General features: G+C 43.6%; 4 protein-coding genes and 3 pseudogenes across 7 annotated transcripts; 3 read left to right on the top strand and 4 right to left on the bottom strand.

Annotated features, from left to right (window-relative positions):
* Positions 1-7,670: 7,670 nt before the first annotated feature.
* On the bottom strand, positions 7,671-17,233 carry LOC309797819 (dual specificity tyrosine-phosphorylation-regulated kinase 3-like; the record flags this gene model as incomplete). Its single annotated transcript, XM_082646219.1, has 3 exons — positions 17,079-17,233; positions 15,099-15,210; positions 7,671-9,245 (listed from the first exon to the last, which is right to left on the bottom strand). The coding sequence occupies exons 1-3, from the start codon at positions 17,153-17,155 to the stop codon at positions 7,671-7,673; spliced, it is 1,764 nt and encodes a 587-aa protein (XP_082502345.1). The 5' UTR covers positions 17,156-17,233.
* A 19,653-nt stretch (positions 17,234-36,886) lies between these two features.
* LOC309797822 (eukaryotic translation initiation factor 2D-like) lies at positions 36,887-45,992 on the top strand (annotated as a pseudogene). The gene is made up of 7 exons: positions 36,887-37,064; positions 37,992-38,182; positions 39,676-39,759; positions 40,233-40,341; positions 42,899-43,005; positions 44,830-45,082; positions 45,583-45,992. The product of its transcript is annotated as a eukaryotic translation initiation factor 2D-like (transcript).
* Positions 45,993-46,870: 878 nt separating this feature from the next.
* On the bottom strand, positions 46,871-56,324 carry LOC309797820 (dual specificity tyrosine-phosphorylation-regulated kinase 3-like). The gene is made up of 3 exons (XM_082646220.1): positions 56,072-56,324; positions 54,097-54,208; positions 46,871-48,499 (listed from the first exon to the last, which is right to left on the bottom strand). The coding sequence occupies exons 1-3, from the start codon at positions 56,146-56,148 to the stop codon at positions 46,925-46,927; spliced, it is 1,764 nt and encodes a 587-aa protein (XP_082502346.1). The 5' UTR covers positions 56,149-56,324; the 3' UTR covers positions 46,871-46,924.
* Positions 56,325-76,264: 19,940 nt separating this feature from the next.
* LOC309797824 (eukaryotic translation initiation factor 2D-like) lies at positions 76,265-86,298 on the top strand (annotated as a pseudogene). Its single transcript has 8 exons — positions 76,265-76,412; positions 77,321-77,511; positions 79,004-79,087; positions 79,561-79,651; positions 82,229-82,335; positions 84,150-84,403; positions 84,904-85,021; positions 86,189-86,298. The product of its transcript is annotated as a eukaryotic translation initiation factor 2D-like (transcript).
* LOC309797825 (dual specificity tyrosine-phosphorylation-regulated kinase 3-like) lies at positions 86,245-95,648 on the bottom strand (the record flags this gene model as incomplete). Its single annotated transcript, XM_082646222.1, has 3 exons — positions 95,450-95,648; positions 93,462-93,573; positions 86,245-87,819 (listed from the first exon to the last, which is right to left on the bottom strand). Exons 1-3 carry the CDS (start codon positions 95,524-95,526, stop codon positions 86,245-86,247), a joined length of 1,764 nt encoding a protein of 587 aa, XP_082502348.1. The 5' UTR covers positions 95,527-95,648.
* A 21,966-nt stretch (positions 95,649-117,614) lies between these two features.
* Positions 117,615-126,455, top strand: LOC309797818 (eukaryotic translation initiation factor 2D-like; annotated as a pseudogene). The gene is made up of 7 exons: positions 117,615-117,694; positions 118,622-118,812; positions 120,305-120,388; positions 120,862-120,952; positions 123,530-123,636; positions 125,461-125,714; positions 126,215-126,455. The product of its transcript is annotated as a eukaryotic translation initiation factor 2D-like (transcript).
* A 1,065-nt stretch (positions 126,456-127,520) lies between these two features.
* LOC309797823 (dual specificity tyrosine-phosphorylation-regulated kinase 3-like) lies at positions 127,521-136,906 on the bottom strand. Its single transcript, XM_082646221.1, has 3 exons — positions 136,718-136,906; positions 134,736-134,847; positions 127,521-129,131 (listed from the first exon to the last, which is right to left on the bottom strand). Exons 1-3 carry the CDS (start codon positions 136,792-136,794, stop codon positions 127,557-127,559), a joined length of 1,764 nt encoding a protein of 587 aa, XP_082502347.1. The 5' UTR covers positions 136,795-136,906; the 3' UTR covers positions 127,521-127,556.
* Between the last annotated feature and the right edge of the window lie 6,466 nt (positions 136,907-143,372).

The raw sequence follows: 143,372 nt of genomic DNA, 5'->3' as shown, positions 1-143,372 counted from the left end.
ACTTCCCAAATAAGCTGCATTCCTTAAACTGCTTGCCAGACCTCATCCTTAAGCTAAGCTTAGGCCCCAGGAAAGTAAATGTGATAACTCTCTCTTGATGGGAGAGCTGATCGTTAGGGCTCCGGGAAGCAGGCCATCCCTGAGTACTGCGCCTGTTTCCCAATCTCCCTTCTTTACAACAATGCCAGAGCTTATGGACAGACGCTCTGGGGAACTAAAAGGATATTATAGGATGAATCTCTACAAGGCTGTTTCTCATTCCACTACTTTTCTCATCCCAATATTTTCTTTTTCGAGCACTTTCTTCCTCTGTCATTGTCATCAAATTAAGAGAGGCTGTACCTGCAGCACAGCCCTAAAAATTCAGTGATTGATAACTTGCCTACCACACTGGGAACATTTCAGAGTATAGCACTCAGGGCCTGCTGGGAAAGTTGTCAGCCTTGGTTTTGAAACAGTTATGAGATGCTGAAAAATTCTCAAAGCAATTTTTATCTTTTAAAAAACAAACAACCTAAAAAAAAAAAAAAAAAAAAAAAAACCACTGACTCATCCATGCCAAACTGCGCTTTCCAGAGGAAGTGTGTCAGCAGATTCAAGTGAACAATGATAGAATCCCATGATCCCAAATGATTCAAACCTGATGCTTTAGAGGCTGACATCCTGAGCTGAAATAGCCACAGGTCACCACCTGGCCTGATTTAGGGGAGTCCTTTCTTTTTAGTTTATTTCTGTGGTAGCAGAAGAGGTGAGAATCTTTCAAGTCAACTGTCAGGCAGGCTTCTCCTATTATAGAAAAAATTATGAGAGCTTGGGCTTGACTTAGTGGTTGGTGAGCTATATTAAGAATCATATCCTTTCTTTCAAAGTCTAGACGATATATTTGTAGCTCTGGCTTATCTCAGGGGCTATGGCTCTCAGGGACCAGAGAGCTTTTAGTCCTTACATGGTTGGGTTCACTTAAAAACTTTTCTCGCTGAAATTAGCAGGCATAATTTGACAGACACTTGGAGAGGATTACCCCTAATCACATTCTGGTTGAAGGCCAGGTTTGGAAGTAAATTCTTTTAAAATCTTGGGCTTTAGGAAGCACAGTTTGAAGGTGAAAGTGGGACATGTTATGTTGAAAAGAGGATATTAAAAATACTATTAAAAACCGAGAGGCTGATTCCTGGCAGAGGACAACTCTTCCTTGATTTGCTGATCCCTGGCCTTGTCTCTCTCCTTGTTTGGAAGACTCCAGGTTGTTCACGTTGTGGATGCCTACAGTTGCTCTGTGCATATTAAGTTATAGGGCTATACAGACTGGTCACCTCTGGCGAGACTGAAGAGACAGAGGAGAGCGTGTTCCGGCAATTCTACCTGGTTCAATGGATAAGCTTTTATCCTTAATTCTCAAAGGAGAAAAAGCATACAGACGCAGTCTGGAACAATCATTGTCACTCTTCCAACTTCCATGTTCATGACATTGAATAATAGATGAAAGAGAAATAATCAAAAGTAAATGAGAAAGAGTTTTCCATGATTCACTAAAGTAGTAGGAGTATTCTGTTAGGAAATCCTAGAACGATTTATCGGCTGCTACCTAAAATTTTGCATTTAACTTTAATTATGCCCAGTTAGGAATTAAGCAAAACAGAAAGTTTCAACATGACCAGCTGCTACAGATCCAGACTGTTTCACAGTTGAAATTTTTGTTTAATCTTTTGTTCAGTTTTTTGATCACGCAAGAAACCCCGTTCGTAACCGATTCAGTGTCATGAAAACTAAAATATGACATTAGCCAGCTAACCTGTCTGTCCCAATCCGCACCTTAAAACACCTAGGAATAAAGTATACTACTATGGTCATAAATTAATTTCATCTGGGAAAGGAGATGCAGGTTAGACTCTTTCCTTCTTCACAGAGCCCCTGGGAGACAGAAGTAGAATCTTTATATCATAGTTAGTTATGGTTGCATTTTCCTTTTCATTATTATCAGTGTCAAATACCAGACCAGAAGAAGGTGGCCTCACATAACCCTTCTCCAATTACCCTCTCTCAAAAAGAGATCGGGGTTTTCCTGGTGCTCAGTGGTTGAGAGTCCGCCTGCCGATGCAGGGGACACGGGTTCGTGCCCCAGTCCAGTAAGATCCCACATGCCGCGGAGCAGCTGGGCCCGTGAGCCATGGCCACTGAGCCTGCGTGTCCGGAGCCTGTGCTCCGCAATGGGAATGGGAGAGGCCACAACAGTGAGAGGCCCGCGTACAGCAAAAAAAAAAAAAAAAAAAAAAAAAGAAGAGATCGGAGATTGACTACGTAGGTCAACTTGAAAGAAGACAAGAGGTGAGCACACTCCTGGTACACGGAGGGAAACGAACCCCCATCATCTGCACATGCTCGGTAGCATCACAACCGATTAACTCGGAGCTTCATGATGAATGGGAATACCCGTTGGAAGCATGCACTCTATTACAAGGAGAAATCATGATAGAACATGATGAACAGATCAATCACTGTGGGGTGGAGTCTAATAAAATGAGCAGGTATTAGCTGGATTAGCCAATTTTCCATGTTGAAAGGAAAACATGATTTAAGGAATGAAATAAAACAAACATTCCTACCCAGCTCTGTACTGTGTCAATAACAATTTGGAAACTCGGTTGATTTTGTGAATTTAAAAATCAATAAAAGGGGTGAGAAGAGTCCCTGCCTGGATGGCAGTTTGGAATGGAAAGAGATTGGCAAGGTTGCAAGGAAAGCCAAATGGATCTGACTTAAATGCTTTTTTTTTCAAATAATTTTTTTAAAAAGCGTTTAAAAGTCCCACCTAGAATTGTATTTAAATTTTCCTATAAATTAAAATAAAGTGAAAAACAGTGACCCCGCTCCACTCTTTGCGGCCTGGCTTTTGTTTCTCACTTTACTGTTTGAAAAGTCGGGTTAGAGTTGTGTGGGTGCTGGGCGTTTAATCTCCATTCTCCTTAATCAGGAGAAACACCTCAATGTTGTGATGCTCCAGAAGAAGCAGCTTGCCCAAGTCAGAGATGAAATATATTCGGAGCCAGGCATCAAACCCAAGTCTCCTCACGATTTTATTCGTTCCTAGGGCAAGGGGAGAATGACGGTTGTTAGTGTGTATTTCAGAATCCAGTTCTCAAACTTTGGTGTGCATGTGAACCCCCTGGGAATCTTGTTAAGGTGCAGATTCTGACTGATAAGGTCTAGGGTGGGGCCAGCACTCTGTACTTCCAGGAGATGCTGATGATGCTGTTCTGGCCAACAGCCCACTTTGAGTAGCAAGAGAAGTCCAATGCCTGCTAGTGAAGACACTGAAGTGGACTGGCTAAAAGTCAGTCACAGCAAGTTTGGGTCAGGAAGATCTGGGACCGTATCACCCACCCATCTCTGCATTCCCTGCTAAGTCCCCGTTGTCTGCTACACCTCACTGCTGACTCTTACTGAATTGGAGTGAACTTTGGGAAACACCCAAAGGACTGCTGACAAGCCATGGAGTAGTTGGCAAGGCTCTGGGTAGGCAGTGCTCACAGATCAGTCAAGGAATACGTTAGAACACGGTTTCTCCCATTTCTCAACTTAGAAACAGTGTATCTTTAAAAAACCTGAACATCATCTCCAGAAGTAAGATATGGAGAAGACACGTGGAAGAGAATTAGCAGACAGTTTCTGGCATTCTCTTGGAGCTGAGTGGTTAAAGATAAAACTAACTCATACAGTAAGATTCAATGACCTTTATATTCTAGTGACAATGATAATAATAGATGATATAAAGAAACCTGCCACCTCATTCCTAGAGCTCAATCGGAAACTTGGGACTTCACCCTCATTTCCTCTTCCAGATTTTGTCACCTTCAGAGATTTAAGGAAAACAAACACTTTTGGTTTCTACTGTCATCCTTCTCATTGGCTCCAAAAAATCTTGACCAAATAAAGTGATAATTTAATCAAGATGGGTGGGGCGTCAAAAAGACACTGACATTATAAAATTAAAATAGCAGCAACTATTCTTAGCTGACAAATAAATAAGGCATAAATAATTCTATCTCCCCAAGATGCTCCTCAAATCTACCATCAAAGAAGAACTAACCAAGCCTCAGTTTTCTTGTCTGGTTAATGGAGATAATAATTCCCGTCCTGCAGAGGCAGCAAATGAGATAATGCTGCAGGTTCATTGCCTGGTAGTTTGTGGGGTACCCATTTTCACAACTGAGCATTTTTCCCCCCCAAAAGTGGACAATGCAGGTGAGAATCCAGATGTATATTTGGTCCATGTTGAGGGATTATGAGGCTAGTTCAGTGAGAAGGGCAAGGAGGAAGGGGAATTGAGGATGCCAATGAGACACGATCATGGGATCCAGATTCAGAGGAACCAAGTGAGATGAGGAGGGAGTGATGATGGTGGTGGTGAAGGGTGAGGAAGGTGTTGGCTGCTGCTCCCAAGTGAGGGGTTCACAAAGATGAATCAGCCCGGTCCCTGCCCTCTAACTACAAAAGCCATTCCACCCACACACTTCAGGGAACAACGCAACCCAGCTAAACTGCCCTCATCACTTTGTCATGATAGTGGAAATGTTTCTGTCTGGAAGACTGGTCAGATCCTCCTGAATGCCCATATACCTTAGGTCTTCTATTGAAACCAAGATTTTCTGAAGAGCTGACTCCTGGAGAAAGTTGCATTGATTTTGAGATTGGGAGCCTCATATCCAGTTTCCAAATAGCAATACAGAGTGTTCCTCATTCATGTTGCATACTACTTCATTTACTTTGATTCAACTAATGTAGTTCCAAGCCCCCCAAACCCACACCCAGGAACAAACCTTGGAGTACCTTTCTGCTCTCCAACTCCACACTGTAAAAAAAAAAAAAAAAAAAAAAAAATCAATAAAAGAAGGTGGGACTTTCCTGGTGGCACAGTGGTTAAGACCCCACGCTCCCAATGCAGGGGGCCAAGGTTCGAGCCCTGATCAGGGAACTAGATCCCACATGCATGCTGCAACTAAGAATTCGCATGCCACAACTAAGGAGCCCACATGCCACAACTAAGGAACCGGTGAGCCACAACTAAGAAGCCTGCAAGCCGAAACTAAGGAGCCCGCCTGCCGCAACTAAGGAGCCCACACGCTGCAACTAAGGATCTGGTGAGCCGCAACTAAGGAGCCCGCGAGCTGCAACTAGGGAGCCCGCCTGCCACAACTAAGGCCCTGTGCAACCGAAGAAATAAATAAATATTAAAAAAAAAAAGTCAACCAACTTGACCTGTTTAATTGAAATGACAAAATGGCTGAAGAACAATCCAGCAACTGTAAGGCACAGCCTGAATCTCTGTACTAACTCTGATCCAATTTGGTCATTTAGTGCTATGGCTGGGCAGGGATCCAAGCAAAAATCTGACAGTGGCTGGAAAAAGGGTGACAGCTTTTAAAAACTACAATTGTCCCTAAACTTGAAACGCACTCATAAACCTCCTCAAATCCATCTGGCACAACCGCCATGTTTTAGAGCAGCCCACTCTCCCCAAACTTGAACCGGCCTGCAGAAGACAGTCATGCCACCTTGAATGACTCTGCTCTGCATCACCCTCTAGGTTGCCAAATTTAGGCATAAACACATCCATTCACCCTCCCAGAGCTTTCTACAATTTGTACAGTGTCATGGGTTGTCTATATCCTGTCGCTTGGCCCAGGTTCTGTAACCTCATGGTCCATTCACTACACAAAAACAGACCACATGCCAACCTCAGCCACAGGCTCCCTTCTCTCCCAAGTCACACACAATGCTGGCTGACCAAGGTGATATCTCACTGACAACACAAACATCGAAATCCTGCACGTGGCAGATGCATCTGGGGTTGCAGTCCTTTCAACACAGTTTGCTTAAGAGAGTAGGTCTCCCACACAGATAACGACTGGAAAGGCCACCTCACCATACGCTCTGCCTAGATAATGCAGGAGCCTTACAAAACTTCTCTGTAAGTTAGAGGACTCAGCAGGAGTTAGGGGGCTGAAAGGAGTTGCATATTCCATTGCCTTCCATAAACTAGGGGTAGGGGAAATAATTAAGGTTTTAAATAGTCCACTTGCTCAGTCCCCAGAAGTACCAGGACATCCCCCTTTTAAGAGGCTGAGGTCACAGTCTGAACCCTTTTCTGCCCTGTGGTCCTTGTGCCTGAGAGGCTGGGGCCATGCTCTGGACATTTGTTCTCACAGCCTGTGCTGTGAGGAATACTTTTGGTTAAGGCAAAAGTTCCTTAAGTAACATGCCCATGGCATTTTCCTTCTTTTTGTGACTGTGCTGCCCAACAAAAACAGCCTCGTTCCGACCTTATGGAATCTGTAGAGACTAAATTCTATCATAAAAATGGAACTGGATAGTCCTGAGAGCAGTGTTGGAGAAAGCAACGGTCTACTCTGAAGAACACACTGTCAGGACAGAGTTCAGGTGGACTCTTGTTTTGGAGGAGGGTGGAAGTAGAGGCACGGCAGGGGGAAGAAAACAAAACTGCAGCAGTGAGTTAGTTACTGTCCCTTTCACCATCCTTCTGAATAAGCCATCTGGCTAGCAATTAGTTTTATTACCAGCCCTCCCTGTTTAAATCTTAGCAGAGAAAAAGAAAGGACGTTGAAGTGAAGAAAAAATGAAATGGATTACCACCAGTTTCTGGATTTTCTTCTTATATCTGAAGCTCACTCCCAGTCTACGGAATAGTCTTCGGTTTAAACTGAAAGTGAGAAAATTGTGGCACATCAAGGTGGCAGATAGCTGGAAAGAGGAGCGAAAGCAATGAAGCTGTAGTTAGGGTTATGTGATAGCAATCACTTTTATAAGGAAAGAGTCCATGGAAATGCAGAACTGCAGTTTGCAGGCTGATTCTACCTTTAACGTTCTGGGTCATTTGGGGCCAAGAACTTCTTTATCTTCCTTGGACATGGGAGGAGGGATGCATATGACTTGTTTTAAAGCCAGTACTTTGTGAAGTGGTAAGATGTCTGTAAAATGCTTCGAGTGCCCGGGAAACAAACCAGTGGCAAAATAATAAATAAAAATAATAACGACAACATACAATAAAAACACCATGCATCACAGAATTGAAGGGCAGAGAAACGAGCCACTTGGAAGCACTGATGAGACTTTTCTAGGGGACCCACAGCTTGCCGGAGCTTCCCCGACCCCATACTCTGCTGTGAGCCCTTTCACCTAGCATAAGCCCACAGGACAGGCTGCTGGCACGAGAGATCTAGTTTTCACTCTCATCTATAACTACGGCCATGTCCCAAATTAAGCCTCTGGAACAGATGCCGAGGGAGACTAGAAGTGAACGTTCAGGATATATTTTCTGGTATATCGTCTACCTTGAGAGAAAAGGATTTAAACCCACAGAATAATACACAGGTTGGTGAACACCTGACAATAATAACAAAAGATGCACTGACTTATAAAAAGTCTTTTACTATGTATCCCAGGATGGCCAATACAAGCTGGTTAGGTAATTAGCCCTTCAAGAGTTCTTTTACAGTCATATAAAAATGCTTTGCCTTGTTAAAAAAAAAGATATCTAGTCTACCAAAAACATATCCATTAATGGGCTTGGTGTTGTTTCTTTTTTTCCATTTTCAGGTTTGCAAGATAATTAAAAATACCTACATATCATCTCTGAGCACACCAGCTGTCCATTAGCTGATCAGTTTTGGCAATACAGTGCACAGACGTATACCACCACTGGTTTCTGACATTAAGTTAGCTTTAAGCTTATTGGCTATTCCTACAACTGGACGCAGCTTAGAACCCAGGCCCTGGAAAGCATTTGCAGGATTTACTGCCCTTTTGCCTGACACCTTTTCAATGGTGAGAGGTCTGGGCACAGACTTGCTAATCCAAGGGTGTCTTAGTGCTTGAGCTGGGGTCAGGCGGGCAGAGGGGTCCCAGGTAAGACACCTTTTCAAAAAGTCTATGAAGAAGTAATCATCACACCCCTTCAGTGCTGTCCGCCAGTCTTTGCTGCCTGGGGGACCCCGCTTCTTACCCCTCCGTGAATGACCTCCCACAAGCACAACCCTCCCATCTGCCCGACTGGTCACAAAACAGTAGCGAGGTAGGCCCCTGGAGTTAATAAAGTACTTGGCACGTTTGGATTGCTCCAGGAGTTTTGGTGGTGGCATCCCTAGAAGCTCCATCATACAGGCCAGCTGGTCTCCTTCATCCTCTCCAGGGAAGAGAGGATGTCCTGTTAAAAGTTCTGCAAGGATGCAGCCAAAACTCCACATGTCAATGGACGTGCTGTAGCGGCTTCCTAAGATGATCTCTGGAGCTCTGTAGAACCGAGACTGGATATAGGTGTAAAGCTTCCGGTACTCAAAACAGCTGGACCCAAAGTCAATGACCTTAGTCGCACTGTGCCCATAGTGTTTCAGGAGAATGTTTTCTGGCTTCAGGTCACAGTGAATGATCTTGTTTCTGTGGAGAGCATCCAAGGATTGCAAGATGGATTGAGCAAACTTGCGAACCAACTGGATACTAAAACCCTGGAACTTGTTTTTTTTCATGAGCTCATAGAGGTCTACGCTCAGTAACTCAAAGGCCATGCAAACATGGTTCCGGAACGTGAAACTTTCCAGCATATGAATAACGTTCATGCTACCGGTTTTATCCCGCTTTTTAAGATGCTCCAAAATCCGGATCTCCTCGGCTGCTTGGCGATGGAAGTGCTTTTCATTGCGTACCATCTTCAGGGCCACGTACTGTCGAAGTTTGTGATCATAGACCCGGGCTACCTGCCCAAAACTGCCCTTGCCAATAATTTTCAGCACCTCATATCGATAAGCTAGATGGTCTCGAGGCACGTGAATGTAGGCCCCATCTGCATCATCATAACCCCCATTATTGGGACCACCGATAACTCCATGTCTTTTTTTGGCATTTGGACCCACAAAGTAAATTTCTGGATAATTGATGATTTCCAGCTTCTCATAAGCAGTGAGGTGGTGTTTATACTGCTTCAGTGCTTGTTCTGGAGTCAGAGGCAACACTTTGGATGCTTTGGATGAACTGCTGGATTTTACTGTATTCACACGATCTGAACTTTTACCCTGAGAAACTGTAGGAGAGCATTTTTCAGAGTCGTTGATGCCATCTGACTGAAAAGTATCAGATCTTCTGTTGCCAGATTCTTGAAATAGTTGTTCTACCTTCATCTCACCTCCATTCAGGAAGCACTGAGTAGGATCTCTTGTTAAATGCTCAGTGATGATCTACGGCAAAGAGAAGTGAATCTATGTTAAAGTCACTAAAAACGGTGGAAGAACGAAAGAATCGTCCCCCTGACTGAACAAAACAACAAAACATGCCAGTTGTGTAGTTAAAAGGCCCAAAAGTGAGATAAGAAAAGCAGGAGTCTCTAGAAACTCGTGTTATGTTAATCCTTAGGTTCCCTGACAGCTGTGGCCACCCCAGCCCCACTACATAGGCCTCCCTTTGTTCAAAACAAGACGGTCATCTTACCATACCCGAAACATGCTAGATTCCTTCTAACTGGTATGTCTTCCTACCGAGAATCTTTTCACCCCATCCACTCAAATCCTACGCTCTTTCAAAGCCCAATGCTAGTCCTCCCTCTTCCACTTAGAACTACTCCAAGCCCATACTAACTATGGCTCCACTCACATCTTAACTGCAGCTTTTCGAGTCTACCACATAATCTGGCCCTTGTTATATATATACTGTCCTATATTGTTCACAAACTGTTTCAAGTATCTTCCCAAATCTTAAGGGCATGTACCAGGAGCAAATGAATACACATTAAAGTGTTCTGTAAATGATAAAGGGACAGAGGCAGGACGTGATCCCCAGGTCTTCTGAATCTGGGTCCAGAACATTAACATAACCTGGTACCAGCTTCTCCTAGTGCCTGTACTATTCTCCAGTAGGGCTGAATGTTGACCTTGGCCTGGAATCAACCAAGGCCTCATCATCTACTCCTGGGTCCCCAAATAAATGATCGCATCTTTCTATCTCAGTTCATTGAATCACAAAATTTCTAATCCAGAGAGAACTCTTGAGATCACCGAGGCCAATTCTTTAAGTATCTGATGAATAGCAGTGAGGATCTAAGGCCCCAGGGTGCTTCTTGTAAAACTCTCCTAAAGACAAAGAGTCTCCTTTCTCTCTCCCTCCCTTGCTCATAGACACATACACTAGTCTCCCTCAGCAAACGCCTACGTGACAAAGGCATACAACTCTTTTTACTTGATTTGGCATCACCTTTTCCTGCAAGGAACAATAACCTACAGAAGAAAACTCTACTTATTAAATACCTCTGAAATGAAATAACATTCTGTGAAACTCGATGGAGGGAAAGACAATGAAAAAGCCAAACGCTAAAAAAAATACTAAGAAAAATATAAGAATGTGCTAGAAGGAAAGAAGAAAAAAAGTGCTAAAAACTGTTGTTTTAAAAAAAAAGGCTGGGATACTTCAAAGAACAACTATTTTTCTAAACAGACCCTGATGAACTTTACCCCTGATCTGTATGATTGAGAGCCTCTATGATCAGGGGTAGATAATTCCAGAGAAGCTCTGAGCTATATTTATGATCTCTTAAAATATAACACAAATTATAAGGTAATGATCCAAAGTGGCCAACCATTTAAAAAAGAGAATTTTAATATAACCTAAGCAAACAACACCTGACCCATCACCTATATAAATAAAAATATAAAAGATGTAAATATAAAAAACAAAAAAGGGATGAAAAAAATTAAGTGTTGGCAAACTTTAGACAGCCCCTAATTTAGTTATAAAAGCACGACATTAGTTCCTGCCTGCTTCTTTTAGGTCATTTAATCAATTTAAACATTTATATAGTACTACAGTTACAAAAATGAGGCACTGCACCATCTTACATACAAGCAAAGCAGCCAGTACAACGGTAGCCATACTTTGGCATTGAGTTTCTCAATAAAGAGGCAAGATACGGACCAGGAGAGGTCTCTGATACCAAAATAGAGAACTATCACTAGTCAAGAAAATAAAACACAGGCGGGCAGACAGAACCTAAATACCTTGCTAAGATGTAAATATAATGCAACATTTTGTTTATCAGCAATTAAGTCAAATAACCATTCCTGTTTTTAGGGATGGAAAAAAAAGGTCTCATCCATCCATCTAACATTCACATGAGCACTAATTGTTCACAATTATAAAAGTGCCAAAAAACAGGTTACCTCAAGGCACTACAATCTATTAGGAGATAGGTTTGGCTGAACTAGGGAATTATAATTATTTGGTTTTAGGTAGATTTACATAACAAAACCAAATATTTGCATGCATCTAAACCAGTTTTCCTTAAATTTTTACTACCTAACCTAAATGCATCTAAATATTTACTGCTAAAATCCTGGGGACACATTCTGAAGAAATGTGAAGTCAGAAGGCCTAGGTTGGGGTCCTGGCTACACTGCTCAAAAACTGTAGGTCCCAGGGTAGGCTTAACCTTTAGCCCAGTTTCTTAGCCTCAATTTCTTTATCTTTAAAATGTGGATAATAATACCTCCTTGCAGGATGTTGTGTGAATCAAATTATAATTAATAATATATGTGAAAGACCCTCAGAAACTATAAAACATGTTAAAAACACTGGTAACAGTTAGGCAAAATTCTCAATATATTGTTTAAACTCCAATACACCCTCCCTTTCCCCTTTCAGCTTCTCTTTTCTCTCTGTGGTGCCTTCCTCTGCAGTTCCAGACTCCCTCCACCAGACATCTGGCATTAACTATGCCTTCTGCTCCGTGAAGGCCTGCACAATCAGCCTTCCCTTAGGATGCATGGAAACACCTCATCCACTTTCTCCCCAACATAAAACCTCCTTTCAACTTGCCATGCAATTTAATGGGTTATCTCTCCAGACATATTTGACCTTTAAAAAGAGCAATGCCTTAACCCAAGGGAATGACTCTCTAGGACCCGCGGTCATCAATGACAAGCTGGTAGGAAAGGTATTTGTGGTCCAGGATCCACCCCTGGGCATTTCACCTACTCTACCTACATGTTAAGGCTGTGCTGGCTCTGGAGGTATTCATTTCTGTTTGTGGTAAAGAGAGGCTCTCAGGTACAGAATGTTAATAAGAACAGAGATTTAACTTCCACAGAACTATTACAATAAGATTAAGGATGTCATTTGGATTTCCTGACTCATGGTTTTTCCTTAAAGTGAGCCTAAATCTCTCTCTCTGCAAATTAAGTCTTATTTTGCCCTCTGGAACTACACAGGAGGGTCCAAATTTCCATGTTAAAGCCCTTCAGATACCTAAAAGGGGCTGTCCTGCCTTCACCATTTTTTCTCGAGGCTCATCATCCCCATCACATCCTCCACCTCACACAGCCTGGGTCAGGCTGCCTTACTATATCCTATTCACGTTCTCAACACGTTATGGGCTGCACGGTATATCTCTCTGCAAGTGTGGCTTGCAGAACAGAACAAGACACTTCAGGTCTAGTCCCCTGTGGACTGTCAAGGTTTGAACCTCCAATGAATCTGAAGAATTCCAGAAAGAAATTTTTCCACACAGGGAGGGGTTCTCGCCTTAGCTTTCTTTCCTTTCCTGTAATAACTCAAATACTGCTCTGAATCAATTATGTATCAAGTCTGCTGTGCTATAAATAAAATCTTCCTTCCATTGTTCTAGGAGAAACTAGAATTTTCACACATATTAAAGTAGTTACAAAACACTATATATTTCTAGTCTAGGGTGATAATCACAATAACTGACCAATGTCTGCAATCGACTTCAAATATTTTAACTATGTAATTATATCCAGAGAGTCAAATAATGCCAGATTAATCATGTTTTATTTAAGAATGCTTCATGTACATTGTTAATTTGGAGCGCTCTTTTTTTTTTTAACACCCCTGTATTGGAGTATAATTGCTTTACAATGGTGGGTTAGTTTCTGCTTTATAACAAAGCGAATCAGCCATACATATACATATGTCCCCATATCTCCTCCCTCTTGCGTCTCCCATCCTCCCTATCCCACCCCTCTAGGTGGTCACAAAGCACCGAGCTGATCAATTTGGAGCACTCTTGACATTTCAAATAGAATCTTCAACTGCGTTAGTCAAGTCTTAAAGATCTTGTTGAGAAATTCAGAAAAGGAATATCCTTCTCGTCCAGATATAAAACACCACCCCCTCCCTCGTTCTCGACCCTAAATCTCTGCAACACAAAGCTAACCCAATAAAAGCCTATGAGCAGATGATTTATAGTTTACAACAAGAATGTAAGGGCATCTTGGATAAACAAGGAAGCCAAAGCTCTTTGTGAAATGAGCAATAGCGTCTCGCAATGGAGTCATGGCATAATGAACTATAAGTGTTACTAAGAGGTCAAAAGCACTTTTTTCAGCAAAATTTGCAAAGACAGCATTGTTTTAGAATCTAAAATCTTGTGTTTTGCAAGCTGTGTTACTCTGAATACCACACAGTAAAAAAATTCATTTTGATCCTGAAACATACAATTTAATTGCCCTACTATATGGTGATTAGCACTGGCCAACTCTGAAGTAAAGTTAAAATGGAGTTTAAGTCACATGATGACGGACTGTAAAAGTTTCCCAGAGAGATGTGCTAATTGTCAGCAAGTAACCACGAAATCTGATAGTCAACACACGAGTATATAGGTGGTTCTGGAGCTCTTAGAGGTTTTTACATATTAAAAACAATAAGCTTGTGGAGAATGGAAACTTACTGCACTTTGGAAAGGAGATTAAAAATAGGGTGACCAGCCTTCCAAATATATGTAGCCCGTATCTTGTAATATTATTAGCCTTGAAAGTAGTGAAGGGGTTGATTTTTAATGGCAAAAGCTGACAAAGCGTTGGGAAGGACTATGAAAAATGCAAGCAGTGTTTTACATAGAAATAATTTTAGGTCTTAAACAGAAATATGAAGGAGAATTATTGATAAATTAGTCTACTCAATTATTCAGTTTGTTCGTTGATGATATATGCAGCAAATTTTAAAGTCACAGGATAGATTCTCCCTGTCATGGAACTTGTCCAAAACCCTGCTCTCCCTACCTCTCTATGAGTGCCGAGGGAATGGGAATTAATTTATTCTCTTAAACATAAAACGGTGTCAAAAGCTAAATGTCTGCAAGCTCCAAAATGATTAAATGCATCGAAACCAAAATGCATTGCTCAAGTTTCATTTATGATCTATAAAATGGTTCTCTTTGGGCCTCCCTGGTGGCGCAGTGGTTGAGAGTCCGCCTGCCGATGCAGGGGATACGGGTTCGTGCCCCGGTCTGGGAGGATCCCATATGCCGCGGAGCGGCTGGGCCCGTGAGCCATGGCCACTGGGCCTGCGCATCCGGAGCCTGTGCTCCGCAACGGGAGAGGCCACAACAGTGAGAGGCCCGCATACAGCAAAAAGAAAAAAAAAAAAAAAAAAAATGGTTCTCTTAAGCATACTAATAAGCTAGGACTGCATTTCTACCGTGCAGGAAAAATCTGCAGATCTGTAAGTTCAGAGGTATTTTCTGTTTCTTGTTCTTGTTAAAATGAGCCATCATAATATACTGTACATATCATTCTATCAAAAAAAATAACCACTATCTAGGGCTTCCCTGGTGGCGCAGTGGTTGACAGTCCGCCTGCCGATGCAGGGGACACGGGTTCGTGTCCCGGTCCGGGAAGATCACACATGCCGCGGAGTGGCTGGGCCCGTCAGCCATGGCCGCTGAGCCTGCGCGTCCGGAGCCTGTGCTCCGCAACAGGAGAGGCCACAACGGCCACAACGGTGAGAGGCCCGCGTACCGCAAAAAAACAAACAAACAAACAAACACTATCTAGATAAAAGTAGCATGTCGTTTTTTTCCCTATTTACCCCAGTGATTGAAAGGAATAGGTGGGCTCCAAATCAAAATCATTCTGAAAAGCTGAACTTGGACCACAGAAATTGTTATTTCAAAGTCAAGAGAAACCAAAAGTGAGTAAAAAAGAGCCTGGGTTACCAGTGACATGTAACTGTACCTTGACCATTTAAAGTAGCACTTCCTCCTTTCCAGGCCCATTAGAGCTCAAAGAATTACTTCATTTACTTACATTTAGTCTTCTGGGTAGAGGTGGTTCAGAAGGATTGCAGAGTGCATTTGAACAGGGTGAGCCTTTGGTTTCATCTATTATCACGACACTATCATAGACAAAATCATCCAATCTAGTTGAAAGGATTACAGATAAAATCTGTCAGTAACTGAAGTATATAAATTTGTATTTCCAAAACACCCTTTAACTGCTTCATATCTGCTACAAAGAATAATTAATACAAACAAATGTCCACACTGCATTTTGGCACTGAATACACACCACAGGGGTATTTGGCAGAGGAAGGGAGGAAACCCAACTTTTCCTCCTTTTTTTATTTTTAAAGAAAGGACAGCATTTCTAGGTTTATAGTTTGAAATTGTTAAAATACGTCTTACTTTCTGAATGTTGTTAACAATAGGGACCATCAAAAGAATCTCATTTAACTTACTACTTGAAAATGAAGGCTAGTTGAAATCTGAAGCCTAAAAGCTAACCAGAACAAACAAACAGACAGAGAACTGTATTTTCAAGTCGGAGACTTGGATTCTAATCTCAGCTCTACCACTGGCTACTCTACCTTCCTCTCTGAGCCGTTGGCCACATGTTGTAAAGGGAAGAATAGTTCCAGTCTACGCACTTCTGGGTCTCACAAGCAAGAAATAAAAGGCCTTCTTAGGGCTTTCTCTATATTTATTTATTTATTTTCCTACTTAACATCTATCTAACTTGTAGAAAACTACAGTGAATTCTACAGCAAATACTATAGGGATTCTCTAAATTACAAAACGTACTGGATTTCACATCTTTACCCACTTAATTTTCGGGTGGATGGTGGAAGCTAAATGCCAAATGATAATTTCTCTGCTCTTTAACGCTGTGCCTCCCTCCACCGCTGTAAGGGAACACAAAAGACGGAGAGGATTTATTTAATCCACAAGATGGCTCTGAATAATGTATTTCATCTGCCACCAAGAACATGGATTTCCCAGTAACACACATCAGCATTTCATTGTATCATTGTTACATGATATACTATGAATACAATGATAATGAGCCAGCTGCAAGGGAAGAATTTTTTTTAATCTTTAAAACTATGCTGGAATATTTTAGTGGCTTATAAAAACTGTTTTGTAAAATTCTAGAGTTTTCTTAATCGATGTGTTATAGGAGTACAAAGAGAAAAAAAAACGAAAAACAAAAACCAAACAGAAAACCCACTACAAATTATTTTTGGAATGTTCTCTTTTTAAAAAACATGCTTACATTCTGATAAAATTATACCTTTAACGGGAACTGCTTCATTGACAAGAACCAAAAATTCTGGATGTGACTGATTCTTTGCCAACAGCATGAATAAAACAAACAAAATGGGACAGACGTCCACATTTACAAAGAAAAAGACAGACTGAAGACCTACGAGATTTCCTATAAATAGCCAAAGGAAATTACCCAAAGGTAGTCTCCATGCAAATGAAGTGGGCAGGTGGTCCCTACTCTCCATTAAGGTGTAAAATCCTATGAAAGGTGGAGAATCTCTCAAAACACGATCCACAAAAAGTCCTACTCGGCAGAGCCCCTCACCTACACCCCTCACGGCAAAGCCCTTGGTTATCTGCTCTGAGCAACAGGGCTTATTGGAAAAGGTATTGCTCCCTGTGTCCCCCAGTTTGCTAAAAAGCCCCACCAAAAACATCCCAGCTTCTCCGAGTTCCTACCATATACACCTGATGTAGGACTTCAGAAATAATCCCCAGGGTGGGAATTCTTCTTTGCCTAACTCCTTTCTAGCCCACTCCCGCGCTGGGCTGGGGGCAGGGGAGCTGATGGAGAGGAAGAGGGTGGGCCAGTCCCGGAGAGGGAGTCAGACCCCTTCCCTCGTCCTTACTGCTTGGGGGCTCGCTCAACCTCCAGCCCAGTCCATCCACGCCCCCCGACCTCGCCTGCCAGCTGCAGCGGCTCCTTCGGGAGCCCCAGCGCGTTATCCCCCGGCGCCGTTACCTCCGCGGCTGGGGCGGGAGTCCGACTCTTGGCGGCCCCGCATCTTTCCGCCCGGGCCCGCGAGCTGTGCCTCCCATCCGTTAGCTCCGGACCCCCCGGAGGGAGGGGCGGCGTTTGGACGGTCAGGCGAGCAGCGTCCACCTGAGCTGGGGCGGCTGCCTCCCGGGCCGCGACGTTTCCTCGTTAACTCTCTTCCACACAGTGCAGCTCCCAGCGCGTCCGCTCGGGACTGGCTGGGGTCGACAACTGCCAGAGGAGCAGCAGGGGCGGGAAGGGGAGTGGTGTGGTCGCCTAGCAACCGCGACACGCCCCTTGAAACGCCTCGGCGCAACAATGTGGCCACGCACAGGGGCGGGGCCGAGGCCACTCCCCACTGAGCGGCGCGTGTCTCGGAAGCTCTCGCTGGCCCTGGAAGGTGGGAGGCGGGAGGCTGGGAACCCGCCGCCTGAGGTTCTCTGGTCGCTGGCCGAGGCCTGAGGGCCGCGGCTGGGGAGGTAGAAGGGCCCTGACGGGGTGTTTGTGAAATAGCAGCCCCCGATTTCTGCCTCAGAAGTGGCAGCCGGCACCTCACGGTCAGCTAGCTATCTCTTAGCAAGTTGCAGCCTAGAGTTCTAAAACCTCCCTTGAATATGAATAAAATGAGAACGAAAGACATGGGTAATTTCTCAGACTTCTCCACTGAGGGGCGTCCCTCCGGAGGGTAATGAGTTAACAGAGGAAACCAATAATAATAAACCCATTTTGTGACACCACCGGCGCCACGAATCTTTTCATTTAACCTCGGTAACCATACTAGATGACATCCCTCTTTTATATAGATTTAACTAGGATCCGGAATTTAAGCTGAGGTATGTCTGACTCCCCTGCAATGGGATGCCACGGATGGTAGGGCTCAGAGCCATTTTAAGGATGAGGAAAGTGAGGCCAGAGGAGATCTGTGTTTGGCAAAGCCTGAACTAAACGTCTCCAAATTCCCAGCCTTCGTCCTGCTGCACCAGACCCCCTGGAAAGAAGGCTCTTCCTGTCTTCTTCCTTGGAATGGGTGGGGGTTTTCCCTTTGCTTTTCTGAAAAGTTAAGATGCCTCGGCAACACCAAGGGTAAGCGGATTTGGATAGTTGGAACGAAAGTGAAAGGGAAGGAGGTTAAAACAGAAGAACACAAGTGTTGTTTTCTTGAGCGTAACAGCCAGTCGGATTATCTAAACCTACAAAACACGAGGCAGGCTGTCTGACCCTTGAGGAGAGAACTAAACGTTATGGAAATGCCGAACACGGGCGCCACCTGGTGGGGTGGGGCTTGGGGACTCATTGCCCCAAGCCTGCAGAGCATAGTCCAGAAACCTGAACATTTGCATCCAAGGCTCATTTCCGTGAGACTAAAAGTCAGAGTCCCTGTTCTCATGTCTTTAGTAAAAATGCCCTTAAAATCCAAAGGCTCTTCACTTTATAAATTACTAATGTGTCCGTTTGGGGAACTTTACAATCAATGTTTTCTTTAGCCTATGATAAAAATATAAATTCAAAGATTTTCTTCCATGATGATTTAAAATTTTTTTCTAATCTTATGAATAAGCTTTTTTTTCCTAACCTCGCCCAGCCCCTCCCCGACCCTTCCCCAACCAGAACAATCCTGCTTTCATGTGGGTTTGTATTTAGACTCCTATGGAAGATTTTGTTTGAAGGAAGAGTTCCATGGCAGCGAAAGGTTTGGACTAGATTGTTGCTGAGGTCCTTTCCAGCTCTAAGGTTGCAAAATTGTATTAAATAATCATTGTTCTTAGTACTTATGTGGACCCCTCAGACCACTTTACTGCACTAAACGTTTCGATAGGACTTGCCCCCCCGCCAAGTTTTCTTACCTCCTTCTGAATCACTGCTCTCTCCAAGTCTGCTTTAAGACATAGCTATGTAAGCCACCTTGAGGCATTTTGCTCCCCTTCCTGCCCCTGAGATAGGAAGCACAGAGGCCTCCTTTGTCTTTAGGCTATTGATCCCAAGGTCACGGGAGGGAGGATTACACGAGGATGCTGGCACTTCATGAGTCTCCGACCTTAGTGACCCAAGTAATTTCTTCAAAGAGCCCCTGTTTCATAACAGTGTGGCTGGATTAAAGCCCAATGAGGGCTCTAGCAGGAGCCCCCACACCCCAGCAGAACTGCTGCCCTGTGCGCTCCAGCTCCTGAGCAGCTTCTACATCATTTACGCCCTTTCTTCCCTTCCCGTTACCAAGAAACTGGGTTTGCCTCTTGGTGGGTGTTGAGCCAAAAGATGCAATGACATCAAAGAGTGAGAGAAGGAAGGATTTATTACTTGCAGCAAGTAAGGAGAACCCTGAGGATCTTTCCCAAAACAGTGTCTCCCAGAACTGTCAAACTGGAGAAGTTTTAAGCATATTCATGACTGACAGAGCTCAAGCTTCAGTTGATTGAAGTCATGAAGTTCATAAAACATCAACATCATTATCCCTTAGGTTCCAGTTGATCTGGTAGCTGAGCACTTCAGGCTAATCTTTGCCATTGAAAGAGAACTGGGACTCTTTAGAACCTCTCTTGCCTAATAACAGGTAATGTTTCTGCATTCTTTTCTTCCCTTAAGATCATTAATTACTGAGACCTGTGCAAGGGCAAGCATTGTGGCCAGGCTTAGGTAACAAAATGGCTTCTGTCAAGAAAGCCATGCCTGGTTCTTTTTCTCCAAGGATCCCCTACCCTATCTGCTTATGCTCCCTAGCCCCACTCAAGAGTAGTTCAAAATTTCCATTGTCTCTCTCAGTGCAGCTAAAGCCAGATTTACCTATCGTGGATTAGCCAAATATCCTGTAAGATACCTGCTTGCTTGTTGAAGCCAGTTCTAATATATCTGCAAAATAAGGAACCCCTAAAAAATAAACAAGAAAAATGAAACTATTCCAGCCTCTTCAAAAATCATCAGAACATTCAGAATGTGATTATAACAGTTTCAAATGTAAAGATGAAGAAAATATTCCTATGGCCACATGCACCTGGAATTTTGTGATGAAACACCTGTTGGTGGGTTAAGTTTAAATTCTTTTCAATAACTATAAATTATTCTTTGCAGCATGATGTGCCATAATGCATAGTATACCATATTAATCACAAAATTGGAATGCACTTTAAAAAAATCATTTATAGAGAACCTATGAAACTCACCATTTTCCTCAAGCTATGTCGACCTCAAGTTCACCTGAGCTCCAGAAACATGTATAGCTATTTTCAGAAACAGAGATTTAACTCACTGAAACACTAAAACCACATCATTTTTCTGAAGTTTCAGAACGCTGTCTCTCTTCTGAACCTCATGGACTTCTGCTACCAAACTCAGGTTCAGCTGTTCACCACTCAAAAACCCATACTTGAGAGGCAAGTGTTGCTTGGAAAGGAAAGGTTGCTTTATTCAGGAGGCTGGCAACCTGGGGAGAAGGCAGACTTGTGTCCAAAAACCAACTCCAGAGATTCTGCTGGACCATGAAAGTTTTCAAAAGGAGAATCATTTGGGGAGGGGGTCAGAGTCTTCATTATCTTCTACCTTGTACAGACTTCTGATTGGTTGGTGGTGAGGTAAGAGGGTGGTGTTCCCAGAATCTAGTGCTTAGCCTGAAGTTACCATCCTCCACCTGGGAGGGGGCCCTAGTTACTGCAGAAGAACTCAAACATATATTGTTATGTATATTCCTTGAAGAGGAACCAGGAACCTGCCCCATGCTGCACTACTGTTTCCTGATTGCTCCTCCTTTCTTTCTGCAATCCCTCCCTTCCCTGATAAGCAACTGTTTGAATCTGCCCTTTGGAACTCAGGAAAGGTCAAGGAGGCTGAATGAAGACTATTTCCTACAGAGAAGAAACAGGGGACATGGAAAGGATTTATGCCTTGGAGGGCCCCACAGGGTCCTGCAAGGTTTCACTTCCTGTACTTCTTCCCTCTCTCTCTCTTCCCCAAGCTTTGAAAGTTGCCCCATTAATGCTTCAGGATCTTGAAAACAACAACAACAGCAACAAATAAAGTCCCGATGCTTCTTCCAACACTGTAGACACTTGGTTCTATGTCTCCTAAATCCTGAAGTTTGTCCTTATTAATCCCTAACCCCAGAAAGACTCGTCTTTTCCCAAAATATCTGTCACCTCTTCTCACTCTTCCCAAGTCAACATGACCAGTTCCAGCGACAGACCTGAGGGGCCATGTGAAAGTATGTTTCTGAAGTTTGAAAACCTAACCAGGACTCTTTCTAATATAATTACCGTTTTTAAAAAATATATTCATTTATTTATTTTGGCCGCACTGGGTCTTAGCTGCGGCACGCAGGATCTTCGTTGAGGCATGTGGGATCTTTAGTTACGGCATGCAGACTTTTAGTTGCAGCATGCATGCAGGGTCTAGTTCCCTGACCAGGGATAGAAGCCGGCCCCCTGCATTGGGAGCGCAGAGTCTTACCCACTGGACCACTAGGGAAATCCCTAATTACCGTTTATTAAGTCTATTATGTTCCAGGTACCATCAGAAGTGCTTTACATATATTTTCTCATTTAAAACTTATAACAGTCCTGTGAGATAGGTATTATCCCTATTTTACAATTCAGAAAACATTCTCAAAGATTACCAACTTGTCCAAGTTCACCCAGCTGGCGTGTGGTTCCAACTAAAAATTGTCACTTGCCATCGGGCACTACAAAAATGAAGTCTCAAGCCACTGCAGTTGCTGACCTTCAACACACCCTGAAAGGAGTTTAGGGTAGAGATCAGGAATGAGGCCTTCTGTGCTCTGGGAAACATTGGCAGAACAGGCCTTCAGATAGTTGGATATTTTCAGAAGGTTTTATGAGCCCAGTTTCTTGCATCTTCTCATATCTAGAGAATCACTAAAATCATAAATGGAGACATCTGCTCCTCATGAGTAGCAACAACCTTCTGCCAAAATGTGTGCTTGACTGCATGTATCCCTCTTCACCAAAATCACATATATACTGACTTCCACCCTTACCTCTTCAGAGCAGTTTATCAGAGTTATCTGAGAGGCTGTCTTCTGGGCTATAGTCCTCATTCGCCCCAAATAAAACTTAACTCACAACTCTCATGTTGTGCATATTTTTCCAGTCGACAGTTTTGGCGACCATGAAGGGACGCAGAGCAGACTTCTGTCCTTTACCTGAACTCTGGGAGAAACTGGAACATTGATAGTATCAGAGACCTCTTGTGTCCATCCACCTCCTTGGAGAGTCCAGACGAATTTGGGTGAGTCTCTCCTGGTTCTTGGATCTCCTGTATTGGTTGATGATCCTGAGTTTTATTTGGCAGTGTATAACAGGTACCTGGCCCCCGGTTGAAACTTTCCGGGGTGTGCGGGGGTGGGCTGGCTGAAAAACAATGGGGTTTGCTCAGTTTAAAGACACTGAGCGGTCTGGGCTGGGTAGTTTGGTAAGAAGCTGATCTGACTCTTTTCCTCAGTTTGGCTGCCTTCATAGAATTTGTCAGGATAAAAGTGAAGATGTTACATGAGAGCTTTGCTCCAAAGAAGAGGGACAAGACTCCTCCTGGTCAGTTAGAGCTTTCTCAGGCAACTGAGATATGTATGGGAGTGGTGGAGGCAGAGTCCTCATACCGTGCAATGGTCCCACAGGGCAATCCACACATTAATTAAAAGACTTGCTCATCCAGGAATCATGTATAAGAATTGGCCATTCAGTGATCCGAGCACTCACAGTGGTCTTAGACCACTGAAGGGTGAAACTGAGCCACATAAGAGGGCTGAAGCGACTCTAGGGTGATGCCTGGAGGAGTTAAGCTCACAAGCCGCACACTGGCCCATCACACAATTTCATTAGTAAGTTTTACCCCTGACAAATTCAACTTTAAAATGGGATATAGAGCCTCTCAAACAGAGACATGAGGAGCATCAGAAAGCCAGCCTCTGACTAACACCCCTGCCAGGTTTATGTATGTACAAAACTTATATTTACAAGTACTTACTTATTTGGAATTAAAGGGAAACTTTGCCCTGAAAATAGCCACTATGGGCTCTTTTATTTTGTATGCAGTTGTTAGAGAAAGCTGGCTTAATAAAACATCTTTTCAGAATTCTGACCCTTGAGGGAACAGGTCCTTCTAGGAGAACATGCTTTTCTCTCCCTGTGCCTTGAGACCAGGGCTCTCAGGAACAGTTATCTAGACCATCTCTAATTCCAGAGACTGAGGAGAAAAACAGGGAGGAAAGAGGCCTTTTGAAATTTGACTTATTCTAACTGTTACAAAGTAGTGAGTTTTATATTGTAACACCTGATTCATGACTAAGTTTTAAAATAAAATGATGAGGTCTCTGATTGTGTCTGTACATATGTCCATGTGGGCACATATGTCTTTACCTTTGGATGGTATTATCAAAATTAATTTGTAAATGAGCTCTACTTAATTGGCTTAAAGTAAATTAAGCATTTATAAAAATTCTCAGAAATAAAAAAGGAAACTATCCAGAATGAATTTCAAGTTCATGTGAACTGGGAAATATTCAGCATTAAATTAATACCTGGTATTAAGGTTTGTCTGTAGATTTAATTAATACAGACATGTCTTAGAGTCATCAACATTAAGTATACTTTTATTGTACCTAGGTTTAATAAAAGTCAAATAAGATCTTATTATATCTGTTGCAAATTTGTCCACAAGAAAAATAACTTGGTATAATGAAATGTTTTATTACTAAATTAAATGTAAATGAGAAAAGAGGTTTTGGGTGAACTCTTTAGGAAAATTGTTTTAGGAATATCTACTTAAAAAATTCTCTCCAGATACTTGGCAACTTTAAAGTTTAGAGTTGTACTAAATTAAGCTACGTGATGGAAGTTTATTGAATGACTAGGTCATTCCCAAATAAAATAAGATAATGAAACCTTAGGTACTGAACGATGGCTTCCTTTTACAGGGAAACTAAAGGCATTAAGGACTATTAATAAACATGTCTGGGGCCACACTGAGATATTTTCTATAAAAAAACATGTTTTTTAGAAATTATTACTGGTATTTATGTTTGCCAATCTACAGAATGAAAATGTAAACAACAGTTCATAATTGCATACTTCTTAGTCTTCACTAGAAAGTAAGGTTTTAAGAGTTGTGAATTCTAATTTAAATATGTAATTAAAGCTACTAGAAATAATAAAGGAAACATTTCAGCATATAGTAGCAAAGTAGGATGTGTGTCTTCAGTAAAAGAAGGTATGAGGAATGGAATTGCATTTTGTTAAGGGAAAAATGTAATTTTGTTCTAGAGCTGGTTGTTTATGGATGGAAAAAAATAAGGGACAAACTAGTATGGATACAGAAAGTTACAGAAGGTTTATGGAAAAGGAATCCTGAGAAAAGAGATCTGTGCATGGTCAGGATTGCCTAAGTGTAGAATACATTTAATTGAGTAAATGAATTTTAGAAATAAGCTGGTGCAAAACCTGAATTTGGTTTTTCTCTCTGTTAAGATGACAAAGTTTTCTTAGAATATTGATCCACTTTTGATAACAGATTATAAAGTTTCTTTTACCTTTAACTGGTAACATGTTATAACTGTGTGTAATTGCCTTTGAAATCTTTTTGTCACTTTGGTTAAGTGGATAAGCATTGTTTCACAGTGACCTATGATCCTATTTGACCAAGAGTTTTAAAACCTTTTTGATATTTTTTGACAAAGTTCCCAAATCAATTTCTAAAGATGTTCCTTTGACCTCTAGCTAACTTTGACCTCTAGCTAGCTTCAAAGGGCTCCCTGAAACATCCCAAAGAGAGGTATTAAACTAATTAGGTTCATTTGGTATGTTAAATTACATGGGAACTATTGTCAAATGAGTAATAAATCTTCTTAGGTTGTATTGTATGGGTAAATATCATTAATATACACAGTCTAGAAATTACCTAAAATTCCTAAAAATCTGGTATGTCCTGGTAAAATTTATCCGTCATAATTCTGGTTATTATCCTAAAATGTCACAGCAGTAACCAAGTTTCTTTGTCAATAGCATTGTAATCAGGTCTTTAACTGTGCCTTCTTAAGTCTTTTGTCATTCATAGACAGTTATTGTCTTACACTTATGCCTTTGCAAAAATGCTTCCTCTTCAAGAAGATTCATAGCAAGGACTTTTGGACAAGTACAGATTTCTGGTAACTTTTAGATCATTTTGCTGAACTGGGTAAGAAATTTAAAAATTCTAGTGGAATACCGGATGGCTTCATGAAACTATTAACAGAAACGATTAGTTACATAGGACTGAGTGAACTGATGAATGTGGTTATAATTTTTATGGTTTCTGTCTAAAACATTACTGGCTTTTCATCTGTGTTTTCCAGACATAAGCAGACCCTTCCCTCAAGCTAGTTATGACTTACAGCAATTTGGTAAGTTGTACCTCTGTAAACAGAATTGAAACATTTATCTATTCTGTCTACCTGATTCCTTCAGAAATTGGAAACTCATAGGTTCCCAGTAGCCTTATCAGGTAAATAAGGAAGGCAACCTCCTGGCTGGTGATATTGTGGGGATCTTGAAAAGGGAGTAATTCACCCAAATCTGTAAGGCAAAATCGGTGACAAGCCTTTGGCATTGCTTTCCTTGACCTTGAGGCCTTTTTTTTTTTAATATTCATTTACTTTATTTTATTTATTTATTTTCTTCATTTTTTTTTGTCTGTGCTGGGTCTTCGTTGCAGCACGCAGGCTTCTCTCTAGTTGTGGTGCATGGGCTTTATCTCTCTAGTTGTGGCGCTCAGGCTCAGCAGTTGTGGTGCACAGGCTCAGTTGCCCTGTGGCATGTGGGATCTTAGTTCCCCAACCAGGGATCAAAGCCGTGTCCCCTGCATTGGAAGGCAGATTTCGTACCACTGCACCACCAGGGAAGTCCCTGAGAGGGCTTTTTTAAAGAAAACTTCAGTCCGAGACTCCTAATGAAAAGCTCCCCACGGCCAATATAAAAGACCCTATATGATCAATTACACTTACCTAAGTAATCAGGCCAAGGTTATTGAAATTAGACTTAATATGCAAACAAATTAATCTTAATTTGTCTATATTTGGTAAAAATGAGGGTAATTTTAGAGAGAAAAATTTATGTTTTAGTGGATATCAAATTCTAGTTTTGTTAATTGAGGTCTGTATTTACTGCTTAAGCCTCACTTCCGATTCAGCTCCTTGCTATTATGTTATATTATTGTAAAGTTTAATTGAATTATTAAAAGGACACTCTAAGTTGTTTCTGAAGTTTATCTCAGTAATCTATCTTTGGATGAAGATCAGATGCCTCATGACCTGTAGCCAGGGATTATGCATACTGGAAAATACATCATTTAAAGGACTATCTTCAACCTAGATGGAAAGACCCTTATCAGGTACTCTTAACTAGCTCATGCACAGCGAAACTGAAAGGAATTGACTCTTGGATTAATGTTTCCAAAAGTGTCCCTGTACTGGACTGGCCTAGAGAGAGGATTGCTGACCTTAAAATCACCTTAAAACAAGACTCAAACAGAGGAGAAACTTTCAGACTAGGATGAGAAGACGACATCTGAAATAGACATCTGACCCAAGATGCTGGACCAGGCCTGTCTACCAATTACTTTGATAATTGCTCACAACTTTGCTTATGAACCGAATGTATTTCACCATCTTATACTGCATTTAAAGTTAATCCAATTGTTGGCTTTATGGCTATTTACCTATATCCAGTTCTTCTGGATTACTTTGGTGGATCTCTCCACTCCAAGGCTCTAATTGGATAGCCCTTAGGAAATTTATTCTAGAAGAAAGAAATTATAGTTCTCTTTAGGCCACTATTGATATTACTAGGTGATATCCCTCACCTGGCCAATTAATAATACCTGCTCCGACTCTGACCATAAATATGAATTTTCTTTTAGGGTCACTCAAGCTCAGTCAGAACACCAAGCAGAATCTCAGTCAAAAACCATAACCTCCTGTTTATGACAAGGAAACCTCACACAGTTCTGGTATGTATCTATGTGGCTAACACCAGGCTATGCTCAAGCTTAAAGGCTCCTTTAGTATATTAAATCATACGAAGGATAACCAGCTAATAACAGTAGGAAATTGGGTCGGGCGCCTTATAAACAATACCAATATATAATTTCCTTTAAAGATAAGAACTGGTATAGAACAGGCTAAGTCAGATGACCTGGGGATATACTGGGCTGCACCTAATAGAAGTTCTAAGCTTAAATTCTTATTTATAACCTTACTAATACTACTAGCTATATCATTTGTATTTTGCCTGTTTTACAAACTCTTTTCTGTAATAAATTTATTTATTTAATTTATTTATTTTTGGCTGTGTTGGGTCTTTGTCACTGCTCGCAGGCTTTCTCCAGTTGCGGCGAGTGGGGGCTACTCTTCGTTGCGGTGCACAGGCTTCTCATTGCGGTGGCTTCTCTTGTTGAGGTGCACAGGCTTTAGAAGCTGTGGCACATGGGCTCAGTAGTTGTGGCTAGCGGGCTCTAGAGCGCAGGCTCAGTCGTCGTGGTGCACAGGCTTAGTTGCTCCGTGGCATGGGGGATCTTCCCAGACCAGGGCTCGAACCCATGTCCCCTGCATTGGCAGGCAGATTCTTAACCACTGTGCCACCAGGGAAGCCCTAAAATTGTTGTTTTTTGCATTATCAAATGTGTGACTGAGACTTTGATAAAATGATGACTAGGTGAACTTGGAACATTTGACCAGATACATAGTTCTATATCAGATCAATGACCATAATAGTGTAACTCTAGATATGGGAAAAGGCAACAAGAGGGAATCATTTCCTGTACCATAACAGACTAGTGAGACTGTCTTGTGGTCCAGAGACTTTGGCTACTCTTAATAGGGCCTAGTCCAGTAACAGCACATTGAGTTGCCTATCGAAAAATTCCTCACCTGGCGCAGGAATGTCTTAGCACTCTGGGACAAAATGGTCACGAAGTGCCTCCCAAACCATGGTCGAATTTATGACCGTGATCAGGCACTGCCAACTAAAAATTGTCACTTGCCATCTGGCACCACAAGAATGAAGTCACTGGCCACTGCAGTGGCTGACCTTCAACACACCCTGAAAGGAGTTCGGGGAAGAGATCAGGGATGAGGCATTCTGTGCTCTGGGAAAAACTGGCAGAACAGGCCTTCAGAAAGATATTTTTAGGGTAAGATTTCATGAGCCCCATTTCTTGCATCTTCTCGTATGTAGAAAAATACTAAAATCATTAGTGGAGACATTTGTTCCTTGTGACTAACAGCAACCCTCTACCAAAATGTGTGCTTGATTGCACGTATCCTCCTTCACCAAAATCACATATATACTGACCTCCCCTCTTACTTCTTCAGAGCAGTTCCTCAGAGTTATCTCAGAGGCTGTCTCTTGGGATATAGTCTTCATTTTGCCCCAAATAAAACTTAATCACCACTCTCACGTTGTGTACTTTTTTTCAGTTGACAGTGGTGAACTGGAATTCAAACCTTGGTCTGCTTGAATCTAAAGCCCAGTCCTGGGGCTTCCCTGGTGGTCCAGTGGTTAAGACTCCATGCTCCCAATGCAGGGGGCCTGGGTTCAATCCCTGTTCAGGGAACTAGATCCCACATGCTGCAACTAAAAGATCCTGCACACCACAATGAAGATCCTGCATGCGTCAACGAAGATCCCACGCGTCACAACTAAGACCTGGTGCAGCTAAATAAACAAATAAATATTAAAAAAAAAAAATGGAGCCCAGTCCTTTGACTGCCTGTACGCTGCCTGAGCATGCAGAGCCTGTCAGGGTAACCCAGACTAGATCACTGGATCCTTTGAATTATGTGACAGTTTCCCTTGATCTAAGATTCCCAAATGTGGTAACAGAATAATCATCCTCCAAAGATGTCCGTGTCCTAATCTCCAGAACCTGTCAGTATGTCACCTTAAATGGCGAAAGGGACTTTGCAGTGTGATTAAGGATCTTAAATTCGGGAGATTATCTTAAATTATCAGGATGGGCCCAGTGTAACCATAAGCGTCTTTATAAAATGGAAGAGGGAGGCAGGAGGGTCAGAGAAGAAGATGTGACAATGGAAGCAGAAGTCGGGGAGGTGGGGAGATCTGATGCTTGGTTTTGGTCTTAAAGCTTGAGGAGGGGGCTGCAAAACAAGGAATGAAGGTGGCTTCTAGAAGCTGAAAAAAGTAAGGAAACAGATTCTCCCCTAGCGCCTCCAGAAAGAACACAGCTCTGCCAACAAATTGATTTTAGGACTTCTGACTTCCAGAATTGTAAGATATTAAATCTGTGTTGTTTTACTCCATTAAGTTTGTGGTATTTGGTACATTAAAGCTTAAGAAGCTTGGGTACTATGGTAGATTAGACACGGCCACATATTCTTTGCAGCTTCTCCTATTAGGTGGTGGAGATTAGTTTCCCAGTTCCTGACTTTGGCTAGCCATGTGACTTGCTTTGACCAATAGAATGGGATGGAATTGGTCTTGTGTGCTCATGAGTTTAGGCCTCAGAGACCTTACAGTTTCTCTCTCTCTCTCTCTCTCTCTCTCTCTTATCTGCTGCCACCATATGGACAAGTTGCAGCTAGATTGGTGGAGAATCCTCAGCCAACATCAACTGCTAGCACTTGAGACAGGAGATGAGTTGCCACATGACAGCAGCCACATGAGGATCCCAAGCAAATCTAAGAGAAGAACCAAGTCAGCAGCCCCTTGAGAACTGTGAGCAAATAGGTATTGTTATTTTAAGCCATTAAGTTTTGGGGTGCTGCAATAGATAAATGATACGGGTGCTTTTGAAAAATATCCATTTCTGCCTATCCTCCATTTCACCAGATAGAGTGATCAAGAATTTCTTGGTAAGGAGCTCCACTGATATTTTTGTTGTGTCTGTTGGTCATCAATAAGGTTTGGAACTCACTAGTGTGGACCTTGGAGACTAAGTTCTACTGGGTCACCTGTACTTTGGAAGCCTACTAAGTCTGCTCTACTCATGGCGCGTGGGCCAAGGAAACCAATTCTCTATCACCTAGTGTACAGGTCAGGACTTTTTCTATTGCAAGTATCAAAAAACCCAACTAAAACTGCTTAAAGAAGATGTATTATAAACTTTTTTTTTTGCAATTTTTAAAAGCAGTAGGGCTTAATTCAGGTATGGTGTATGTTCTGTTCTCTCTCCATTGCTTGTCTCACACTGGCTTCATTCTCAGGCTTCTTCTGTGCAAACAAGGTGCGTACCAGCGGTTCCAGGATCAACTCCGTGGAAAAGCTCTCTCAGTGGTTTCCACAAAGTCTCACTATATATTGTGGGCTTTGATTGGATCCATCCTTGAAACAAATCTCTGGCCAGGAAAATGCAGTGCTCTGATTGGTCAGGCTAGAGCCACCTGGAGCAAAAAGCAGTGTCATCTGAAGTACATTAGACAAGGAGTTAGGGAGACAGCAATTCTCCAGAGAAAAATTGCTATAGTAGATTCCAGAAAAGGGATGAATGGATGTTGGGCAGCAAAACTCGCTGATATTTACTAGCTGGACATTGGAGATCAGCTTTACTGGTGTCACTTAAATCCTGATAATCCACATTGAGTCACCTGGCTACTGGAAATCTTCACCTTCCCAATCTCAAATGCCTGGACACCAGGCTTTGAAATGCATCTCACCTGTCACCTGAATGAGGGAAGCAGGTTGCCCTCTCCATCAAAAATGCCCCCTATGCTCTGTAAAACAACTCGTGAAGTACTTCTCATGTGAGATAATTTAATCCCAACTCTAAGGGCCCTACCAATATGTCTCAATGTTCATAACCCTCTAATTTCATGTACCTCTTTGTATTACAGTAAAAGCTGGATTAAGGGATATTGTAGTCAAACATTTTCCCAGGGAGTTAGTCCATTAGGAGGGTTAAAATTAACCAGAAATGTACAAAGATGGAGAATATCGTTTTTATCTGGATTTCTCTTATGGAGACAACCATACGTGCCTGGAAGAAATTCTTGGATAAGTGCCTTGTGGGGACAGTTGGGGGACAAAGGTAGGACTCCCAAGGGAGCTTCAGGGAAACATGATGTCGAAACTGCCTTCTGTGGAGGGTGGGTTCAGTTGTCTGCAGGGATTTTAGGTCTGAAAGCTGTTCTTCTCTGCCCTTTTCCCTGACCAGCTCAGTCCCTCTCTCCTCTAAACAAATAAGCACATATCTGGGTTTGAGGAAAATCCGGGTATTTCCACTGGCCCTGATTATAATGATATGTGCACGGGTCTGTCTCACTCCCTGAGACGGGCACTTTGTTTTATTGATAATCTTCATATTCCCTACATCAAGTACAGTGCCTGGCATATAGCAGGCTCTCAGCAAAGATGTCAATGTCACCAGACTTTTAGAAACCGCTCCCTGAAAGATGGAAATCTGTCTTAATATCCACTACTCCCTTCAAAATAGTACTTGCTGGTCACCCTGATGCTGGGGAGTCTTCACTTTTGTTTGTTTGCTTGCTTGTTTTTTTAAATTTATTTATTTATTTTTGGCTGTGTTGGATCTTCGAATGTGTGCAAGGGCTTTCTCAAGTTGCAGCAAGCGGGGGCCACTCTTCATCACGGTGCGCAGGCCTCTCACTGTCGCGGCCTGTCTTGTTGCGGAGCACAGGCTCCAGACACACAGGCTCAGTAGTTGCGGCTCACGGGACCAGTTGTACCACGACATGTGGGATCTTCCCAGACCAGGGCTCGAACGCGTGTCCCCTGCATCGGCAGGCAGACTCTCAACCACTGCGCCACCAGGGAAGCCCCTGTGTTCGGATCTTTTTGTGAGCATATGTTTTTACTCCTCTTGTATTAGTTTCACAGGGCTTGTATTAGTTTCTCTTGTATTTGTTTGCGGTTAACAAATTACCACAAATTGGGTGGCTGAAAACAACAGAAATTTATTCTCTCACAGTTCAGGAGGCCAGAAGTCTAAACTCAAAGTGTCAGCAGGGTTGGTTCCTTCTGGAGGCTCTGAGGGAGGCTATGTTCCATGTCTCTCTCCTAGCTTCTGGTGGCTGCTGGCAACCCTTGACATTCCTTGGCTGGTGGCTGCATTCCTCCAGTCTCTGCCTCCATTGTCACACGGTGTTCTTCCCTGTCATTAATCCTGTGTAGCCTGAGGGACAGTGGAGTTGGTAGATAAGCAGGGCAATGGGGCATTCTGACTGGTCGTAACGGATACTTTTGGGTCAAATCCTGTCCCCACCCTTAATTTACAGGCTCTCTGAAGGCTGGACCTGAACCCTAGGCTGGGCTGACATCACTGACCCGAGCAAAGATGTTCATCTGCTTCTTTCCAAAGCAAAGGAAGCAGACATCAGCGCTTGCAGACGTGAAGCCCATGTTCCTGCCCTTCTTCCCCAGAGTTTCCCCTCTCTGGATATCCACCCCTAAACATCCAGCCTTCCCATACTCCAGAAGTGTTGCCCAATCCCAGATTCTAGAAATTCTCTTGCCTTCAAGTCCTCTAGAAATGAAATGATACACAAAACCCAGCCTGTCTGGGCTTGGCTTTGCTGTGGACAGCACAGAACCAGAGGAACTGTGACATTCAGCAATATACCTGCAGCACTTGTCCGCTGAGCCTCTTTCAACTACAGCCTCTGCTGTGTGATCTGGGCAGTTCTAGCTCTAGGTTTGATCACAGGATCCAGAAGTACATTAGGCATCAGTTACAAAGGAACATTTCTCTAAGGGTCTGGTACTATGTGAAATCCTGACTTTGAAGTTAAGGAAGCATCTTGACTCAGCCCCAGGGCTTTGCATCTAGACTTTGCCTGTGCCCTGCCTGGTCTTCCCTCTTACAGCCACAATCAGAAGCCCACAGCTGGCTGCAGGGCTTCCATTCCTCCTCAGTCACCCCATGCCCTTGGCTTTTCCTTCCTCCTCACCACAGACATCCAGCTCCGAGCTCAAAGGTCCCTGGGAATGCAGGTCATCTGTGGTGTTTTCCCAGAGTCTATTAGGTTCTGAGAGTTTCCAACGACAGGTTTCTGCAACAGGAACCTTAGATCAGTCCCTTCCAGATCTATCCCAGGCAAGGAAATAACTGTAACTTTCTGAGATGTAAAAGATTTTACTTCTGAGCAGCTATACAACTCTTGTTTTTGCCCAATTGCCAGTGTCTGAGGGTTCCTACAGGCCTCACCTGGGATCGCGCAGGTTCATTAGCTTTTGGGTGTGTGAGTTTGGGGGAGGCAATGAAGAGGAAAGGGGATTTTCAAAAGCCCAGCTGAATATCTAGTTTGAGCAGTCCCAAGAAAAGAGAAAGGACAGGTGGGCATCAAACTCACAAAGAAAGTCCTCACCGTGCTGAAGCAGGGGGCAGCTCAGGGCTCCCAGGGCGTGTGTGGCAGGCTGGCTGGGAAGTGGATGCAGCTGTTCTCAGACTGGGTGCTCTGGTCTTGGCTGGCACCCACCTATCCCTGAATACCAGGCAACATATCAGTGCTGAGCTGGGCATAGTGGAACTCTGCCTTCTTCAAATTTGCCTTGTGGTTTTATTTTGCAAGTGCAAGCATCCGATGTGCGTATCTTTGCCTCCTGTGTCCCCCTTTTATATTGTGAGTTCAACATCTTAGGCTTTTAGGTTTTCAATTTCCACATCGTAAGCAAAAGAGCCAGTGGAGGATGATTTCCTGGGAGAACAGCTGGACTGTACACAGTTGTGGCTTCAATCACAGTGACATGGACCAACTGGCTATCTCAGGATGCACTGGGAGTGAGAAATGCTTGGGTTCCTGTATTAGTTATCCAGTGCATCATAACAAACCATCCCCAAGCTTAATAACTTAAAACAGCAATTATTTACCATCTCATGACTTCTGTGGATCAGGACTTGAGACAGGGCATAGTGGACTGGCTAGTCTCTGATCCCTGATGGCTGGGGCCTCAGCTGGAAGTCTTGAAAGCATGTGGGATGGGACGACTTGCCCAGGGCTGGAGGCTGTGCTTCCAAGGTGGCTCAATCACATGGCTGGCAAGTTGGTGCAAGGAGATGGGTTCCTCTCCACACGGACCTTTTGACAGGGCTTCCTGAGTGTCCTTTCAAGATGGTGGGGGGTTTCCCCCAGAGCAAGAAATCTAGGAGACCAAGGTAGAAATGGCAATGACTTAGCCATAAGGAGTCACACAATATCACTTTGGCCATATGCTAATGGTCACAGAAGTCAGCCCTGGTCTCATGTGGGAGGGGACCACATAAGCACATGAAGACCACTGAGAGCCCTCTTGGAGTCTGGCTACCAGCATCTACCCTCTGACCTTCAATGACGCATGTGCCTCTTAATTGCAAAACATATTAACTTCTTCCCCAGGTCCCCTCAAATTTCACTCCTTTATCTGCTCAAAATGAAGGATCGCATCATCTAAATCAGGTCTAGCTGTGGATAATGAGCCTCAGGTGTATTTCCTTGAGTATAGCTGCTTGAGTACAGTTCTTGACCTGAAGATCTGTGAACAAAAGACACAAGCTTTCTGCCCCAAACAAATTTGACATACAATGTTGGGACAGGCATATTATAACCACCTATAACCATTGCAGACACCCCTCAAAGGGGAGAAAAATGGGAGGCACACAGGAGTCACTGATTATAGCTAATACGAAATGCATCTAGGCATGTGTTGCCAGTTCCTTGATTATGGCTGAAGTCTTGTGAATGACAGTTCTTGGCTCTACCCTCTGGACTCTAACTTCTACCTTTCCTTTTGTACAAATCATAAATCAAAGAGAGCCTGTGTTTGCAGCTTACCCAAGAGTGGGCAGCAGGTTGGTAGCCCTGTGGGGCTGTACTGGAGCCACAAAGGGAAAGTTAAAGAATCTAGGCTTGCTGGACTCAGGGTTCAGCCAGCTTGCCTAGCAACAGGGCCACCGGCAGGGAGCACACAGGTCCCTGATGCAGGCAGAGAAGTTGGGATGGCACCCTCCTGGGGAAAGGGAGATCTTGCTCTGCCAATAGGGAGGCAGGATGCTGTGTACAGAATCCCCTTGGGTCTTGGCTCCTACTTGTCAACCATGAATTAATTTTTAGGCTGCTAATCTGTGCCTTCTTAGCCAGGACATATGGTGTGTACAATAGTTTTCACAGCTTGAAATTTCTAGTATGCCCTTGAGTAACCTTCCTCGGCTCCTTGGTCAGAGACTGCTTCCATGGCTGTACTGCAATAGGCCTGGTCAACAGCACAGAGTCTGGCATCACACCCCCCCGAGTGTGGCTGGGTGGGGGCCCAAGCGGAGAAGGATCTGTGGCACTCTCCTCCTCTGGGCTCCTCTGACGTTGGCTTTATGGCTGGGGTGGTTCAGAATAAAGGCATGGTGGGTCAGAAGTGCAGGAGGAGATGGAGCTGTGGCTGACCCCAGATTAAGGGCAGAGATGGTGGTGGACAGAGACTGTGCAAGGCCTCATCTTTGTTATAGCCCAGATGGACTTCTCCTCTGTGTGACTGTATCACCACATTAAAGCAATCAGGATTTTTTTTTTCTTGGTGGATGGACACTCTGCTCTGAAATTTTCATTAGCAAAATTAAGTTTAGTAGGGGCCAGGACCCCAGGTGATTAAATCCTTGTTTCCAGGGTACACAGCAGTCCCTTTCAGGGAAACCCAATCCCTCACCCCTGCCTGAGACTGTTTTTTGTTTGTTTGTTTTGGACTAATATCTACCATTTATGGGAAAATTTCAAAGCACCCTGCAATATATCACATGCGTTATCTCAGTGGTTTCTCACAGAAGCCCAGTGAAGTAGGTATTACCTCCACATCTTACAGAGAATGTAAGAGTTTCAGAAAGGATAAGCCATTGGCCCAAGATCAAACTGCTAGGGAGAAGCCAAACCATAATTTGATTTTACTATGCCTCAAAATTATTTTTTTATAAGCACTCTGAGTTTTTAAAATTGCTTTGGAAACAAAATCCCCCCAAATAATGCCTGAATGCAAAAGGTACCTAAAAAGGTCCCAAAATGTGGGGTTTTGTAACCAAAAATGTTTCAGGGCTTCCCTGGTGGCGCAGTGGTTGAGCGTCTGCCTGCCGATGCAGAAGACACAGGTTCGCGCCCCGGTCCGGGAAGATCCCACATGCCGCGAAATGGCTGGGCTGCTGAGCTATGGCCGCTGAGCCTGAGTCATGGCCGCTGAGCCTGCGCGTCCGGAGCCTGTGCTCCGCAACGGGAGAGGCCACAGCAGTGAGAGGCCCGCATACCGCAAAAAAAAAAAAAAAAAAAAAAAGTTTTAAATAACAGATTTGAAGATCATTTGTATAGTTTTCTCCTCTTAACAGGAGGTCAAACCTCGGACTAAAGTGGATTCCCTGTTATTGTTATTATCACCTCATGTAAATTAAAAAACAGGAAGGAGAAAATCTCGGAAAGAATTCTAGCTGAGGCCCCAAGTGTGCAATAAAATGTAAAGATCTTAAGAAACAAAAGCCCTGAAGAAAACCATTCAAGAGGCCTGCAAGTTTAAGAAAACACGAGTTCAATTAATTTTGTGCAGCTGAACTAAACTGCATGGAATGAGAGCTGGCAGAGCTCCTACTCAACACACTAGAACGCTGATGGAGTAAAAATGAACGGAATCGCTGTTGGCCCCAGAGATACTACAGACGCGCCCGCTCAAGCCACTCGCCTAGGCGCAGAGCCCGGCAGAAGGGGTGAGGCGAAAGGGTGCACCCCTCCGCGCAGGGATCCGCCCCGCCTTCTCCGGCCCCGCCCCCCATGCTTCAGTTCCCAGCCTTGCCATTAGGGGTGGCCGCGAAGCTGCGCGGCCCCGGTTTCCAGCCGGGCCCTTTTCCCAGCCGGGCCCAAGCATGGCTGCCCCCAGGACTGCGGGTTGGGAAGCTGCCGTGCTCACGCTTTCCTGACAGTCCCTGGCTGCTGTGGTCTCCTTCTCTTCCCCAGGCCACTCCAGCAGACATGTTTGCCAAGGCCTTTCGGGTCAAGTCCAACACGGCCATCAAGGGGTCGGACAGGTGAGGGAGAGAAGAGCCTGCTCTGCCCACCAGGGCACCCAGACATCTCTCAAGCTCGGCTGGCTCCCAGCCTTTTCTGGGCTGGGTCAGCCGACTTGGGGTGGAGGCCGAGGGGTACAGCCGGAGAAGGGACCCCGGGTGGCGGGCAAGGGTAAGTTAGACGTGTTTTGAGAGTGAAGATGGAGAGGAGGCCTGATTTATCTCCCAGGCTGTCTTTTGGATATTTTAGTGAGTTTACGAGAAAGCGTATAATTCAATCAGCGCGTATTGACTGCAGTCTGTTTAAGGTGTCGTGGAGGATGCCAAAATGAAGGAAAACGGGGTCCCTGCCCTACCAAGAGCTTTGAGTCCCTTGGGAGAGATTAGATGGGGCACAGAGAACTACAAGTATACGAGAAGAAGTGTCTAGTGATTACCACTGGCAGGAGAGACAGGTGGAGGGTGAGGAGAGAGGGGATAAAGCACATGTGGTAAGAACTGTATCTGTTCAGTTTTGCAAATGAAGGTGTCACCTTGGGAATTTTGGAGGCAGTGTTCTATAGTTGTCATTCTTGGTGCCCTAGCAGAGCTGTTTAATCATAAGTTGACAGATTTGGCAAGCATAGATGAGAAAGGAGTGGGTCCAGGAGCTATGTGTGGAGTCAGGAAGGCAGGGCTTAGTTTCCAGTGGCAGGCTAACTTGGGTCGCTTACCGGATCTCAGTTTTTTCCTCTCTTTGTAAAATGGAAAGACATGCCCCAGGAACATGTGAAAATAGATGAGACATTGGATGAGAAAGAGAATGGGATGTTTTGGAAGAGTGAGAATAAGGCATCATCAACCAGTCTTTTTCTTGGGCCTCGTGATTTTATAGTAAGTCTTGAGTCCTCAATATTTATTAAAATCCATCCAGGCAGCATACATACCAGGTATGTGTGCTCTCTGCAGGAGAAAGCTTCGGGCCGATGTGACAGCTGTTTTCCCCACTCTTGGAACGGATCAGGTCTCTGAGTTAGTACCTGGAAAGGAAGAACTCAACATTGTGAAGTTGTATGCTCACAGAGGGGATGCAGTGACTGTGTACGTGAGTGGTGGTAACCCCATCCTATTTGAACTGGAGAAAAATCTATATCCGACAGGTATGGCAATGGGATGGAGATGGCCATTACTATGGTCCTTGCCTAACATCTGTTTCTTCCATTAATCTGTCTTCCTTAAAACAAATAAATGCAAAATCTCCCTAAGAATCTTTTTGGATTTAGTGTCCCTAGAATTGGGTCTTTCAAGATCAGAAACTGCTATAGAAGTGAGGGGAAAAAAAGGGTTAACACAAAAAGAGGGTGGTTGCCAAGGGAAATTCTGAGGTGAAGAAACACTGGTTTCTAGTGGGTTAAGTAGGGATTGGAGCCGAGGTCGTGAAAAGGGTGGAGTTTCAGGGCATGTAAAAAATGCTTCTTAAAACTTTCACTAGTGGAATTTTCTTAAGATACTGAAGAGATACTGTGATGGGAAAGAAGCTGGGTTAGTTAAACTCCATACCCAGCTGTCTTAGTGGTGGACTTTGGTTGCGATGTCTCACAGGGATTCTTTCTTAGGCTCTTGTCTGGCTCTCAGGATACTTTGCTTGCTTTCTTTGTCACAGATCTCAGAGAGGCAGTGTCCTTTTCTCTTTTCCATGGCTGCTGACACCTACTTTGTCATTTGGGGGCTTTTCTTCCTCCCAGCTTGGCTGCAGCAGTGCAGTGCAGTCTCCTACCCCAGGCCACCCCCACCCCCACCCTGCTTTGCTGCTGTACACATACAAGCCCTTTTTGATCTAAGGGTTTTACTGCTAATCCCTGTGGAAACAGAGAGAATAAAAATAATAAACATGGGAAAGTTTCAGAATTTCTTACAGGTTGGTGCCCTGGTTTCGGATTACTTGCTTCTGAGGACATAAAAGGAATCCTCGCTGGGGCTCTGTCCCTACTTTTATCCACTATGGCCATGTTTGGCTGCTGCCGTCCAGGTGGAACAATAGGTGCCTCCAAGTCTCAAGTGACACCCAGTTTCTTAAGTCTCCGCCTTCTTCAAGACTGCAGCCTCTTTGAGAAGGGAGTCAGCCTGATGTAAACTATATGGAATGTGTTTCCCACAGGAAAAGGGGCACTCAGTTCCCAGGGAGGGGAAAAGGGATACTGGACAGGCAAAAGCAGATGTTCACTTCATCACTAGTTTTAGCCTTACACATAAATATCCAACTTTGGCAGCTAAACAGACTCTTAGAGCTGTAGCTCACTTCATGTGTCTTCCGACCAGTAAAAGTGATAACTTCTCAAGATCGTAGATTGAGAGAAACTACTGCAAAGAGCTCAGTATAAATATGTAAAGAATGCAGGTCTCTAAGGCTAAAGGAAGCAAGGATTCTCAAGTAAATAGCATATAACATATAAACCGCTTCACAAACTTGGGGTAACCTAATAAAAAAAAAAGAATGCAGCTTCTTTGGGCATCCCCTTACAACCTTCTCTCTAGCTTTGACTTGAGTTTCTTTTCTACATGTTGATTAATGTGGCCTCAGTGTTTGGCTTTGCCATTCCCCAGGGGGTTGACTTTTGGGCAGTAAGTGTTTTCTGGCTCTCTTCTTGGACAGTGTACACCCTGTGGTCTTATCCTGATCTTCTAGCAACATTTACAACATGGCCCCTGGTGCTTGAAAAACTGGTGGGGGGAGCAGGTAAGAGTATTTTCCTATATTCTGGATAGTGGCTGAAACCTACTTAGTAAAGGCCAACTACTTTAATAAATGTACCCATTTTGTGCATTCATATGATTGAAAAGTAGAATTTTTCCCTCATGTCTGTTGCATCTCTTACTTGGCTGCTTCCATAAGCTCTCTGACCCTGCTGTAAGGCTTAAATAAGATAAGTGACATGAAAGTGCTCTGTGAACTGCCATATGCTATACTTTAGATTAATAAACTGAATTTAGGAAACCAGAATAAGATAGATCATGGAAGTGGACCCTCAGCTTGGTGCTTCAGTTTGACCACTAGTCTCCCAGAAGGAAAAGGTCTGACCCTCAGTTTGCCACTTTTTATTTTCACTATGAATAATGTAGTTGATGCTTAACAAATGTATGTTTGTTGAGCAAGTGAGTAAATGACGCAGTAAACTGTGGAGTTAGTTGCGATGCTTTTGTTTCCTGCAGATTTGATGCTGCCAGGGCTAGTGGTGCCCCCTGCTGGTCTGCCTCGGGTACAGAAGGGTGACCTCTGTGCCATTGCCTTGGTGGGGAACAGGAACTGTGCCAGTCAGCTGTGCCTGTGGGGAAAAAACTTAGGGAAAACTTGGGAGGGGTGGGAATGACAACTTCACAGCATATGGATAAAGGATTAAAAGAAAAAACATATTCTTCCTGAGCAATCAGAGAGTGGGGAATGGCAGTGAGCCTGTGGGGTGTCCATACATCTGGGCCAAGGGTATTTGCTCCTGCTGCTGCTGCTTCTTTTTTAAAATTTATTTGTTTTTTTTCTCCTTTAAAAACTTTTTTCTTAGATTTACAGAAGAGTTGCAAGTATAGTACAGAGTCCTGAAATACTCCTTACCCAGCTTCCTGTAATGATAACATCTTGTATAACCACAGTACAGTTATCAACACTAAGGAATTAACATTGGTTCAGTCCTTTTGACACTATTACAGACTTTATGCATATTTCCCCAGTTTTCCCACGATGTCTTTTTTCTCTTTTTTTGTGTTCAAGAATCCAGTCCAGGGTACCACATTGCATTTAGTTGTCATGTCTTCTTAGTCTCCTCTCTGTGACATTTTCTTGGTCTTTCCTGCCTTGCATGACTTCAACATTATTTTTGTCGAACATCCACATCATCATCCTCATCTTTTAATTATTTTTAATAGACTTATTGAGATATAGTTTTCATACTATAAAATTCACCTGTTTCAAATGTACGATTCAGTGATTTTTTTTAGTATATTTACAGGGTTGTTCAGCCATCGCCACAGTGTCTCTTTTTTAAAGTAAATTAGGAAGTAATGGTATGAACAGTTCTGAAAAATCAAAACCCTCTCACCCCATAATCCTTTTCTCCTAGAAGTAACCATTATCATTCTGATGCATGTCCTTGTCAGCCTTCTTCAATGCATATATACACGTGCATATAAAATGTATGGTTTGGGGTGTGTATGTTTAAAAATACAAATGAACAAACTTTATCCCTATTACTTTTTCACTTCAGGTAGTGGGGACATGTTCCATGTCAGCCAGCACAGATAAGCTGAATCTTTTTACCCACTGTGGGGTGATGGGAAAAGTCCTCTTCCAGTGGACATTGTGGTTGCCTCTACTTCGTCTCTATCACAAACAAGATCTTCCTGATGTCTCTAGGGACACTAGTGCCAATATTTTTCTAAAGTAGATACTAGGGAGCAGAACTGTTTGGCTGAAGATCGTGCATATTTTCTGTTGCCCTATAAAAATGCTGTGTCAGTTTTCCCTCCTACCTACAGGGTATATGGAGCCTGTTTCCTTACATGCTCACCGACACTGCATATGATGGGTCATTTTCATTTGTATCATCCTGAATGAAAAACGACATCTTATTATTTTACTCATTGCTTCTTTGAGAGGGAAACATGGTAGGCATGGGAGGGGTCAGTGTTTAAAGATCTTATTTTTGTTGCTCATATTCTCCCATTTTCCTTGAACCTTTGGGAACCAAGCACCTAGAAATGTTTCCTTCCTTGTTTACCTGTAGCAAAACTTGAAGTTGAAAAGAATGGTGAAATTATTGTTTTTTCCCCCCAGTATTCTATCCAAGATCGGAGAAAACTACATAAATGTGTATTTGGCCTCTGAGTTTGGCATTTAGAATGTATGTGGGAATGAATCCTAGGTGGTTTATGGAAGGGGGTGAGGGTACAAGGGAGTTTACGAAAACTACAAGACAGGTTCGAGACCGAAGTTCTTGAGCCATTGACGATTCCAAGGGTGGAAGACAAAGACCCGTCTTTTAGGAACTGGGAAAGAAGCCAAATTCAAAGATTCTGTGGCAGGAACTGACCCATGGGCACAGGAAGTGGAGCCACCGGATTAGCAAACGTTTTTTTTGAAGTTCAGGTGTTGGGAAATCTGCCCTTGAATCGTCTCCCTTGGGTCCAGGCAACGTTGCCAGGCTTGTATATTCCCCTCCTGTTAGCCAGCTGGACACCGATCCTTACAGGCAATGTGTGAGCATTGCTGAGTAACAGTGGGCTGACAGATTTCCCATTTGGGCTTTGGAAGTTTTTTGTAGTTATTGTAAATGTGGTTGTTTCTGATATTTTGGACACATCCAGTTCTTAGATAGATGTTATACAGAGCAAGGCCTGTTATAAAGAACCCACTCAGAAGGAACCTTTCGTTGGTACCACTGTATCTCTCTTCTCTCTTCCCTCTGGCATCCCTCAGCCTAATTTAAGGCATATGAATGGCCTCCCTTCTGAATTTCCATATAGGATGGCTATGCCTTTTTTAAGATAGGGGAGATAATTTATTTTTTGAAATTGAAGAAAGGGAACTTTAAATATCCTTCTGAGTCCTGCCTGGGTTTGGTTCATAATAAGAATATAAGAATGATAACATCAGTAGAGGAGTTACTTACACAGAAGGGAATATTTGGTCAAGGAATTTTTGAAAGTCATATGTGTAGGTAATTTGAATAAGATTGAGACTGCACCGAGTTTTAGCTCTGTGATACAAGTGGATGCTTCAGATTTGCAACCGTGGTGCTTTGAACACATGTGTAGAAACCTGGTCCTGACATGTGCCCTCCTGGAAGACTTTCCCTGACCCTCGTCTCTGACCTCCTCCTTCTCAGAGCCCCCGTTGCCATCGGAGTTGCTGCCATGTCACAGCCGAGATGCTGACCTCAGGTGTGAAGGGAAGGGGCTTCTCTGTGCTCCACACCTACCAGGACCACTTGTGGTGGGTTCCATGCTTTTTCTGTTTTATAGGGAGCTGGGTGGGCGGAGGGAGCACAGGGCCTGGATTGAGAAGCGAGAGTTTTGATCCCTGCTGTGTCCTTAGTCAAGTTGCTGACCCTAGACATTAATTTCCTTGCAAAATGTGGAGAAAAGATTTTTTTTTGGCCTGTTTAGAAAAGAAATTACCGAGAACTTTATTTTCTAGGTGAATTATAGAATCCTAGGGCTGGAAGAAGGCCTTAGGGATTGTCTTCTCTGCCTCTCAGTACAGTGATATTCTTTATTTTTATGGCACTGGTCGATCTAGCCTTTTCTGCCGTGTACATTTAGGCATTTTCTGACCCCATGATGAGTGCTCGGGAATTCTCACATCTGAATCCAAATCAAAGTAGAGTAGGTCCTCAGGCACCAGGGTGACAACCTGATGACTTTCCTGTTGTTCAAGTTCCACATTTAGGATCTCCTCCTCATTACAGAACTTGCACTTTCTCACTGTGACGGTTGCTCTCTGGAGCTGTATGTGAGTTTATTTTCTGGTTATTTTCTTGTCATTTAACCAAAATAGTAAGTAGTGCTTTTCTCGAAAGCAGTATACCTGGTCTTCTGGCCAAGTGTTGTGTGGCCTGTTGGTATAGATTTACCCTTACGTTTTGAGTCAGTCTTGGAGTTACTTATTTTACAAGTATTGGCCAAGGCCTGGTTTGCTGGAGGTACAGCCTCATCAGTGTGGGTTTCAGCAGGCATCTGAGGGCTGCTTACTCACGTACTCCCAGCACCTTGTTTTCTGACTGTTAGTCTGGGCAGTTAAGGTCTTGTTGTCTAAATTGTTTTATCAGTGGCTGCCTCAGTCTCCCCTCCTCCCGCCCTTTGAAAACACTTACGGTATTTACCTGATCAGAATAGCCTAAACATACGCTCTGGCCTCACTAGTAGCCATACTTAATAAGCCTTGCTGCGGCTGTTAGTAAAACTTTGTTTGACTTGCATAATCTTAGTTAACAACATAATGCTTTTTGTTTTTACCGCTCTGCTATGTGGCATCCCTTTTTTTCCTGTCTTCATAAGGCTTAGTGGCATAAAGCCATTGTAATCTCTACTCTGCAGGTTAGATTGCATTCTTTTTTTTCAGTTGAGGTATAGTTGATGTACAATGTTGTGTTAGTTTCAGGTGAACAGCCAAGTGATTCTAGTGACCATTAGTATATCTAGTGATTCTAGATATAGATATATACATATATGTTTTTTCTCGGATTCTTTTCCATTAAAGGTTATTACAAGGTATTGAATATAGTTCCCTGTGCTATACAGTTGGTCCTTGTCATTTATCTATTTTAGATTGCATTCTGATTTAACACAGAAGCAGTCTTGAGCAGTCTTGAGCAGTCCAGGTGTTTGTAATTTGTTCCATACGCTCAACCTTGGGTTTGTATTTCACCAACCTGGTACTACAGATGCGTTTGCAATCTTCATTTGGTTATTTAATTCAAAATGGTTTTATTTTTAATTTCTATGAAGGGAATACTTTGGAAGGGGAGCTCCACTTTAACTATGTTGTCTTTAATTTTTCTCTGTCCCTGAATTTCTGTTTGGGTTAAGGAGGAGGCAAGAATTACTCTCCCCATTTCAAAGATGAGGAAACTGAGGCATGGGACTTCTCTGGGCCCAGAATTGGAAACAGAGTTGAGAGGCACACACAGGTTCTCTGGCCTCTCCTGGACACCCCTGCCTGTGGGTCTTACTCTCTCTGGACCCCTGCTGACCCCCTGACCGGGGCTGAAGAGTGTTGTGGCTGCTGCTCAGTGTTTCTAACATGAGGTTTTTGCAGGCGATCTGGAGACAAGTCCTCTCCACCATCCATTGCTCCACTGGCCCTGGATCCCCCAGATCTCAGTGAAGAGAAGGGCTCTGTCCAGGCAGACACCACCTTGCAGGGAGACATGAGGCGCCTGACCCTGGCGGGAAGGAGGAGGACCGGGAGGTTCAGCAGAGGTGTGGGGAGAAGTCCCCGTCGGAAGCTACAGAAGACCCCAGTGTCGGGGGCCTGAGCCCAGAGCCCACGGACAGCAAGACCCTTCCAGGTACAGCTCTGGCAGGAGCAGGGCGCTCGCCTCTCAGTGTAGGGACTGAAGCGCTCGGCTCTGCTTCCGACCAGAGCGGCGCCACGGCTCTGGGAGGGGCGGGGAAAGGCCTTAGTTTGGGTGAGGGTGGTGCCACAGCCCTTTGCCATCTTACCTGGGAGTCTTGCGCATATGTCGCGTTTCCCTGGATACCTGTCGACTCTGCTATTTGGACTGTTCCCAGCTACACGGCCCTCTTAGTTTTCTTCTGGCTCTGACTTCTCTATCAGAGAAGCATCCGCGCCTGGCTGGGTGGGACTTTGTGGCCTGACCCCTTCTGTGGCGTCAGACCTCTGTAAAGGCTCAGTGTTCTAGAGAGTCTGGGAGCTTTGGTGCCTGGGAATGGGCTCCTTCAGAGCTGAGGGGTGAGGTACGGATGTCACCGTGCGGGGACTTATCTTGTGCTGCGCGGGCCTTCTGCGGCCCTCAGGAAGGATGTGGTTCTTGTCTTCTCCTTGCAGAGCAAATGGACGAACTGTTGCAGAGATGCTTCTTGCGTGCTTTGAAGTACTGCGTCAAAAAGGCTGACCTCCCTTTACTCACCAGCACTCTCCTGGGCAGCCACATGTTCTCCTGCTGGTATGGAAGGCATGGTGTGGGCTGGGGGCCGGGCGGTGGGTCTGTCTCCTGCTCTTTGGTGGTAGGATGGGACAAGGCTGATGGGGGAATTGTTTTAGGGACATGATGTGGAAAGAGCGAAGTGGAGGGTTGACCTGGCAAATACTGAGTTTTAAAGACTTCAGTTTTAGCCAGTGAAAGGACGTCGAGGAAATGAAGGTTAAAATTCGCAAGGCGCTTTGAGCACTGCCTCTGCTGTGGTGATTCTGGGCTCTTTTACGGATTGGGCAGCATGTCCGGCCCCGGAAGGGCCCTGGGGCAGCCTGTTTGTCCTGGAGGCTTCAGTCCCCTCACCTTTCTGAAGAGTAGGTGGGCCAGATTAGGTTGTGTCAGCAGGAAGAATCGGTGTCAACCCCCCCACCCGACCCGCACACACAGCCACCAGCAGAGGGAGTGTTACATGTGGGTTGAACCTGGACTTTGAAGACTGAGCCATCTGGGCTCAAAAGCCAGCTCCCCAGGGTGTTGGAGCAAAGATGTATTTGAGCCCATTACCAGGCTTCTCTGAGCCCTGATTTCTAACACTTGTAAGATTGCTGTCAAGATCGAATAACCTGACATTTAATAAGCACCCAGTAAATATTATCATGTCAGGAGAGTTGCTTATTGATTTTCACCTCAAGTCTGAACTTCTTTCTGAGAATTTTGCTCTGTTTTTTAAACAAGGGGTTTTAATGTAATTCTCTTCCTCTACATGTGAGCTTCTTTAAGGCATTCTATACACATGTGGGGTCTGGAGTGCGCGGCAGATCTAGTTTTCAGTCTCATCTATAACTACGGCCATGTCCCAAATTAAGCCTCTGGAACAGATGCCGAGGGAGACTAGAAGTGAACGTTCAGGATATACTTTCTGGTATATCGTCTACCTTGAGAGAAAAGGATTTAAACCCACAGAATAATACACAGGTTGGTGAACACCTGACAATAATAACAAAAGATGCACTGACTTATAAAAAGTCTTTTACTATGTATCCCAGGATGGCCAATACAAGCTGGTTAGGTAATTAGCCCTTCAAGAGTTCTTTTACAGTCATATAAAAATGCTTTGCCTTGTTAAAAAAAGATATCTAGTCTACCAAAAACATATCCATTAATGGGCTTGGTGTTGTTTCTTTTCTTCCATTTTCAGGTTTGCAAGATGATTAAAAATACCTACATATCATCTCTGAGCACACCAGCTGTCCATTAGCTAATCAGTTTTGGCAATACAGTGCACAGAGGTATACCACCACTGGTTTCTGACATTAAGTTAGCTTTAAGCTTATTGGCTATTCGTACAATTGGAGGCAGCTTGCAACCCAGGCCCTGGAAAGCATTTGCAGGGTTTACTACCCTTTTGCCTGACACCTTTTCAATGGTGAGAGGTCTGGGCACAGACTTGCTAATCCAAGGGTGTCTTAGTGCTTGAGCTGGGGTCAGGCGGGCAGAGGGGTCCCAGGTAAGACACCTTTTCAAAAAGTCTATGAAGAAGTAATCATCACACCCCTTCAGTGCTGTCCGCCAGTCTTTGCTGCCTGGGGGACCCCGCTTCTTACCCCTCCGTGAACGACCTCCCACAAACACAACCCTCCCATCTGCCCGACTGGTCACAAAACAGTAGCGAGGTAGGCCCCTGGAGTTAATAAAGTACTTGGCACGTTTGGATTGCTCCAGGAGTTTTGGTGGTGGCATCCCTAGAAGCTCCATCATACAGGCCAGCTGGTCTCCTTCATCCTCTCCAGGGAAGAGAGGATGTCCTGTTAAAAGTTCTGCAAGGATGCAGCCAAAACTCCACATGTCAATGGACGTGCTGTAGCGGCTTCCTAAGATGATCTCTGGAGCTCTGTAGAACCGAGACTGGATATAGGTGTAAAGCTTCCGGTACTCAAAACAGCTGGACCCAAAGTCAATGACCTTAGTCGCACTGTGCCCATAGTGTTTCAGGAGAATGTTTTCTGGCTTCAGGTCACAGTGAATGATCTTGTTTCTGTGGAGAGCATCCAAGGATTGCAAGATGGATTGAGCAAACTTGCGAACCAACTGGATACTAAAACCCTGGAACTTGTTTTTTTTCATGAGCTCATAAAGGTCTACGCTCAGTAACTCAAAGGCCATGCAAACATGGTTCCGGAACGTGAAACTTTCCAGCATATGAATAATGTTCATGCTACCGGTTTTATCCTGCTTTTTAAGATGCTCCAAAATCCGGATCTCCTCGGCTGCTTGGCGATGGAGGTGCTTTTCATTGCGTACCATCTTCAGGGCCACGTACTGTCGAAGCTTGTGATCATAGACCCGGGCTACCTGCCCAAAACTGCCCTTGCCAATAATTTTCAGCACCTCATATCGATAAGCTAGATGGTCTCGAGGCACGTGAATGTAGGCCCCATCTGCATCATCATAACCCCCATTATTGGGACCACCGATAACTCCATGTCTTTTTTTGGCATTTGGACCCACAAAGTAAATTTCTGGATAATTGATGATTTCCAGCTTCTCATAAGCAGTGAGGTGGTGTTTATACTGCTTCAGTGCTTGTTCTGGAGTCAGAGGCAACACTTTGGATGCTTTGGATGAACTGCTGGATTTTACTGTATTCACACGATCTGAACTTTTACCCTGAGAAACTGTAGGAGAGCATTTTTCAGAGTCGTTGATGCCATCTGACTGAAAAGTATCAGATCTTCTGTTGCCAGATTCTTGAAATAGTTGTTCTACCTTCATCTCACCTCCATTCAGGAAGCACTGAGTAGGATCTCTTGTTAAATGCTCAGTGGTGATCTACGGCAAAGAGAAGTGAATCTATGTTAAAGTCACTAAAAACGGTGGAAGAACGAAAGAATCGTCCCCCTGACTGAACAAAACAACAAAACATGCCAGTTGTGTAGTTAAAAGGCCCAAAAGTGAGATAAGAAAAGCAGGAGTCTCTAGAAACTCGTGTTATGTTAATCCTTAGGTTCCCTGACTGCTGTGGCCACCCCAGCCCCACTACATAGGCCTCCCTTTGTTCAAAACAAGACGGTCATCTTACCATACCCGAAACATGCTAGATTCCTTCTAACTGGTATGTCTTCCTACCGAGAATCTTTTCACCCCATCCACTCAAATCCTACGCTCTTTCAAAGCCCAATGCTAGTCCTCCCTCTTCCACTTAGAACTACTCCAAGCCCATACTAACTATGGCTCCACTCACATCTTAGCTGCAGCTTTTCGAGTCTACCACGTAATCTGGCCCTTGTTATATATATACTGTCCTATATTGTTCACAAACTGTTTCAAGTATCTTCCCAAATCTTAAGGGCATGTACCAGGAGCAAATGAATACATATTAAAGTGTTCTGTAAATGATACAGGGACAGAGGCAGGATGTGATCCCCAGGTCTTCTGAATCTTGGTCCAGAACATTAACATAACCTGGTACCAGCTTCTCCTAGTGCCTGTACTATTCTCCAGTAGGGCTGAATGTTGACCTTGGCCTGGAATCAACCAAGGCCTCATCATCTACTCCTGGGTCCCCAAATAAATGATCGCATCTTTCTATCTCAGTTCATTGAATCACAAAATTTCTAATCCAGAGAGAACTCTTGAGATCACCAAGGCCAATTCTTTATGTATCTGATGAATAGCAGTGAGAATATAAGGCCCCAGGGTGCTGCTTGTAAAACTCTCCTAGAGACAAAGAGTCTCCTTTCTCTCTCCTTCCCTTGCTCATAGACACATACACTAGTCTCCCTCAGCAAACGCCTACGTGACAAAGGCATACAACTCTTTTTACTTGATTTGGCATCACCTTTTCCTGCAAGGAACAATAACCCGCAGAAGAAAACTCTACTTATTAAATACCTCTGAAATGAAATAAGATTCTTTGAAACTCGATGGAGGGAAAGACAATGAAAAAGCCAAACGCTAAAAAAAATACTAAGAAAAATATAAGAATGTGCTAGAAGGAAAGAAGAAAAAAAGTGCTACATCTGTTGTTTAAAAAAAATAGTCTGGGATACTTCAAAGAACAACTGTTTTTCTTAACAGACCCTGAAGAACTTTACCCCCGATCTGTATGATTGAGAGCCTCTACGATCAGGGGTAGATAATTCCAGAGAAGCTCTGAGCTATCTTTATGATCTCTTAAAATATAACGCAAATTATAAGGTAATGATCCAAAGTGGCCAACCATTTAAAAAAGAGAATTTTAATATAACCTAAGCAAACAACACCTGACCCATCACCTATATAAATAAAAATATAAAAGATGTAAATATAAAAAACAAAAAAGGGATGAAAAAAAAATTAAGTGTTGGCATACTTTAGACAGCCCCTTATTTAGTTATAAAAGCACGACATTAGTTCCTGCCTGCTTCTTTTAGGTCATTTAATCAATTTAAACATTTATATAGTACTACAGTTACAAAAATGAGGCACTGCACCATCTTACATATAAGCAAAGCAGCCAGTACAACGGTAGCCATACTTTGGCATTGAGTTTCTCAATAAAGAGGCAAGATACGGACCAGGAGAGGTCTCTGATACCAAAATAGAGAACTATCACTAGTCAAGAAAATAAAACACAGGCTGGCAGACAGAACCTAAATACCTTGCTAAGATGTAAATATAATGCAACATTTTGTTTATCAGCAATTAAGTCAAATAACCATTCCTGTTTTTAGGGATGGAAAAAAAAGGCCTCATCCATCCATCTAACATTCACATGAGCACTAATTGTTCACAATTATAAAAGTGCCAAAAAACAGGTTACCTCAAGGCACTACAATCTATTAGGAGATAGGTTTGGCTGAACTAGGGAATTATAATTATTTGGTTTTAGGTAGATTTACATAACAAAACCAAATATTTGCATGCATCTAAACCAGTTTTCCTTAAAATTTTACTACCTAACCTAAATGCATCTAAATATTTACTGCTAAAATCCTGGGGACACATTCTGAAGAAATGTGAAGTCAGAAGGCCTAGGTTGGGGTCCTGGCTACACTGCTCAAAAACTGTAGGTCCCAGGGTAGGCTTAACCTTTAGCCCAGTTTCTTAGCCTCAATTTCTTTATCTTTAAAATGTGGATAATAATACCTCCTTGCAGGATGTTGTGTGAATCAAATTATAATTAATAATATATGTGAAAGACCCTCAGAAACTATAAAACATGTTAAAAACACTGGTAACAGGCAAAATTCTCAATATATTGTTTAAACTCCAATACACCCTCCCTATCCCCTTTCAGCTTCTCTTTTCTCTCTGTGGTGCCTTCCTCTGCAGTTCCAGACTCCCTCCACCAGACATCTGGCATTAACTATGCCTTCTGCTCCGTGAAGGCCTGCACAATCAGCCTTCCCTTAGGATGCATGGAAACACCTCACCCACTTTCTCCCCCACATAAAACCTCCTTTCAACTTGCCATGCAATTTAATGGGTTATCTCTCCAGACATATTTGACCTTTAAAAAGAGCAATGCCTTAACCCAAGGGAATGACTCTCTAGGACCCGCGGTCATCAATGACAAGCTGGTAGGAAAGGTATTTGTGGTCCAGGGTCCACCCCTGGGCATTTCACCTACTCTACCTACATGTAAGGCTGTGCTGGCTCTGGAGGTATTCATTTCTGTTTGTGGTAAAGAGAGGGTCTCAGGTACAGACTGTTAATAAGAACAGAAATTTAACTTCCACAGAACTATTACAATAAGATTAAGGATGTCATTTGGATTTCCTGACTCATGGTTTTTCCTTAAAGTGAGCCTAAATCTCTCTCTCTGCAAATTAAGTCTTATTTTGCCCTCCGGAACTACACAGGAGTGTCCAAATTTCCATGTTAAAGCCCCTCAGATACCTAAAAGGGGCTGTCCTGCCTTCCCCATTTTTTCTCGAGGCTCATCATCCCCATCACATCCTCCACCTCACACAGCCTGGGTCAGGCTGCCTTACTATATCCTATTCACGTTCTCAACACGTATGGGCTGCACGTTATATCTCTCTGCAAGTGTGGCTTCCAGAACAGAACAAGACACTTCAGGTCTAGTCCCCTGAGGACTGTCAAGGTTTGAACCTCCAATGAATCTGAAGAATTCCAGAAAGAAATTTTTCCACACAGGGAGGGGTTCTCACCTTAGCTTTCTTTCCTTTCCTGTAATAACTCAAATACTGCTCTGAATCAATTATGTATCAAGTCTGCTGTGCTATAAATAAAATCTTCCTTCCGTTCTAGGAGAATCTAGAATTTTCACACATGTTAAAGTAGTTACAAAACACTATATATTTCTAGTCTAGGGTTATAATCACAATAACTGACCAATGTCTGCTATCGACTTCAAATATTTTAACTATGTAATTATATCCAGAGAGACAAATAATGCCAGATTAATCATGTTTTATTTAAGAATGCTTCATGTACATTGTTAATTTGGAGCGCTCTTTTTTTTTTTTAACACCCCTGTATTGGAGTATAATTGCTTTACAATGGTGTGTTAGTTTCTGCTTTATAACAAAGCGAATCAGCCATACATATACATATGTCCCCATATCTCCTCCCTCTTGTGTCTCCCATCCTCCCTATCCCACCCCTCTAGGTGGTCACAAAGCACCGAGCTGATCAATTTGGAGCACTCTTGACATTTCAAATAGAATCTTCAACTGCGTTAATCAAGTCTTAAAGATCTTGTTGAGAAATTCAGAAAAGGAATATCCTTCTCGTCCAGATATAAAACACCACCCCCTCCCTCGTTCTCGACCCTAAATCTCTGCAACACAAAGCTAACCCAATAAAAGCCTATGAGCAGATGATTTATAGTTTACAACAAGAATGTAAGGGCATCTTGGATAAACAAGGAAGCCAAAGCTCTTTGTGAAATGAGCAATAGCGTCTCGCAATGGAGTCATGGCATAATGAACTATAAGTGTTACTAAGAGGTCAAAAGCACTTTTTTCAGCAAAATTTGCAAAGACAGCATTGTTTTAGAATCTAAAATCTTGTGTTTTGCAAGCTGTGTTACTCTGAATACCACACAGTAAAAAAAATTCATTTTGATCCTGAAACATACAATTTAATTGCCCTACTATATGGTGATTAGCACTGGCCAACTGAAGTAAAGTTAAAATGGACTTTAAGTCACATGATGACGGACTGTAAAAGTTTCCCAGAGAGATGTGCTAATTGTCAGCAAGTAACCACGAAATCTGATAGTCCACACACGAGTATATAGGTGGTTCTGGAGCTCTTAGAGGTTTTTACATATTAAAAACAATAAGCTTGTGGAGAAAGGAAACTTACTGCACTTTGGAAAGGAGATTAAAAATAGGGTGACCAGCCTTCCAAATATATGTAGCCCGTATCTTGTAATATTATTAGCCTTGAAAGTAGTGAAGGGGTTGATTTTTAATGGCAAAAGCTGACAAACCGTTGGGAAGGACTATGAAAAATGCAAGCAGTGTTTTACATAGAAATAATTTTAGGTCTTAAACAGAAATATGAAGGAGAACTATTGATAAATTAGTCTACTCAATTATTCAGTTTGTTCGTTGATGATATATGCAGCAAATTTTAAAGTCACAGGATAGATTCTCCCTGTCATGGAACTTGTCCAAAACCCTGCTCTCCCTACCTCTCTATGAGTGCCGAGGGAATGGGAATTAATTTATTCTCTTAAACATAAAACGGTGTCAAAAGCTAAATGTCTGCAAGCTCCAAAATGATTAAATGCATCGAAACCAAAATGTATTGCTCAAGTTTCATTTATGATCTATAAAATGGTTCTCTTAAGCATACTAATAAGCTAGGACTGCATTTCTACCGTGCAGGAAAAATCTGCAGATCTGTAAGTTCAGAGGTATTTTCTGTTTCTTGTTCTTGTTAAAATGAGCCATCATAATATAGTGTACATATCATTCTATGAAAAAAAAAATAACCACTATCTAGGGCTTCCCTGGTGGCGCAGTGGTTGAGAGTCCGCCTGCCGATGCAGGGGACACGGGTTCGTGTCCCGGTCTGGGAAGATCCCACATGCCGCGGAGTGGCTGGGCCCGTCAGCCATGGCCGCTGAGTCCGGAGCCTGTGCTCCGCAACGGGAGAGGCCACAACGGTGAGAGGCCTGCGTACCGCAGAAAAAAAACAAAACAAACACTATCTAGATAAAAGTAGCATGTCGTTTTTTTCCCTATTTAACCCAGTGATTGAAAGGAATAGGTGGGCTCCAAATCAAAATCATTCTGAAAAGCTGAACTTGGACCACAGAAACTGTTATTTCAAAGTCAAGAGAAACCAAAAGTGAATAAAAAAGAGCCTGGGTTACCAGTGACATGTACCTGTACCTTGACCATTTAAAGTAGCACTTCCTCCTTTCCAGGCCCATTAGAGCTCAAAGAATTACTTCATTTACTTACATTTAGTCTTCTGGGTAGAGGTGGTTCAGAAGGATTGCAGAGTGCATTTGAACAGGGTGAGCCTTTGGTTTCATCTATTATCACGACACTATCATAGACAAAATCATCCAATCTAGTTGAAAGGATTACAGATAAAATCTGTCAGTAACTGAAGTATATAAATTTGTATTTCCAAAACACCCTTTAACTGCTTCATATCTGCTACAAAGAATAATTAATACAAACAAATGTCCACACTGCATTTTGGCACTGAATACACACCACAGGGGTATTTGGCAGAGGAAGGGAGGAAACCCAACTTTTCCTCCTTTTTTTATTTTTAAAGAAAGGACAGCATTTCTAGGTTTATAGTTTGAAATTGTTAAAATACGTCTTACTTTCTGAATGTTGTTAACAATAGGGACCATCAAAAGAATCTCATTTAACTTACTACTTGAAAACGAAGGCTAGTTGAAATCTGAAGCCTAAAAGCTAACCAGAACAAACAAACAGACAGAGAACTGTACTTTCAAGTCGGAGACTTGGATTCTAATCTCAGCTCTACCACTGGCTACTCTACCTTCCTCTCTGAGCCGTTGGCCACATGTTGTAAAGGGAAGAATAGTTCCAGTCTACGCACTTCTGGGTCTCACAAGCAAGAAATAAAAGGCCTTCTTAGGGCTTTCTCTATATTTATTTATTTATTTTCCTACTTAACATCTATCTAACTTGTAGAAAACTACAGTGAATTCTACAGCAAATACTGTAGGGATTCTCTACATTACAAAACGTACTGGATTTCACATCTTTACCCACTTAATTTTCGGGTGGATGGTGGAAGCTAAATGCCAAATGATAATTTCTCTGCTCTTTAACACTGTGCCTCCCTCCACCGCTGTAAGGGAACACAAAAGACGGAGAGGATTTATTTAATCCACAGGATGGCTCTGAATAATGTATTTCATCTGCCACCAAGAACATGGATTTCCCAGTAACACACATCAGCATTTCATTGTATCATTTTTACATGATATACTATGAATACAATGATAATGAGCCAGCTGCAAGGGAAGAATTTTTTTTAATCTTTAAAACTATGCTGGAATATTTTAGTGGCTTATAAAAACTGTTTTGTAAAATTCTAGAGTTTTCTTAATCGATGTGTTATAGGAGTACAAAGAGAAAAAAAACGAAAAACAAAAACCAAACAGAAAACCCACTACAAATATTTTTGGAATGTTCTCTTTTTAAAAAACATGCTTACATTCTGATAAAATTATACCTTTAACGGGAACTGCTTCATTGACAAGAACCAAAAATTCTGGATGTGACTGATTCTTTGCCAACAGCACGAATAAAACAAACAAAATGGGACAGACGTCCACATTTACAAAGAAGACAGACTGAAGACCTACAAGATTTCCTATAAATAGCCAAAGGAAATTACCCAAAGGTAGTCTCCATGCAAATGAAGTGGGCAGGTGGTCCCTACTCTCCATTAAGGTGTAAAATCCTATGAAAGGTGGAGAATCTCTCAAAACACGATCCACAAAAAGTCCTACTCGGCAGAGCCCCTCACCTACACCCCTCACGGCAAAGCCCTTGGTTATCTGCTCTGAGCAACAGGGCTTATTGGAAAAGGTATTGCTCCCTGTGTCCCCCAGTTTGCTAAAAAGCCCCACCAAAAACATCCCAGCTTCTCAGAGTTCCTACCATATACCCCCGATGTAGGACTTCAGAAATAATCCCCAGGGTGGGAATTCTTCTTTGCCTAACTCCTTTCTAGCCCACTCCCGCGCTGGGCTGGGGGCAGGGGAGCTGATGGAGAGGAAGAGGGTGGGCCAGTCCCGGAGAGGGAGTCAGACCCCTTCCCTCGTCCTTACTGCTTGGGGGCTCGCTCAACCTCCAGCCCAGTCCATCCACGCCCCCCGACCTCGCCTGCCAGCTGCAGCGGCTCCTTCGGGAGCCCCAGCGCGTTATCCCCCGGCGCCGTTACCTCCGCGGCTGGGGCGGCAGTCCGTCTCCTGGCGGCCCCGCATCTTTCCGCCTGGACCCGCGAGCTGTGCCTCCCATCCGTTAGCTCCGGACCCCCCGGAGGGAGGGGCGGCGTTTGGACGGTCAGGCGAGCAGCGTCCACCTGAGCTGGGGCGGCTGCCTCCCGGGCCGCGACGTTTCCTCGGTACCTCTCTTCCACACAGTGCAGCTCCCAGCGCGTCCGCTCGGGACTGGCTGGGGTCGACAACTGCCAGAGGAGCAGCAGGGGCGGGAAGGGGAGTGGTGTGGTCGCCTAGCAACCGCGACACGCCCCTTGAAACGCCTCGGCGCAACAATGTGGCCACGCACAGGGGCGGGGCCGAGGCCACTCCCCACTGAGCGGCGCGTGTCTCGGAAGCTCTCGCTGGCCCTGGAAGGTGGGAGGCGGGAGGCTGGGAACCCGCCGCCTGAGGTTCTCTGGTCGCTGGCCGAGGCCTGAGGGCCGCGGCTGGGGAGGTAGAAGGGCCCTGACGGGGTGTTTGTGAAATAGCAGCCCCCGATTTCTGCCTCAGAAGTGGCAGCCGGCACCTCACGGTCAGCTAGCTATCTCTTAGCAAGTTGCAGCCTAGAGTTCTAAAACCTCCCTTGAATATGAATAAAATGAGAACGAAAGACATGGGTAATTTCTCAGACTTCTCCACTGAGGGGCGTCCCTCCGGAGGGTAATGAGTTAACAGAGGAAACCAATAATAATAAACCCACTTTGTGACACCACCGGCGCCACGAATCTTTTCATTTAACCTCGGTAACCATACTAGATGACATCCCTCTTTTATATAGATTTAACTAGGATCCGGAATTTAAGCTGAGGTATGTCTGACTCCCCTGCAATGGGATGCCACGGATGGTAGGGCTCAGAGCCATTTTAAGGATGAGGAAAGTGAGGCCAGAGGAGATGTGTGGTTGGCAAAGCCTGAACTAAACGTCTCCAAATTCCCAGCCTTCGTCCTGCTGCACCAGACCCCCTGGAAAGAAGGCTCTTCCTGTCTTCTTCCTTGGAATGGGTGGGGGTTTTCCCTTTGCTTTTCTGAAAAGTTAAGATGCCTCGGCAACACCAAGGGTAAGCGGATTTGGATAGTTGGAACGAAAGTGAAAGGGAAGGAGGTTAAAACAGAAGCACACAAGTGTTGTTTTCTTGAGCGTAACAGCCAGTCGGATTATCTAAACCTACAAAACACGAGGCAGGCTGTCTGACCCTTGAGGAGAGAACTAAACGTTATGGAAATGCCGAACACGGGCGCCACCTGGCGGGGTGGGGCTTGGGGACTCATTGCCCCAAGCCTGCAGAGCATAGTCCAGAAACCTGAACATTTGCATCCAAGGCTCATTTCCGTGAGACTAAAAGTCAGAGTCCCTGTTCTCATGTCTTTAGTAAAAATGCCCTTAAAATCCAAAGGCTCTTCACTTTATAAATTACTAATGTGTCCGTTTGGGGAACTTTACAATCAATGTTTTCTTTAGCCTATGATAAAAATATAAATTCAAAGATTTTCTTCCATGATGATTTAAAATTTTTTTCTAATCTTATGAATAAGCTTTTTTTCCTAACCTCGCCCAGCCCCTCCCCCACCCTTCCCCAACCAGAACAATCCTGCTTTCATGTGGGTTTGTATTTAGACTCCTATGGAAGATTTTGTTTGAAGGAAGAGTTCCACGGCAGCGAAAGGTTTGGACTAGATTGTTGCTGAGGTCCTTTCCAGCTCTAAGGTTGCAAAATTGTATTAAATAATCATTGTTCTTAGTACTTATGTGGACCCCTCAGACCACTTTACTGCACTAAACGTTTCGATAGGACTTGCCCCCCCGCCAAGTTTTCTTACCTCCTTCTGAATCACTGCTCTCTCCAAGTCTGCTTTAAGACATAGCTATGTAAGCCACCTTGAGGCATTCTGCTCCCCTTCCTGCCCCTGAGATAGGGAGCACAGAGGCCTCCTTTGTCTTTAGGCTATTGATCCCAAGGTCACGGGAGGGAGGATTACACGAGGATGCTGGCACTTCATGAGTCTCCGACCTTAGTGACCCAAGTAATTTCTTCAAAGAGCCCCTGTTTCATAACAGTGTGGCTGGATTAAAGCCCAATGAGGGCTCTAGCAGGAGCCCCCACACCCCAGCTGAACTGCTGCCCTGTGCGCTCCAGCTCCTGAGCAGCTTCTACATCATTTACGCCCTTTCTTCCCTTCCCGTACCAAGAAACTGGGTTTGCCTCTTGGTGGGTGTTGAGCCAAAAGATGCAATGAAATCAAAGAGTGAGAGAAGGAAGGATTTATTACTTGCAGCAAGTAAGGAGAACCCTGAGGATCTTTCCCAAAACAGTGTCTCCCAGAACTGTCAAACTGGAGAAGTTTTAAGCATATGCATGATTGACAGAGCTCAAGCTTCAGTTGATTGAAATCATGAAGTTCATAAAACGTCAACATCGTAAATAGGGCTGCTATGAACATTTTGAACTGTATGCTGACACATATATATGGAATTTAAGAAAAAAAAATGTCATGAAGAACATAGGGGTAACACAGGAATAAAGACACAGACCTACTAGAGAATGGACTTGAGGATATGGGGAGGGGGAAGGGTAAGCTGTGACAAAGTGAAAGAGCGGCATGGACCTATATACACTACCAAACGTAAGGTAGATAGCTAGTGGGAAGCAGCCTCGTAGCACAGGGAGATCAGCTCAGTGCTTTGTGACCCCCTGGAGGGGTGGGATAGGGAGGGTGGGAGGGAGACGCAAAAGGGAGGGGATATGGGAACATATGTATATATATAACTGATTAAATTTGTTATAAAAAAAAAGTGAACATCATTATTCCTTAGGTTCCAGTTGATCTGGTAGCTGAGCACTTCAGGCTAATCTTTGCCATTGAAAGAGAACTGGGACTCTTTAGAACTTCTCTTGCCTAATAACAGGTAATGTTTCTGCATTCTTTTCTTCCCTTAAGATCATTAATTACTGAGACCTGTGCAAGGGCAAGCATTGTGGCCAGGCTTAGACAACAAAATGGCTTCTGTCAAGAAAGCCATGCCTGGTTCTTTTTCTCCAAGGATCCCCTACCCTATCTGCTTATGCTCCCTAGCCCCACTCAAGAGTAGTTCAAAATTTCCATTGTCTCTCTCAGTGCAGCTAAAGCCAGATTTACCTATCGTGGATTAGCCAAATATCCTGTAAGATACCTGCTTGCTTGTTGAAGCCAGTTCTAATATATCTGCAAAATAAGGAACCCCTAAAAAATAAACAAGAAAAATGGAACTATTCCAGCCTCTTCAAAAATCATCAGAACATTCAGAATGTGATTATAACAGTTTCAAATGTAAAGATGAAGAAAATATTCCTATGGCCACATGCACCTGGAATTTTGTGATGAAACACCTGTTGGTGGGTTAAGTTTAAATTCTTTTCAATAACTATAAATTATTCTTTGCAGCATGATGTGCCATAATGCATAGTATACCATATTAATCACAAAATTGGAATGCACTTTAAAAAATCATTTATAGAGAACCTATGAAACTCACCATTTTCCCCAAGCTATGTCGACCTCAAGTTCACCTGAGTTCCAGAAACATGTATAGCTATTTTCAGAAACAGAGATTTAACTCACTGAAACACTAAAACCACATCATTTTTCTGAAGTTTCAGAAAGCTGTCTCTCTTCTGAACCTCATGGACTTCTGCTACCAAACTCAGGTTCAGCTGATCACCACTCAAAAACCCATACTTGAGAGGCAAGTGTTGCTTGGAAAGGAAAGGTTGCTTTATTCAGGAGGCTGGCAACCTGGGGAGAAGGCAGACTTGTGTCGAAAAACCAACTCCAGAGATTCTGCTGGACCATGAAAGTTTTCAAAAGGAGAATCATTTGGGGAGGGGGTCAGAGTCTTCATTATCTTCTACCTTGTACAGACTTCTGATTGGTTGGTGGTGAGGTAAGAGGGTGGTGTTCCCAGAATCTAGTGCTTAGCCTGAAGTTACCATCCTCCACCTGGGAGGGGGCCTTAGTTCCTGCAGAAGAACTCAAACATATATTGTTATGTATATTCCTTGAAGAGGAACCAGGAACCTGCCCCATGCTGCACTACTGTTTCCTGATTGCTCCTCCTTTCTTTCTGCAATCCCTCCCTTCCCTGATAAGCAACTGTTTGAATCTGCCCTTTGGAACTCAGGAAAGGTCAAGGAGGCTGAATGAAGACTATTTCCTACAGAGAAGAAACAGGGGACATGGAAAGGATTTATGCCTTGGAGGGCCCCACAGGGTCCTGCAAGGTTTCACTTCCTGTACTTCTTCCCTCTCTCTCTCTTCCCCAAGCTTTGAAAGTTGCCCCATTAATGCTTCAGGATCTTGAAAACAACAACAACAGCAACAAATAAAGTCCCGATGCTTCTTCCAACACTGTAGACACTTGGTTCTATGTCTCCTAAATCCTGAAGTTTGTCCTTATTAATCCCTAACCCCAGAAAGACTCGTCTTTTCCCAAAATATCTGTCACCTCTTCTCACTCTTCCCAAGTCAACATGGCCAGTTCCAGCGACAGACCTGAGGGGCCATGTGAAAGTATGTTTCTGAAGTTTGAAAACCTAACCAGGACTCTTTCTTATATAATTACCGTTTTTAAAAAATATATTCATTTATTTATTTTGGCCGCACTGGGTCTTAGCTGCGGCACGCAGGATCTTCGTTGAGGCATGTGGGATCTTTAGTTACGGCATGCAGACTTTTAGTTGCAGCATGCATGCAGGGTCTAGTTCCCTGACCAGGGATAGAAGCCGGCCCCCTGCATTGGGAGCGCAGAGTCTTACCCACTGGACCACTAGGGAAATCCCTAATTACCATTTATTAAGTCTATTATGTTCCAGGTACCATCAGAAGTGCTTTACATATATTTTCTCATTTAAAACTTATAACAGTCCTGTGAGATAGGTATTATCCCTATTTTACAATTCAGAAAACATTCTCAAAGATTACCAACTTGTCCAAGTTCACCCAGCTGGCGTGTGGTTCCAACTAAAAATTGTCACTTGCCATCGGGCACTACAAAAATGAAGTCTCAAGCCACTGCAGTTGCTGACCTTCAACACACCCTGAAAGGAGTTTAGGGTAGAGATCAGGAATGAGGCCTTCTGTGCTCTGGGAAACATTGGCAGAACAGGCCTTCAGATAGTTGGATATTTTCAGAAGGTTTTATGAGCCCAGTTTCTTGCATCTTCTCATATCTAGAGAATCACTAAAATCATAAATGGAGACATCTGCTCCTCATGAGTAGCAACAACCTTCTGCCAAAATGTGTGCTTGACTGCATGTATCCCTCTTCACCAAAATCACATATATACTGACTTCCACCCTTACCTCTTCAGAGCAGTTTATCAGAGTTATCTGAGAGGCTGTCTTCTGGGCTATAGTCCTCATTCGCCCCAAATAAAACTTAACTCACAGCTCTCATGTTGTGCATATTTTTCCAGTCGACAGTTTTGGCGACCATGAAGGGACGCAGAGCAGACTTCTGTCCTTTACCTGAACTCTGGGAGAAACTGGAACATTGATAGTATCAGAGACCTCTTGTGTCCATCCACCTCCTTGGAGAGTCCAGACGAATTTGGGTGAGTCTCTCCTGGTTCTTGGATCTCCTGTATTGGTTGATGATCCTGAGTTTTATTTGGCAGTGTATAACAGGTACCTGGCCCCCGGTTGAAACTTTCCGGGGTGTGCGGGGGTGGGCTGGCTGAAAAACAATGGGGTTTGCTCAGTTTAAAGACACTGAGCGGTCTGGGCTGGGTAGTTTGGTAAGAAGCTGATCTGACTCTTTTCCTCAGTTTGGCTGCCTTCATAGAATTTGTCAGGATAAAAGTGAAGATGTTACATGAGAGCTTTGCTCCAAAGAAGAGGGACAAGACTCCTCCTGGTCAGTTAGAGCTTTCTCAGGCAACTGAGATATGTATGGGAGTGGTGGAGGCAGAGTCCTCATACCGTGCAATGGTCCCACAGGGCAATCCACACATTAATTAAAAGACTTGCTCATCCAGGAATCATGTATAAGAATTGGCCATTCAGTGATCCGAGCACTCATAGTGGTCTTAGACCACTGAAGGGTGAAACTGAGCCACATAAGAGGGCTGAAGCGACTCTAGGGTGATGCCTGGAGGAGTTAAGCTCACAAGCCGCACACTGGCCCATCACACAATTTCATTAGTAAGTTTTACCCCTGACAAATTCAACTTTAAAATGGGATATAGAGCCTCTCAAACAGAGACATGAGGAGCATCAGAAAGCCAGCCTCTGACTAACACCCCTGCCAGGTTTATGTATGTACAAAACTTATATTTACAAGTACTTACTTATTTGGAATTAAAGGGAAACTTTGCCCTGAAAATAGCCACTATGGGCTCTTTTATTTTGTATGCAGTTGTTAGAGAAAGCTGGCTTAATAAAACATCTTTTCAGAATTCTGACCCTTGAGGGAACAGGTCCTTCTAGGAGAACATGCTTTTCTCTCCCTGTGCCTTGAGACCAGGGCTCTCAGGAACAGTTATCTAGACCATCTCTAATTCCAGAGACTGAGGAGAAAAACAGGGAGGAAAGAGGCCTTTTGAAATTTGACTTATTCTAACTGTTACAAAGTAGTGAGTTTTATATTGTAACACCTGATTCATGACTAAGTTTTAAAATAAAACGATGAGGTCTCTGATTGTGTCTGTACATATGTCCATGTGGGCACATATGTCTTTACCTTTGGATGGTATTATCAAAATTAATTTGTAAATGAGCTCTACTTAATTGGCTTAAAGTAAATTAAGCATTTATAAAAATTCTCAGAAATAAAAAAGGAAACTATCCAGAATGAATTTCAAGTTCATGTCAACTGGGAAATATTCAGCATTAAATTAATACCTGGTATTAAGGTTTGTCTGTAGATTTAATTAATACAGACATGTCTTAGAGTCATCAACATTAAGTATACTTTTATTGTACCTAGGTTTAATAAAAGTCAAATAAGATCTTATTATATCTGTTGCAAATTTGTCCACAAGAAAAATAACTTGGTATAATGAAATGTTTTATTACTAAATTAAATGTAAATGAGAAAAGAGGTTTTGGGTGAACTCTTTAGGAAAATTGTTTTAGGAATATCTACTTAAAAAATTCTCTCCAGATACTTGGCAACTTTAAAGTTTAGAGTTGTACTAAATTAAGCTACGTGATGGAAGTTTATTGAATGACTAGGTCATTCCCAAATAAAATAAGATAATGAAACCTTAGGTACTGAACGATGGCTTCCTTTTACAGGGAAACTAAAGGCATTAAGGACTATTCATAAACATGTCTGGGGCCACACTGAGATATTTTCTATAAAAAAACATGTTTTTTAGAAATTATTACTGGTATTTATGTTTGCCAATCTACAGAATGAAAATGTAAACAACAGTTCATAATTGCATACTTCTTAGTCTTCACTAGAAAGTAAGGTTTTAAGAGTTGTGAATTCTAATTTAAATATGTAATTAAAGCTACTAGAAATAATAAAGGAAACATTTCAGCATATAGTAGCAAAGTAGGATGTGTGTCTTCAGTAAAAGAAGGTATGAGGAATGGAATTGCATTTTGTTAAGGGAAAAATGTAATTTTGTTCTAGAGCTGGTTGTTTATGGATGGAAAAAAATAAGGGACAAACTAGTATGGATACAGAAAGTTACAGAAGGTTTATGGAAAAGGAGTCCTGAGAAAAGAGATCTGTGCATGGTCAGGATTGCCTAAGTGTAGAATACATTTAATTGAGTAAATGAATTTTAGAAATAAGCTGGTGCAAAACCTGAATTTGGTTTTTCTCTCTGTTAAGATGACAAAGTTTTCTTAGAATATTGATCCACTTTTGATAACAGATTATAAAGTTTCTTTTACCTTTAACTGGTAACATGTTATAACTGTGTGTAATTGCCTTTGAAATCTTTTTGTCACTTTGGTTAAGTGGATAAGCATTGTTTCACAGTGACCTATGATCCTATTTGACCAAGAGTTTTAAAACCTTTTTGATATTTTTTGACAAAGTTCCCAAATCAATTTCTAAAGATGTTCCTTTGACCTCTAGCTAACTTTGACCTCTAGCTAGCTTCAAAGGGCTCCCTGAAACATCCCAAAGAGAGGTATTAAACTAATTAGGTTCATTTGGTATGTTAAATTACATGGGAACTATTGTCAAATGAGTAATAAATCTTCTTAGGTTGTATTGTATGGGTAAATATCATTAATATACATAGTCTAGAAATTACCTAAAATTCCTAAAAATCTGGTATGTCCTGGTAAAATTTATCCGTCATAATTCTGGTTATTATCCTAAAATGTCACAGCAGTAACCAAGTTTCTTTGTCAATAGCATTGTAATCAGGTCTTTAACTGTGCCTTCTTAAGTCTTTTGTCATTCATAGACGGTTATTGTCTTACACTTATGCCTTTGCAAAAATGCTTCCTCTTCAAGAAGATTCATAGCAAGGACTTTTGGACAAGTACAGATTTCTGGTAACTTTTAGATCATTTTGCTGAACTGGGTAAGAAATTTAAAAATTCTAGTGGAAAACCGGATGGCTTCATGAAACTATTAACAGAAACGATTAGTTACATAGGACTGAGTGAACTGATGAATGTGGTTATAATTTTTATGGTTTCTGTCTAAAACATTACTGGCTTTTCATCTGTGTTTTCCAGACATAAGCAGACCCTTCCCTCAAGCTAGTTATGACTTACAGCAATTTGGTAAGTTGTACCTCTGTAAACAGAATTGAAACATTTATCTATTCTGTCTACCTGATTCCTTCAGAAATTGGAAACTCATAGGTTCCCAGTAGCCTTATCAGGTAAATAAGGAAGGCAACCTCCTGGCTGGTGATATTGTGGGGATCTTGAAAAGGGAGTAATTCACCCAAATCTGTAAGGCAAAATCTGTGACAAGCCTTTGGCATTGCTTTCCTTGACCTTGAGGCCTTTTTTTTTTTAATATTCATTTACTTTATTTTATTTATTTATTTTCTTCATTTTTTTTGGCTGTGCTGGGTCTTCGTTGCAGCACGCAGGCTTCTCTCTAGTTGTGGTGCATGGGCTTTATCTCTCTAGTTGTGGCGCTCAGGCTCAGCAGTTGTGGTGCACAAGCTCAGTTGCCCTGTGGCATGTGGGATCTTAGTTCCCCAACCAGGGATCAAAGCCGTGTCCCCTGCATTGGAAGGCAGATTTCGTACCACTGCACCACCAGGGAAGTCCCTGAGAGGGCTTTTTTAAAGAAAACTTCAGTCCGAGACTCCTAATGAAAAGCTCCCCACGGCCAATATAAAAGACCCTATATGATCAATTACACTTACCTAAGTAATCAGGCCAAGGTTATTGAAATTAGACTTAATATGCAAACAAATTAATCTTAATTTGTCTATATTTGGTAAAAATGAGGGTAATTTTAGAGAGAAAAATTTATGTTTTAGTGGATATCAAATTCTAGTTTTGTTAATTGAGGTCTGTATTTACTGCTTAAGCCTCACTTCCGATTCAGCTCCTTGCTATTATGTTATATTATTGTAAAGTTTAATTGAATTATTAAAAGGACACTCTAAGTTGTTTCTGAAGTTTATCTCAGTAATCTATCTTTGGATGAAGATCAGATGCCTCATGACCTGTAGCCAGGGATTATGCATACTGGAAAATACATCATTTAAAGGACTATCTCCAACCTAGATGGAAAGACCCTTATCAGGTACTCTTAACTAGCTCATGCACAGCGAAACTGAAAGGAATTGACTCTTGGATTAATGTTTCCAAAAGTGTCCCTGTACTGGACTGGCCTAGAGAGAGGATTGCTGACCTTAAAATCACCTTAAAACAAGACTCAAACAGAGGAGAAACTTTCAGACTAGGATGAGAAGACGACATCTGAAATAGACATCTGACCCAAGATGCTGGACCAGGCCTGTCTACCAATTACTTTGATAATTGCTCACAACTTTGCTTATGAACCGAATGTATTTCACCATCTTATACTGCATTTAAAGTTAATCCAATTGTTGGCTTTATGGCTATTTACCTATATCCAGTTCTTCTGGATTACTTTGGTGGATCTCTCCACTCCAAGGCTCTAATTGGATAGCCCTTAGGAAATTTATTCTAGAAGAAAGAAATTATAGTTCTCTTTAGGCCACTATTGATATTACTAGGTGATATCCCTCACCTGGCCAATTAATAATACCTGCTCCGACTCTGACCATAAATATGAATTTTCTTTTAGGGTCACTCAAGCTCAGTCAGAACACCAAGCAGAATCTCAGTCAAAAACCATAACCTCCTGTTTATGACAAGGAAACCTCACACAGTTCTGGTATGTATCTATGTGGCTAACACCAGGCTATGCTCAAGTTTAAAGGCTCTTTTAGTATATTAAATCATACGAAGGATAACCAGCTAATAACAGTAGGAAATTGGGTCGGGTGCCTTATAAACAATACCAATATATAATTTCCTTTAAAGATAAGAACTGGTATAGAACAGGCTAAGTCAGATGACCTGGGGATATACTGGGCTGCACCTAATAGAAGTTCTAAGCTTAAATTCTTATTTATAACCTTACTAATACTACTAGCTATATCATTTGTATTTTGCCTGTTTTACAAAATCTTTTCTGTAATAAATTTATTTATTTAATTTATTTATTTTTGGCTGTGTTGGGTCTTTGTCACTGCTCGCAGGCTTTCTCTAGTTGCGGCGAGTGGGGGCTACTCTTCGTTGCGGTGCACAGGCTTCTCATTGCGGTGGCTTCTCTTGTTGAGGTGCACAGGCTTTAGAAGCTGTGGCACATGGGCTCAGTAGTTGTGGCTAGCGGGCTCTTGAGTGCAGGCTCAGTAGTTGTGGTGCACAGGCTTAGTTGCTCCGTGGCATGGGGGATCTTCCCAGACCAGGGCTCGAACCCATGTCCCCTGCATTGGCAGGCAGATTCTTAACCACTGTGCCACCAGGGAAGCCCTAAAATTGTTGTTTTTTGCATTATCAAATGTGTGACTGAGACTTTGATAAAATGATGACTAGGTGAACTTGGAACATTTGACCAGATACATAGTTCTATATCAGATCAATGACCATAATAGTGTAACTCTAGATATGGGAAAAGGCAACAAGAGGGAATCATTTCCTGTACCATAACAGACTAGTGAGACTGTCTTGTGGTCCAGAGACTTTGGCTACTCTTAATAGGGCCTAGTCCAGTAACAGCACATTGAGTTGCCTATCGAAAAATTCCTCACCTGACGCAGGAATGTCTTAGCACTCTGGGACAAAATGGTCACGAAGTGCCTCCCAAACCATGGTCGAATTTATGACCGTGATCGGGCACTGCCAACTAAAAATTGTCACTTGCCATCTGGCACCACAAGAATGAAGTCACTGGCCACTGCAGTGGCTGACCTTCAACACACCCTGAAAGGAGTTCGGGGAAGAGATCAGGGATGAGGCATTCTGTGCTCTGGGAAAAACTGGCAGAACAGGCCTTCAGAAAGATATTTTTAGGGTAAGATTTCATGAGCCCCATTTCTTGCATCTTCTCGTATGTAGAAAAATACTAAAATCATTAGTGGAGACATTTGTTCCTTGTGACTAACAGCAACCCTCTACCAAAATGTGTGCTTGATTGCACGTATCCTCCTTCACCAAAATCACATATATACTGACCTCCCCCCTTACTTCTTCAGAGCAGTTCCTCAGAGTTATCTCAGAGGCTGTCTCTTGGGATATAGTCTTCATTTTGCCCCAAATAAAACTTAATCACCACTCTCACGTTGTGTACTTTTTTTCAGTTGACAGTGGTGAACTGGAATTCAAACCTTGGTCTGCTTGAATCTAAAGCCCAGTCCTGGGGCTTCCCTGGTGGTCCAGTGGTTAAGACTCCATGCTCCCAATGCAGGGGGCCTGGGTTCAATCCCTGTTCAGGGAACTAGATCCCACATGCTGCAACTAAAAGATCCTGCACACCACAATGAAGATCCTGCATGCGGCAACGAAGATCCCACGCGTCACAACTAAGACCTGGTGCAGCTAAATAAACAAATAAATATTAAAAAAAAAAATGGAGCCCAGTCCTTTGACTGCCTGTACGCTGCCTGAGCATGCAGAGCCTGTCAGGGTAACCCAGACTAGATCACTGGATCCTTTGAATTATGTGACAGTTTCCCTTGATCTAAGATTCCCAAATGTGGTAACAGAATAATCATCCTCCAAAGATGTCCGTGTCCTAATCTCCAGAACCTGTCAGTATGTCACCTTAAATGGCGAAAGGGACTTTGCAGTGTGATTAAGGATCTTAAATTCGGGAGATTATCTTAAATTATCAGGATGGGCCCAGTGTAACCATAAGCGTCTTTATAAAATGGAAGAGGGAGGCAGGAGGGTCAGAGAAGAAGATGTGACAATGGAAGCAGAAGTCGGGGAGGTGGGGAGATCTGATGCTTGGTTTTGGTCTTAAAGCTTGAGGAGGGGGCTGCAAAACAAGGAATGAAGGTGGCTTCTAGAAGCTGAAAAAAGTAAGGAAACAGATTCTCCCCTAGCGCCTCCAGAAAGAACACAGCTCTGCCAACAAATTGATTTTAGGACTTCTGACTTCCAGAATTGTAAGATATTAAATCTGTGTTGTTTTACTCCATTAAGTTTGTGGTATTTGGTACATTAAAGCTTAAGAAGCTTGGGTACTATGGTAGATTAGACACGGCCACATATTCTTTGCAGCTTCTCCTATTAGGTGGTGGAGATTAGTTTCCCAGTTCCTGACTTTGGCTAGCCATGTGACTTGCTTTGACCAATAGAATGGGATGGAATTGGTCTTGTGTGCTCATGAGTTTAGGCCTCAGAGACCTTACAGTTTCTCTCTCTCTCTCTCTCTCTCTCTCTCTTATCTGCTGCCACCATATGGACAAGTTGCAGCTAGATTGGTGGAGAATCCTCAGCCAACATCAACTGCTAGCACTTGAGACAGGAGATGAGTTGCCACATGACAGCAGCCACATGAGGATCCCAAGCAAATCTAAGAGAAGAACCAAGTCAGCAGCCCCTTGAGAACTGTGAGCAAATAGGTATTGTTATTTTAAGCCATTAAGTTTTGGGGTGCTGCAATAGATAAATGATACGGGTGCTTTTGAAAAATATCCATTTCTGCCTATCCTCCATTTCACCAGATAGAGTGATCAAGAATTTCTTGGTAAGGAGCTCCACTGATATTTTTGTTGTGTCTGTTGGTCATCAATAAGGTTTGGAACTCACTAGTGTGGACCTTGGAGACTAAGTTCTACTGGGTCACCTGTACTTTGGAAGCCTACTAAGTCTGCTCTACTCATGGCACGTGGGCCAAGGAAACCAATTCTCTATCACCTAGTGTACAGGTCAGGACTTTTTCTATTGCAAGTATCAAAAAACCCAACTAAAACTGCTTAAAGAAGATGTATTATAAACTTTTTTTTTTGCAATTTTTAAAAGCAGTAGGGCTTAATTCAGGTATGGTGTATGTTCTGTTCTCTCCCCATTGCTTGTCTCACACTGGCTTCATTCTCAGGCTTCTTCTGTGCAAACAAGGTGCGTACCAGCGGTTCCAGGATCAACTCCGTGGAAAAGCTCTCTCAGTGGTTTCCACAAAGTCTCACTATATATTGTGGGCTTTGATTGGATCCATCCTTGAAACAAATCTCTGGCCAGGAAAATGCAGTGCTCTGATTGGTCGGGCTAGAGCCACCTGGAGCAAAAAGCAGTGTCATCTGAAGTACATTAGACAAGGAGTTAGGGAGACAGCAATTCTCCAGAGAAAAATTGCTATAGTAGATTCCAGAAAAGGGATGAATGGATGTTGGGCAGCAAAACTCGCTGATATTTACTAGCTGGACATTGGAGATCAGCTTTACTGGTGTCACTTAAATCCTGATAATCCACATTGAGTCACCTGGCTACTGGAAATCTTCACCTTCCCAATCTCAAATGCCTGGACACCAGGCTTTGAAATGCATCTCACCTGTCACCTGAATGAGGGAAGCAGGTTGCCCTCTCCATCAAAAATGCCCCCTATGCTCTGTAAAACAACTCGTGAAGTACTTCTCATGTGAGATAATTTAATCCCAACTCTAAGGGCCCTACCAATATGTCTCAATGTTCATAACCCTCTAATTTCATGTACCTCTTTGTATTACAGTAAAAGCTGGATTAAGGGATATTGTAGTCAAACATTTTCCCAGGGAGTTAGTCCATTAGGAGGGTTAAAATTAACCAGAAATGTACAAAGATGGAGAATATCGTTTTTATCTGGATTTCTCTTATGGAGACAACCATACGTGCCTGGAAGAAATTCTTGGATAAGTGCCTTGTGGGGACAGTTGGGGGACAAAGGTAGGACTCCCAAGGGAGCTTCAGGGAAACATGATGTCGAAACTGCCTTCTGTGGAGGGTGGGTTCAGTTGTCTGCAGGGATTTTAGGTCTGAAAGCTGTTCTTCTCTGCCCTTTTCCCTGACCAGCTCAGTCCCTCTCTCCTCTAAACAAATAAGCACATATCTGGGTTTGAGGAAAATCCGGGTATTTCCACTGGCCCTGATTATAATGATATGTGCACGGGTCTGTCTCACTCCCTGAGACGGGCACTTTGTTTTATTGATAATCTTCATATTCCCGACATCAAGTACAGTGCCTGGCATATAGCAGGCTCTCAGCAAAGATGTCAATGTCACCAGACTTTTAGAAACCGCTCCCTGAAAGATGGAAATCTGTCTTAATATCCACTACTCCCTTCAAAATAGTACTTGCTGGTCACCCTGATGCTGGGGAGTCTTCACTTTTGTTTGTTTGCTTGCTTTTTTTTTTTTTAATTTATTTATTTATTTTTGGCTGTGTTGGATCTTCGAACGTGTGCAAGGGCTTTCTCAAGTTGCAGCAAGCGGGGGCCACTCTTCATCACGGTGCGCAGGCCTCTCACTGTCGCGGCCTGTCTTGTTGCGGAGCACAGGCTCCAGACACACAGGCTCAGTAGTTGCGGCTCACGGGACCAGTTGTACCACGACATGTGGGATCTTCCCAGACCAGGGCTCGAACGCGTGTCCCCTGCATCGGCAGGCAGACTCTCAACCACTGCGCCACCGGGGAAGCCCCTGTGTTCGGATCTTTTTGTGAGCATATGTTTTTACTCCTCTTGTATTAGTTTCACAGGGCTTGTATTAGTTTCTCTTGTATTTGTTTGCGGTTAACAAATTACCACAAATTGGGTGGCTGAAAACAACAGAAATTTATTCTCTCACAGTTCAGGAGGCCAGAAGTCTAAACTCAAAGTGTCAGCAGGGTTGGTTCCTTCTGGAGGCTCTGAGGGAGGCTATGTTCCATGTCTCTCTCCTAGCTTCTGGTGGCTGCTGGCAACCCTTGACATTCCTTGGCTGGTGGCTGCATTCCTCCAGTCTCTGCCTCCATTGTCACACGGTGTTCTTCCCTGTCATTAATCCTGTGTAGCCTGAGGGACAGTGGAGTTGGTAGATAAGCAGGGCAATGGGGCATTCTGACTGGTCGTAACGGATACTTTTGGGTCAAATCCTGTCCCCACCCTTAATTTACAGGCTCTCTGAAGGCTGGACCTGAACCCTAGGCTGGGCTGACATCACTGACCCGAGCAAAGATGTTCATCTGCTTCTTTCCAAAGCAAAGGAAGCAGACATCAGCGCTTGCAGACGTGAAGCCCATGTTCCTGCCCTTCTTCCCCAGAGTTTCCCCTCTCTGGATATCCACCCCTAAACATCCAGCCTTCCCATACTCCAGAAGTGTTGCCCAATCCCAGATTCTAGAAATTCTCTTGCCTTCAAGTCCTCTAGAAATGAAATGATAGACAAAACCCAGCCTGTCTGGGCTTGGCTTTGCTGTGGACAGCACAGAACCAGAGGAACTGTGACATTCAGCAATATACCTGCAGCACTTGTCCCCTGAGCCTCTTTCAACTACAGCCTCTGCTGTGTGATCTGGGCAGTTCTAGCTCTAGGTTTGATCACAGGATCCAGAAGTACATTAGGCATCAGTTACAAAGGAACATTTCTCTAAGGGTCTGGTACTATGTGAAATCCTGACTTTGAAGTTAAGGAAGCATCTTGACTCAGCCCCAGGGCTTTGCATCTAGACTTTGCCTGTGCCCTGCCTGGTCTTCCCTCTTACAGCCACAATCAGAAGCCCACAGCTGGCTGCAGGGCTTCCATTCCTCCTCAGTCACCCCATGCCCTTGGCTTTTCCTTCCTCCTCACCACAGACATCCAGCTCCGAGCTCAAAGGTCCCTGGGAATGCAGGTCATCTGTGGTGTTTTCCCAGAGTCTATTAGGTTCTGAGAGTTTCCAACGACAGGTTTCTGCAACAGGAACCTTAGATCAGTCCCTTCCAGATCTATCCCAGGCAAGGAAATAACTGTAACTTTCTGAGATGTAAAAGATTTTACTTCTGAGCAGCTATACAACTCTTGTTTTTGCCCAATTGCCAGTGTCTGAGGGTTCCTACAGGCCTCACCTGGGATCGCGCAGGTTCATTAGCTTTTGGGTGCGTGAGTTTGGGGGAGGCAATGAAGAGGAAAGGGGATTTTCAAAAGCCCAGCTGAATATCTAGTTTGAGCAGTCCCAAGAAAAGAGAAAGGACAGGTGGGCATCAAACTCACAAAGAAAGTCCTCACCGTGCTGAAGCAGGGGGCAGCTCAGGGCTCCCAGGGCGTGTGTGGCAGGCTGGCTGGGAAGTGGATGCAGCTGTTCTCAGACTGGGTGCTCTGGTCTTGGCTGGCACCCACCTATCCCTGAATACCAGGCAACATATCAGTGCTGAGCTGGGCATAGTGGAACTCTGCCTTCTTCAAATTTGCCTTGTGGTTTTATTTTGCAAGTGCAAGCATCCGATGTGCGTATCTTTGCCTCCTGTGTCCCCCTTTTATATTGTGAGTTCAACATCTTAGGCTTTTAGGTTTTCAATTTCCACATCGTAAGCAAAAGAGCCAGTGGAGGATGATTTCCTGGGAGAACAGCTGGACTGTACACAGTTGTGGCTTCAATCACAGTGACATGGACCAACTGGCTATCTCAGGATGCACTGGGAGTGAGAAATGCTTGGGTTCCTGTATTAGTTATCCAGTGCATCATAACAAACCATCCCCAAGCTTAATAACTTAAAACAGCAATTATTTACCATCTCATGACTTCTGTGGATCAGGACTTGAGACAGGGCATAGTGGACTGGCTAGTCTCTGATCCCTGATGGCTGGGGCCTCAGCTGGAAGGCTTGAAAGCATGTGGGATGGGACGACTTGCCCAGGGCTGGAGGCTGTGCTTCCAAGGTGGCTCAATCACATGGCTGGCAAGTTGGTGCAAGGAGATGGGTTCCTCTCCACACGGACCTTTTGACAGGGCTTCCTGAGTGTCCTTTCAAGATGGTGGGGGGTTTCCCCCAGAGCAAGAAATCTAGGAGACCAAGGTAGAAATGGCAATGACTTAGCCATAAGGAGTCACACAATATCACTTTGGCCATATGCTAATGGTCACAGAAGTCAGCCCTGGTCTCATGTGGGAGGGGACCACATAAGCACATGAAGACCACTGAGAGCCCTCTTGGAGTCTGGCTACCAGCATCTACCCTCTGACCTTCAATGACGCATGTGCCTCTTAATTGCAAAACATATTAACTTCTTCCCCAGGTCCCCTCAAATTTCACTCCTTTATCTGTTCAAAATGAAGGATCACATCATCTAAATCAGGTCCAGCTGTGGATAATGAGCCTCAGGTGTATTTCCTTGAGTATAGCTGCTTGAGTACAGTTCTTGACCTAAAGATCTGTGAACAAAAGACACAAGCTTTCTGCCCCAAACAAATTTGACATACAATGTTGGGACAGGCATATTATAACCACCTGTAACCATTGTAGACACTCCTCAACGGGGAGAAAAATGGAGTCACTGATTATAGCTAATACGAAATGCATCAAGGCATGTGTTGCCAGTTCCTTGATTATGGCTGAAGTCTTGTGAATGACAGTTCTTGGCTCTACCCTCTGGACTCTAACTTCTACCTTTCCTTTTGTACAAATCATAAATCAAAGAGAGCCTGTGTTTGCAGCTTACCCAAGAGTGGGCAGCAGGTTGGTAGCCCTGTGGGGCTGTACTGGAGCCACAAAGGGAAAGTTAAAGAATCTAGGCTTGCTGGACTCAGGGTTCAGCCAGCTTGCCTAGCAACAGGGCCACCGGCAGGGAGCACACAGGCCCCTGATGCAGGCAGAGAAGTTGGGATGGCACCCTCCTGGGGAAAGGGAGATCTTGCTCTGCCAATAGGGAGGCAGGATGCTGTGTACAGAATCCCCTTGGGTCTTGGTTCCTACTTGTCAACCATGAATTAATTTTTAGGCTGCTAATCTGTGCCTTCTTAGCCAGGACATATGGTGTGTACAATAGCTTTCACAGCTTGAAATTTCTAGTATGCCCTTGAGTAACCTTCCTAGGCTCCTTGGTCAGAGACTGCTTCCATGGCTGTACTGCAATAGGCCTGGTCAACAGCACAGAGTCTGGCATCACACTCCCCCGAGTGTGGCTGGGTGGGGGCCCAAGCGGAGAAGGATCTGTGGCACTCTCCTCCTCTGGGCTCCTCTGACGTTGGCTTTATGGCTGGGGTGGTTCAGAATAAAGGCATGGTGGGTCAGAAGTGCAGGAGGAGATGGAGCTGTGGCTGACCCCAGATTAAGGGCAGAGATGGTGGTGGACAGAGACTGTGCAAGGCCTCATCTTTGTTATAGCCCAGATGGACTTCTCCTCTGTGTGACTGTATCACCACATTAAAGCAATCAGGATTTTTTTTTCTTGGTGGATGGACACTCTGCTCTGAAATTTTCATTAGCAAAATTAAGTTTAGTAGGGGCCAGGACCCCAGGTGATTAAATCCTTGTTTCCAGGGTACACAGCAGTCCCTTTCAGGGAAACCCAATCCCTCACCCCTGCCTGAGACTGTTTTTTGTTTGTTTGTTTTGGACTAATATCTACCATTTATGGGAAAATTTCAAAGCACCCTGCAATATATCACATGCGTTATCTCAGTGGTTTCTCACAGAAGCCCAGTGAAGTAGGTATTACCTCCACATCTTACAGAGAATGTAAGAGTTTCAGAAAGGATAAGCCATTGGCCCAAGATCAAACTGCTAGGGAGAAGCCAAACCATAATTTGATTTTACTATGCCTCAAAATTATTTTTTTTATAAGCACTCTGAGTTTTTAAAATTGCTTTGGAAACAAAATCCCCTCAAATAATGCCTGAATGCAAAAGGCACCTAAAAAGGTCCCAAAATGTGGGGTTTTGTAACCAAAAATGTTTCAGGGCTTCCCTGGTGGCGCAGTGGTTGAGCGTCTGCTTGCCGATGCAGAGGACACAGGTTCGCGCCCCGGTCCGGGAAGATCCCACATGCCGCGGAATGGCTGGGCTCCTGAGCTATGGCCACTGAGCCTGCGTGTCCGGAGCCTGTGCTCCGCAACGGGAGAGGCCACAGCAGTGAGAGGCCCGCATATCGCAAAAAAAAAAAAAAAAAAAAATAGTTTTAAATAACAGATTTGAAGATCATTTGTATAGTTTTTTCCTCTTAACAGGAGGTCAAACCTCGGACTAAAGTGGATTCCCTGTTATTGTTATTATCACCTCATGTAAATTAAAAAACAGGAAGGAGAAAATCTCGGAAAGAATTCTAGCTGAGGCCCCAAGTGTGCAATACAATGTAAAGATCTTAAGAAACAAAAGCCCTGAAGAAAACCATTCAAGAGGCCTGCAAGTTTAAGAAAACACGAGTTCAATTAATTTTGTGCAGCTGAACTAAACTGCATGGAATGAGAGCTGGCAGAGCTCCTACTCAACACACTAGAACGCTGATGGAATAAAAATGAACGGAATCGCTGTTGGCCCCAGAGATACTACAGACGCGCCACTCGCCTAGGCGCAGAGCCCGGCAGAAGGGGTGAGGCCAAAGGGTGCACCGCTCCGCGCAGGGATCCGCCCCGCCTTCTCCGGCCCCGCCCCCCATGCTTCAGTTCCCAGCCTTGCCACTAGGGGTGGCCGCGAAGCTGCGCGGCCCCGGTTTCCAGCCGGGCCCTTTTTCCAGCCGGGCCCTTTTCCCAGCCGGCCCAAGCATGGCTGCACCCAGGACTGCGGGTTGGGAAGCTGCCGTGCTCGCGCTTTCCTGACAGTCCCTGGCTGCTGTGGTCTCCTTCTCTTCCCCAGGCCACTCCAGCAGACATGTTTGCCAAGGCCTTTCGGGTCAAGTCCAACACGGCCATCAAGGGGTCGGACAGGTGAGGGAGAGAAGAGCCTGCTCTGCCCACCAGGGCACCCAGACATCTCTCAAGCTCGGCTGGCTCACAGCCTTTTCTGGGCTTGAGGCCGAGGGGTACAGCCGTAGAAGGGACCCCGGGGGGCGGGCAAGGGTGAGTTAGACGTGTTTTGAGAGTGAAGATGGAGAGGAGGCCTGATTTATCTCCCAGGCTGTCTTTTGGATATTTTAGTGAGTTTACGAGAAAGCGTATAATTCAATCAGCGCGTATTGACTGCAGTCTGTTTAAGGTGTCGTGGAGGATGCCAAAATGAAGGAAAACGGGGTCCCTGCCCTACCAAGAGCTTTGAGTCCCTTGGGAGAGATTAGATGGGGCACAGAGAACTACAAGTATACGAGAAGAAGTGTCTAGTGATTACCACTGGCAGGAGAGACAGGTGGAGGGTGAGGTGAGAGGGGATAAGGCACATGTGGTAAGAACTGTATCTGTTCAGTTTTGCAAATGAAGGTGTCACCTTGGGAATTTTGGAGGCAGTGTTCTATAGTTGTCATTCTTGGTGCCCTAGCAGAGCTGTTTAATCATAAGTTGACAGATTTGGCAAGCATAGATGAGAAAGGAGTGGGTCCAGGAGCTATGTGTGGAGTCAGGAAGGCAGGGCTTAGTTTCCAGTGGCAGGCTAACTTGGGTCGCTTACCGGATCTCAGTTTTTTCCTCTCTTTGTAAAATGGAAAGACATGCCCCAGGAACATGTGAAAATAGATGAGACATTGGATGAGAAAGAGAATGGGATGTTTTGGAAGAGTGAGAATAAGGCATCATCAACCAGTCTTTTTCTTGGGCCTCGTGATTTTATAGTAAGTCTTGAGTCCTCAATATTTATTAAAATCCATCCAGGCAGCATACATACCAGGTATGTGTGCTCTCTGCAGGAGAAAGCTTCGGGCCGATGTGACAGCTGTTTTCCCCACTCTTGGAACGGATCAGGTCTCTGAGTTAGTACCTGGAAAGGAAGAACTCAACATTGTGAAGTTGTATGCTCACAGAGGGGATGCAGTGACTGTGTACGTGAGTGGTGGTAACCCCATCCTATTTGAACTGGAGAAAAATCTATATCCGACAGGTATGGCAATGGGATGGAGATGGCCATTACTATGGTCCTTGCCTAACATCTGTTTCTTCCATTAATCTGTCTTCCTTAAAACAAATAAATGCAAAATCTCCCTAAGAATCTTTTTGGATTTAGTGTCCCTAGAATTGGGTCTTTCAAGATCAGAAACTGCTATAGAAGTGAGGGGAAAAAAGGGTTAACACAAAAAGAGGGTGGTTGCCAAGGGAAATTCTGAGGTGAAGAAACACTGGTTTCTAGTGGGTTAAGTAGGGATTGGAGCCGAGGTCATGAAAAGGGTGGAGTTTCAGGGCATGTAAAAAATGCTTCTTAAAACTTTCACTAGTGGAATTTTCTTAAGATACTGAAGAGATACTGTGATGGGAAAGAAGCTGGGTTAGTTAAACTCCATACCCAGCTGTCTTAGTGGTGGACTTTGGTTGCGATGTCTCACAGGGATTCTTTCTTAGGCTCTTGTCTGGCTCTCAGGATACTTTGCTTGCTTTCTTTGTCACAGATCTCAGAGAGGCAGTGTCCTTTTCTCTTTTCCATGGCTGCTGACACCTACTTTGTCATTTGGGGGCTTTTCTTCCTCCCAGCTTGGCTGCAGCAGCGCAGTGCAGTCTCCTACCCCAGGCCACCCCCACCCCCACCCTGCTTTGCTGCTGTACACATACAAGCCCTTTTTGATCTAAGGGTTTTACTTCTAATCCCTGTGGAAACAGAGAGAATAAAAATAATAAACATGGGAAAGTTTCAGAATTTCTTACAGGCTGGTGCCCTGGTTTCGGATTACTTGCTTCTGAGGACATAAAAGGAATCCTCGTTGGGGCTCTGTCCCTACTTTTATCCACTATGGCCATGTTTGGCTGCTGCCGTCCAGGTGGAACAATAGGTGCCTCCAAGTCTCAAGTGACACCCAGTTTCTTAAGTCTCCGCCTTCTTCAAGACTGCAGCCTCTTTGAGAAGGGAGTCAGCCTGATGTAAACTATATGGAATGTGTTTCCCACAGGAAAAGGGGCACTCAGTTCCCAGGGAGGGGAAAAGGGATACTGGACAGGCAAAAGCAGATGTTCACTTCATCACTAGTTGTAGCCTTACACATAAATATCCAACTTTGGCAGCTAAACAGACTCTTAGAGCTGTAGCTCACTTCATGTGTCTTCCGACCAGTAAAAGTGATAACTTCTCAAGATCGTAGATTGAGAGAAACTACTGCAAAGAGCTCAGTATAAATATGTAAAGAATGCAGGTCTCTAAGGCTAAAGGAAGCAAGGATTCTCAAGTAAATAGCATATAACATATAAACCGCTTCACAAACTTGGGGTAACCTAATAAAAAAAAAAGAATGCAGCTTCTTTGGGCATCCCCTTACAACCTTCTCTCTAGCTTTGACTTGAGTTTCTTTTCTACATGTTGATTAATGTGGCCTCAGTGTTTGGCTTTGCCATTCCCCAGGGGGTTGGCTTTTGGGCAGTAAGTGTTTTCTGGCTCTCTTCTTGGACAGTGTACACCCTGTGGTCTTATCCTGATCTTCTAGCAACATTTACAACATGGCCCCTGGTGCTTGAAAAACTGGTGGGGGGAGCAGGTAAGAGTATTTTCCTATATTCTGGATAGTGGCTGAAACCTACTTAGTAAAGGCCAACTACTTTAATAAATGTACCCATTTTGTGCATTCATATGATTGAAAAGTAGAATTCTTCCCTCATGTCTGTTGCATCTCTTACTTGGCTGCTTCCATAAGCTCTCTGACCCTGCTGTAAGGCTTAAATAAGATAAGTGACATGAAAGTGCTCTGTGAACTGCCATATGCTATACTTTAGATTAATAAACTGAATTTAGGAAACCAGAATAAGATAGATCATGGAAGTGGACCCTCAGCTTGGTGCTTCAGTTTGACCACTAGTCTCCCAGAAGGAAAAGGTCTGACCCTCAGTTTGCCACTTTTTATTTTCACTATGAATAATGTAGTTGATGCTTAACAAATGTATGTTTGTTGAGCAAGTGAGTAAATGACGCAGTAAACTGTGGAGTTAGTTGCGATGCTTTTGTTTCCTGCAGATTTGATGCTGCCAGGGCTAGTGGTGCCCCCTGCTGGTCTGCCTCGGGTACAGAAGGGTGACCTCTGTGCCATTGCCTTGGTGGGGAACAGGTACTGTGCCAGTCAGCTGTGCCTGTGGGGAAAAAACTTAGGGAAAACTTGGGAGGGGTGGGAATGACAACTTCACAGCATATGGATAAAGGATTAAAAGAAAAAACATATTCTTCCTGAGCAATCAGAGAGTGGGGAATGGCAGTGAGCCTGTGGGGTGTCCATACATCTGGGCCAAGGGTATTTGCTCCTGCTGCTGCTTCTTCCTTTTTAAAATTTATTTGTTTTTTTTCTCCTTTAAAACTTTTTTTCTTAGATTTACAGAAGAGTTGCAAGTATAGTACAGAGTCCTGAAATACTGCTTACCCAGCTTCCTGTAATGATAACATCTTGTATAACCACAGTACAGTTATCAACACTAAGGAATTAACATTGGTTCAGTCCTTTTGACACTATTACAGACTTTATGCATATTTCCCCAGTTTTCCCACGATGTCTTTTTTCTCTTTTTTTGTGTTCAAGAATCCAGTCCAGGGTACCACATTGCATTTAGTTGTCATGTCTTCTTAGTCTCCTCTCTGTGACATTTTCTTGGTCTTTCCTGCCTTGCATGACTTCAACATTATTTTTGTCGAACATCCACATCATCATCCTCATCTTTTAATTATTTTTAATAGACTTATTGAGATATAGTTTTCATACTATAAAATTCACCTGTTTCAAATGTACGATTCAGTGATTTTTTTTAGTATATTTACAGGGTTGTTCAGCCATCACCACAGTGTCTCTTTTTTAAAATAAATTAGGAAGTAATGGTATGAACAGTTCTGAAAAATCAAAACCCTCTCACCCCATAATCCTTTTCTCCTAGAAGTAACCATTATCATTCTGATGCACGTCCTTGTCAGCCTTCTTCAATGCATATATACACGTGCATATAAAATGTATGGTTTGGGGTGTGTATGTTTAAAAATACAAATGAACAAACTTTATCCCTATTACTTTTTCACTTCAGGTAGTGGGGACATGTTCCATGTCAGCAAGCACAGATAAGCTGAATCTTTTTACCCACTGTGGGGTGATGGGAAAAGTCCTCTTCTAGTGGACATTGTGGTTGCCTCTACTTCGTCTCTATCACAAACAAGATCTTCCTGAGGCCTCTAGGGACACTAGTGCCAATATTTTTCTAAAGTAGATACTAGGGAGCAGAACTGTTTGGCTGAAGATCGTGCATATGTTCTGTTGCCCTATAAAAATGCTGTGTCAGTTTTCCCTCCTACCTACAGGGTATATGGAGCCTGTTTCCTTACATGCTCACCGACACTGGATATGATGGGTCATTTTCATTTGTATCATCCTGAATGAAAAACGACATCTTATTATTTTACTCATTGCTTCTTTGAGAGGGAAACATGGTAGGCATGGGAGGGGTCAGTGTTTAAAGATCTTATTTTTGTTGCTCATATTCTCCCATTTTCCTTGAACCTTTGGGAACCAAGCACCTAGAAATGTTTCCTTCCTTGTTTACCTGTAGCAAAACTTGAAGTTGAAAAGAATGGTGAAATTATTGTTTTTTCCCCCCAGTATTCTATCCAGGATCGGAGAAAACTACATAAGTGTGTATTTGGCCTCTGAGTTTGGCATTTAGAATGTATGTGGGAATGAATCCTAGGTGGTTTATGGAAGGGGGTGAGGGTACAAGGGAGTTTACGAAAACTACAAGACAGGTTCGAGACCGAAGTTCTTGAGCCATTGACGATTCCAAGGGTGGAAGACAAAGACCCGTCTTTTAGGAACTGGGAAAGAAGCCAAATTCAAAGATTCTGTGGCAGGAACTGACCCATGGGCACAGGAAGTGGAGCCACCGGATTAGCAAACGTTTTTTTTGAAGTTCAGGTGTTGGGAAATCTGCCCTTGAATCGTCTCCCTTGGGTCCAGGCAACGTTGCCAGGCTTGTATATTCCCCTCCTGTTAGCCAGCTGGACACCGATCCTTACAGGCAATGTGTGAGCATTGCTGAGTAACAGTGGGCTGACAGAGATTTCCCATTTGGGCTTTGGAAGTTTTTTGTAGTTATTGTAAATGTGGTTGTTTCTGATATTTTGGACACATCCAGTTCTTAGATAGATGTTATACAGAGCAAGGCCTGTTATAAAGAACCCACTCAGAAGGAACCTTTCGTTGGTACCACTGTATCTCTCTTCTCTCTTCCCTCTGGCATCCCTCAGCCTAATTTAAGGCATATGAATGGCCTCCCTTCTGAATTTCCATATAGGATGGCTATGCCTTTTTTAAGATAGGGGAGATAATTTATTTTTTGAAATTGAAGAAAGGGAACTTTAAATATCCTTCTGAGTCCTGCCTGGGTTTGGTTCATAATAAGAATATAAGAATGATAACATCAGTAGAGGAGTTACTTACACAGAAGGGAATATTTGGTCAAGGAATTTTTGAAAGTCATATGTGTAGGTAATTTGAATAAGATTGAGACTGCACCGAGTTTTAGCTCTGTGATACAAGTGGATGCTTCAGATTTGCAACCGTGGTGCTTTGAACACATGTGTAGAAACCTGGTCCTGACATGTGCCCTCCTGGAAGACTTTCCCTGACCCTCGTCTCTGACCTCCTCCTTCTCAGAGCCCCCGTTGCCATCGGAGTTGCTGCCATGTCACAGCCGAGATGCTGACCTCAGGTGTGAAGGGAAGGGGCTTCTCTGTGCTCCACACCTACCAGGACCACTTGTGGTGGGTTCCATGCTTTTTCTGTTTTATAGGGAGCTGGGTGGGCGGAGGGAGCACAGGGCCTGGATTGAGAAGCGAGAGTTTTGATCCCTGCTGTGTCCTTAGTCAAGTTGCTGACCCTAGACATTAATTTCCTTGCAAAATGTGGAGAAAAGATTTTTTTTTGGCCTGTTTAGAAAAGAAATTACCGAGAACTTTATTTTCTAGGTGAATTATAGAATCCTAGGGCTGGAAGAAGGCCTTAGGGATTGTCTTCTCTGCCTCTCAGTACAGTGATATTCTTTATTTTTATGGCACTGGTCGATCTAGCCTTTTCTGCCGTGTACATTTAGGCATTTTCTGACCCCATGATGAGTGCTCGGGAATTCTCACATCTGAATCCAAATCAAAGTAGAGTAGGTCCTCAGGCACCAGGGTGACAACCTGATGACTTTCCTGTTGTTCAAGTTCCACATTTAGGATCTCCTCCTCATTACAGAACTTGCACTTTCTCACTGTGACGGTTGCTCTCTGGAGCTGTATGTGAGTTTATTTTCTGGTTATTTTCTTGTCATTTAACCAAAATAGTAAGTAGTGCTTTTCTCGAAAGCAGTATACCTGGTCTTCTGGCCAAGTGTTGTGTGGCCTGTTGGTATAGATTTACCCTTACGTTTTGAGTCAGTCTTGGAGTTACTTATTTTACAAGTATTGGCCAAGCCCTGGTTTGCTGGAGGTACAGCCTCATCAGTGTGGGTTTCAGCAGGCATCTGAGGGCTGCTTACTCACGTACTCCCAGCACCTTGTTTTCTGACTGTTAGTCTGGGCAGTTAAGGTCTTGTTGTCTAAATTGTTTTATCAGTGGCTGCCTCAGTCTCCCCTCCTCCCGCCCTTTGAAAACACTTACGGTATTTACCTGATCAGAATAGCCTAAACATACGCTCTGGCCTCACTAGTAGCCATACTTAATAAGCCTTGCTGCGGCTGTTAGTAAAACTTTGTTTGACTTGCATAATCTTAGTTAACAACATAATGCTTTTTGTTTTTACCGCTCTGCTATGTGGCGTCCCTTTTTTTCCTGTCTTCATAAGGCTTAGTGGCATAAAGCCATTGTAATCTCTACTCTGCAGGTTAGATTGCATTCTTTTTTTTCAGTTGAGATATAGTTGATGTACAGTGTTGTGTTAGTTTCAGGTGTACAGCCAAGTGATTCTAGTGACCATTAGTATATCTAGTGATTCTAGATGTAGATATATACATATATGTTTTTTCTCGGATTCTTTTCCATTAAAGGTTATTACAAGGTATTGAATATAGTTCCCTGTGCTATACAGTTGGTCCTTGTCATTTATCTATTTTAGATTGCATTCTGATTTAACACAGAAGCAGTCTTGAGCAGTCCAGGTGTTTGTAATTTGTTCCATACGCTCAACCTTGGGTTTGTATTTCACCAACCTGGTACTACAGATGCGTTTGCAATCTTCATTTGGTTATTTAATTCAAAATGGTTTTATTTTTAATTTCTATGAAGGGAATACTTTGGAAGGGGAGCTCCACTTTAACTATGTTGTCTTTAATTTTTCTCTGTCCCTGAATTTCTGTTTGGGTTAAGGAGGAGGCAAGAATTACTCTCCCCATTTCAAAGATGAGGAAACTGAGGCATGGGACTTCTCTGGGCCCAGAATTGGAAACAGAGTTGAGAGGCACACCCAGGTTCTCTGGCCTCTCCTGGACACCCCTGCCTGTGGGTCTTACTCTCTCTGGACCCCTGCTGACCCCCTGACCGGGGCTGGAGAGTGTTGTGGCTGCTGCTCAGTGTTTCTGACATGAGGCTTTTGCAGGCGATCTGGAGACAAGTCCTCTCCACCATCCATTGCTCCACTGGCCCTGGATCCCCCAGATCTCAGTGAAGAGAAGGGGTCTGTCCAGGCAGACACCACCTTGCAGGGAGACATGAGGCGCCTGACCCTGGCGGGAGAGGAGGAGGAGGGGGAGGTTGAGCAGAGGTGTGGGGAGAAGTCCCCGTCGGAAGCTACAGAAGACCCCAGTGTCGGGGGCCTGAGCCCAGAGCCCACGGACAGCAAGACCCTTCAAGGTACAGCTCTGGCAGGAGCAGGGCGCTCGCCTCTCAGTGTAGGGACTGAAGCGCTCGGCTCTGCTTCCCACCAGAGCGGCGCCAGGGCTCCGGGAGGGGCGGGGAAAGGCCTTAGTTTTGGTGAGGGTGGTGCCACAGCCCTTTGCCATCTTACCTGGGAGTCTTCCGAATATGTCGCGTTTCCCTGGATACCCGTCGGCTCTGCTATTTGGACTGATCCCAGCTACACGGCCCTCTTAGTTTTCTTCTGGCTCTGACTTCTCTATCAGAGAAGCATCCGCGCCTGGCTGGGTGGGACTTTGTGGCCTGACCCCCTCTGTGGGGTCAGACCTCTGTAAAGGCTCAGTGTTCTAGAGAGTCTGGGAGCTTTGGTGCCTGGGAATGGGCTCCTTCAGAGCTGAGGGGTGAGGTACGGATGTCACCGTGCGGGGAGTTATCTTGTGCTGCGCGGGCCTTCTGCGGCCCTCAGGAAGGATGTGGTTCTTGTCTTCTCCTTGCAGAGCAAATGGACGAACTGTTGCAGAGATGCTTCTTGCGTGCTTTGAAGTACTGCGTCAAAAAGGCTGACCTCCCTTTACTCACCAGCACTCTCCTGGGCAGCCACATGTTCTCCTGCTGGTATGGAAGGCATGGTGTGGGCTGGGGGCCGGGCGGTGGGTCTGTCTCCTGCTCTTTGGTGGTAGGATGGGACAAGGCTGATGGGGGAATTGTTTTAGGGACATGATGTGGAAAGAGCGAAGTGGAGGGTTGACCTGGCAAATACTGAGTTTTAAAGACTTCAGTTTTAGCCAGTGAAAGGACGTCGAGGAAATGAAGGTTAAAATTCGCAAGGCGCTTTGAGCACTGCCTCTGCTGTGGTGATTCTGGGCTCTTTTACGGATTGGGCAGCATGTCCGGCCCCGGAAGGGCCCTGGGGCAGCCTGTTTGTCCTGGAGGCTTCAGTCCCCTCACCTTTCTGAAGAGTAGGTGGGCCAGATTGGGTTGTGTCAGCAGGAAGAATCGGTGTCAACCCCCCACCCGACCCGCACACACAGCCACCAGCAGAGGGAGTGTTACATGTGGGTTGAACCTGGACTTTGAAGACTGAGCCATCTGGGCTCAAAAGCCAGCTCCCCAGGGTGTTGGAGCAAAGATGTATTTGAGCCCATTACCAGGCTTCTCTGAGCCCTGATTTCTAACACTTGTAAGATTGCTGTCAAGATCGAATAACCTGACATTTAATAAGCACCCAGTAAATATTATCATGTCAGGAGAGTTGCTTATTGATTTTCACCTCAAGTCTGAACTTCTTTCTGAGAATTTTGCTCTGTTTTTTAAACAAGGGGTTTTAATGTAATTCTCTTCCTCTACATGTGAGCTTCTTTAAGGCATTCTATACACATGTGGGGTCTGGAGTGCGCGGCAGATCTAGTTTTCAGTCTCATCTATAACTACGGCCATGTCCCAAATTAAGCCTCTGGAACAGATGCCGAGGGAGACTAGAAGTGAACGTTCAGGATATACTTTCTGGTATATCGTCTACCTTGAGAGAAAAGGATTTAAACCCACAGAATAATACACAGGTTGGTGAACACCTGACAATAATAACAAAAGATGCACTGACTTATAAAAAGTCTTTTACTATGTATCCCAGGATGGCCAATACAAGCTGGTTAGGTAATTAGCCCTTCAAGAGTTCTTTTACAGTCATATAAAAATGCTTTGCCTTGTTAAAAAAAGATATCTAGTCTACCAAAAACATATCCATTAATGGGCTTGGTGTTGTTTCTTTTTTTCCATTTTCAGGTTTGCAGGATGATTAAAAATACCTACATATCATCTCTGAGCACACCAGCTGTCCATTAGCTAATCAGTTTTGGCAATACAGTGCACAGAGGTATACCACCACTGGTTTCTGACATTAAGTTAGCTTTAAGCTTATTGGCTATTCGTACAATTGGAGGCAGCTTGCAACCCAGGCCCTGGAAAGCATTTGCAGGGTTTACTACCCTTTTGCCTGACACCTTTTCAATGGTGAGAGGTCTGGGCACAGACTTGCTAATCCAAGGGTGTCTTAGTGCTTGAGCTGGGGTCAGGCGGGCAGAGGGGTCCCAGGTAAGACACCTTTTCAAAAAGTCTATGAAGAAGTAATCATCACACCCCTTCAGTGCTGTCCGCCAGTCTTTGCTGCCTGGGGGACCCCGCTTCTTACCCCTCCGTGAACGACCGCCCACAAACACAACCCTCCCATCTGCCCGACTGGTCACAAAACAGTAGCGAGGTAGGCCCCTGGAGTTAATAAAGTACTTGGCATGTTTGGATTGCTCCAGGAGTTTTGGTGGTGGCATCCCTAGAAGCTCCATCATACAGGCCAGCTGGTCTCCTTCATCCTCTCCAGGGAAGAGAGGATGTCCTGTTAAAAGTTCTGCAAGGATGCAGCCAAAACTCCACATGTCAATGGACGTGCTGTAGCGGCTTCCTAAGATGATCTCTGGAGCTCTGTAGAACCGAGACTGGATATAGGTGTAAAGCTTCCGGTACTCAAAACAGCTGGACCCAAAGTCAATGACCTTAGTCGCACTGTGCCCATAGCGTTTCAGGAGAATGTTTTCTGGCTTCAGGTCACAGTGAATGATCTTGTTTCTGTGGAGAGCATCCAAGGATTGCAAGATGGATTGAGCAAACTTGCGAACCAACTGGATACTAAAACCCTGGAACTTGTTTTTTTTCATGAGCTCATAAAGGTCTACGCTCAGTAACTCAAAGGCCATGCAAACATGGTTCCGGAACGTGAAACTTTCCAGCATATGGATAACGTTCATGCTACCGGTTTTATCCCGCTTTTTAAGATGCTCCAAAATCCGGATCTCCTCGGCTGCTTGGCGATGGAGGTGCTTTTCATTGCGTACCATCTTCAGGGCCACGTACTGTCGAAGTTTGTGATCATAGACCCGGGCTACCTGCCCAAAACTGCCCTTGCCAATAATTTTCAGCACCTCATATCGATAAGCTAGATGGTCTCGAGGCACGTGAATGTAGGCCCCATCTGCATCATCATAACCCCCATTATTGGGACCACCGATAACTCCATGTCTTTTTTTGGCATTTGGACCCACAAAGTAAATTTCTGGATAATTGATGATTTCCAGCTTCTCATAAGCAGTGAGGTGGTGTTTATACTGCTTCAGTGCTTGTTCTGGAGTCAGAGGCAACACTTTGGATGCTTTGGATGAACTGCTGGATTTTACTGTATTCACACGATCTGAACTTTTACCCTGAGAAACTGTAGGAGAGCATTTTTCAGAGTCGTTGATGCCATCTGACTGAAAAGTATCAGATCTTCTGTTGCCAGATTCTTGAAATAGTTGTTCTACCTTCATCTCACCTCCATTCAGGAAGCACTGAGTAGGATCTCTTGTTAAATGCTCAGTGGTGATCTACGGCAAAGAGAAGTGAATCTATGTTAAAGTCACTAAAAACGGTGGAAGAACGAAAGAATCGTCCCCCTGACTGAACAAAACAACAAAACATGCCAGTTGTGTAGTTAAAAGGCCCAAAAGTGAGATAAGAAAAGCAGGAGTCTCTAGAAACTCGTGTTATGTTAATCCTTAGGTTCCCTGACTGCTGTGGCCACCCCAGCCCCACTACATAGGCCTCCCTTTGTTCAAAACAAGACGGTCATCTTACCATACCCGAAACATGCTAGATTCCTTCTAACTGGTATGTCTTCCTACCGAGAATCTTTTCACCCCATCCACTCAAATCCTACGCTCTTTCAAAGCCCAATGCTAGTCCTCCCTCTTCCACTTAGAACTACTCCAAGCCCATACTAACTATGGCTCCACTCACATCTTAGCTGCAGCTTTTCGAGTCTACCACGTAATCTGGCCCTTGTTATATATATACTGTCCTATATTGTTCACAAACTGTTTCAGGTATCTTCCCAAATCTTAAGGGCATGTACCAGGAGCAAATGAATACATATTAAAGTGTTCTGTAAATGATACAGGGACAGAGGCAGGATGTGATCCCCAGGTCTTCTGAATCTTGGTCCAGAACATTAACATAACCTGGTACCAGCTTCTCCTAGTGCCTGTACTATTCTCCAGTAGGGCTGAATGTTGACCTTGCCCTGGAATCAACCAAGGCCTCATCATCTACTCCTGGGTCCCCAAATAAATGATCGCATCTTTCTATCTCCGTTCATTGAATCACAAAATTTCTAATCCAGAGAGAACTCTTGAGATCACCAAGGCCAATTCTTTATGTATCTGATGAATAGCAGTGAGAATCTAAGGCCCCAGGGTGCTGCTTGTAAAACTCTCCTAAAGACAAAGAGTCTCCTTTCTCTCTCCTTCCCTTGCTCATAGACACATACACTAGTCTCCCTCAGCAAACGCCTACGTGACAAAGGCATACAACTCTTTTTACTTGATTTGGCATCACCTTTTCCTGCAAGGAACAATAACCCACAGAAGAAAACTCTACTTATTAAATACCTCTGAAATGAAATAAGATTCTGTGAAACTCGATGGAGGGAAAGACAATGAAAAAGCCAAACGCTAAAAAAAATACTAAGAAAAATATAAGAATGTGCTAGAAGGAAAGAAGAAAAAAAGTGCTAAAAACTGTTGTTTTAAAAAAAAAGGGCTGGGATACTTCAAAGAACATCTATTTTTCTAAACAGACCCTGAAGAACTTTACCCCCGATCTGTATGATTGAGAGCCTCTACGATCAGGGGTAGATAATTCCAGAGAAGCTCTGAGCTATCTTTATGATCTCTTAAAATATAACGCAAATTATAAGGTAATGATCCAAAGTGGCCAACCATTTAAAAAAGAGAATTTTAATATAACCTAAGCAAACAACACCTGACCCATCACCTATATAAATAAAAATATAAAAGATGTAAATATAAAAAACAAAAAAGGGATGAAAAAAAAATTAAGTGTTGGCATACTTTAGACAGCCCCTAATTTAGTTATAAAAGCACGACATTAGTTCCTGCCTGCTTCTTTTAGGTCATTTAATCAATTTAAACATTTATATAGTACTACAGTTACAAAAATGAGGCACTGCACCATCTTACATATAAGCAAAGCAGCCAGTACAACGGTAGCCGTACTTTGGCATTGAGTTTCTCAATAAAGAGGCAAGATACGGACCAGGAGAGATCTCTGATACCAAAATAGAGAACTATCACTAGTCAAGAAAATAAAACACAGGCTGGCAGACAGAACCTAAATACCTTGATAAGATGTAAATATAATGCAACATTTTGTTTATCAGCAATTAAGTCAAATAACCATTCCTGTTTTTAGGGATGGAAAAAAAAGGCCTCATCCATCCATCTAACATTCACATGAGCACTAATTGTTCACAATTATAAAAGTGCCAAAAAACAGGTTACCTCAAGGCACTACAATCTATTAGGAGATAGGTTTGGCTGAACTAGGGAATTATAATTATTTGGTTTTAGGTAGATTTACATAACAAAACCAAATATTTGCATGCATCTAAACCAGTTTTCCTTAAATTTTTACTACCTAACCTAAATGCATCTAAATATTTACTGCTAAAATCCTGGGGACACATTCTGAAGAAATGTGAAGTCAGAAGGCCTAGGTTGGGGTCCTGGCTACACTGCTCAAAAACTGTAGGTCCCAGGGTAGGCTTAACCTTTAGCCCAGTTTCTTAGCCTCAATTTCTTTATCTTTAAAATGTGGATAATAATACCTCCTTGCAGGATGTTGTGTGAATCAAATTATAATTAATAATATATGTGAAAGACCCTCAGAAACTATAAAACATGTTAAAAACACTGGTAACAGTTAGGCAAAATTCTCAATATATTGTTTAAACTCCAATACACCCTCCCTATCCCCTTTCAGCTTCTCTTTTCTCTCTGTGGTGCCTTCCTCTGCAGTTCCAGACTCCCTCCACCAGACATCTGGCATTAACTATGCCTTCTGCTCCGTGAAGGCCTGCACAATCAGCCTTCCCTTAGGATGCATGGAAACACCTCACCCACTTTCTCCCCCACATAAAACCTCCTTTCAACTTGCCATGCAATTTAATGGGTTATCTCTCCAGACATATTTGACCTTTAAAAAGAGCAATGCCTTAACCCAAGGGAATGACTCTCTAGGACCCGCGGTCATCAATGACAAGCTGGTAGGAAAGGTATTTGTGGTCCAGGGTCCACCCCTGGGCATTTCACCTACTCTACCTACATGTAAGGCTGTGCTGGCTCTGGAGGTATTCATTTCTGTTTGTGGTAAAGAGAGGGTCTCAGGTACAGACTGTTAATAAGAACAGAAATTTAACTTCCACAGAACTATTACAATAAGATTAAGGATGTCATTTGGATTTCCTGACTCATGGTTTTTCCTTAAAGTGAGCCTAAATCTCTCTCTCTGCAAATTAAGTCTTATTTTGCCCTCCGGAACTACACAGGAGGGTCCAAATTTCCATGTTAAAGCCCTTCAGATACCTAAAAGGGGCTGTCCTGCCTTCCCCATTTTTTCTCGAGGCTCATCATCCCCATCACATCCTCCACCTCACACAGCCTGGGTCAGGCTGCCTTACTATATCCTATTCACGTTCTCAACACGTTATGGGCTGCACGGTATATCTCTCTGCAAGTGTGCCTTCCAGAACAGAACAAGACACTTCAGGTCTAGTCCCCTGAGGACTGTCAAGGTTTGAACCTCCAATGAATCTGAAGAATTCCAGAAAGAAATTTTTCCACACAGGGAGGGGTTCTCACCTTAGCTTTCTTTCCTTTCCTGTAATAACTCAAATACTGCTCTGAATCAATTATGTATCAAGTCTGCTGTGCTATAAATAAAATCTTCCTTCCGTTCTAGGAGAATCTAGAATTTTCACACATGTTAAAGTAGTTACAAAACACTATATATTTCTAGTCTAGGGTTATAATCACAATAAATGACCAATGTCTGCAATCGACTTCAAATATTTTAACTATGTAATTATATCCAGAGAGACAAATAATGCCAGATTAATCATGTTTTATTTAAGAATGCTTCATGTATATTGTTAATTTGGAGCGCTCTTTTTTTTTTTTTTAACACCCCTGTATTGGAGTATAATTGCTTTACAATGGTGTGTTAGTTTCTGCTTTATAACAAAGCGAATCAGCCATACATATACATATGTCCCCATATCTCCTCCCTCTTGCGTCTCCCATCCTCCCTATCCCACCCCTCTAGGTGGTCACAAAGCACCGAGCTGATCAGTTTGGAGCACTCTTGACATTTCAAATAGAATCTTCAACTGCGTTAATCAAGTCTTAAAGATCTTGTTGAGAAATTCAGAAAAGGAACATCCTTCTCGTCCAGATATAAAACACCACCCCCTCCCTCGTTCTCGACCCTAAATCTCTGCAACACAAAGCTAACCCAATAAAAGCCTATGAGCAGATGATTTATAGTTTACAACAAGAATGTAAGGGCATCTTGGATAAACAAGGAAGCCAAAGCACTTTGTGAAATGAGCAATAGCGTCTCGCAATGGAGTCATGGCATAATGAACTATAAGTGTTACTAAGAGGTCAAAAGCACTTTTTTCAGCAAATTTTGCAAAGACAGCATTGTTTTAGAATCTAAAATCTTATGTTTTGCAAGCTGTGTTACTCTGAATACCACACAGTAAAAAAATTCATTTTGATCCTGAAACATACAATTTAATTGCCCTACTATATGGTGATTAGCACTGGCCAACTCTGAAGTAAAGTTAAAATGGACTTTAAGTCACATGATGACGGACTATAAAAGTTTCCCAGAGAGATGTGCTAATTGTCAGGAAGTAACCATGAAATCTGATAGTCAACACACGAGTATATTAGGTGGTTCTGGAGCTCTTAGAGATTTTTACATATTAAAAACAATAAGCTTGTGGAGAATGGAAACTTACTGCACTTTGGAAAGGAGATTAAAAATAGGGTGACCAGCCTTCCAAATATATGTAGCCCGTATTTTGTAATATTATTAGCCTTGAAAGTAGTGAAGGGGTTGATTTTTAGTGGCAAAAGCTGACAAACCGTTGGGAAGGACTATGAAAAATGCAAGCAGTGTTTTACATAGAAATAATTTTAGGTCTTAAACAGAAATATGAAGGAGAATTATTGATAAATTAGTCTACTCAATTATTCAGTTTGTTCGTTGATGATATATGCAGCAAATTTTAAAGTCACAGGATAGATTCTCCCTGTCATGGAACTTGTCCAAAACCCTGCTCTCCCTACCTCTCTATGAGTGCCGAGGGAATGGGAATTAATTTATTCTCTTAAACATAAAACGGTGTCAAAAGCTAAATGTCTGCAAGCTCCAAAATGATTAAATGCATCGAAACCAAAATGCATTGCTCAAGTTTCATTTATGATCTATAAAATGGTTCTCTTAAGCATACTAATAAGCTAGGACTGCATTTCTACCGTGCAGGAAAAATCTGCAGATCTGTAAGTTCAGAGGTATTTTCTGTTTCTTGTTCTTGTTAAAATGAGCCATCATAATACACTGTACATATCATTCTATCAAAAAAAAAAAAATAACCACTATCTAGGGCTTCCCTGGTGGCGCAGTGGTTGAGAGTTCGCCTGCCAATGCAGGGGACACGGGTTCGTGTCCCGGTCCGGGAAGATCGCACATGCTGCGGAGTGGCTGGGCCCGTCAGCCATGGCCGCTGAGCCTGCGCGTCCGGAGCCTGTGCTCCGCAACGGGAGAGGCCACAACGGCCACAACGGCCACAACGGTGAGAGGCCCGCGTACCGCAAAAAAACAAACAAACAAACAAACACTATCTAGATAAAAGTAGCATGTCGTTTTTTTCCCTATTTACCCCAGTGGATTGAAAGGAATAGGTGGGCTCCAAATCAAAATCATTCTGAAAAGCTGAACTTGGACCACAGAAATTGTTATTTCAAAGTCAAGAGAAACCAAAAGTGAATAAAAAAGAGCCTGGGTTACCAGTGACATGTACCTGTACCTTGACCATTTAAAGTAGCACTTCCTCCTTTCCAGGCCCATTAGAGCTCAAAGAATTACTTCATTTACTTACATTTAGTCTTCTGGGTAGAGGTGGTTCAGAAGGATTGCAGAGTGCATTTGAACAGGGTGAGCCTTTGGTTTCATCTATTATCACGACACTATCATAGACAAAATCATCCAATCTAGTTGAAAGGATTACAGATAAAATCTGTCAGTAACTGAAGTATATAAATTTGTATTTCCAAAACACCCTTTAACTGCTTCATATCTGCTACAAAGAATAATTAATACAAACAAATGTCCACACTGCATTTTGGCACTGAATACACACCACAGGGGTATTTGGCAGAGGAAGGGAGGAAACCCAACGTTTCCTCCTTTTTTTATTTTTAAAGAAAGGACAGCATTTCTAGGTTTATAGTTTGAAATTGTTAAAATACGTCTTACTTTCTGAATGTTGTTAACAATAGGGACCATCAAAAGAATCTCATTTAACTTACTACTTGAAAACGAAGGCTAGTTGAAATCTGAAGCCTAAAAGCTAACCAGAACAAACAAACAAGACAGAGAACTGTATTTTCAAGTCGGAGACTTGGATTCTAATCTCAGCTCTACCACTGGCTGGCTACTCTACCTTCCTCTCTGAGCCGTTGGCCACATGTTGTAAAGGGAAGAATAGTTCCAGTCTACGCACTTCTGGGTCTCACAAGCAAGAAATAAAAGGCCTTCTTAGGGCTTTCTCTATATTTATTTATTTACTTTCCTACTTAACATCTATCTAACTTGTAGAAAACTACAGTGAATTCTACAGCAAATACTATAGGGATTCTCTAAATTACAAAACGTACTGGATTTCACATCTTTACCCACTTAATTTTCGGGTGGATGGTGGAAGCTAAATGCCAAATGATAATTTTTCTCTGCTCTTTAACGCTGTGCCTCCCTCCACCGCTGTAAGGGAACACAAAAGACGGAGAGGATTTATTTAATCCACAGGATGGCGCTGAATAATGTATTTCATCTGCCACCAAGAACATGGATTTCCCAGTAACACACATCAGCATTTCATTGTATCATTTTTACATGATATACTATGAATACAATGATAATGAGCCAGCTGCAAGGGAAGAATTTTTTTTAATCTTTAAAACTATGCTGGAATATTTTAGTGGCTTATAAAAACTGTTTTGTAAAATTCCAGAGTTTTCTTAATCGATGTGTTATAGGAGTACAAAGAGAAAAAAAAACCCGAAAAACAAAAACCAAACAGAAAACCCACTACAAATTATTTTTGGAATGTTCTCTTTTTAAAAAACATGCTTACATTCTGATAAAATTATACCTTTACGGGAACTGCTTCATTGACAAGAACCAAAAATTCTGGATGTGACTGATTCTTTGCCAACAGCACGAATAAAACAAACAAAATGGGACAGACGTCCACATTTACAAAGAAGAAGACAGACTGAAGACCTACAAGATTTCCTATAAATAGCCAAAGGAAATTACCCAAAGGTAGTCTCCATGCAAATGAAGTGGGCAGGTGGTCCCTACTCTCCATTAAGGTGTAAAATCCTATGAAAGGTGGAGAATCTCTCAAAACACGATCCACAAAAAGTCCTACTCGGCAGAGCCCCTCACCTACACCCCTCACGGCAAAGCCCTTGGTTATCTGCTCTGAGCAACAGGGCTTATTGGAAAAGGTATTGCTCCCTGTGTCCCCCAGTTTGCTAAAAAGCCCCACCAAAAACATCCCAGCTTCTCAGAGTTCCTACCATATACCCCTGATGTAGGACTTCAGAAATAATCCCCAGGGTGGGAATTCTTCTTTGCCTAACTCCTTTCTAGCCCACTCCCGCGCTGGGCTGGGGGCAGGGGAGCTGATGGAGAGGAAGAGGGTGGGCCAGTCCCGGAGAGGGAGTCAGACCCCTTCCCTCGTCCTTACTGCTTGGGGGCTCGCTCAACCTCCAGCCCAGTCCATCCACGCCCCCCGACCTCGCCTGCCAGCTGCAGCGGCTCCTTCGGGAGCCCCAGCGCGTTATCCCCCGGCGCCGTTACCTCCGCGGCTGGGGCGGCAGTCCGTCTCCTGGCGGCCCCGCATCTTTCCGCCCGGACCCGCGAGCTGTGCCTCCCATCCGTTAGCTCCGGACCCCCCGGAGGGAGGGGCGGCGTTTGGACGGTCAGGCGAGCAGCGTCCACCTGAGCTGGGGCGGCTGCCTCCCGGGCCGCGACGTTTCCTCGGTACCTCTCTTCCACACAGTGCAGCTCCCAGCGCGTCCGCTCGGGACTGGCTGGGGTCGACAACTGCCAGAGGAGCAGCAGGGGCGGGAAGGGGAGTGGTGTGGTCGCCTAGCAACCGCGACACGCCCCTTGAAACGCCTCGGCGCAACAATGTGGCCACGCACAGGGGCGGGGCCGAGGCCACTCCCCACTGAGCGGCGCGTGTCTCGGAAGCTCTCGCTGGCCCCGGAAGGTGGGAGGCGGGAGGCTGGGAACCCGCCGCCTGAGGTTCTCTGGTCGCTGGCCGAGGCCTGAGGGCCGCGGCTGGGGAGGTAGAAGGGCCCTGACGGAGGGTTTGTGAAATAGCAGCCCCCGATTTCTGCCTCAGAAGTGGCAGCCGGCACCTCACGGTCAGCTAGCTATCTCTTAGCAAGTTGCAGCCTAGAGTTCTAAAACCTCCCTTGAATATGAATAAAATGAGAACGAAAGACATGGGTAATTTCTCAGACTTCTCCACTGAGGGGCGTCCCTCCGGAGCGTAATGAGTTAACAAAGGAAACCAATAATAATAAACCCATTTTGTGACACCACCGGCGCCACGAATCTTTTCATTTAACCTCGGTAACCATACTAGATGACATCCCTCTTTTATATAGATTTAACTAGGATCCGGAATTTAAGCTGAGGTATGTCTGACTCCCCTGCAATGGGATGCCACGGATGGTAGGGCGCAGAGCCATTTTAAGGATGAGGAAAGTGAGGCCAGAGGAGATCTGTGGTTGGCAAAGCCTGAACTAAATGTCTCCAAATTCCCAGCCTTCGTCCTGCTGCACCAGACCCCCTGGAAAGAAGGCTCTTCCTGTCTTCTTCCTTGGAATGGGTGGGGGTTTTCCCTTTGCTTTTCTGAAAAGTTAAGATGCCTCGGCAACACCAAGGGTAAGCGGATTTGGATAGTTGGAACGAAAGTGAAAGGGAAGGAGGTTAAAACAGAAGAACACAAGTGTTGTTTTCTTGAGCGTAACAGCCAGTCGGATTATCTAAACCTACAAAACACGAGGCAGGCTGTCTGACCCTTGAGGAGAGAACTAAACGTTATGGAAATGCCGAACACGGGCGCCACCTGGTGGGGTGGGGCTTGGGGACTCATTGCCCCAAGCCTGCAGAGCATAGTCCAGAAACCTGAACATTTGCATCCAAGGCTCATTTCCGTGAGACTAAAAGTCAGAGTCCCTGTTCTCATGTCTTTAGTAAAAATGCCCTTAAAATCCAAAGGCTCTTCACTTTATAAATTACTAATGTGTCCGTTTGGGGAACTTTACAATCAATGTTTTCTTTAGCCTATGATAAAAATATAAATTCAAAGATTTTCTTCCATGATGATTTAAAATTTTTTTCTAATCTTATGAATAAGCTTTTTTTTCCTAACCTCGCCCAGCCCCTCCCCCACCCTTCCCCAACCAGAACAATCCTGCTTTCATGTGGGTTTGTATTTAGACTCCTATGGAAGATTTTGTTTGAAGGAAGAGTTCCATGGCAGCGAAAGGTTTGGACTAGATTGTTGCTGAGGTCCTTTCCAGCTCTAAGGTTGCAAAATTGTATTAAATAATCATTGTTCTTAGTACTTATGTGGACCCCTCAGACCACTTTACTGCACTAAACGTTTCGATAGGACTTGCCCCCCCCCCCAAGTTTTCTTACCTCCTTCTGAATCACTGCTCTCTCCAAGTCTGCTTTAAGACATAGCTATGTAAGCCACCTTGAAGCATTCTGCTCCCCTTCCTGCCCCTGAGATAGGAAGCACAGAGGCCTCCTTTGTCTTTAGGCTATTGATCCCAAGGTCACGGGAGGGAGGATTACACGAGGATGCTGGCACTTCATGAGTCTCCGACCTTAGTGACCCAAGTAATTTCTTCAAAGAGCCCCTGTTTCATAACAGTGTGGCTGGATTAAAGCCCAATGAGGGCTCTAGCAGGAGCCCCCACACCCCAGCTGAACTGCTGCCCTGTGCGCTCCAGCTCCTGAGCAGCTTCTACATCATTTACGCCCTTTCTTCCCTTCCCGTTACCAAGAAACTGGGTTTGCCTCTTGGTGGGTGTTGAGCCAAAAGATGCAATGAAATCAAAGAGTGAGAGAAGGAAGGATTTATTACTTGCAGCAAGTAAGGAGAACCCTGAGGATCTTTCCCAAAACAGTGTCTCCCAGAACTGTCAAACTGAAGAAGTTTTAAGCATATTCATGATTGACAGAGCTCAAGCTTCAGTTGATTGAAGTCATGAAGTTCATAAAACGTCAACATCATTATCCCTTAGGTTCCAGTTGATCTGGTAGCTGAGCACTTCAGGCTAATCTTTGCCATTGAAAGAGAACTGGGACTCTTTAGAACTTCTCTTGCCTAATAACAGGTAATGTTTCTGCATTCTTTTCTTCCCTTAAGATCATTAATTACTGAGACCTGTGCAAGGGCAAGCATTGTGGCCAGGCTTAGACAACAAAATGGCTTCTGTCAAGAAAGCCATGCCTGGTTCTTTTTCTCCAAGGATCCCCTACCCTATCTGCTTATGCTCCCTAGCCCCACTCAAGAGTAGTTCAAAATTTCCATTGTCTCTCTCAGTGCAGCTAAAGCCAGATTTACCTATCGTGGATTAGCCAAATATCCTGTAAGATACCTGCTTGCTTGTTGAAGCCAGTTCTAATATATCTGCAAAATAAGGAACCCCTAAAAAATAAACAAGAAAAATGAAACTATTCCAGCCTCTTCAAAAATCATCAGAACATCCAGAATGTGATTATAACAGTTTCAAATGTAAAGATGAAGAAAATATTCCTATGGCCACATGCACCTGGAATTTTGTGATGAAACACCTGTTGGTGGGTTAAGTTTAAATTCTTTTCAATAACTATAAATTATTCTTTGCAGCATGATGTCCCATAATGCATAGTATACCATATTAATCACAAAATTGGAATGCACTTTAAAAAAATCATTTATAGAGAACCTATGAAACTCACCATTTTCCTCAAGCTATGTCGACCTCAAGTTCACCTGAGCTCCAGAAACATGTATAGCTATTTTCAGAAACAGAGATTTAACTCACTGAAACACTAAAACCATGTCATTTTTCTGAAGTTTCAGAAAGCTGTCTCTCTTCTGAACCTCATGGACTTCTGCTACCAAACTCAGGTTCAGCTGTTCACCACTCAAAAACCCATACCTGAGAGGCAAGTGTTGCTTGGAAAGGAAAGGTTGCTTTATTCAGGAGGCTGGCAACCTGGGGAGAAGGCAGACTTGTGTCCAAAAACCAACTCCAGAGATTCTGCTGGACCATGAATGTTTTCAAAAGGAGAATCATTTTGGGGGGGGGTGGTCAGAGTCTTCATTATCTTCTACCTTGGACAGACTTCTGATTGGTTGGTGGTGAGGTAAGAGGGTGGTGTTCCCAGAATCTAGTGCTTAGCCTGAACTTACCATCCTCCACCTGGGAGGGGGCCCTAGTTCCTGCAGAAGAACTCAAACATATATTGTTATGTATATTCCTTGAAGAGGAACCAGGAACCTGCCCCATGCTGCACTACTGTTTCCTGATTGCTCCTCCTTTCTTTCTGCAATCCCTCCCTTCCCTGATAAGCAACTGTTTGAATCTGCCCTTTGGAACTCAGGAAAGGTCAAGGAGGCTGAATGAAGACTATTTCCTACAGAGAAGAAACAGGGGACATGGAAAGGATTTATACCTTGGAGGGCCCCACAGGGTCCTGCAAGGTTTCACTTCCTGTACTTCTTCCCTCTCTCTCTCTTCCCCAAGCTTTGAAAGTTGCCCCATTAATGCTTCAGGATCTTGAAAACAACAACAACAGCAACAAATAAAGTCCCGATGCTTCTTCCAACACTGTAGACACTTGGTTCTATGTCTCCTAAATCCTGAAGTTTGTCCTTATTAATCCCTAACCCCAGAAAGACTCGTCTTTTCCCAAAATATCTGTCACCTCTTCTCACTCTTCCCAAGTCAACATGGCCAGTTCCAGCGACAGACCTGAGGGGCCATGTGAAAGTATGTTTCCGAAGTTTGAAAACCTAACCAGGACTCTTTCTAATATAATTACCGTTTTTAAAAAATATATTCATTTATTTATTTTGGCCGCACTGGGTCTTAGCTGCGGCACGCAGGATCTTCGTTGAGGCATGTGGGATCTTTAGTTACGGCATGCAGACTTTTAGTTGCAGCATGCATGCAGGGTCTAGTTCCCTGACCAGGGATAGAAGCCGGCCCCCTGCATTGGGAGCGCAGAGTCTTACCCACTGGACCACTAGGGAAATCCCTAATTGCCGTTTATTAAGTCTATTATGTTCCAGGTACCATCAGAAGTGCTTTACATATATTTTCTCATTTAAAACTTATAACAGTCCTGTGAGATAGGTATTATCCCTATTTTACAATTCAGAAAACATTCTCAAAGATTACCAACTTGTCCAAGTTCACCCAGCTGGCGTGTGGTTCCAACTAAAAATTGTCACTTGCCATCGGGCACTACAAAAATGAAGTCTCAAGCCACTGCAGTTGCTGACCTTCAACACACCCTGAAAGGAGTTTAGGGTAGAGATCAGGAATGAGGCCTTCTGTGCTCTGGGAAACATTGGCAGAACAGGCCTTCAGATAGTTGGATATTTTCAGAAGGTTTTATGAGCCCAGTTTCTTGCATCTTCTCATATCTAGAGAATCACTAAAATCATAAATGGAGACATCTGCTCCTCATGAGTAGCAACAACCTTCTGCCAAAATGTGTGCTTGACTGCATGTATCCCTCTTCACCAAAATCACATATATACTGACTTCCACCCTTACCTCTTCAGAGCAGTTTATCAGAGTTATCTGAGAGGCTGTCTTCTGGGCTATAGTCCTCATTCGCCCCAAATAAAACTTAACTCACAGCTCTCATGTTGTGCATATTTTTCCAGTCGACAGTTTTGGCGACCATGAAGGGATGCAGAGCAGATTTCTCTCCTTTACCCGAACTCTAGGAGACACTGGAACATTGATACCAGCAGAGACCTCTTGTGTCCATCCACCTCCTTGGAGAGTCCAGACAAATTTGGGTGAGTCTCTCCTGGTTCTTGGATCTCCTGTATTGGTTGATGATCCTGAGTTTTATTTGGCAGTGTATAACAGGTACCTGGCCCACGGTTGAAACATTCTGGGGTGTGTGGGGGTGGGCTGGCTGAAAAACAATGGGGTTTGCTCAGTTTAAAGACACTGAGCGGTCTGGGCTGAGTAGTTTGGTAAGAAGCTGATCTGACTCCTTTCCTCAGTTTGGCTGCCTTCATAGAATTTGTCAGGATAAAAGTGAAGATGTTACATGAGAGCTTTGATCCAAAGAAGAGGGACAAGACTCCTCCTGGTCAGTTAGAGCTTTCTCAGGCAACTGAGATATGTATACCGTGCAATGGTCCCACAGGGCAGTCCACACATTAATTAAAAGACTTGCTCAGGGCTTCCCTGGTGGCGCAGTGGTTGAGAGTCCGCCTGCCGATGCAGGGGACACGGGTTCGTGCCCCAGTCTGGGAGGATCCCACATGCCGCGGAGAGGCTGGGCCCGTGAGCCATGGCCTCTGAGCCTGCGCTCCGCAACGGGAGAGGCCACAACAGTGAGAGGCCCGCGTACAGCTAAAAAAAAAAAAAAAAAAAAAGACTTGCTCATCCAGGAATCATGTATAAGAATTGGCCATTCAGTGATCCGAGCACTCACAGTGGTCTTAGACCACTGAAGGGTGAAACTGAGCCACATAAGAGGGCTGAAACGACTCTAGGGTGATGCCTGGAGGAGTTAAGCTCACAAGCCGCACACTGGCCCATCACACAATTTCATTAGTAAGTTTTACCCCTGACAAATTCAACTTTAAAATGGGATATAGAGCCTCTCAAACAGAGACATGAGGAGCATCAGAAAGCCAGCCTCTGACTAACACCCCTGCCAGGTTTATGTATGTACAAAACTTATATTTACAAGTACTTACTTGTAAATTAAATTACAATTAAAGGGAAACTTTGCCCTGAAAATAGCCACTATGGGCTCTTTTATTTTGTATGCAGTTGTTAGAGAAAGCTGGCTTAATAAAACATCTTTTCAGAATTCTGACCCTTGAGGGAACAGGTCCTTCTAGGAGAACATGCTTTTCTCTCCCTGTGCCTTGAGACCAGGGCTCTCAGGAACAGTTATCTAGACCATCTCTAATTCCAGAGACTGAGGAGAAAAACAGGGAGGAAAGAGGCCTTTTGAAATTTGACTTATTCTAACTGTTACAAAGTAGTGAGTTTTATATTGTAACACCTGATTCATGACTAAGTTTTAAAATAAAACGATGAGATCTCTGATTGTGTCTGTACATATGTCCATGTGGGCACATATGTCTTTACCTTTGGATGGTATTATCAAAATTAATTTGTAAATGAGCTCTACTTAATTGGCTTAAAGTAAATTAAGCATTTATAAAAATTCTCAGAAATAAAAAAGGAAACTATCCAGAATGAATTTCAAGTTCATGTGAACTGGGAAATATTCAGCATTAAATTAATACCTGGTATTAAGGTTTGTCTGTAGATTTAATTAATACAGACATGTCTTAGAGTCATCAACATTAAGTATACTTTTATTGTACCTAGGTTTAATAAAAGTCAAATAAGATCTTATTATATCTGTTGCAAATTTGTCCGCAAGAAAAATAACTTGGTATAATGAAATGTTTTATTACTAAATTAAATGTAAATGAGAAAAGAGGTTTTGGGTGAACTCTTTAGGAAAATTGTTTTAGGAATATCTACTTTAAAATATTCTCTCCAGATACTTGGCAACTTTAAAGTTTAGAGTTGTACTAAATTAAGCTAAATGATGGAAGTTTATTGAATGACTAGGTCATTCCCAAAAAAATAAGATAATGAAACCTTAGGTACTGAACACTGGCCTCCTTTTACAGGGAAACTAAAGGCATTAAGGACTATTCATAAACATGTCTGGGGCCACACTGAGATATTTTCTATAAAAAAACATGTTTTTTAGAAATTATTACTGGTATTTATGTTTGCCAATCTACAGAATGAAAATGTAAACAACAGTTCATAATTGCATACTTCTTAGTCTTCACTAGAAAGTAAGGTTTTAAGAGTTGTGAATTCTAATTTAAATATGTAATTAAAGGTACTAGAAAAAATAAAGGAAACATTTCAGCATATAGTAGCAAAGTAGGATGTGTGTCTTCAGTAAAAGAAGGTATGAGGAATGGAATTGCATTTTGTTAAGGGAAAAAAAGTAATTTTGTTCTAGAGCTGGTTGTTTATGGATGGAAAAAAATAAGGGACAAACTAGTATGGATACAGAAAGTTACAGAAGGTTTATGGAAAAGGAATCCTGAGAAAAGAGTTCTGTGCATGGTCAGGATTGGCTAAGTATAGAATAAATTTAATTGAGTAAATGAATTTTAGAAATAAGCTGGTGCAAAACCTGAATTTGGTTTTTCTCTCTGTTAAGATGACAAAGTTTTCTTAGAATATTGATCCACTTTTGATAACAGATTATAAAGTTTCTTTTACCTTTAACTGGTAACATGTTATAACTGTGTGTAATTGCCTTTGAAATCTTTTTGTCACTTTGGTTAAGTGGATAAGCATTGTTTCACAGTGACCTATGATCCTATTTGACCAAGAGTTTTAAAACCTTTTAGATATTTTTTGACAAAGTTCCCAAATCAAATTCTAAAGATGTTCCTTTGACCTCTAGCTAACTTTGACCTCTAGCTAGCTTCAAAGGGCTCCCTGAAACATCCCAAAGAGAGGTATTAAACTAATTAGGTTCATTTGGTATGTTAAATTACATGGGAACTATTGTCAAATGAGTAATAAATCTTCTTAGGTTGTATTGCATGGGTAAATATCATTAATATACATAGTCTAGAAATTACCTAAAATTCCTAAAAATCTGGTATGTCCTGGTAAAATTTATCCGTCATAATTCTGGTTATTATCCTAAAGTGTCACAGCAGTAACCAAGTTTCTTTGTCAATAGCATTCTAATCAGGTCTTTAACTGTGCCTTCTTAAGTCTTTTGTCATTCATAGACAGTTATTGTCTTACACTTATGCCTTTGCAAAATGCTTCCTCTTCAAGAAGATTCATAGCAAGGACTTTTGGACAAGTACAGATTTCTGATAACTTTTAGATCATTTTGCTGAACTGGGTAAGAAATTTAAAAATTCTAGTGGAAAACCGGATGGCTTCATGAAACTATTAACAGAAACGATTAGTTGCATAGGACTGAGTGAACTGATGAATGTGGTTATAATTTTTATGGTTTCTGTCTAAAACATTACTGGCTTTTCATCTGTGTTTTCCAGACATAAGCAGACCCTTCCCTCAAGCTAGTTATGACTTACAGCAATTTGGTAAGTTGTACCTCTGTAAACAGAATTGAAACATTTATCTTTTCTGTCTACCTGATTCCTTCAGAAATTGGAAACTCATAGGTTCCCAGTAGCCTTATCAGGTAAATAAGGAAGGCAACCTCCTGGCTGATATTGTGGGGATCTTGAAAAGGGAGTAATTCACCCAAATCTGTAAGGCAAAATCTGTGACAAGCCTTTGGCATTGCTTTCCTTGACCTTGAGGCCTTTTTTTTTTTAATATTCATTTACTTTATTTTATTTATTTATTTTCTTCATTTTTTTGGCTGTGCTGGGTCTTCGTTGCAGCACGCAGGCTTCTCTCTAGTTGTGGTGCGTGGGCTTTCTGCCTCTAGTTGTGGCGCTCAGGCTCAGTAGTTTTGGTGCACAGGCTCAGTTGCCCTGTGGCATGTGGGATCTTAGTTCCCCAACCAGGGATCAAAGCCGTGTCCCCTGCATTGGAAGGCAGATTTCGTACCACTGCACCACCAGGGAAGTCCCTGAGAGGGCTTTTTTAAAGAAAACTTCAGTCTGAGACTCCTAATGAAAAGCTCCCCACGGCCAATATAAAAGACCCTATATGATCAATTACACTTACCTAAGTAATCAGGCCAAGGTTACTGAAATTAGACTTAATATGCAAACAAATTAATCTTAATTTGTCTATATTTGGTAAAAATAAGGGTAATTTTAGAGAGAAAAATTTATGTTTTAGTGCATATCAAATTCTAGTTTTGTTAATTGAGGTCTGTATTTACTGCTTAAGCCTCACTTCCGATTCAGCTCCTTGCTATTATGTTATATTATTGTAAACTTTAACTGAATTATTAAAAGGACACTCTAATTTGTTTCTGAAGTTTATCTCAGTAATCTATCTTTGGATGAAGATCAGATGCCTCATGACCTGTAGCCAGGGATTATGCATACTGGAAAATACATCATTTAAAGGACTATCTCCAACCTAGATGGAAAGACCCTTATCAGGTACTCTTAACTAGCTCATGCACAGCGAAACTGAAAGGAATTGACTCTTGGATTAATGTTTCCAAAAGTGTCCCTGCACTGGACTGGCCTAGAGAGAGGATTGCTGACCTTAAAATCACCTTAAAACAAGACTCAAACAGAGGAGAAACTTCCAGACTAGGATGAGAAGATGACATCTGAAATAGACATCTGACCCAAGATGCTGGACCAGGCCTGTCTACCAATTACTTTGATAATTGCTCACAACTTTGCTTAAGAACCGAATGTATTTCACAATCTTATACTGTGTTTAAAGTTAATCCAATTGTTGGCTTTATGGCTATTTACCTATATCCAGTTCTTCTGGATTACTTTGGTGGATTTCTCCACTCCAAGGCTCTAATTGGATAGCCCTTAGGAAATTTATTCTAGAAGAAAGAAATTATAGTTCTCTTTAGGCCACTATTGATATTACTAGGTGATATCCCTCACCTGGCCAATTAATAATACCTGCTCCAACTCTGACCATAAATATGAATTTTCTTGTAGGGTCACTCATGCTCCATCAGAACACCAAGCGGAATCTCAGTCAAAAACCATAACCTCCTGTTTATGACAAGGAAACCTCACACAGTTCTGGTATGTATCTATGTGGCTAACACCAGGCTATGCTCAAGTTTAAAGGCTCCTTTAGTATATTAAATCATACGAAGGATAACCAGCTAATAACAGTAGGAAATTGGGTCGGGCGCCTTATAAACAATACCAATATATAATTTCCTTTAAAGATAAGAACTGGTATAGAACAGGCTAAGTCAGATGACCTGGGGATATACTGGGCTGCACCTAATAGAAGTTCTAGGCTTAAATTCTTATTTATAACCTTACTAATACTACTAGCTATATCATTTGTATTTTGCCTGTTTTACAAAATCTTTTTTTTAATAAATTTATTTATTTAATTTATTTATTTTTGGCTGTGTTGGGTCTTCGTCACTGCTCGCAGGCTTTCTCCAGTTGCGGCGAGTGGGGGCTACTCTTTGTTGCGGTGCTCAGGCTTCTCATTGCAGTGGCTTCTCTTGTTGAGGTGCACAGGCTTCAGTAGCTGTGGCACGCGGGCTCAGTAGTTGTGGCTAGCGGGCTCTAGAGCGCAGGCTCAGTCGTCGTGGTGCACAGGCTTAGTTGCTCCGTGGCATGGGGGATCTTCCCAGACCAGAGCTCGAACCCGTGTCCCCTGCATTGGCAGGCAGATTCTTAACCACTGTGCCATCAGGGAAGCCCTAAAATTGTTGTTTTTTGCATTATCAAATGTGTGACTGAGACTTTGATAAAATGATGACTAGGTGAACTTGAAGCAGTTGACCAGATACATAGTTCTATATCAGATCAATGTCCATAATATTGTAACTCTAGATATGGGAAAAGGTAACAAGAGGGAATCATTTCCTGTACCATAACAGACTAGTGAGACTGTCTTGTGGTCCAGAGACTTTGGCTACTCTTAATAGGGCCTAGTCCAGTAACAGCACATTGAGTTGCCTATCGACAAAATCCTCACCTGGCACAGGAATGTCTTAGCACTCTGGGACAAAATGGTCACGAAGTGCCTCCCAAACCATGGTCGAATTTTGACCATGATCAGGCACTGCCAACTAAAAATTGTCACTTGCCATCTGGCACCACAAGAATGAAGTCACTGGCCACTGCAGTGGCTGACCTTCAACACACCCTGAAAGGAGTTCGGGGAAGAGATCAGGGATGAGGCATTCTGTGCTCTGGGAAAAACTGGCAGAACAGGCCTTCAGATAGATATTTTTAGGGTAAGATTTTACGAGTCCGATTTCTTGCATCTTCTCGTATCTAGAAAAACACTAAAATCATTAATAGAGACATTTGTTCCTTGTGACTAGCAGCAACCCTCTACCAAAATGTGTGCTTGATTGCACGTATCCTCCTTCACCAAAATCACATATATACTGACCTCCCCCCTTACTTCTTCAGAGCAGTTCCTCAGAGTTATCTCAGAGGCTGTCTCTTGGGATATAGTCTTCATTTTGCCCCAAATAAAACTTAATCACCACTCTCACGTTGTGTACTTTTTTTCAGTTGACAGTGGTGAACTGGAATTCAAAGCTTGGTCTGCTTGCATCTAAAGCCCAGTCCTGGGGCTTCCGTGGTGGTCCAGTGGTTAAGACTCCATGCTCCCAATGCAGGGGCCTGGGTTCAATCCCTGGTCAGGGAACTAGATCCCACATGCTGCAACTAAAAGATCCTGCACACCACAATGAAGATCCTGCATGCGGCAACGAAGATCCCACGCGTCACAACTAAGACCTGGTGCAGCCAAATAAACAAATAAATATTAAAAAAAAAATGGAGCCCAGTCCTTTGACTGCCTGTACGCTGCCTGAGCATGCAGAGCCTGTCAGGGTAACCCAGACTAGATCACTGGATCCTTTGAATTATGTGACAGTTTCCCTTGATCTAAGATTCCCAAATGTGGTAACAGAATAATCATCCTCCAAAGATGTCCGTGTCCTAATCTCCAGAACCTGTCAGTATGTCACCTTAAATGGCGAAAGGGACTTTGCAGTGTGATTAAGGATCTTAAATTCGGGAGATTATCTTAAATTATCAGGATGGGCCCAGTGTAACCATAAGCGTCTTTATAAAATGGAAGAGGGAGGCAGGAGGGTCAGAGAAGAAGATGTGACAATGGAAGCAGAAGTCGGGGAGGTGGGGAGATCTGATGCTTGGTTTTGGTCTTAAAGCTTGAGGAGGGGGCTGCAAAACAAGGAATGAAGGTGGCTTCTAGAAGCTGAAAAAAGTAAGGAAACAGATTCTCCCCTAGCGCCTCCAGAAAGAATACAGCTCTGCCAACAAATTGATTTTAGGACTTCTGACTTCCAGAATTGTAAGATATTAAATCTGTGTTGTTTTACTCCATTAAGTTTGTGGTATTTGGTACATTAAAGCTTAAGAAGCTTGGGTACTATGGTAGATTAGACACGGCCACATATTCTTTGCAGCTTCTCCTATTAGGTGGTGGAGATTAGTTTCCCAGTTCCTGACTTTGGCTAGCCATGTGACTTGCTTTGACCAATAGAATGGGATGGAATTGGTCTTGTGTGCTCATGAGTTTAGGCCTCAGAGACCTTACAGTTTCTCTCTCTCTCTCTCTCTCTCATCTGCTGCCACCATATGGACAAGTTGCAGCTAGATTGGTGGAGAATCCTCAGCCAACATCAACTGCTAGCACTTGAGACAGGAGATGAGTTGCCACATGACAGCAGCCACATGAGGATCCCAAGCAAATCTAAGAGAAGAACCAAGTCAGCAGCCCCTTGAGAACTGTGAGCAAATAGGTATTGTTATTTTAAGCCATTAAGTTTTGGGGTGCTGCAATAGATAAATGATACGGGTGCTTTTGAAAAATATCCATTTCTGCCTATCCTCCATTTCACCAGATAGAGTGATCAAGAATTTCTTGGTAAGGAGCTCCACTGATATTTTTGTTGTGTCTGTTGGTCACCAATAAGGTTTGGAACTCACTAGTGTGGACCTTGGAGACTAAGTTCTACTGGGTCACCTGTACTTTGGAAGCCTACTAAGTCTGCTCTACTCATGGCGCGTGGGCCAAGGAAACCAATTCTCTATCACCTAGTGTACAGGTCAGGACTTTTTCTATTGCAAGTATCAAAAAACCCAACTAAAACTGCTTAAAGAAGATGTATTATAAACTTTTTTCTTTTTTTTTTTTACAATTTTTAAAAGCAGTAGGGCTTAATTCAGGTATGGTGTATGTTCTGTTCTCTCCCCATTGCTTGTCTCACACTGGCTTCATTCTCAGGCTTCTTCTGTGCAAACAAGATGCGTACCAGCGGTTCCAGGATCAACTCCGTGGAGAAGCTCTCTCAGTGGTTTCCACAAAGTCTCACGATATATTGTGGGCTTTGATTGGATCCATCCTTGAAACAAATCTCTGGCCAGGAAAATGCAGTACTCTGATTGGTCGGGCTAGAGCCACCTGGAGCAAAAAGCAGTGTCATCTGAAGTACATTAGACAAGGAGTTAGGGAGACAGCAATTCTCCAGAGAAAAATTGCTATAGTAGATTCCAGAAAAGGGATGAATGGATGTTGGGCAGCAAAACTCGCTGATATTTACTAGCTGGACATTGGAGATCAGCTTTACTGGTGTCACTTAAATCCTGATAATCCACATTGAGTCACCTGGCTACTGGAAATCTTCACCTTCCCAATCTCAAATGCCTGGACACCAGGCTTTGAAATGCATCTCACCTGTCACCTGAATGAGGGAAGCAGGTTGCCCTCTCCATCAAAAATGCCCCCCATGCTCTGTAAAACAACTTGTGAAGTACTTCTCATGTGAGATAATTTAATCCCAACTCTAAGGGCCCTACCAATATGTCTCAATGTTCATAACCCTCTAATTTCATGTACCTCTTTGTATTACAATAAAAGCTGGATTAAGGGATATTGTAGTCAAACATTTTCCCAGGGAGTTAGTCCATTAGGAGGGTTAAAATTAAACAGAAATGTACAAAGATGGAGAATATCGTTTTTATCTGGATTTCTCTTGTGGAGACAACCATACGTGCCTGGAAGAAATTCTTGGATAAGTGCCTTGTGGGGACAGTTGGGGGACAAAGGTAGGACTCCCAAGGGAGCTTCAGGGAAACATGATGTCGAAACTGCCTTCTGTGGAGGGTGGGTTCAGTTGTCTGCAGGGATTTTAGGTCTGAAAGCTGTTCTTCTCTGCCCTTTTCCCTGACCAGCTCAGTCCCTCTCTCCTCTAAACAAATAAGCACATATCTGGGTTTGAGGAAAATCCGGGTATTTCCACTGGCCCTGATTATAATGATGTGTGCACGGGTCTGTCTCACTCCCTGAGACGGGCACTTTGTTTTATTGATAATCTTCATATTCCCGACATCAAGTACAGTGCCTGGCATATAGCAGGCTCTCAGCAAAGATGTCAATGTCACCAGAGTTTTAGAAACCGCTCCCTGAAAGATGGAAATCTGTCTTAATATCCACTACTCCCTTCAAAATAGTACTTGCTGGTCACCCTGATGCTGGGGAGTCTTCACTTTTGTTTGTTTGCTTGCTTTTTTTTAAAAATTAATTAATTAATTAATTAATTTTTGGCTGTGTTGGGTCTTCGAATGTGTGCAAGGGCTTTCTCAAGTTGCAGCAAGCGGGGGCCACTCTTCATCGCGGTGCGCAGGCCTCTCACTGTCGCGGCCTGTCTTGTTGTTGAGCACAGGCTCCAGACGCACAGGCTCAGTAGTTGTGGCTCACGGGACCAGTTGTACCACGACATGTGGGATCTTCCCAGACCAGGGCTCGAACCCGTGTCCCCTGCATTAGCAGGCTGTTTCTCAACCACTGTGCCACCAGGGAAGCCCTGTTTGCTTGCTTTTGAAGACGAAACCTGGTCTTGCTCATGAAGAAACACAGTCCTTCTGGACTGAGCCTCCTCAAAGAGCCACAGAGAGCAGGAAGCATGCTGCCAATGGGCTCTGGAAAGTGGTAATACTTTTCTTCAGCCTTCCAGAGCTCCTGGTGGGTTTCTCCATTGTCCAAAGCCCCAGGGGTTGCTCCCTCCCCTGAGTCTTTTTCATCTGCTGCCCTTCTTGGATACAGAAAGCACTAGTGAATTAGGAAATCACAGCTTTCAATAAGGAAAAAGATATCTTTAGAAAATGCCACCTATATTCTGATTTGTGGTCCTTCACCCTACTGAGCACGAAATTCAAGAAGGCTCACTGGGGGAATTCCCTGGTGGTCCAGGGTTAGGGCTCAGCGCTTTCACTGCTAGGGCCAGGTTTGATCCCTGGTCTGGGAACTAAGATCCTGCAAGCCGCACTGTGTGGCCAAAAAAAAAAACCTTACTGAAATAAGAACAATATGTCCTCATATCAAGTGTTCCCAGAAATACCATGGTCCTGAGAACTGAAGAGTAATGGAAAGGAAATTTGACTTTTTGAAACTGATCTCTGTAAGAGCAATGAGAATGCTTTCATTTTCCCTGGGATTTGATGATTAGAAAGCAAGGCATCCTCTTCCCTCATACAGTCTTTTTTTTAAACAAATAGCTTTATTTGTAGACTGCCTAAGCATTCCAGGAAATACCATCAACATGAATGTGACCTCAAACCCATAGTTTCTGCTTCCTGTCCTCCAGTGTGTGCACCAAAATCAGAGTTTATCAAGTGTCTTTTATAGGCAAGGCCTTTTGCTAGGTGCACAGAGGATCTAGGTTTTCATCCACACACCAAAATCCCCATGCCCTAGCCCCTCTTTCCCCTGCCCCTTTTTGTTTTTCAGACACTAAGAATCAGTTCTCAGCTCATAGTCATTGAATTTATACCTACCATAGGAATTGAACACTTTTCATTCACTTTTCCTAAATACTCCTTTTTTCTCTGGCTTTACCTGCCTTTCCTGGGCTGGACCTCACAGGTCATCAGCATATTCCCACCATATGACCCAATACATAGGTAGGGTATGAGTATGTCTTATGCAATATTGGGGACACACTGATACAAAAAGTGATTCATTTTTCATTTGAAATTCAAATTTAACTGGGCACCTTCTATTTTTGTTTGCTAAATCTGGCAGCCCTACAGGTAGGGAATAAAATCTTTATCTGAACTACTTTGGATTAGACTTGAAATCTGGTCTTGGAAAAATCACCCTAAGTAACTCCCCTCTCCCACCTTTTCCCCTGAAACACAAACACTCAAGTGCGTATAATCTTGTTTCCCACTTTCTTTTTTAATTTTTGGGTTGTTTTATTTACTAATTTTTTAAGGTAAATTTTACACCCAGTAAAATGCACATATCTTAAATGTATATTTCGATGAGTTTTGACAAATGTGCACCCCTGTGAAACACACACCCCAATCAAGATGTGGACTATTTCTATAACCCCAGAAAGTTTCCTCGCACCCCTTTCCAGTTAATTACCTCACCCCAGAGACAACCACTGTAGATTAGTGTTGCTTGTTCTTGAGCTTCATATAAATGGAATTATACAGTATGTTCTCTTTAGTGTCTGGCTTCTTTCTCTCAACAAGTTGCTTTTGAGATTCACCTGTATGGGTGCCTATCTCAGTTGTTGATTCTTTTTTATCAAGGAGTAGGAGCGCACTGAGTGGATTTAGCACAGCATGTTCATCCAGTCACCTGTCAGTGAACATCTTTCTAGTTTGGAGCTCTTTATGAATAAAGTTCCTATGAACACTGTGTAAGGATCTTTTTTTTTTTTTTTTTTCAGTACGCGGGCCTCTCACTGTTGTGGCCTCTACAGTTGCAGAGCACAGGCTCCGGACATGCAGGCTCAGCGGCCATGGCTCACGGGCCCAGCCGCTCCACGGCATGTGGGATCTTCCCGGACCGGGGCACGAACCCGTGTCCCCTGCATCGGCAGGCAGACTCTCAACCACTGCGCCACCAGGGAAGCCCCTGTGTACGGATCTTTTTGTGAGCATATGTTTTTACTCCTCTTGTGTTAGTTTCACAGGGCTTGTATTAGTTTCTCTTGTATTTGTTTGCGGTTAACAAATTACCACAAATTGGGTGGCTGAAAACAACAGAAATTTATTCTCTCACAGTTCAGGAGGCCAGAAGTCTAAACTCAAAGTGTCAGCAGGGTTGGTTCCTTCTGGAGGCTCTGAGGGAGGCTATGTTCCATGTCTCTCTCCTAGCTTCTGGTGGCTGCTGGCAACCCTTGACATTCCTTGGCTGGTGGCTGCATTCCTCCAGTCTCTGCCTCCATTGTCACACGGTGTTCTTCCCTGTCATTAATCCTGTGTAGCCTGAGGGACAGTGGAGTTGGTAGATAAGCAGGGCAATGGGGCATTCTGACTGGTTGTAACGGATACTTTTGGGTCAAATCCTGTCCCCACCCTTAATTTACAGGCTCTCTGAAGGCTGGACCTGAACCCTAGGCTGGGCTGACATCACTGACCCGAGCAAAGATGTTCATCTGCTTCTTTCCAAAGCAAAGGAAGCAGACATCAGCGCTTGCAGACGTGAAGCCCATGTTCCTGCCCTTCTTCCCCAGAGTTTCCCCTCTCTGGATATCCACCCCTAAACATCCAGCCTTCCCATACTCCAGAAGTGTTGCCCAATCCCAGATTCTAGAAATTCTCTTGCCTTCAAGTCCTCTAGAAATGAAATGATAGACAAAACCCAGCCTGTCTGGGCTTGGCTTTGCTGTGGACAGCACAGAACCAGAGGAACTGTGACATTCAGCAATATACCTGCAGCACTTGTCCCCTGAGCCTCTTTCAACTACAGCCTCTGCTGTGTGATCTGGGCAGTTCTAGCTCTAGGTTTGATCACAGGATCCAGAAGTACATTAGGCATCAGTTACAAAGGAACATTTCTCTAAGGGTCTGGTACTATGTGAAATCCTGACTTTGAAGTTAAGGAAGCATCTTGACTCAGCCCCAGGGCTTTGCATCTAGACTTTGCCTGTGCCCTGTCTGGTCTTCCCTCTTACAGCCACAATCAGAAGCCCACAGCTGGCTGCAGGGCTTCCATTCCTCCTCAGTCACCCCATGCCCTTGGCTTTTCCTTCCTCCTCACCACAGACATCCAGCTCCGAGCTCAAAGGTCCCTGGGAATGCAGGTCATCTATGGTGTTTTCCCAGAGTCTATTAGGTTCTGAGAGTTTCCAACGACAGGTTTCTGCAACAGGAACCTTAGATCAGTCCCTTCCAGATCTATCCCAGGCAAGGAAATAACTGTAACTTTCTGAGATGTAAAAGATTTTACTTCTGAGCAGCTATACAACTCTTGTTTTTGCCCAATTGCCAGTGTCTGAGGGTTCCTACAGGCCTCACCTGGGATCGCGCAGGTTCATTAGCTTTTGGGTGCGTGAGTTTGGGGGAGGCAATGAAGAGGAAAGGGGATTTTCAAAAGCCCAGCTGAATATTTAGTTTGAGCAGTCCCAAGAAAAGAGAAAGGACAGGTGGGCATCAAACTCACAAAGAAAGTCCTCACCGTGCTGAAGCAGGGGGCAGCTCAGGGCTCCCAGGGCGTGTGTGGCAGGCTGGCTGGGAAGTGGATGCAGCTGTTCTCAGACTGGGTGCTCTGGTCTTGGCTGGCACCCACCTATCCCTGAATACCAGGCAACATATCAGTGCTGAGCTGGGCATAGTGGAACTCTGCCTTCTTCAAATTTGCCTTGTGGTTTTATTTTGCAAGTGCAAGCATCCGATGTGCGTATCTTTGCCTCCTGTGTCCCCCTTTTATATTGTGAGTTCAACATCTTAGGCTTTTAGGTTTTCAATTTCCACATCGTAAGCAAAAGAGCCAGTGGAGGATGATTTCCTGGGAGAACAGCTGGACTGTACACAGTTGTGGCTTCAATCACAGTGACATGGACCAACTGGCTATCTCAGGATGCACTGGGAGTGAGAAATGCTTGGGTTCCTGTATTAGTTATCCAGTGCATCATAACAAACCATCCCCAAGCTTAATAACTTAAAACAGCAATTATTTACCATCTCATGACTTCTGTGGATCAGGACTTGAGACAGGGCATAGTGGACTGGCTAGTCTCTGATCCCTGATGGCTGGGGCCTCAGCTGGAAGGCTTGAAAGCATGTGGGATGGGACGACTTGCCCAGGGCTGGAGGCTGTGCTTCCAAGGTGGCTCAATCACATGGCTGGCAAGTTGGTGCAAGGAGATGGGTTCCTCTCCACACGGACCTTTTGACAGGGCTTCCTGAGTGTCCTTTCAAGATGGTGGGGGGTTTCCCCCAGAGCAAGAAATCTAGGAGACCAAGGTAGAAATGGCAATGACTTAGCCATAAGGAGTCACACAATATCACTTTGGCCATATGCTAATGGTCACAGAAGTCAGCCCTGGTCTCATGTGGGAGGGGACCACATAAGCACATGAAGACCACTGAGAGCCCTCTTGGAGTCTGGCTACCAGCATCTACCCTCTGACCTTCAATGACGCATGTGCCTCTTAATTGCAAAACATATTAACTTCTTCCCCAGGTCCCCTCAAATTTCACTCCTTTATCTGTTCAAAATGAAGGATCGCATCATCTAAATCAGGTCCAGCTGTGGATAATGAGCCTCAGGTGTATTTCCTTGAGTATAGCTGCTTGAGTACAGTTCTTGACCTAAAGATCTGTGAACAAAAGACACAAGCTTTCTGCCCCAAACAAATTTGACATACAATGTTGGGACAGGCATATTATAACCACCTATAACCATTGCAGACACCCCTCAAAGGGGAGAAAAATGGGAGGCACACAGGAGTCACTGATTATAGCTAATACGAAATGCATCTAGGCATGTGTTGCCAGTTCCTTGATTATGGCTGAAGTCTTGTGAATGACAGTTCTTGGCTCTACCCTCTGGACTCTAACTTCTACCTTTCCTTTTGTACAAATCATAAATCAAAGAGAGCCTGTGTTTGCAGCTTACCCAAGAGTGGGCAGCAGGTTGGTAGCCCTGTGGGGCTGTACTGGAGCCACAAAGGGAAAGTTAAAGAATCTAGGCTTGCTGGACTCAGGGTTCAGCCAGCTTGCCTAGCAACAGGGCCACCGGCAGGGAGCACACAGGTCCCTGATGCAGGCAGAGAAGTTGGGATGGCACCCTCCTGGGGAAAGGGAGATCTTGCTCTGCCAATAGGGAGGCAGGATGCTGTGTACAGAATCCCCTTGGGTCTTGGCTCCTACTTGTCAACCATGAATTAATTTTTAGGCTGCTAATCTGTGCCTTCTTAGCCAGGACATATGGTGTGTACAATAGTTTTCACAGCTTGAAATTTCTAGTATGCCCTTGAGTAACCTTCCTCGGCTCCTTGGTCAGAGACTGCTTCCATGGCTGTACTGCAATAGGCCTGGTCAACAGCACAGAGTCTGGCATCACACTCCCCCGAGTGTGGCTGGGTGGGGGCCCAAGCGGAGAAGGATCTGTGGCACTCTCCTCCTCTGGGCTCCTCTGACGTTGGCTTTATGGCTGGGGTGGTTCAGAATAAAGGCATGGTGGGTCAGAAGTGCAGGAGGAGATGGAGCTGTGGCTGACCCCAGATTAAGGGCAGAGATGGTGGTGGACAGAGACTGTGCAAGGCCTCATCTTTGTTATAGCCCAGATGGACTTCTCCTCTGTGTGACTGTATCACCACATTAAAGCAATCAGGATTTTTTTTTTCTTGGTGGATGGACACTCTGCTCTGAAATTTTCATTAGCAAAATTAAGTTTAGTAGGGGCCAGGACCCCAGGTGATTAAATCCTTGTTTCCAGGGTACACAGCAGTCCCTTTCAGGGAAACCCAATCCCTCACCCCTGCCTGAGACTGTTTTTTGTTTGTTTGTTTTGGACTAATATCTACCATTTATGGGAAAATTTCAAAGCACCCTGCAATATATCACATGCGTTATCTCAGTGGTTTCTCACAGAAGCCCAGTGAAGTAGGTATTACCTCCACATCTTACAGAGAATGTAAGAGTTTCAGAAAGGATAAGCCATTGGCCCAAGATCAAACTGCTAGGGAGAAGCCAAACCATAATTTGATTTTACTATGCCTCAAAATTATTTTTTTATAAGCACTCTGAGTTTTTAAAATTGCTTTGGAAACAAAATCCCCCCAAATAATGCCTGAATGCAAAAGGTACCTAAAAAGGTCCCAAAATGTGGGGTTTTGTAACCAAAAATGTTTCAGGGCTTCCCTGGTGGCGCAGTGGTTGAGCGTCTGCCTGCCGATGCAGAAGACACAGGTTCGCGCCCCGGTCCGGGAAGATCCCACATGCCGCGAAATGGCTGGGCTGCTGAGCTATGGCCGCTGAGCCTGAGTCATGGCCGCTGAGCCTGCGCGTCCGGAGCCTGTGCTCCGCAACGGGAGAGGCCACAGCAGTGAGAGGCCCGCATATCGCAAAAAAAAAAAAAAAAAAAAAAAAAGTTTTAAATAACAGATTTGAAGATCATTTGTATAGTTTTCTCCTCTTAACAGGAGGTCAAACCTCGGACTAAAGTGGATTCCCTGTTATTGTTATTATCACCTCATGTAAATTAAAAAACAGGAAGGAGAAAATCTCGGAAAGAATTCTAGCTGAGGCCCCAAGTGTGCAATAAAATGTAAAGATCTTAAGAAACAAAAGCCCTGAAGAAAACCATTCAAGAGGCCTGCAAGTTTAAGAAAACACGAGTTCAATTAATTTTGTGCAGCTGAACTAAACTGCATGGAATGAGAGCTGGCAGAGCTGCTACTCAACACACTAGAACGCTGATGGAGTAAAAATGAACGGAATCGCTGTTGGCCCCAGAGATACTACAGACGCGCCCGCTCAAGCCACTCGCCTAGGCGCAGAGCCCGGCAGAAGGGGTGAGGCGAAAGGGTGCACCCCTCCGCGCAGGGATCCGCCCCGCCTTCTCCGGCCCCGCCCCCCATGCTTCAGTTCCCAGCCTTGCCATTAGGGGTGGCCGCGAAGCTGCGCGGCCCCGGTTTCCAGCCGGGCCCTTTTCCCAGCCGGGCCCAAGCATGGCTGCACCCAGGACTGCGGGTTGGGAAGCTGCCGTGCTCGCGCTTTCCTGACAGTCCCTGGCTGCTGTGGTCGCCTTCTCTTCCCCAGGCCACTCCAGCAGACATGTTTGCCAAGGCCTTTCGGGTCAAGTCCAACACGGCCATCAAGGGGTCGGACAGGTGAGGGAGAGAAGAGCCTGCTCTGCCCACCAGGGCACCCAGACATCTCTCAAGCTCGGCTGGCTCCCAGCCTTTTCTGGGCTGGGTCAGCCGACTTGGGGTGGAGGCCGAGGGGTACAGCCGGAGAAGGGACCCCGGGTGGCGGGCAAGGGTAAGTTAGACGTGTTTTGAGAGTGAAGATGGAGAGGAGGCCTGATTTATCTCCCAGGCTGTCTTTTGGATATTTTAGTGAGTTTACGAGAAAGCGTATAATTCAATCAGCGCGTATTGACTGCAGTCTGTTTAAGGTGTCGTGGAGGATGCCAAAATGAAGGAAAACGGGGTCCCTGCCCTACCAAGAGCTTTGAGTCCCTTGGGAGAGATTAGATGGGGCACAGAGAACTACAAGTATACGAGAAGAAGTGTCTAGTGATTACCACTGGCAGGAGAGACAGGTGGAGGGTGAGGAGAGAGGGGATAAGGCACATGTGGTAAGAACTGTATCTGTTCAGTTTTGCAAATGAAGGTGTCACCTTGGGAATTTTGGAGGCAGTGTTCTATAGTTGTCATTCTTGGTGCCCTAGCAGAGCTGTTTAATCATAAGTTGACAGATTTGGCAAGCATAGATGAGAAAGGAGTGGGTCCAGGAGCTATGTGTGGAGTCAGGAAGGCAGGGCTTAGTTTCCAGTGGCAGGCTAACTTGGGTCGCTTACCGGATCTCAGTTTTTTCCTCTCTTTGTAAAATGGAAAGACATGCCCCAGGAACATGTGAAAATAGATGAGACATTGGATGAGAAAGAGAATGGGATGTTTTGGAAGAGTGAGAATAAGGCATCATCAACCAGTCTTTTTCTTGGGCCTCATGATTTTATAGTAAGTCTTGAGTCCTCAATATTTATTAAAATCCATCCAGGCAGCATACATACCAGGTATGTGTGCTCTCTGCAGGAGAAAGCTTCGGGCCGATGTGACAGCTGTTTTCCCCACTCTTGGAACGGATCAGGTCTCTGAGTTAGTACCTGGAAAGGAAGAACTCAACATTGTGAAGTTGTATGCTCACAGAGGGGATGCAGTGACTGTGTACGTGAGTGGTGGTAACCCCATCCTATTTGAACTGGAGAAAAATCTATATCCGACAGGTATGGCAATGGGATGGAGATGGCCATTACTATGGTCCTTGCCTAACATCTGTTTCTTCCATTAATCTGTCTTCCTTAAAACAAATAAATGCAAAATCTCCCTAAGAATCTTTTTGGATTTAGTGTCCCTAGAATTGGGTCTTTCAAGATCAGAAACTGCTATAGAAGTGAGGGGAAAAAAGGGTTAACACAAAAACAGGGTGGTTGCCAAGGGAAATTCTGAGGTGAAGAAACACTGGTTTCTAGTGGGTTAAGTAGGGATTGGAGCCGAGGTCGTGAAAAGGGTGGAGTTTCAGGGCATGTAAAAAATGCTTCTTAAAACTTTCACTAGTGGAATTTTCTTAAGATACTGAAGAGATACTGTGATGGGAAAGAAGCTGGGTTAGTTAAACTCCATACCCAGCTGTCTTAGTGGTGGACTTTGGTTGCGATGTCTCACAGGGATTCTTTCTTAGGCTCTTGTCTGGCTCTCAGGATACTTTGCTTGCTTTCTTTGTCACAGATCTCAGAGAGGCAGTGTCCTTTTCTCTTTTCCATGGCTGCTGACACCTACTTTGTCATTTGGGGGCTTTTCTTCCTCCCAGCTTGGCTGCAGCAGTGCAGTGCAGTCTCCTACCCCAGGCCACCCCCACCCCCACCCTGCTTTGCTGCTGTACACATACAAGCCCTTTTTGATCTAAGGGTTTTACTGCTAATCCCTGTGGAAACAGAGAGAATAAAAATAATAAACATGGGAAAGTTTCAGAATTTCTTACAGGCTGGTGCCCTGGTTTCGGATTACTTGCTTCTGAGGACATAAAAGGAATCCTCGTTGGGGCTCTGTCCCTACTTTTATCCACTATGGCCATGTTTGGCTGCTGCCGTCCAGGTGGAACAATAGGTGTCTCCAAGTCTCAAGTGACACCCAGTTTCTTAAGTCTCCGCCTTCTTCAAGACTGCAGCCTCTTTGAGAAGGGAGTCAGCCTGATGTAAACTATATGGAATGTGTTTCCCACAGGAAAAGGGGCACTCAGTTCCCAGGGAGGGGAAAAGGGATACTGGACAGGCAAAAGCAGATGTTCACTTCATCACTAGTTGTAGCCTTACACATAAATATCCAACTTTGGCAGCTAAACAGACTCTTAGAGCTGTAGCTCACTTCATGTGTCTTCCGACCAGTAAAAGTGATAACTTCTCAAGATCGTAGATTGAGAGAAACTACTGCAAAGAGCTCAGTATAAATATGTAAAGAATGCAGGTCTCTAAGGCTAAAGGAAGCAAGGATTCTCAAGTAAATAGCATATAACATATAAACCGCTTCACAAACTTGGGGTAACCTAATAAAAAAAAAAGAATGCAGCTTCTTTGGGCATCCCCTTACAACCTTCTCTCTAGCTTTGACTTGAGTTTCTTTTCTACATGTTGATTAATGTGGCCTCAGTGTTTGGCTTTGCCATTCCCCAGGGGGTTGACTTTTGGGCAGTAAGTGTTTTCTGGCTCTCTTCTTGGACAGTGTACACCCTGTGGTCTTATCCTGATCTTCTAGCAACATTTACAACATGGCCCCTGGTGCTTGAAAAACTGGTGGGGGGAGCAGGTAAGAGTATTTTCCTATATTCTGGATAGTGGCTGAAACCTACTTAGTAAAGGCCAACTACTTTAATAAATGTACCCATTTTGTGCATTCATATGATTGAAAAGTAGAATTCTTCCCTCATGTCTGTTGCATCTCTTACTTGGCTGCTTCCATAAGCTCTCTGACCCTGCTGTAAGGCTTAAATAAGATAAGTGACATGAAAGTGCTCTGTGAACTGCCATATGCTATACTTTAGATTAATAAACTGAATTTAGGAAACCAGAATAAGATAGATCATGGAAGTGGACCCTCAGCTTGGTGCTTCAGTTTGACCACTAGTCTCCCAGAAGGAAAAGGTCTGACCCTCAGTTTGCCACTTTTTATTTTCACTATGAATAATGTAGTTGATGCTTAACAAATGTATGTTTGTTGAGCAAGTGAGTAAATGACGCAGTAAACTGTGGAGTTAGTTGCGATGCTTTTGTTTCCTGCAGATTTGATGCTGCCAGGGCTAGTGGTGCCCCCTGCTGGTCTGCCTCGGGTACAGAAGGGTGACCTCTGTGCCATTGCCTTGGTGGGGAACAGGTACTGTGCCAGTCAGCTGTGCCTGTGGGGAAAAAACTTAGGGAAAACTTGGGAGGGGTGGGAATGACAACTTCACAGCATATGGATAAAGGATTAAAAGAAAAAACATATTCTTCCTGAGCAATCAGAGAGTGGGGAATGGCAGTGAGCCTGTGGGGTGTCCATACATCTGGGCCAAGGGTATTTGCTCCTGCTGCTGCTTCTTCCTTTTTAAAATTTATTTGTTTTTTTTCTCCTTTAAAACTTTTTTTCTTAGATTTACAGAAGAGTTGCAAGTATAGTACAGAGTCCTGAAATACTGCTTACCCAGCTTCCTGTAATGATAACATCTTGTATAACCACAGTACAGTTATCAACACTAAGGAATTAACATTGGTTCAGTCCTTTTGACACTATTACAGACTTTATGCATATTTCCCCAGTTTTCCCACGATGTCTTTTTTCTCTTTTTTTGTGTTCAAGAATCCAGTCCAGGGTACCACATTGCATTTAGTTGTCATGTCTTCTTAGTCTCCTCTCTGTGACATTTTCTTGGTCTTTCCTGCCTTGCATGACTTCAACATTATTTTTGTCGAACATCCACATCATCATCCTCATCTTTTAATTATTTTTAATAGACTTATTGAGATATAGTTTTCATACTATAAAATTCACCTGTTTCAAATGTACGATTCAGTGATTTTTTTTAGTATATTTACAGGGTTGTTCAGCCATCACCACAGTGTCTCTTTTTTAAAATAAATTAGGAAGTAATGGTATGAACAGTTCTGAAAAATCAAAACCCTCTCACCCCATAATCCTTTTCTCCTAGAAGTAACCATTATCATTCTGATGCACGTCCTTGTCAGCCTTCTTCAATGCATATATACACGTGCATATAAAATGTATGGTTTGGGGTGTGTATGTTTAAAAATACAAATGAACAAACTTTATCCCTATTACTTTTTCACTTCAGGTAGTGGGGACATGTTCCATGTCAGCAAGCACAGATAAGCTGAATCTTTTTACCCACTGTGGGGTGATGGGAAAAGTCCTCTTCTAGTGGACATTGTGGTTGCCTCTACTTCGTCTCTATCACAAACAAGATCTTCCTGAGGCCTCTAGGGACACTAGTGCCAATATTTTTCTAAAGTAGATACTAGGGAGCAGAACTGTTTGGCTGAAGATCGTGCATATGTTCTGTTGCCCTATAAAAATGCTGTGTCAGTTTTCCCTCCTACCTACAGGGTATATGGAGCCTGTTTCCTTACATGCTCACCGACACTGGATATGATGGGTCATTTTCATTTGTATCATCCTGAATGAAAAACGACATCTTATTATTTTACTCATTGCTTCTTTGAGAGGGAAACATGGTAGGCATGGGAGGGGTCAGTGTTTAAAGATCTTATTTTTGTTGCTCATATTCTCCCATTTTCCTTGAACCTTTGGGAACCAAGCACCTAGAAATGTTTCCTTCCTTGTTTACCTGTAGCAAAACTTGAAGTTGAAAAGAATGGTGAAATTATTGTTTTTTCCCCCCAGTATTCTATCCAACGTCGGAGAAAACTACATAAATGTGTATTTGGCCTCTGAGTTTGGCATTTAGAATGTATGTGGGAATGAATCCTAGGTGGTTTATGGAAGGGGGTGAGGGTACAAGGGAGTTTACGAAAACTACAAGACAGGTTCGAGACCGAAGTTCTTGAGCCATTGACGATTCCAAGGGTGGAAGACAAAGACCCGTCTTTTAGGAACTGGGAAAGAAGCCAAATTCAAAGATTCTGTGGCAGGAACTGACCCATGGGCACAGGAAGTGGAGCCACCGGATTAGCAAACGTTTTTTTTGAAGTTCAGGTGTTGGGAAATCTGCCCTTGAATCGTCTCCCTTGGGTCCAGGCAACGTTGCCAGGCTTGTATATTCCCCTCCTGTTAGCCAGCTGGACACCGATCCTTACAGGCAATGTGTGAGCATTGCTGAGTAACAGTGGGCTGACAGAGATTTCCCATTTGGGCTTTGGAAGTTTTTTGTAGTTATTGTAAATGTGGTTGTTTCTGATATTTTGGACACATCCAGTTCTTAGATAGATGTTATACAGAGCAAGGCCTGTTATAAAGAACCCACTCAGAAGGAACCTTTCGTTGGTACCACTGTATCTCTCTTCTCTCTTCCCTCTGGCATCCCTCAGCCTAATTTAAGGCATATGAATGGCCTCCCTTCTGAATTTCCATATAGGATGGCTATGCCTTTTTTAAGATAGGGGAGATAATTTATTTTTTGAAATTGAAGAAAGGGAACTTTAAATATCCTTCTGAGTCCTGCCTGGGTTTGGTTCATAATAAGAATATAAGAATGATAACATCAGTAGAGGAGTTACTTACACAGAAGGGAATATTTGGTCAAGGAATTTTTGAAAGTCATATGTGTAGGTAATTTGAATAAGATTGAGACTGCACCGAGTTTTAGCTCTGTGATACAAGTGGATGCTTCAGATTTGCAACCGTGGTGCTTTGAACACATGTGTAGAAACCTGGTCCTGACATGTGCCCTCCTGGAAGACTTTCCCTGACCCTCGTCTCTGACCTCCTCCTTCTCAGAGCCCCCGTTGCCATCGGAGTTGCTGCCATGTCACAGCCGAGATGCTGACCTCAGGTGTGAAGGGAAGGGGCTTCTCTGTGCTCCACACCTACCAGGACCACTTGTGGTGGGTTCCATGCTTTTTCTGTTTTATAGGGAGCTGGGTGGGCGGAGGGAGCACAGGGCCTGGATTGAGAAGCGAGAGTTTTGATCCCTGCTGTGTCCTTAGTCAAGTTGCTGACCCTAGACATTAATTTCCTTGCAAAATGTGGAGAAAAGATTTTTTTTTGGCCTGTTTAGAAAAGAAATTACCGAGAACTTTATTTTCTAGGTGAATTATAGAATCCTAGGGCTGGAAGAAGGCCTTAGGGATTGTCTTCTCTGCCTCTCAGTACAGTGATATTCTTTATTTTTATGGCACTGGTCGATCTAGCCTTTTCTGCCGTGTACATTTAGGCATTTTCTGACCCCATGATGAGTGCTCGGGAATTCTCACATCTGAATCCAAATCAAAGTAGAGTAGGTCCTCAGGCACCAGGGTGACAACCTGATGACTTTCCTGTTGTTCAAGTTCCACATTTAGGATCTCCTCCTCATTACAGAACTTGCACTTTCTCACTGTGACGGTTGCTCTCTGGAGCTGTATGTGAGTTTATTTTCTGGTTATTTTCTTGTCATTTAACCAAAATAGTAAGTAGTGCTTTTCTCGAAAGCAGTATACCTGGTCTTCTGGCCAAGTGTTGTGTGGCCTGTTGGTATAGATTTACCCTTACGTTTTGAGTCAGTCTTGGAGTTACTTATTTTACAAGTATTGGCCAAGGCCTGGTTTGCTGGAGGTACAGCCTCATCAGTGTGGGTTTCAGCAGGCATCTGAGGGCTGCTTACTCACGTACTCCCAGCACCTTGTTTTCTGACTGTTAGTCTGGGCAGTTAAGGTCCTGTTGTCTAAATTGTTTTATCAGTGGCTGCCTCAGTCTCCCCTCCTCCCGCCCTTTGAAAACACTTACGGTATTTACCTGATCAGAATAGCCTAAACATACGCTCTGGCCTCACTAGTAGCCATACTTAATAAGCCTTGCTGCGGCTGTTAGTAAAACTTTGTTTGACTTGCATAATCTTAGTTAACAACATAATGCTTTTTGTTTTTACCGCTCTGCTATGTGGCGTCCCTTTTTTTCCTGTCTTCATAAGGCTTAGTGGCATAAAGCCATTGTAATCTCTACTCTGCAGGTTAGATTGCATTCTTTTTTTTCAGTTGAGGTATAGTTGATGTACAGTGTTGTGTTAGTTTCAGGTGTACAGCCAAGTGATTCTAGTGACCATTAGTATATCTAGTGATTCTAGATATAGATATATACATATATGTTTTTTCTCGGATTCTTTTCCATTAAAGGTTATTACAAGGTATTGAATATAGTTCCCTGTGCTATACAGTTGGTCCTTGTCATTTATCTATTTTAGATTGCATTCTGATTTAACACAGAAGCAGTCTTGAGCAGTCTTGAGCAGTCCAGGTGTTTGTAATTTGTTCCATACGCTCAACCTTGGGTTTGTATTTCACCAACCTGGTACTACAGATGCGTTTGCAATCTTCATTTGGTTATTTAATTCAAAATGGTTTTATTTTTAATTTCTATGAAGGGAATACTTTGGAAGGGGAGCTCCACTTTAACTATGTTGTCTTTAATTTTTCTCTGTCCCTGAATTTCTGTTTGGGTTAAGGAGGAGGCAAGAATTACTCTCCCCATTTCAAAGATGAGGAAACTGAGGCATGGGACTTCTCTGGGCCCAGAATTGGAAACAGAGTTGAGAGGCACACCCAGGTTCTCTGGCCTCTCCTGGACATCCCTGCCTGTGGGTCTTACTCTCTCTGGACCCCTGCTGACCCCCTGACCGGGGCTGGAGAGTGTTGTGGCTGCTGCTCAGTGTTTCTGACATGAGGCTTTTGCAGGCGATCTGGAGACAAGTCCTCTCCACCATCCATTGCTCCACTGGCCCTGGATCCCCCAGATCTCAGTGAAGAGAAGGGGTCTGTCCAGGCAGACACCACCTTGCAGGGAGACATGAGGCGCCTGACCCTGGCGGGAGAGGAGGAGGAGGGGGAGGTTGAGCAGAGGTGTGGGGAGAAGTCCCCGTCGGAAGCTACAGAAGACCCCAGTGTCGGGGGCCTGAGCCCAGAGCCCACGGACAGCAAGACCCTTCAAGGTACAGCTCTGGCAGGAGCAGGGCGCTCGCCTCTCAGTGTAGGGACTGAAGCGCTCGGCTCTGCTTCCCACCAGAGCGGCGCCAGGGCTCCGGGAGGGGCGGGGAAAGGCCTTAGTTTTGGTGAGGGTGGTGCCACAGCCCTTTGCCATCTTACCTGGGAGTCTTCCGAATATGTCGCGTTTCCCTGGATACCCGTCGGCTCTGCTATTTGGACTGATCCCAGCTACACGGCCCTCTTAGTGTTCTTCTGGCTCTGACTTCTCTATCAGAGAAGCATCCGCGCCTGGCTGGGTGGGACTTTGTGGCCTGACCCCCTCTGTGGGGTCAGACCTCTGTAAAGGCTCAGTGTTCTAGAGAGTCTGGGAGCTTTGGTGCCTGGGAATGGGCTCCTTCAGAGCTGAGGGGTGAGGTACGGATGTCACCGTGCGGGGACTTATCTTGTGCTGCGCGGGCCTTCTGCGGCCCTCAGGAAGGATGTGGTTCTTGTCTTCTCCTTGCAGAGCAAATGGACGAACTGTTGCAGAGATGCTTCTTGCGTGCTTTGAAGTACTGCGTCAAAAAGGCTGACCTCCCTTTACTCACCAGCACTCTCCTGGGCAGCCACATGTTCTCCTGCTGGTATGGAAGGCATGGTGTGGGCTGGGGGCCGGGCGGTGGGTCTGTCTCCTGCTCTTTGGTGGTAGGATGGGACAAGGCTGATGGGGGAATTGTTTTAGGGACATGATGTGGAAAGAGCGAAGTGGAGGGTTGATCTGGCAAATACTGAGTTTTAAAGACTTCAGTTTTAGCCAGTGAAAGGATGTCGAGGAAATGAAGGTTAAAATTCGCAAGGCGCTTTGATCACTGCCTCTGCTGTGGTGATTCTGGGCTCTTTTACGGATTGGGCAGCATGTCCGGCCCCGGAAGGGCCCTGGGGCAGCCTGTTTGTTCTGGAGGCTTCAGTCCCCTCACCTTTCTGAAGAGTAGGTGGGCCAGATTAGGTTGTGTCAGCAGGAAGAATCGGTGTGAACCCCCCCACCCGACCCGCACACACAGCCACCAGCAGAGGGAGTGTTACATGTGGGTTGAACCTGGACTTTGAAGACTGAGCCATCTGGGCTCAAAAGCCAGCTCCCCAGGGTGTTGGAGCAAAGGTGTATTTGAGCCCATTACCAGGCTTCTCTGAGCCCTGATTTCTAACACTTGTAAGATTGCTGTCAAGATCGAATAACCTGACATTTAATAAGCACCCAGTAAATATTATCATGTCAGGAGAGTTGCTTATTGATTTTCACCTCAAGTCTGAACTTCTTTCTGAGAATTTTGCTCTGTTTTTTAAACAAGGGGTTTTAATGTAATTCTCTTCCTCTACATGTGAGCTTCTTTAAGGCATTCTATACACATGTGGGGTCTGGAGTGCGCGGCAGATCTAGTTTTCAGTCTCATCTATAACTACGGCCATGTCCCAAATTAAGCCTCTGGAACAGATGCCGAGGGAGACTAGAAGTGAACGTTCAGGATATACTTTCTGGTATATCGTCTACCTTGAGAGAAAAGGATTTAAACCCACAGAATAATACACAGGTTGGTGAACACCTGACAATAATAACAAAAGATGCACTGACTTATAAAAAGTCTTTTACTATGTATCCCAGGATGGCCAATACAAGCTGGTTAGGTAATTAGCCCTTCAAGAGTTCTTTTACAGTCATATAAAAATGCTTTGCCTTGTTAAAAAAAGATATCTAGTCTACCAAAAACATATCCATTAATGGGCTTGGTGTTGTTTCTTTTCTTCCATTTTCAGGTTTGCAAGATGATCAAAAATACCTACATATCATCTCTGAGCACACCAGCTGTCCATTAGCTAATCAGTTTTGGCAATACAGTGCACAGAGGTATACCACCACTGGTTTCTGACATTAAGTTAGCTTTAAGCTTATTGGCTATTCGTACAATTGGAGGCAGCTTGCAACCCAGGCCCTGGAAAGCATTTGCAGGGTTTACTACCCTTTTGCCTGACACCTTTTCAGTGGTGAGAGGTCTGGGCACAGACTTGCTAATCCAAGGGTGTCTTAGTGCTTGAGCTGGGGTCAGGCGGGCAGAGGGGTCCCAGGTAAGACACCTTTTCAAAAAGTCTATGAAGAAGTAATCATCACACCCCTTCAGTGCTGTCCGCCAGTCTTTGCTGCCTGGGGGACCCCGCTTCTTACCCCTCCGTGAACGACCTCCCACAAACACAACCCTCCCATCTGCCCGACTGGTCACAAAACAGTAGCGAGGTAGGCCCCTGGAGTTAATAAAGTACTTGGCACGTTTGGATTGCTCCAGGAGTTTTGGTGGTGGCATCCCTAGAAGCTCCATCATACAGGCCAGCTGGTCTCCTTCATCCTCTCCAGGGAAGAGAGGATGTCCTGTTAAAAGTTCTGCAAGGATGCAGCCAAAACTCCACATGTCAATGGACGTGCTGTAGCGGCTTCCTAAGATGATCTCTGGAGCTCTGTAGAACCGAGACTGGATATAGGTGTAAAGCTTCCGGTACTCAAAACAGCTGGACCCAAAGTCAATGACCTTAGTCGCACTGTGCCCACAGTGTTTCAGGAGAATGTTTTCTGGCTTCAGGTCACAGTGAATGATCTTGTTTCTGTGGAGAGCATCCAAGGATTGCAAGATGGATTGAGCAAACTTGCGAACCAACTGGATACTAAAACCCTGGAACTTGTTTTTTTTCATGAGCTCATAAAGGTCTACGCTCAGTAACTCAAAGGCCATGCAAACATGGTTCCGGAACGTGAAACTTTCCAGCATATGAATAATGTTCATGCTACCGGTTTTATCCTGCTTTTTAAGATGCTCCAAAATCCGGATCTCCTCGGCTGCTTGGCGATGGAGGTGCTTTTCATTGCGTACCATCTTCAGGGCCACGTACTGTCGAAGTTTGTGATCATAGACCCGGGCTACCTGCCCAAAACTGCCCTTGCCAATAATTTTCAGCACCTCATATCGATAAGCTAGATGGTCTCGAGGCACGTGAATGTAGGCCCCATCTGCATCATCATAACCCCCATTATTGGGACCACCGATAACTCCATGTCTTTTTTTGGCATTTGGACCCACAAAGTAAATTTCTGGATAATTGATGATTTCCAGCTTCTCATAAGCAGTGAGGTGGTGTTTATACTGCTTCAGTGCTTGTTCTGGAGTCAGAGGCAACACTTTGGATGCTTTGGATGAACTGCTGGATTTTACTGTATTCACACGATCTGAACTTTTACCCTGAGAAACTGTAGGAGAGCATTTTTCAGAGTCGTTGATGCCATCTGACTGAAAAGTATCAGATCTTCTGTTGCCAGATTCTTGAAATAGTTGTTCTACCTTCATCTCACCTCCATTCAGGAAGCACTGAGTAGGATCTCTTGTTAAATGCTCAGTGGTGATCTACGGCAAAGAGAAGTGAATCTATGTTAAAGTCACTAACAACGGTGGAAGAACGAAAGAATCGTCCCCCTGACTGAACAAAACAACAAAACATGCCAGTTGTGTAGTTAAAAGGCCCAAAAGTGAGATAAGAAAAGCAGGAGTCTCTAGAAACTCGTGTTATGTTAATCCTTAGGTTCCCTGACTGCTGTGGCCACCCCAGCCCCACTACATAGGCCTCCCTTTGTTCAAAACAAGACGGTCATCTTACCATACCCGAAACATGCTAGATTCCTTCTAACTGGTATGTCTTCCTACCGAGAATCTTTTCACCCCATCCACTCAAATCCTACGCTCTTTCAAAGCCCAATGCTAGTCCTCCCTCTTCCACTTAGAACTACTCCAAGCCCATACTAACTATGGCTCCACTCACATCTTAGCTGCAGCTTTTCGAGTCTACCACGTAATCTGGCCCTTGTTATATATATACTGTCCTATATTGTTCACAAACTGTTTCAAGTATCTTCCCAAATCTTAAGGGCATGTACCAGGAGCAAATGAATACATATTAAAGTGTTCTGTAAATGATACAGGGACAGAGGCAGGATGTGATCCCCAGGTCTTCTGAATCTTGGTCCAGAACATTAACATAACCTGGTACCAGCTTCTCCTAGTGCCTGTACTATTCTCCAGTAGGGCTGAATGTTGACCTTGGCCTGGAATCAACCAAGGCCTCATCGTCTACTCCTGGGTCCCCAAATACATGATCGCATCTTCCTATCTCAGTTCATTGAATCACAAAATTTCTAATCCAGAGAGAACTCTTGAGATCACCAAGGCCAATTCTTTATGTATCTGATGAATAGCAGTGAGAATCTAAGGCCCCAGGGTGCTGCTTGTAAAACTCTCCTAAAGACAAAGAGTCTCCTTTCTCTCTCCTTCCCTTGCTCATAGACACATACACTAGTCTCCCTCAGCAAACGCCTACGTGACAAAGGCATACAACTCTTTTTACTTGATTTGGCATCACCTTTTCCTGCAAGGAACAATAACCCGCAGAAGAAAACTCTACTTATTAAATACCTCTGAAATGAAATAAGATTCTTTGAAACTCGATGGAGGGAAAGACAATGAAAAAGCCAAACGCTAAAAAAAATACTAAGAAAAATATAAGAATGTGCTAGAAGGAAAGAAGAAAAAAAGTGCTACATCTGTTGTTTAAAAAAAATAGTCTGGGATACTTCAAAGAACAACTGTTTTTCTTAACAGACCCTGAAGAACTTTACCCCCGATCTGTATGATTGAGAGCCTCTACGATCAGGGGTAGATAATTCCAGAGAAGCTCTGAGCTATCTTTATGATCTCTTAAAATATAACGCAAATTATAAGGTAATGATCCAAAGTGGCCAACCATTTAAAAAAGAGAATTTTAATATAACCTAAGCAAACAACACCTGACCCATCACCTATATAAATAAAAATATAAAAGATGTAAATATAAAAAACAAAAAAGGGATGAAAAAAAAATTAAGTGTTGGCATACTTTAGACAGCCCCTTATTTAGTTATAAAAGCACGACATTAGTTCCTGCCTGCTTCTTTTAGGTCATTTAATCAATTTAAACATTTATATAGTACTACAGTTACAAAAATGAGGCACTGCACCATCTTACATATAAGCAAAGCAGCCAGTACAACGGTAGCCATACTTTGGCATTGAGTTTCTCAATAAAGAGGCAAGATACGGACCAGGAGAGGTCTCTGATACCAAAATAGAGAACTATCACTAGTCAAGAAAATAAAACACAGGCTGGCAGACAGAACCTAAATACCTTGCTAAGATGTAAATATAATGCAACATTTTGTTTATCAGCAATTAAGTCAAATAACCATTCCTGTTTTTAGGGATGGAAAAAAAAGGCCTCATCCATCCATCTAACATTCACATGAGCACTAATTGTTCACAATTATAAAAGTGCCAAAAAACAGGTTACCTCAAGGCACTACAATCTATTAGGAGATAGGTTTGGCTGAACTAGGGAATTATAATTATTTGGTTTTAGGTAGATTTACATAACAAAACCAAATATTTGCATGCATCTAAACCAGTTTTCCTTAAATTTTTACTACCTAACCTAAATGCATCTAAATATTTACTGCTAAAATCCTGGGGACACATTCTGAAGAAATGTGAAGTCAGAAGGCCTAGGTTGGGGTCCTGGCTACACTGCTCAAAAACTGTAGGTCCCAGGGTAGGCTTAACCTTTAGCCCAGTTTCTTAGCCTCAATTTCTTTATCTTTAAAATGTAGATAATAATACCTCCTTGCAGGATGTTGTGTGAATCAAATTATAATTAATAATATATGTGAAAGACCCTCAGAAACTATAAAACATGTTAAAAACACTGGTAACAGTTAGGCAAAATTCTCAATATATTGTTTAAACTCCAATACACCCTCCCTATCCCCTTTCAGCTTCTCTTTTCTCTCTGTGGTGCCTTCCTCTGCAGTTCCAGACTCCCTCCACCAGACATCTGGCATTAACTATGCCTTCTGCTCCGTGAAGGCCTGCACAATCAGCCTTCCCTTAGGATGCATGGAAACACCTCACCCACTTTCTCCCCCACATAAAACCTCCTTTCAACTTGCCATGCAATTTAATGGGTTATCTCTCCAGACATATTTGACCTTTAAAAAGAGCAATGCCTTAACCCAAGGGAATGACTCTCTAGGACCCGCGGTCATCAATGACAAGCTGGTAGGAAAGGTATTTGTGGTCCAGGGTCCACCCCTGGGCATTTCACCTACTCTACCTACATGTAAGGCTGTGCTGGCTCTGGAGGTATTCATTTCTGTTTGTGGTAAAGAGAGGGTCTCAGGTACAGACTGTTAATAAGAACAGAAATTTAACTTCCACAGAACTATTACAATAAGATTAAGGATGTCATTTGGATTTCCTGACTCATGGTTTTTCCTTAAAGTGAGCCTAAATCTCTCTCTCTGCAAATTAAGTCTTATTTTGCCCTCCGGAACTACACAGGAGTGTCCAAATTTCCATGTTAAAGCCCTTCAGATACCTAAAAGGGGCTGTCCTGCCTTCCCCATTTTTTCTCGAGGCTCATCATCCCCATCACATCCTCCACCTCACACAGCCTGGGTCAGGCTGCCTTACTATATCCTATTCACGTTCTCAACACGTATGGGCTGCACGTTATATCTCTCTGCAAGTGTGGCTTCCAGAACAGAACAAGACACTTCAGGTCTAGTCCCCTGAGGACTGTCAAGGTTTGAACCTCCAATGAATCTGAAGAATTCCAGAAAGAAATTTTTCCACACAGGGAGGGGTTCTCACCTTAGCTTTCTTTCCTTTCCTGTAATAACTCAAATACTGCTCTGAATCAATTATGTATCAAGTCTGCTGTGCTATAAATAAAATCTTCCTTCCGTTCTAGGAGAATCTAGAATTTTCACACATGTTAAAGTAGTTACAAAACACTATATATTTCTAGTCTAGGGTTATAATCACAATAACTGACCAATGTCTGCTATCGACTTCAAATATTTTAACTATGTAATTATATCCAGAGAGACAAATAATGCCAGATTAATCCTGTTTTATTTAAGAATGCTTCATGTACATTGTTAATTTGGAGCGCTCTTTTTTTTTTTTTTAACACCCCTGTATTGGAGTATAATTGCTTTACAATGGTGTGTTAGTTTCTGCTTTATAACAAAGCGAATCACCCATACATATACATATGTCCCCATATCTCCTCCCTCTTGTGTCTCCCATCCTCCCTATCCCACCCCTCTAGGTGGTCACAAAGCACCGAGCTGATCAATTTGGAGCACTCTTGACATTTCAAATAGAATCTTCAACTGCGTTAATCAAGTCTTAAAGATCTTGTTGAGAAATTCAGAAAAGGAATATCCTTCTCGTCCAGATATAAAACACCACCCCCTCCCTCGTTCTCGACCCTAAATCTCTGCAACACAAAGCTAACCCAATAAAAGCCTATGAGCAGATGATTTATAGTTTACAACAAGAATGTAAGGGCATCTTGGATAAACAAGGAAGCCAAAGCTCTTTGTGAAATGAGCAATAGCGTCTCGCAATGGAGTCATGGCATAATGAACTATAAGTGTTACTAAGAGGTCAAAAGCACTTTTTTCAGCAAAATTTGCAAAGACAGCATTGTTTTAGAATCTAAAATCTTGTGTTTTGCAAGCTGTGTTACTCTGAATACCACACAGTAAAAAAAATTCATTTTGATCCTGAAACATACAATTTAATTGCCCTACTATATGGTGATTAGCACTGGCCAACTGAAGTAAAGTTAAAATGGACTTTAAGTCACATGATGACGGACTGTAAAAGTTTCCCAGAGAGATGTGCTAATTGTCAGCAAGTAACCACGAAATCTGATAGTCAACACACGAGTATATAGGTGGTTCTGGAGCTCTTAGAGGTTTTTACATATTAAAAACAATAAGCTTGTGGAGAAAGGAAACTTACTGCACTTTGGAAAGGAGATTAAAAATAGGGTGACCAGCCTTCCAAATATATGTAGCCCGTATCTTGTAATATTATTAGCCTTGAAAGTAGTGAAGGGGTTGATTTTTAATGGCAAAAGCTGACAAACCGTTGGGAAGGACTATGAAAAATGCAAGCAGTGTTTTACATAGAAATAATTTTAGGTCTTAAACAGAAATATGAAGGAGAACTATTGATAAATTAGTCTACTCAATTATTCAGTTTGTTCGTTGATGATATATGCAGCAAATTTTAAAGTCACAGGATAGATTCTCCCTGTCATGGAACTTGTCCAAAACCCTGCTCTCCCTACCTCTCTATGAGTGCCGAGGGAATGGGAATTAATTTATTCTCTTAAACATAAAACGGTGTCAAAAGCTAAATGTCTGCAAGCTCCAAAATGATTAAATGCATCGAAACCAAAATGTATTGCTCAAGTTTCATTTATGATCTATAAAATGGTTCTCTTAAGCATACTAATAAGCTAGGACTGCATTTCTACCGTGCAGGAAAAATCTGCAGATCTGTAAGTTCAGAGGTATTTTCTGTTTCTTGTTCTTGTTAAAATGAGCCATCATAATATAGTGTACATATCATTCTATGAAAAAAAAAAATAACCACTATCTAGGGCTTCCCTGGTGGCGCAGTGGTTGAGAGTCCGCCTGCCGATGCAGGGGACACGGGTTCGTGTCCCGGTCTGGGAAGATCCCACATGCCGCGGAGTGGCTGGGCCCGTCAGCCATGGCCGCTGAGTCCGGAGCCTGTGCTCCGCAACGGGAGAGGCCACAACGGTGAGAGGCCTGCGTACCGCAGAAAAAAAACAAAACAAACACTATCTAGATAAAAGTAGCATGTCGTTTTTTTCCCTATTTACCCCAGTGATTGAAAGGAATAGGTGGGCTCCAAATCAAAATCATTCTGAAAAGCTGAACTTGGACCACAGAAACTGTTATTTCAAAGTCAAGAGAAACCAAAAGTGAATAAAAAAGAGCCTGGGTTACCAGTGACATGTAACTGTACCTTGACCATTTAAAGTAGCACTTCCTCCTTTCCAGGCCCATTAGAGCTCAAAGAATTACTTCATTTACTTACATTTAGTCTTCTGGGTAGAGGTGGTTCAGAAGGATTGCAGAGTGCATTTGAACAGGGTGAGCCTTTGGTTTCATCTATTATCACGACACTATCATAGACAAAATCATCCAATCTAGTTGAAAGGATTACAGATAAAATCTGTCAGTAACTGAAGTATATAAATTTGTATTTCCAAAACACCCTTTAACTGCTTCATATCTGCTACAAAGAATAATTAATACAAACAAATGTCCACACTGCATTTTGGCACTGAATACACACCACAGGGGTATTTGGCAGAGGAAGGGAGGAAACCCAACTTTTCCTCCTTTTTTTATTTTTAAAGAAAGGACAGCATTTCTAGGTTTATAGTTTGAAATTGTTAAAATACGTCTTACTTTCTGAATGTTGTTAACAATAGGGACCATCAAAAGAATCTCATTTAACTTACTACTTGAAAACGAAGGCTAGTTGAAATCTGAAGCCTAAAAGCTAACCAGAACAAACAAACAGACAGAGAACTGTACTTTCAAGTCGGAGCCTTGGATTCTAATCTCAGCTCTACCACTGGCTACTCTACCTTCCTCTCTGAGCCGTTGGCCACATGTTGTAAAGGGAAGAATAGTTCCAGTCTACGCACTTCTGGGTCTCACAAGCAAGAAATAAAAGGCCTTCTTAGGGCTTTCTCTATATTTATTTATTTATTTTCCTACTTAACATCTATCTAACTTGTAGAAAACTACAGTGAATTCTACAGCAAATACTATAGGGATTCTCTACATTACAAAACGTACTGGATTTCACATCTTTACCCACTTAATTTTCGGGTGGATGGTGGAAGCTAAATGCCAAATGATAATTTCTCTGCTCTTTAACACTGTGCCTCCCTCCACCGCTGTAAGGGAACACAAAAGACGGAGAGGATTTATTTAATCCACAGGATGGCTCTGAATAATGTATTTCATCTGCCACCAAGAACATGGATTTCCCAGTAACACACATCAGCATTTCATTGTATCATTTTTACATGATATACTATGAATACAATGATAATGAGCCAGCTGCAAGGGAAGAATTTTTTTTAATCTTTAAAACTATGCTGGAATATTTTAGTGGCTTATAAAAACTGTTTTGTAAAATTCCAGAGTTTTCTTAATCGATGTGTTATAGGAGTACAAAGAGAAAAAAAAAACCCGAAAAACAAAAACCAAACAGAAAACCCACTACAAATTATTTTTGGAATGTTCTCTTTTTAAAAAACATGCTTACATTCTGATAAAATTATACCTTTACGGGAACTGCTTCATTGACAAGAACCAAAAATTCTGGATGTGACTGATTCTTTGCCAACAGCACGAATAAAACAAACAAAATGGGACAGACGTCCACATTTACAAAGAAGAAGACAGACTGAAGACCTACAAGATTTCCTATAAATAGCCAAAGGAAATTACCCAAAGGTAGTCTCCATGCAAATGAAGTGGGCAGGTGGTCCCTACTCTCCATTAAGGTGTAAAATCCTATGAAAGGTGGAGAATCTCTCAAAACACGATCCACAAAAAGTCCTACTCGGCAGAGCCCCTCACCTACACCCCTCACGGCAAAGCCCTTGGTTATCTGCTCTGAGCAACAGGGCTTATTGGAAAAGGTATTGCTCCCTGTGTCCCCCAGTTTGCTAAAAAGCCCCACCAAAAACATCCCAGCTTCTCAGAGTTCCTACCATATACCCCCGATGTAGGACTTCAGAAATAATCCCCAGGGTGGGAATTCTTCTTTGCCTAACTCCTTTCTAGCCCACTCCCGCGCTGGGCTGGGGGCAGGGGAGCTGATGGAGAGGAAGAGGGTGGGCCAGTCCCGGAGAGGGAGTCAGACCCCTTCCCTCGTCCTTACTGCTTGGGGGCTCGCTCAACCTCCAGCCCAGTCCATCCACGCCCCCCGACCTCGCCTGCCAGCTGCAGCGGCTCCTTCGGGAGCCCCAGCGCGTTATCCCCCGGCGCCGTTACCTCCGCGGCTGGGGCGGCAGTCCGTCTCCTGGCGGCCCCGCATCTTTCCGCCTGGACCCGCGAGCTGTGCCTCCCATCCGTTAGCTCCGGACCCCCCGGAGGGAGGGGCGGCGTTTGGACGGTCAGGCGAGCAGCGTCCACCTGAGCTGGGGCGGCTGCCTCCCGGGCCGCGACGTTTCCTCGGTACCTCTCTTCCACACAGTGCAGCTCCCAGCGCGTCCGCTCGGGACTGGCTGGGGTCGACAACTGCCGAGGAGCAGCAGGGGCGGGAAGGGGAGCGGTGTGGTCGCCTAGCAACCGCGACACGCCCCTTGAAACGCCTCGGCGCAACAATGTGGCCACGCACAGGGGCGGGGCCGAGGCCACTCCCCACTGAGCGGCGCGTGTCTCGGAAGCTCTCGCTGGCCCTGGAAGGTGGGAGGCGGGAGGCTGGGAACCCGCCGCCTGAGGTTCTCTGGTCGCTGGCCGAGGCCTGAGGGCCGCGGCTGGGGAGGTAGAAGGGCCCTGACGGGGTGTTTGTGAAATAGCAGCCCCCGATTTCTGCCTCAGAAGTGGCAGCCGGCACCTCACGGTCAGCTAGCTATCTCTTAGCAAGTTGCAGCCTAGAGTTCTAAAACCTCCCTTGAATATGAATAAAATGAGAACGAAAGACATGGGTAATTTCTCAGACTTCTCCACTGAGGGGCGTCCCTCCGGAGGGTAATGAGTTAACAGAGGAAACCAATAATAATAAACCCACTTTGTGACACCACCGGCGCCACGAATCTTTTCATTTAACCTCGGTAACCATACTAGATGACATCCCTCTTTTATATAGATTTAACTAGGATCCGGAATTTAAGCTGAGGTATGTCTGACTCCCCTGCAATGGGATGCCACGGATGGTAGGGCTCAGAGCCATTTTAAGGATGAGGAAAGTGAGGCCAGAGGAGATCTGTGGTTGGCAAAGCCTGAACTAAACGTCTCCAAATTCCCAGCCTTCGTCCTGCTGCACCAGACCCCCTGGAAAGAAGGCTCTTCCTGTCTTCTTCCTTGGAATGGGTGGGGGTTTTCCCTTTGCTTTTCTGAAAAGTTAAGATGCCTCGGCAACACCAAGGGTAAGCGGATTTGGATAGTTGGAACGAAAGTGAAAGGGAAGGAGGTTAAAACAGAAGCACACAAGTGTTGTTTTCTTGAGCGTAACAGCCAGTCGGATTATCTAAACCTACAAAACACGAGGCAGGCTGTCTGACCCTTGAGGAGAGAACTAAACGTTATGGAAATGCCGAACACGGGCGCCACCTGGCGGGGTGGGGCTTGGGGACTCATTGCCCCAAGCCTGCAGAGCATAGTCCAGAAACCTGAACATTTGCATCCAAGGCTCATTTCCGTGAGACTAAAAGTCAGAGTCCCTGTTCTCATGTCTTTAGTAAAAATGCCCTTAAAATCCAAAGGCTCTTCACTTTATAAATTACTAATGTGTCCGTTTGGGGAACTTTACAATCAATGTTTTCTTTAGCCTATGATAAAAATATAAATTCAAAGATTTTCTTCCATGATGATTTAAAATTTTTTTCTAATCTTATGAATAAGCTTTTTTTCCTAACCTCGCCCAGCCCCTCCCCCACCCTTCCCCAACCAGAACAATCCTGCTTTCATGTGGGTTTGTATTTAGACTCCTATGGAAGATTTTGTTTGAAGGAAGAGTTCCACGGCAGCGAAAGGTTTGGACTAGATTGTTGCTGAGGTCCTTTCCAGCTCTAAGGTTGCAAAATTGTATTAAATAATCATTGTTCTTAGTACTTATGTGGACCCCTCAGACCACTTTACTGCACTAAACGTTTCGATAGGACTTGCCCCCCCGCCAAGTTTTCTTACCTCCTTCTGAATCACTGCTCTCTCCAAGTCTGCTTTAAGACATAGCTATGTAAGCCACCTTGAGGCATTCTGCTCCCCTTCCTGCCCCTGAGATAGGAAGCACAGAGGCCTCCTTTGTCTTTAGGCTATTGATCCCAAGGTCACGGGAGGGAGGATTACACGAGGATGCTGGCACTTCATGAGTCTCCGACCTTAGTGACCCAAGTAATTTCTTCAGAGCCCCTGTTTCATAACAGTGTGGCTGGATTAAAGCCCAATGAGGGCTCTAGCAGGAGCCCCCACACCCCAGCTGAACTGCTGCCCTGTGCGCTCCAGCTCCTGAGCAGCTTCTACATCATTTACGCCCTTTCTTCCCTTCCCGTTACCAAGAAACTGGGTTTGCCTCTTGGTGGGTGTTGAGCCAAAAGATGCAATGAAATCAAAGAGTGAGAGAAGGAAGGATTTATTACTTGCAGCAAGTAAGGAGAACCCTGAGGATCTTTCCCAAAACAGTGTCTCCCAGAACTGTCAAACTGGAGAAGTTTTAAGCATATGCATGATTGACAGAGCTCAAGCTTCAGTTGATTGAAATCATGAAGTTCATAAAACGTCAACATCGTAAATAGGGCTGCTATGAACATTTTGAACTGTATGCTGACACATATATATGGAATTTAAGAAAAAAAAATGTCATGAAGAACATAGGGGTAACACAGGAATAAAGACACAGACCTACTAGAGAATGGACTTGAGGATATGGGGAGGGGGAAGGGTAAGCTGTGACAAAGTGAAAGAGCGGCATGGACCTATATACACTACCAAACGTAAGGTAGATAGCTAGTGGGAAGCAGCCTCGTAGCACAGGGAGATCAGCTCAGTGCTTTGTGACCCCCTGGAGGGGTGGGATAGGGAGGGTGGGAGGGAGACGCAAAAGGGAGGGGATATGGGAACATATGTATATGTATAACTGATTAAATTTGTTATAAAAAAAAAGTGAACATCATTATTCCTTAGGTTCCAGTTGATCTGGTAGCTGAGCACTTCAGGCTAATCTTTGCCATTGAAAGAGAACTGGGACTCTTTAGAACTTCTCTTGCCTAATAACAGGTAATGTTTCTGCATTCTTTTCTTCCCTTAAGATCATTAATTACTGAGACCTGTGCAAGGGCAAGCATTGTGGCCAGGCTTAGACAACAAAATGGCTTCTGTCAAGAAAGCCATGCCTGGTTCTTTTTCTCCAAGGATCCCCTACCCTATCTGCTTATGCTCCCTAGCCCCACTCAAGAGTAGTTCAAAATTTCCATTGTCTCTCTCAGTGCAGCTAAAGCCAGATTTACCTATCGTGGATTAGCCAAATATCCTGTAAGATACCTGCTTGCTTGTTGAAGCCAGTTCTAATATATCTGCAAAATAAGGAACCCCTAAAAAATAAACAAGAAAAATGAAACTATTCCAGCCTCTTCAAAAATCATCAGAACATTCAGAATGTGATTATAACAGTTTCAAATGTAAAGATGAAGAAAATATTCCTATGGCCACATGCACCTGGAATTTTGTGATGAAACACCTGTTGGTGGGTTAAGTTTAAATTCTTTTCAATAACTATAAATTATTCTTTGCAGCATGATGTGCCATAATGCATAGTATACCATATTAATCACAAAATTGGAATGCACTTTAAAAAATCATTTATAGAGAACCTATGAAACTCACCATTTTCCCCAAGCTATGTCGACCTCAAGTTCACCTGAGTTCCAGAAACATGTATAGCTATTTTCAGAAACAGAGATTTAACTCACTGAAACACTAAAACCACATCATTTTTCTGAAGTTTCAGAAAGCTGTCTCTCTTCTGAACCTCATGGACTTCTGTTACCAAACTCAGGTTCAGCTGATCACCACTCAAAAACCCATACTTGAGAGGCAAGTGTTGCTTGGAAAGGAAAGGTTGCTTTATTCAGGAGGCTGGCAACCTGGGGAGAAGGCAGACTTGTGTCCAAAAACCAACTCCAGAGATTCTGCTGGACCATGAAAGTTTTCAAAAGGAGAATCATTTGGGGAGGGGGTCAGAGTCTTCATTATCTTCTACCTTGTACAGACTTCTGATTGGTTGGTGGTGAGGTAAGAGGGTGGTGTTCCCAGAATCTAGTGCTTAGCCTGAACTTACCATCCTCCACCTGGGAGGGGGCCCTAGTTCCTGCAGAAGAACTCAAACATATATTGTTATGTATATTCCTTGAAGAGGAACCAGGAACCTGCCCCATGCTGCACTACTGTTTCCTGATTGCTCCTCCTTTCTTTCTGCAATCCCTCCCTTCCCTGATAAGCAACTGTTTGAATCTGCCCTTTGGAACTCAGGAAAGGTCAAGGAGGCTGAATGAAGACTATTTCCTACAGAGAAGAAACAGGGGACATGGAAAGGATTTATGCCTTGGAGGGCCCCACAGGGTCCTGCAAGGTTTCACTTCCTGTACTTCTTCCCTCTCTCTCTCTTCCCCAAGCTTTGAAAGTTGCCCCATTAATGCTTCAGGATCTTGAAAACAACAACAACAGCAACAAATAAAGTCCCGATGCTTCTTCCAACACTGTAGACACTTGGTTCTATGTCTCCTAAATCCTGAAGTTTGTCCTTATTAATCCCTAACCCCAGAAAGACTCGTCTTTTCCCAAAATATCTGTCACCTCTTCTCACTCTTCCCAAGTCAACATGGCCAGTTCCAGCGACAGACCTGAGGGGCCATGTGAAAGTATGTTTCCGAAGTTTGAAAACCTAACCAGGACTCTTTCTAATATAATTACCGTTTTTAAAAAATATATTCATTTATTAATTTTGGCCGCACTGGGTCTTAGCTGCGGCACGCAGGATCTTCGTTGAGGCATGTGGGATCTTTAGTTACGGCATGCAGACTTTTAGTTGCAGCATGCATGCAGGGTCTAGTTCCCTGACCAGGGATAGAAGCCGGCCCCCTGCATTGGGAGCGCAGAGTCTTACCCACTGGACCACTAGGGAAATCCCTAATTACCATTTATTAAGTCTATTATGTTCCAGGTACCATCAGAAGTGCTTTACATATATTTTCTCATTTAAAACTTATAACAGTCCTGTGAGATAGGTATTATCCCTATTTTACAATTCAGAAAACATTCTCAAAGATTACCAACTTGTCCAAGTTCACCCAGCTGGCGTGTGGTTCCAACTAAAAATTGTCACTTGCCATCGGGCACTACAAAAATGAAGTCTCAAGCCACTGCAGTTGCTGACCTTCAACACACCCTGAAAGGAGTTTAGGGTAGAGATCAGGAATGAGGCCTTCTGTGCTCTGGGAAACATTGGCAGAACAGGCCTTCAGATAGTTGGATATTTTCAGAAGGTTTTATGAGCCCAGTTTCTTGCATCTTCTCATATCTAGAGAATCACTAAAATCATAAATGGAGACATCTGCTCCTCATGAGTAGCAACAACCTTCTGCCAAAATGTGTGCTTGACTGCATGTATCCCTCTTCACCAAAATCACATATATACTGACTTCCACCCTTACCTCTTCAGAGCAGTTTATCAGAGTTATCTGAGAGGCTGTCTTCTGGGCTATAGTCCTCATTCGCCCCAAATAAAACTTAACTCACAGCTCTCATGTTGTGCATATTTTTCCAGTCGACAGTTTTGGCGACCATGAAGGGACGCAGAGCAGACTTCTGTCCTTTACCTGAACTCTGGGAGAAACTGGAACATTGATAGTATCAGAGACCTCTTGTGTCCATCCACCTCCTTGGAGAGTCCAGACGAATTTGGGTGAGTCTCTCCTGGTTCTTGGATCTCCTGTATTGGTTGATGATCCTGAGTTTTATTTGGCAGTGTATAACAGGTACCTGGCCCCCGGTTGAAACTTTCCGGGGTGTGCGGGGGTGGGCTGGCTGAAAAACAATGGGGTTTGCTCAGTTTAAAGACACTGAGCGGTCTGGGCTGGGTAGTTTGGTAAGAAGCTGATCTGACTCTTTTCCTCAGTTTGGCTGCCTTCATAGAATTTGTCAGGATAAAAGTGAAGATGTTACATGAGAGCTTTGCTCCAAAGAAGAGGGACAAGACTCCTCCTGGTCAGTTAGAGCTTTCTCAGGCAACTGAGATATGTATGGGAGTGGTGGAGGCAGAGTCCTCATACCGTGCAATGGTCCCACAGGGCAATCCACACATTAATTAAAAGACTTGCTCATCCAGGAATCATGTATAAGAATTGGCCATTCAGTGATCCGAGCACTCACAGTGGTCTTAGACCACTGAAGGGTGAAACTGAGCCACATAAGAGAGCTGAAGCGACTCTAGGGTGATGCCTGGAGGAGTTAAGCTCACAAGCCGCACACTGGCCCATCACACAATTTCATTAGTAAGTTTTACCCCTGACAAATTCAACTTTAAAATGGGATAGAGAGCCTCTCAAACAGAGACATGAGGAGCATCAGAAAGCCAGCCTCTGACTAACACCCCTGCCAGGTTTATGTATGTACAAAACTTATATTTACAAGTACTTACTTATTTGGAATTAAAGGGAAACTTTGCCCTGAAAATAGCCACTATGGGCTCTTTTATTTTGTATGCAGTTGTTAGAGAAAGCTGGCTTAATAAAACATCTTTTCAGAATTCTGACCCTTGAGGGAACAGGTCCTTCTAGGAGAACATGCTTTTCTCTCCCTGTGCCTTGAGACCAGGGCTCTCAGGAACAGTTATCTAGACCATCTCTAATTCCAGAGACTGAGGAGAAAAACAGGGAGGAAAGAGGCCTTTTGAAATTTGACTTATTCTAACTGTTACAAAGTAGTGAGTTTT

The sequence above is a fragment of the Mesoplodon mirus genome, assembly GCF_964341445.2.
Source record: "Mesoplodon mirus genome assembly, contig: HAP1_SCAFFOLD_1041, whole genome shotgun sequence".
NCBI lineage: Eukaryota > Metazoa > Chordata > Mammalia > Artiodactyla > Ziphiidae > Mesoplodon > Mesoplodon mirus.
This window is presented reverse-complemented; position numbering and strand designations above follow the sequence as displayed.

Coding starts and splice junctions, on each gene's coding strand:
- LOC309797820 (XM_082646220.1), bottom strand. CDS start 56,148: ATGGGAGGCACAGCTCGCGGGTCCAGGCGGAAAGATGCGGGGCCGCCA. Junction 54,209..56,071: donor CTGCCGCCCCAGCCGCGGAG/GTAACGGCGCCG, acceptor CCTTTCAACTAG/ATTGGATGATTTTGTCTATG. Junction 48,500..54,096: donor CTCTACCCAGAAGACTAAAT/GTAAGTAAATGA, acceptor TCTTTGCCGTAG/ATCACCACTGAGCATTTAAC.
- LOC309797823 (XM_082646221.1), bottom strand. CDS start 136,794: ATGGGAGGCACAGCTCGCGGGTCCAGGCGGAAAGATGCGGGGCCGCCA. Junction 134,848..136,717: donor CTGCCGCCCCAGCCGCGGAG/GTAACGGCGCCG, acceptor CCTTTCAACTAG/ATTGGATGATTTTGTCTATG. Junction 129,132..134,735: donor CTCTACCCAGAAGACTAAAT/GTAAGTAAATGA, acceptor TCTTTGCCGTAG/ATCACCACTGAGCATTTAAC.